At 44.5% G+C, this 144,179-nt stretch overlaps 1 protein-coding gene across 2 annotated transcripts in view; it reads left to right on the forward strand.

The window, feature by feature from the left end:
- The window catches only part of CYTH4 (cytohesin 4), a 44,889-nt gene extending 41,804 nt beyond the window's left edge, over window positions 1-3,085 (forward strand). For both annotated transcript variants that reach the window (XM_048499106.1, XM_048499107.1), the window contains one exon: window positions 1,494-3,085. In XM_048499106.1, coding sequence (XP_048355063.1) covers window positions 1,494-1,566 — 73 coding nt within the window. In that variant the 3' untranslated portion in view covers window positions 1,567-3,085. The remainder of the gene's footprint in view (window positions 1-1,493) is intronic.
- Window positions 3,086-144,179: the final 141,094 nt, after the last annotated feature.

Raw genomic sequence — 144,179 nt, forward strand, 5'->3', positions numbered from 1 at the left:
TGCAAGGCCATTTTGGTCTGTGAAGAATTCTTTATTCTGTAAAGATGGTATTCTTTATATGGGTGAAAGGGTAGTTATTCTTTTGCCCCAAAGGTGAAATATGCTTTCTCAGCTTCATGATTCACATCAGGATACGCGGAGAAGTAAAGCTAGGGTAAGAGGGTTAATGTATTGTATGTGTTGAAACAATTGTTGGAAACTGTTCTGTGTGTGCATGTCTTGCACCAAAATATCAAAAAGAGACACATGAGACTTCTGAATTTCCATGAGAAAAGGTGGGTGTAGACATTTTCGAATATGGCTCCTCCTCATTCCTTCTTGTGATAGATTATTTTTCAAAGTATCTAGAGGTATTGACCTTACCTGATAAGACTGCAAGAACTATGCTTGCAAACCTTAAGGCTGTGTTTGCTCTTTGTGGCATTCCTAAGATAGCAAATTATGTATTTTGCTACGTGAGAGTTTCAGCAGTTTGCTCGTGATTGGGGCTTTGAGCAATGTTTTAGTAGCCCAGGGTACTCACAATCAAATGGGATGGTTGAAACAGCTTATTTAAAAGACAAAAGATGCTCAGAGGTAACCACATTTGCATTGATGGAATGTTGAAAAACATCTGTTACTGGAATGTTGTATTCTCTATCTCAGATGCATCATCTGCTAAAGAACCTGATGTGAAATGTGATGAGCCTTATAGTATAGTCCAGTGGGGATATGGAAGATATTAGTCAGAATAACAATGTATTTTGTGAGACACATGTTCTTCAGGCTGAAGAAAGGCATCCTGTATATGTAACATCCAACTTCTGACACCATGCAGTATCTTTATATCAGATGAGGGCATAAAGGATATTTATGAAGTATTCAGGCATCCTACACAGCAAACAGTTCAGTTTGTTAATGTCTTGAAAAGCTTCCTTCAAGGCTACACATAGAATGAGGCTGACTGCCCAGAAAATACTAGAGTAATCAATACTTTACACCTGTGCTAGGAGATTGCTCCTGTTAAAGGGACATTATACCACAGGTGTGATGTCATAATCCTGCCATTGGATGTGTGAACTGGCTCCACTGAAGAGTATTGTGTTTTAACTGTTAACGACAGTTGTGGGATCATGGGTGTTGGAATCTTTCAGTGGTGGAAGTTGGGAGAAATAGATAAGTATAGAATATTAGCAGCTTGTTTGGCAATATATTTCATCCACATGCTTTCATGAAGTTACAATGCCAGAAAATATTACAGAAACTTGGGGGGGAAATGTAATATACTTTTCACATGAGAGCATTTATGGTTCTGGAAAGGCCTTGGTTCTACACTCTTTTCAGCAACAGCATGACCCTTCATTCTGACTTTATTCTCCTTCAGACCTTTGTGTTGATTACCTGGTGAGCATGATGTTCTTGTTCATCTGTGTGTTTGAGCTAAGTTCTGAGATACTTCTGTGGACCCTGCAAGGATGTTGAATTCTTCTTCTGTTTTTTTTCCCTTATTCCAGAACCAGCATTACTCGAGATCCTTTCTATGACCTAGTTGCAGCTCGTAAGAAAAAGATTGCCAACAAAAAATGATCTACCGTCTTAGTTTCCTAATGTTTAACTTTAAGAAAAAGACTTCCTCAGAGTTCTTTCAAGGAAGAAACTTGTGGTACCCCAGCTTCCTGTCTGAAACAGGAATAGGACTGGTGAACTGGACTACATCTTTCTATTTCCAGAGCCAGAATCTGAAGAAACGGACACAATTTTCAGGAATTACGGCTCTCTTGTATTTGCAGAAAACAAATGTAACAGCTTCTGAACATCCCCTGACATTTTATGCATCATACAAAACAGGGTTAGATGCTTGTGATCCCTTGATCGTGGATCTAGGTCTACATCAGCAGATCAGAAGGAACTTGGAAAGAGATGCAGCTGCCATGTCTTTATATTTTAAAGAACTGAGACAAGAAGACCAGCATGTCTGTGAGTGGATGGCCATTCAACTCCCCAATGAGGCGGGAGAAGCTTGCTTACGTGGAATCCTCTCCAGCTTGTTCTGGGATCTCCTAAATAATTGTACAAATCGGAGTGTTCCCTAGTATGTCGCACAGAATGAGGGAATCATTGAATTCTGATTCAAAGGGCAGAGGTCACCTGGAGGAGTAAAGGGACATGGTGCACTGTGGTGGGGTCTGGCAAGAGGAAGCACTTCTGTATTATTTGCTCATAGGGCCTGAAAGTGTGAACTGCTGCCAACCAAGGCAACTTTAATGCTGAAGTGTGGATTCTCAGGACAGAAGCTTCCAGCCATCTTGGCTCTAAAATGACAATTCAGGGAGTGGGCAGTTCTTACGTTCATTGAGCTGGCTGCCGCATCAATGCAGAAGCCGATGGGGAAAGCGGTTAGTCAAGGGATTAGTAATACACTTAAAGGACAGACCCATCCAGTGAATCAAGAACTGAATTTTGGACTGGGAGGCTTGCATTCAAGCTCAATTTCTGTTACAACTCACGCCATGTCCTCAGACAACTCGTTCCCTATTGGCTGGCTTCAGTCTCTCATCTGTGAAATGAGCATTCAGAAATATCCTGGTTCAGTGGGAGCAAACATGATAACTACTCTGTAAAGCTCTTTGTGAAGCAGAAATGCTATATAAATGGTAAATTGGGGAGGGGGGGTAGTTGGCACAGAATGATAAAAAATGATGTTTTGAAAACTCAAAAGCAAAGGGATGCAAAAATGTCTAATGCATCAACACACACGCTCAAAGCCTAAAGGATGGACAAATGCCAATTTTTTAGAAAAAAATAAAAATGGGGAAAAACATCTTACAGCCTTTGCCACTTTCAGACTGGTTTTGTTTTATCAACACCAAACAGAAGCAGTCGGCATGCTGAATTGCTGTGGTTCTCATTCTTTATAATAATGAGTCCCAGCTGCATAATTTTATTGGTCATATTTATCACCTATCTGGTTTTAAATTAGCTTGACAACACTTAAGGATGCAGAAAAGGAAGCCTGGAGGGTAAGAACCTAAATTTAGGCCTCCATTTCAAATCCTCTCTTTGCCACGAACTCCCTGAGAGATCTTGAGTAAATCTTTGAACCTGTGAACTTGGAGTTTTACTGTCCAACCAAAGGGGATTTTTGTGAGACGTACAAGAGAAGCACTGTAAAACTCACTAAAACTCTATAGATGTGAGAGATCATATTGGTCATAATTAAGCCTTTTTTATACACTCCAATTCCATGAAAATTCAAGGCGGGGGGACGAATGCAAAAAGGAACACATAACTGACAGTGTCATCCTTAGCAGAGTGTAAAGGCAGTCGCAGATGGGCATAGGAGGGTGAAACTGCATCTAGGATTGCACTAGGAATTTCCTAGGATTTTCTGCCTTTTTAAAATGAAATAAATGTAGTGTCCTCATGGCAGAAATGATAGACTTGTTGGTATGTGTGAATTGCCAGCTAAAATAACATCAGCAGCAGCAGCAGCAGCAATGTAGAGGTTGCTAGGTAAGACTTCTGGTGTTCAGCATGGGGTTGCAACAACCTTGCAGAGCTCTTTCTCTGACTGACAACTAGCAAGCTTGAATATACTCTCAGAGGGTGGCTGTGTTGGTCTGCAGTAGATCAGCTAGACTAGAATCTAGTAGCACCTTAGAGACCAACATGAGTTTCAGGGTATAAGCTTTTGAGAGTCAAATCTCCCTTCCTTAAGATACAAAATCTCATATTCGACGAAGGGAACTGACTCTTGAAAGCTCAACACCCCCCCCCCACACACACACACACACATTTTTGTTGGCCTCTATGGTGCTACCAGATTTGAATCTAACTGTTCAAACCTGGATAGGTTATCTGAAAGCAAGACATTTTGCCACTCTGCTCCGTTCGCATGATCAATACAAATTGCACACTGCAATTTTCCTCGCTGCAGAGTTTGGGTTACCTAGGTGTAGGCTGTTTATTTTTAAAATAGTGGCGTATCTATGATGCATTCAGAGGTCAAGATGTTGTCATGTAACAAATTATGGCGAGTTAGCAAGATGTACAAAACAAATCCTGATTTATGCAAGCAGTCTGGTGTTTTATGTTTCTTGCCTCCTCAGTTGCCTCCCTGTAGAAGCCCCATAGGCTACCCCAAATGTCTCAGCCTTGCCTGTCCCTGCTCATAATGCTTATTATGTGAAGGGCATAGAACATGGGTCTGCAACCTGCGGCTCTCCAGATGTTCATGACCAATTGGCCATGGTGGCAGGGGCTGATGGGAATTGTAGTCCATGAACATCTGGAGAGCTGCAGGTTGCAGACACCTGGCATAGAACAAGTAAATGTGAGAAAGAGAGCACAACATTCACATACACTGAATACCTTGGGAATTCTTCCTCTTTCTTTTTCAGTGGCTTCCTCTTACCCTGATCTCCTAGTTGCTTGCTCTTTCTAGTTTGTTATAGTACCATTTCCAGTGCCCTGACATTCCTTATCCACCCTCCTTATCTGAACTGCAATCCCTCCCAGCTGGAATTTCTCACCTTTCTTCCTGAAGGGGGCTCTGTCCACAAGGAAATCTTCAGCCAGCACTGCGCAGCCAGTTCATTTACCTTTTTTTCCCCTTCTTCTTCTGCCAATGCAACAGGGCAGTTGAATTAATTCCAACAGGCAGAGAGAGGATGTATCTGCAAGTCAAGGCACGTGCAGACCTGCAAGGAAGAACATGGAGGTTTTCTCCTAATGATGGTAGCGTGCGGGTTTTTCTTTCCTGTAATGAGATTGATGCACTCAGGATTTTGTTTTATTCCTTATATATTTAGCGCATGTCATGGGCCTCCCTCTGGCAAGGGAATAAAGTGCCGCCCCTCCCACAAGCACAGCAGTAGAAATCCCTGAGGATTCCAGGCATGGTAATAACAGGAGGGAGGGTCAGAACATTTTGCTCATCTGGAAATGAATCCTCTGAATATATGGGAAAGGTGGACGACGCCAGCAGTTTGCTCGCCAGCCTGGCACCCAACCAGATGATCTTCGGAATGTCTGTGTGCTGCTTGGTTTTGGATTCTTTGGAAGCTGCACAATGAGAGTCTATTCTTAAGGGTACAGCAATCCACTTGTGGTTCTTTTGCACCTCCCCAGAAACTGTCTTCAAAGTTCATTCTGGCTAGAATGAAATCCACTTCCAAATCTTGCTTTCCACTGCAAGGCACGCTGACTTTCTAAGCGTCATTTTGCCAGGGCTCACACTCACCTGAAGGGCAACAAGTCAATAAGCAGCAGCATGTCAGGCAGAAATTCAACCAATGAAGTTTCCCCCATCTCTGCATCTCTATGGCAAGAAATGCTTTACCTGGTGAATTTTTGCATGTTGCACAGCTGTCAAAAGGCACAAAAATATATATTGTAATAATCAAGACACACCATAAAACAGAACATAACCTTGGGTGCTGTGTGGTTTCCGGGCTGTATGGCCGTGTTCTAGCAGCATTCTCTCCTGACATTTCGCCTGCATCTGTGGCTGGCATCTTCAGAGGATCCTGCATCTGTGGCTGGCATCTTCAGAGGATCCATACAGCCTGGAAACCACACAGCACCCAAGTGATTCCGGCCGTGAAAGCCTTCGACAATACAGACCATAACCATTAAGAAATCTTCTGGGTTGTTTGGATTCATGTCGTTAAAGGCTTTAAAACTGTACTTGAACTGAGCCTGCAAAGTAGTGGATGGAAAATCAGTTTTGCATGCTTGTTGTGGCAAATTCCAGTGAATATTCTGACAGCCACTTTCTGAACCCACTGAGGTTTCCAAACTAACTGCAAAAAAAACCCATGTAGAGGCCATTCTGGATGTTACCAAGGCATGTGTGACATGGTTAGGTCTGCCTTCTCCAGAAATGGCCACAGATGCCACACCATCCTAAACTGGTAGAAAATATACCTACTCACCTCTGCCACTTCTGTAGGAATACTCCCAGCATGAAAACCTATTGTTAGAGGAAGTACATCCTTGTCAAAAACAAGCTGAACATCTGTTTCCAGATCAGCTTTAAACCCAGTACATATCACTTCCATTTGGCCTGAATTAAGCTTGATTCATTTTCAATTTGATCACCTTTCATCAAGCCCTTCACTGTTTCCTGGCACTGGTTTAGCAATTCCACTTCCTCTTGGAATTAGATGGAAGAGAGCGATACTAGTGAGACTGTATTCCAGATTTCCAGACTATTTCTCCCAGCAGACATTAAACAGCATGGGGGACAAGATGGAACCATGGAGAGCTCCATAAGCCAAAGGACAAGAGACAGAATAGAAATTCTCCATCACCACCATTTGAAATCTGCGCCTCAGGAGAGATCAGTGCCATTTCAACCCTGCTCCACCAAGAACCATCCTTGTCAGATGATCCTGAAGGATATAATATCTGATGGTACTGACAGCTGTTAAATGGTCCAAGAAATCCAACATGGATATTCTCCCTTCATCAGTAGACTGGAGGAGATCATAGATTAAGGTGATCAAATAGTTTCTGTACCAAGACAAGGTCAAAAGCCATATTGTAAAGGAAACAGATAACAGGTCTGATCTAGGAACTGAGATGTCACGATATGGATCTTGTGGAGCTTTGCATTCAGAGTTGGAAGGCTCATTTAATCCAACCCCTGCCAATGCAGGAACTACAACTATAATATCCCTGGCAAGCAGGCATCCAGTCGATCCTTAAAAACCTCCAACAATGAAGAATCCATCACCGCATGAGGGAGACACAATGAAAAAAAGGATGGATAGGACTACTACTTATCTGTCATTTGGTGTGTATGTATGTAACAGGAACAAGTGAGGCCTGGGCTAATAGGATGCGAAAAGCAATGGGGGACAGAGGTTGTTCATCTGTTGAGTAGATCAAATTGATACAGAGAGATAGAATAATCATTCGGCAAGCAATTCTTGGTTGAAATGAAAGTTGAGGAGAGAGGGTGAAAGGGCATTTTTCATCTCTAAGAGCTTGTTTGACAAGAAAACTCATTGTTCACATCTCACATAAGCACAAAATACAGCATATCAGCTTTACTGTTACATTTGTTCATATGAATATATGAAGCTGTTTTATCATAAGTCAAACCACTGATCTAGCTCAGTGCCACCTACTCTGATGACAGAAGCCCTCCAGGATCTTGAACCTAGAATAGTCTTTCCCAGCATTTGCTCTTTTAAGGCCAAACTACACATAACACAGGATATTAGTGCTGCCAACTCTTGGACATTCTTTGGGGGTGTCGCCCAGGCAGGGCAGAGTTTGGGGAGGAGAGGGGAGCTCAACAGAGACGATGCTATAGAGGCCACCCTCTGGGGCCCCCATTTTCTGCAAGGGGATTAATCTCTATAAATCTAGAGATTAGTTGTAATTCTGGGCCCCATCTGGAGGTTGGCAACCTTAGAGCCGATCTAAAGATCTGTTTACCTAACTTGTAAACACAACCAGTGGGAAGGAGGGTTAATCTGGATGTGGGGACTTCTCTCCGGGAAAGGAGATGAAGGAGTTGAACTTCTCTTGCCCCGGCCCTAATCCACAATCCCCTTATCTGGCTGCTTTCTGAGCTTGGAATGGATGAGCATCTGAGGATCCTATCACAAATCCCAATTATTTCAGGCATCATTTGGCTCCAAGATCCTATAAAAGGAGATGCCAGGATTTGAACTTTCAATTTTCTTAATACATATCTTGGCCTCTCCAACTGAGCCATGGTCCTTCCTATCCACATCTAATTTTGCTGCAAGCACGCCCACTCAGTGCATGAGTTCTCATCCCACTAGCAGCCCAATAAGATAGACTGACATCTCCCATTGCTTCACACTCGATTTCAAATCAGTGTGTGTGTTGATATTAACAGGGTGTTCCTAGCCAAATAATATATGTCAAAGTAAGATAACAGGACATTTCCTAGTTTATCACATCACTTCCTTTACTCAATGAAATAAGAACAGTATAGAACACAAAACCAATGAGGTCCAGTGGTTAAGAACAGTGGAATCTAATCTGGAAAACCGGATTTGATTCCCCACTCCTCTGCATGAGCGACGGGTTCTTATCTGGTGATCCTGATTTGTTTCTGCACTGCTACATTCCTGCTGGGTGACCTTGGGTTAGTCACAGTTCATTCAAAACTCTCTCAGTCCCACCTATCTCACAAGGTGTCTGCTGTGGGGAGAGGAAGGGAAAGGAGATTGTAAGCCTCCTTGAATCTCTTTACAGGAGAGAAAAGCAGGGTATAAACCCAAACTCCTCCTCTGCTGCTGCTATCTAGCTCAGTTCGGGCCTCCTTCCATTGCCTAGAGGCACTAAGCAAAAAAGTCATTTTCCACTGCTCCCCGTGGCCTGATAAACAGCTGCCAGATGACACCACAAAGAGAGCAGAGAAGCCATTAGTGCTTGGGCGAGAAGAGGCACGGGATTGCCCGGCCTGACCATATAAGGCCACAACCCCACCTCCTCCATGCATGGCACTTGCTCATGCTGGCAGCTGGACAGCCCAGCCCCACATTGGGCTAGATGCCAGCACTGAGCCTGCCCCTCTCCCTGTCCCACCCATGGGAAGCAACAGTAGCCACAGTAAATCTCAGGCTCTTGGGGAACTGTCTGAAGGATCCTGGTGCTGAAGGTCCCTTGCTGAGCACAAGTGCTGGCTCTTTCCCTCCTTTCCTTACAAGACATGCCAAGACTGAAGAAGGAAGCCTTACCCAAGTCCAGTCAGTCCCAATGGCTGAATGAAGGCAAGCACATTAACAAGGTTAATTTTTTTCTCCCAAAACCTGCCATCTTTAATCACACCTTAATCTGGATTAAGAATCCCAGTTATGGGTGGGGGGTGGGGGTGAAGGAGGGCCTCTGTTTGCAAAGGTGCCTCTTTTCCTATGTCACCTCGCACTGGAATGAACTCTGCTGTCTTCAGTATTGGCACATGGAGGAAACGAAAGAGGGAGAGATTAACTCTGCTTTGTTTCTGGGGTCTGAATTGAGTCCTGGTGCCTTTGCGAAGGCCACTGCCAAATTTCTAAAGGACCAAGGTTGTGTGTAAAATACATTCTCTGACCCAGAAGTTATTTTGTCTAATCCTACTGAGTATGTGACCAATTTGAGGAGGGGGCGGGGATTGGTTAGGCTGCAGTAATTTTGGATTTTCTTTTATTAGTACTTCATCCACTTTCCCCACATCCCTAAGCGGTAACAAGTTCCAGAGGCAACGGTGCCAGGCTTACTTTCCTCTGAATGAGAGTGCACTGGAGACTCACAGAGCTTTTACAATATTTGCTTGACTTACAAATATATAAGCAGAACATAAGTGGAGGCAAAGAGGCCTTCCTGCCAGGCAGCAGATCTGCAGTTCCACATCAGTCCCAAGAGGAAGGGGGAAAGAAGGATGCAGCATTCCAAGGTGCTTCACCTTCATCTAACTCACAGGTTTTGCTCTCTGTGTCTCTTTCCTCTGCCTTCAAAACTGCCAGCTTTGGTTTCCTCACACAAATACACCCTCACCCATCCCCTTCTTTCAGCTGGGTTGGGGAGAAGGGTGACCTTCTTCTAGCTCTGACATCTTTCAGACACACAGATTTCCCCCGCCTTCCAGGCCACCTTCTCCTTACAATTAGTTTCTATTGAAGAGGCATCGAACGATCAGTGCGGACTATTAAAACAAGCAATCTCCCCACGAGGGAATAACTACCGCTCCCCACTGCTCACACTGAAAAAGCTAAGCATTGGTTGAATTTGGGTTCCTATCAAGCAGGTCTGACCTGGCCCTTTAAAATTAGTAGGAGTTCCAGTGGACCACTACTGCAGAGAACTGCCAGCAATGTGCAGGGATTGGAATTTCTCTTAGAATCATAGCATCATAGAGTTGGAAGAGACCACAAGGGCCATCAAGTCCAATCCCCTGCAATGCAGGAACACACAATCAAAGCACTCCCAACATATGCTGATCCAGCCTTTGTTTAAAAACCTCCAAAGAAGGAGACTCCACCACTCTCCAAGGCAGTGAATTCCACTGTCGAACAGCCCTGATGGTCAGGAAGGTCTTCCTAATGTTTAGGTGGAATCTCTTTTCCTTCACCTTGAATCACCTTGATTGGCAGCTGCTGGGAATGTGAAAAACAGGTCACCAATCAAAGGCATCTTGAAATGGCACAGGAGGGAACAGAGGTGGGGTGGAGCTGCAATGGCAGCAGAAGCCGCTCCTACCTCTTGGGAGTAGAAGCACCAGCACAAGAGGCTGGGAACTGTGGACAGACATGTGGAGTATGCTTTAAATGAACCAGAGAGAAGCTGTTAAGCGTGTTCTCAGCTGGCTTCTCCAGACTACACAGGAAAGAAAACCAATAGATGGAGGGTGAGAGTATCCACTAATCTCTGCTCATGCACTATGTGAACTGAGGCCATTGGGGTGGGGGTGGACCACAGCCAAAGGCAGGGTATTGAAAGGGCAGAACTTCAACCTCCCCCCTCCCCAATGGTCACAAGCAAGATGAGCCAGAAGTATATTGTTATCCCAACCTGGAACTCCAGAAAACAGTTCACCTGGAGAAAATGGCTGCTTTGAAAAGAGGATTCAATGACATTATACCCCATTGAAGTCCCTCCCTCCGCAAACCCCACTCACCTCAGGCTCCACCCCCAAATTTTCAGGTATTTCCCAACCTGGAGTTGGCAACTCTTCGAAGGAGAGCAAAGCCTCACCTGCCGCCAGCACCACAGCACTAGCTTCTGCCTACTCCAGCTTTTGGGTTGAACATCCCGGTCTATCCATCATATTATTATGTCAATCGTTTACTTAAAGCATTTATTAGCTGCCTTTCTACATTATGGAAATCAAGGTGGTTTACAATGTAAACAAAACAATAGCCATAAAAATACATTTAAAAACCTCAATTTAAAAACCACAATTTATGACAGCTAACAAATAGAAAAATATAAATCAAATGATGTCCTGGATAAAAACTGTCTTCTACTGCCTCCTAAAGGCTGTTTACTTTATGCACCACAAACCTCAAAAATAACATTTCATTCCCACCAGACATCACTACGGCTTTCCTAAACAGACTCTGGTCGACACAGTCTTGCCTGCTGCTCATAGGGCTGCCAGATTTCAACCACATCTCTGTCTCTTTAACAACAGTTGGATATGCTGTAATTAGCAGGTGACTGTGTGCTCGTCTCTGTCCCATATACTGCTTCATATCCTGATTTCTGGATATAAGACCTTGGTTAAAGACTCTAGAATCCAAAAGGCCATGCTTTTCTGGCCAATTGGCCACCCCACTGCTTCACTAGCCACATACGCCTCCCATATACGACCACGCAACATGCTGTCAGATAGTAAATTTGATAGATTGCTGGCTGGGCTAACATGTTTCTGTCTGTGCTCAGGAGCGCAAGCGTGCTCGGAGACAGAAAATGAAGGCTGACACAAGGGGCTTTTTTTCTATCAAGGACTTCTGAGTGCAGCTGGTAATTTATTTTCATAATAAATGTCTATATATCTTCATAAAAGGCCAGAAGGCAATGGGCATAAAGAGAGGAATATGGCAGGTTTCAGCTCGGTCCCTCCTGCACCTTCCCCTCCCACCTCTGTTTATCAGCTCTTCTTTTGAAAGATAATACATTTTAAAAGGCTTCTAGAAATCATTTGCCAGCAAAGGAGATTGAAGCTGGGAGGCCAGCCAAAGATTGCGTTAGCTGAATATAGAGAGACGTGTAGGGCATGTTATCAGGAAATGGAGGTGATGGGAGTAGGGTGAGGTGGGGATGGGGGAGAGACCGGTGAGCAGCTCTGGGCCCCAGACATCACTGTTGATCCTGATTCGGAGCCTGATCCAAATTACGTGAGTCGCAAAGGAGTGGAGCACTTGCCAAACCTGTAGAAGGTTAAGCTAACTTGCTTAGCTTTTTGATTAGATCTAGCAAGTAGCTTTTTTGGAAAGTGAGACATAACTACAGATGACCCTGTATGAAGATTCACAGAGAGCACGAATGAATGTGTGTTGGGGGAAATCAGAGTTATGACTGCCAGCTTTGCCTCCTGTTTTTTACCCACCCAAAGTGGCCTTCACACAAGCCAGGTTGCTGAGAGCTACCAAGGACCCCAGTCAAGGATTTTTCCTTTCTTCCCTTGATACATTTAAAGAAACACTAAATTAAGAAGGAGAGTAAGAGAAAAAAACAGTAGCTAAAGTACACATATATTTGGGGAAGGAGAGGAAGGAACTCATCAGTGCTTAAGGGGGAAAGCCTCTCCACGGGTCTCCAGATTCTCTCATTTTAACCCTTTGTGATGTAGATTAGAAGATTTGCAAAAAGAACGCAGAGTCAGTTGCTGTTATAAGAAAAAACTTTATTCAGTATAAAGGGAGAAAAAGGTTACATTGGGAGGAAAAACAAGAAACTGCTTTCTGTCTACGCTAACTGTGAGCTAACTTACTCTAATCTCACATTACTCTTTCGGCATTACTCACTTCTGCTACTGCTATATACTGCACCTACTGCTATACTACATAACATAGGTTAACCCTTTTTTATTTCTAGCTAGGTGACCATCTGCATGTATTCAATGCCGGGTCAGCTCTCCAATAGCTAGTCAATAGACTGGTTACAAACACTCTGACCTCACTAACTAATTAGCATGGACATTTAACTCTTTCATGTCTGAACTGGGTGGCAGACACTTGCCAAATGCGAGCACTTTGCTTAACTGGAAACAGCAATTGCTTTCTTACTGCTGGAGATCATTTTCTGTAATTTTAGATCCATGATCCATCAAGGGATTCTGGCAAGTCCTAAAGAGGATACTAGCTTTTGTTGGAGTTCCAAGTTTTAAGCTACTGACATAGACTTACAAGCATCATTCTGACTACGTGCTTAACAGCAAAATGAGACAGCTGGGCTCTTGACTTTTGGAGCCCCTGGGATAACCTGCAGCTAGGAATGTTGCACCCTCAGGCCCACTCTTCTGAATAGCCCTGTGCACAAGGGCTTCTCATCTCTGCAAACCTCCCTATGCATTATCAGTAACTTTGAATGAATACACGTGGGCTGCTGTGTAAATGTTAGGAGATCCTAATCCCTGCCTTGTGTGCATTAGTCACGAATGTCTGCACAAAGATTCTTTAGGAAAACACAGCATGAGTGAAAATGTGTAGAGCACAGCGATGTTGGGCGGGGTGGTTTAAAACAGGAAGGAAGGAAAGATCTGCCTAGAGCTGACAGGATTGCTTTCGTTCCAAAGTCCTGTTGAGCTTGATGTTGGAAGTGAAGGACTTTGAACTGTCTCTTAACCTCAGACTTCAGAGAGGGACTTGACTAAAGAGTCAGAGAGAAGGGTCAAGGCACTGGACAGCCTTTCTCTGATGCTCTGAACTATCCCTTTGATGTATACACTGATACACTCAGGGACACATCTTTCTTTCCTGCTTCTTCTCACCCTTCCACTCGTATGCACACTTCTCCATCTTGCTACCATGAGGGCAGGACAAAGGTCCTGTATCTCCCTCCATCCCAGGTAGACAAGATTAGGAAACTGTATGTAGTCTATCCTATCCAGAAATGGAGTTCCTACAATAAATGTAGTATATTAGTTTGAACAGAAAAAAAAACCTCTTGAGTTATTTTTGTTCCCGACATGTACAGAGATTAGATGGGGCTTTCCCGTGCATGATAGCCTTGTGCACTTTGCTAAATTACTGGATCTAAAATCTAACTGGTTATTGAGGGACCAATATTCTTGAATCCTAACTCCTGAAAAGCTGACTTCAGCCCTATCTGAGTCAGGCAGCAGTGAGCAATTGTGCAGCACTGTGAAGAATACACACAAAGACATTTGTTGGCATATTGCCTTGCTGTACTGTGGGGCCAATAGATATCAGATGTGGTTGTGTCCATAGAGGAAAAGGTGCATGCTAATGTTGTTCCCTTTCCTAGGAGAAATTTAGCAGAGCTTCCGAACTGCCAGGCAACTCATGTGTAAGCAGGGCCTAAATGCTAATGGAGATTAAGGTAACAGCTGAGGAGCAGAAGATGATGGAGAAAGACAAGCTGATATGATGAAGGGGAGGGAAGCAACAAATAATGTAAAGGGCAGAGTGAATGAATGAAAATACTTGTCTACCCTGCCTATCACATGGAAGACCCAAGAAGACATACAATAAATATGCCAATTGCATCAAAATTACATTACAAAATTCCCCTTGAAATGATCAATTATACATCAGGTATTAGTCCCAGTGGCCTTGCTGCAAAACAAGCCCACTTATGTTGACAAAAAGGCCAGAATTTAGTCTGTTCACATGTTACAGTGAATGCATGTATATCCCACAAGTACATAATGGATATTCACTTTGCAGTTGAGGTCAAGAACCAGTATTTGTGGAGTTTGTATCGCATGTTCAGCAGTACAGACATTGGTAGATTCCATACAGCACAAATATAACATCTTTAGCCTCTGCGGTCCCTCCCCTGCCTCCCCCTGCCCCCTTGCAGAGGTGGGGAGATGAGCCCGAGAGGGATTGCTGGGGGTGGGGAGCGGGTGATGGGTCTTTTAGAGCCCCAGAGCAGTGACAACAAGGCACTGCTGCTGCAGGGTGGGGGTGTGGCCGTGTGGCTGAACGGCAGCTGCCCGGGACATTTGTCCCCAGGCCTCCCAGTGGAAGCTCCACCTCTGTCTTTAGGACATTATAAATAGCACTTTGGGGAAGAACTTTGCACATCTCTCTTCCCCAAAACTAGTTCAGGCCATTATATTCCTCTCAACCTGGGCTTTTAAAAAATCTCTGAACTAGCAATCTTTCCTCTCCCCCCCACCCCCACCCAACGTGGGTTGAGGACATTTCTCACCTGCTGAGTGAATGTCAGCAGGCAAGAAACATTTTATTTCTCTTGTCCAAACCTCTCACTTTTATTTCTGATGCTCACACTGCACTGCATTGTGTGTGCTGCAGAAGATTCTTCATGGAAATTCCCCGTGGAGGTTTCCTCTACTTGCAGCTCATTCATTTGCTATTTCGCTGTAAAAAGTAGATAAATAAAGTTTATTTAGCCTAGTGATTCCGTGTGTGTGTAGTTGTTATTGTTTTGTTTTGAGGGGAATGGCAACACAAATTTGCTCATATTGCAGCTTTTCTAATCGTGTTGCTGTAGCTTCGCAGACATCCCCCCTCAAAATAAAAAAGGGAACATGACATGTGCACGGGATTGCTATCCTAAACAAACTTTATTCATCTACTTTTTACAGTGAAATAGTTCATGGATGAGCTGCAATCAGTGGAAACCTCAGTGGAGAATCTCCACAGAGAATCCGCTGCAGCACACAAAATGGTGGGTGGCACTGTGAAACTGATGAGCTCCATGCAGCAGGTGGGGGAAAAGATCCATTTGGGCTGGCAAACACGCTTGTGTTCTCCCGTGCTGTGGGAACCCAAAATCCCAAAACGGATCTTTTTATAATCTCTTTAAAATGTTATATTTATGCTGTGTGGAATCCACCATTGAGAGTAACATGAGAATTTCTTATTGCACAAACTAAAAAAAAAGTGCACACTGTACACAGATTGTACACAAATTCACTGTAACTTGTGAACAGGAATCAACGCTCTCTGAAATAAAGCTGCTTTTTCTTCTAAAAAACCCCAGCAACAACAGGGCTTTTCTAACTTATTTGGACAGACCATCCCAGAGGGACAGAGTTTTGACTGAGAAAGCTGGAGCCCAAGCAGCTGAAGAGCAAATGTTACTGGGGGCGTATGTGTTATGATAAGCAGAAGTTGATGAGATTCACATGGAGAGAGAGAGAGAGAGCTGGTCCTTCAGAAGGCTTAGTCACCATTTTAAACATGGTTGGACGGCCACAAGTCTTTATTTATTTACTGCATTTTGTCCCACCTTTTCTCAAGGAGCTCAGAGTGGCATAAATGATTCTGTGCTCCTCCTGTTTATCCTTACAACATCTCTGTGAAGTAGTTTATGCTGAGAAAGAATGACTGACCGATGTTGCTCAGTAAATTAAACAGCAGAGCGGGGACTTGATCCCAGTCCAGAACTCTATCCATTACAGCTCACTGGCTGAAGATCTCTGATGTTCAAACCATTCATTCCTAAAAGGTGTCAAGTAACAGATAGCGGAGGGGATTTCTCAGACCCCAGCATGGTTTCTGATCCCAAAACATTCCCCATAACGTACTTCAACCCATTTCTCCTCAGATGAGACACAGACAAAAGGCCTCTTCCACTATTATTTTGTGTGGATCCACAAACCAGACTTTGAGTTCTCCTCATCTTGGGGAGAGAGCCAGCATGGAGTAGTGGTTAAGAGTAGCAGATTCTAATATAGAGAGCCAGGTTCGAGTCCCCTCTCCCTTACATGAAGTCTGCTGGATGATCTTGGGGCAGTTACCAGTTCTATCAGAATCACGCTGAGGCAGGCAAGGGCAAACCACCTCTGAATTTCTCTTGCCTTGACAACCCTACAGGGTTTGCATAAATCAGCCGTGATTCAACCGCAGTAGCAACAATCCAGATCTAGGGGAGCCTACACTCAGGGAAATACATGCAGAGCAGTTGAGATGAATGAGGGAAAGGCTTTGCAGCGCACCCTGTCTAGAAGAGAGTTAAAGAGACCATTTCTTGAGCCTTGGCTAGTGAGAGAGCAAGGTAAGGGAAACAGGCAGGGATGCCTTTCTTTAGTTAAACATATAACCCTTATTAAAATTAATTGCTGACCAGGATTTTAAGCAGTCCAAAGCCTTCCTCATAAACTGAGCATGCTGCACACTATCTCTGTAGAGACAATGCTAATTACGCGTATGCTAAACCACTAGAAGAAATAACTCTGCTGTAGTGTGATAGGGCTGGTCCCATCCCAAGTTCACAGGCACTGTTTTCTTTCATCAACTTCATTATTTCACAGGGATCCTCTCCGGTTTCTCAGCCCACAGTAGGGATCGGCCTTACCCAGCTCCAGTTGCGCTTAGCAAACCCTTGTGGCGAGCGTGCAAGATTGCAGCCACCGACCCCAAGCGCCAGGCTGAAAAACTCAACCATCATGATGGTCCCAGTTCTTGTGCTCCCGCTAGCCTGCGTCTAATGAGTAGCAATGTGGCTTGGCTCTAAGCAACTGTGACAGGGATGCGCTGCGGTCTAATCTCGCAGTGCCACTTGCAATCCACCCAGCGTCTTTTGATGATGATGAATGGGCCCTGTCCCATAAAAGTGGAGGGGAATGGGGAATGGCAAACACCTCTGCATATCTAACACTTCTCTTGAAGCCACAAGCAGATGGCAAAGTTTCAGAACCAGCCAAAAAAGAGAGAAGCTGAACACTTCTGAGATGGGTGCTGAAGCATCTCTGGGGGGGGGGGGTCACCATGAATATTAAGCAGGAAGTTTGCCCCCCAAATCTGTGAATTTCACTGTTGAAATTTGTGTTTCAAAAGCCCGTGTATGTCCAGAATGCCAGTAAAACTATGCTGAGTCCTGATGGCCAGTAACCTGGTGAGCACTGATAGATGTGGAGGATGTAGGGTTGCCACCTTCCAGGGAGTGGCTGAAGATATCCTGGGATTACCGTACACCAGACCTCCAGGCAACAAAAATCAGTTCACCTGGAGAAAATGGCAGGTTTGGAAGGTGGACTCTATGGCATTATAACCCACTGAGTTCCTTCCAGTCTCCAAGTCCTGCCAACCTGATGCTCCACTGCCAAAATTTTCAGGTATTTCTCAATACAGAGCTGGCAACCCTTGGAGGGTAAAGAATGAAGGATGGATGCAGGATATTATTAGGAACTGATCCTGAATGAGACATGAGAAGATGCGGAACTGGATCTCCCAAGTTGGGGCAGCAGGGGGGGAGTGATGTTAAATTGATAAACAGCAGTCTTCGAAGTCCTAAGGTTGGATCAGAGCTGCAGTGATGGAGTAGAGGGAATCTGATTTTTCAGGTTATCAAATGGTCCCCAGAGCTTCCCTGTTATGGGGGGAAAATACATCCAACAGGTCATTGTGGTTTTTCCAGCTTGTATAGCCACGGTTTGGTAGTTTTTGCTCCTAATGCTTTGTCTGTATCTGGCGTCTGCGGAGGCATGTCACAGTGCTTTTCTCTGTGGCACACAAACACATTTCACTGTGACATGCCTCTGAAGATGCCAGCCATAGATATGGGCCAGCCATAGATACGGGCAAAACATTAGGAGCAAAAACTACCAGACCACGGCCACACAGCCTGGAAAACCCACAGCAGCCAATTGATTCCAGCCATGAAAGCCTTTGATAATACACACATACACACATACACACATACACACACACATACATACATACATACATACATACATACATACAACTTTTATTTCTCCCAGTGAGGCACAAAACACATCGGAGGTGGGGGGATTAGATCTTGAAAACCAAGAGAATGTCAATCCCCATATCTTTGCCATGAGGCCACAATCTGAATCCAGCTTCCAGCAGACGCTGTTAATCAAGAAGAAAGGCTCAGGAGATTTCCTCATGAATCTGCCAGCATATCAGCCACCCCACCCCCCCCTTCATTCTGATAAACCTATCTCTGATACCTACCACTTCCCTTGTCTTATTTTGGGTGTTCGGAGTAAAAAGAAGTTGCCTTTTGGGTGTGCGGAGAAAAAAGAAGAAGGGAGCAGCAGTGGTGTAGTGGTTAAGAGCAGGTGTACTCTAATCTGGAGGATCTGTGTTTGATTCCCAGCTTTGCCGCTTGACCTGTGGAGGCTGTATCTGGGGAATTCAGATTAGCCTGTGCACTCCCACACATGCCAGCTGGGTGACCTTGGGCTAGTCACAGCTTCTCGGAGCTCTCTCACCCCCACCTACCTCACAGGATGTTTATTGTGATCGGTGATCTTCTTCTTCTTCTTCTTCTTCTTCTTCTTCTTCTTCTTCTTCTTCAGACATCTCCAGACGCCTTTTGTGTGCTGTGCAGAATGGACCAGTGATTTGGTGGCAATCACGGCTAATCAGTGCTATGAATATTTATTGCTATTTACAAAGGCTTGCCAGATGCAGTTCCATTCCTGATAGCCTGGCGACAGCACACACACACATCTCTTCATGACCTTCCCAGAATCTTTTCTATTGAATGGCTCCTTGTAACTGACTTGGTTTCTCCGAGGAGCTCAGGCTCCCAAGCTCCCATTTGTGCAGAGGGGAAGGCATCTTTCCGTAGCTGTCAGGATCAAAGCAGATGTGGCAGGAGAGATCCACGACCTTTTTTCAAAAAGCCAATTAGTAGCCATGTAGCTGCTCTGAGGATTGGAAGGCGGAATGTTTAACTATGTTCTCCTGTTATTCAGCTGTTTAAATGGTCCCTCTGAAGCTGCAATTTAACTCAACTTGAGAAAAGCAGGTACAGAATCTGTGCCTGTGTCTTCTTGTTCATCCAACTGCAACTCTAGAGGGGTGATTTCAGTCATGGGGACCGATGTGGGGGGACAAGACTGAAACATCCTCCTCCCAGTGATGCTCCCTCAGGTGTTAAGCAGCTATTTGGCCCTGACAAAAGGCCTTAAACCCCCAAATACACACAATCCTAAACACAGATGTCCAGTTTGACTCAGAAAATCTTTTTCCACATGCAAGATACAAACAACCCAATCCTGTCTTGTCACCAGTACGGGGTCCTCCTGCAACGATCCCTCAGCCAGGGGCAAAGAAGGTTTGCCTGTATCTACGGATCAGTTACAGTAATTCTTAGCTATCCACTCATCAAGACTGGTGGCAATTCATCTTCTGCCTGACCACTGAAGTATAGAATAATTGAATATGGCAAGCTGACTCTTAACGACGGCTGCTTGCATATGGATGTTCCGCTTCCGATCTGAAGTGCTGGAGTTTGTTTTTGTTTTGAGCTGCCACATAATATTGTCCTCTGCATTATAGTGGTGATGAATGCTTAATGGGTCATCCTCACCATGGGTAAGCCCATTCTTGCCTTGGAATACAAGTGTTCAAATTTTAAAATATGGGTTTTAAAAAATTTAATACTGAATTGTTGTCAAATGAATTTACAAACACTCCAAACAGAAATCCCCAAACAGCCACAGAATACCTTATAGCTCTTTCAGATGCTTCTGATGAAACTGAAGCAAAATTGTGTGTGTGTGTGTGTGTGTGTGTGTGTGTGTGTGTGTGTGTGTGTGTGTGTGTGTGTGTGTGTGTGTGTGTGTGTGTGTGTGTGTGTGTGAAAGCAGGGGACCCACAAGGACATGTGCGGGGAGGGATCTCACTTCCCCTTTCCTCTGAAAGTCGCTCCTTTCCCCCTGCTTCCCTCTATCCTTCCTCACAACACCAGTGAACCTATCTTCACCTCTATCTTCTGCTTTCTCTCTTTCCCTTCCCTTGGGAACCTTGGATAAAGTCTGGCCAAGTTGTGTGGTACCAGCCCAGCTGCTGGGCTGACCCCAGGTACACGATGAAGAACCTGCAAGAACTTGCAGGAAGCATCTTATTTTCCCTGAACTACACTCTCCACAATATTCCTCTCCTCCTGGCAGACCCATATCATCATCTTTTCCTGTTCCTTCTCTCTTTCCCACCTACCAACAAGCCTACCTTTTAACTACCTCACATCTTCAGCTATATTTATTATTTCTTTACTCCATTTATACTTAATCTTTTCCCACAACAGGGACTAAAGCAGCTTACATCATCCCCCTCTCCTCCATTTTATCCTAACAACAACCCTGTGAGGTGGGTTAGGTTGAGAATGTGCGCTTGGTCCAAGATCATTCAGTGAGTACTGTGGCAAAATGAGGATTCAGACCTGGTTCTCCCAGATCCTAGTCTGAAACTCTAACCACTACATATGGTGTCTGATATTAAATAGTAGCAAGCAGCTATCCTGGGCAAGTCAGCTGTGTAGTATCAGGTCACATGGTAGTTGATGCCGGGAGTGGCGCCAATTAGTCTTCCCACAAAAGCCAAAGCAGGCCTTGAAAGGACTTTTAAGAGAGAAACCAAGATTGAAGGCTGTCAGTACTGCAGTTGTTGCCTACCAACCCCCACAATGGCCACTACGAAGAGCATTCATTGCTTAAAGATACAGCTGCTGCTTCTATTGTTTTGGGGGTGTTTTTACCCCCAATGTACTTTTAAAAAAATAGTTCTGATTGTTCTGCAGGTTTGTAGAACAATCCAACATGTGTTTGCAGCTTCCGTCTACAGATTTTAGTATCCACAGATGGGGCTATGTTGGAAATAAGGTTGCCAGTCCGTCCCCCCTTCCCTTCAGCCACTAGTGGGAGATGGTGGGGTTGGGCTACCAGATATAGGTTGGAAAACTCCAAGAGATTGGGGGAAGGAACCTGGGAAGAACAGAGATAACAGTGGAGTACAACACTGTAGAGACTACCCTCAAAAGCATCCATTTTCTCCAGGGGATCTGATCTCTGTAGTCTGGAGGTGAGCTGTAATTCCAGGGACTCCTGAAGCCTCACCTGGAGGCTCAAATTGAATATAATTGATGATTTATATATATTTATATATCCATACATACATAAAGAGAAATCAGACATAAATATTACCTTTGCACTTGCCTCATTCATCCACTGGGTACCCCAAGGGCCCACTCTTGCTCTTCTGGTGCAAGCCAACTTCTGGTGCTGGGTGACTCCTTCCAGATAGCAGCACAGATCATTTACTGTGGATCAGTTGTCAAAGGTGCCATGCTAAGAGTCCATCTTGACACTGCAGTAGAGCTCAAGGAGGCCTTTCAATAAAAGATGCCCCCCTTTAGCTTCCCATTATCACTCAAAAGCACATAGCTAAATCTGAGTCAAAACATTTCGGCACCTGCCGTTTACCTGCGGCTCTTATCCATGCTGGAAGCTTTCCCAACAGATGGTTATTACCTAAATGGGAAATAAACATAGCTTTCCCCATGCGGAAAGAATGGGAAGCAAAGATTATAGTGATTTGTCGGGAGTCAGCGGGGGTTTCCCCCCCCTCTTCAGCGGCTGGCAGCCTGGAAAGTTAGAAGCAGGCAGACCTCCCTGGAGCACGTTGGTCGTCCACAACATTTTGAACTCTGAATTCCACGAGATGCAACAAGTCTCGGTATTAACCAGCTTCCCATAGCAGATCACTTCCTAGTGAAAAGAGAGGGGCAGCTCTTGAGAAAGCCGTCTTGCATCCTTTGCTGCTACAGAATCATCAAGGAAGAGCATGGTCAGCATACTGTCTAGATGGCATTCCCCCTCCCCTCCCGTCAAATGGCCTAGTAATAGCAGAGGGAGCAGAGAGAGATTGTGAAGTTGGTTGTTGGAAGAATGAAAATCTAGTCTGTTATGCATGTTTCTTGCGCTAGTTTAAGGAATGGCTCGTACATGCTTATGTGGGAAAGAGATTGGAGCCCTGAGAACACAAGCAACCCAAACAATCACTTTGGGTAGTAATATTTTCGATGAGGGAATATTTCTAGGAGTATCCATTAAGAAGTCTGTGGCCTATCCCAGCAATCCTTGCAATCTTCCAAAAGATGTTGAGGCACAATTCTTAGGTGTTATACAAACCAAGAACAAATGGCACCATAAAATGCTCAGAGTCATTGCAAGAGAATCTGGGACACACCTGTCAGATCACGAAGTTCAGCTTCTTTGTGGGAGAAGCACAATACTAGATGTTTAGGTAAGGGCAAAACAAAACACACAACTGAGATATCAGGAATAACTCATTCAGGGCAACCCTATTTACGTTATTTGTGTTAGTGCCCACAGGAGTTAGATGGCCCAATAGATGAGAGACCTAGATTCCAATCTAATCTGTACTACTGACTCATGGGATGACTTCGTACAAGTGAAGGACACTTTCACGAGGGGGGGGGGGCAGAAGGACATGTGACTTCTGTTCTGTGACTATTTGAAAAGGCTTTTAAAAGTGTAACTGCTTGGACATTTTGGAAAGGAAGAATGTGGCAGAGGGGAGTTGGTCTCTTTAACCTTTTCCTTTCCTGATGTTTTCTTTTTGCCACCTCTAACCTGCTTTCTGCCAACAGTGGGGAGAAAATACACGGGCCCTCAACCAAAGATGTTCTGGAAATTGAGAACTGGCATGTTTTCAGAATAGGACATGTGATTATAAATCCCTAGCAAAGTAAGTGTGCTGTCAAAATTGGTTCATTCCCCACCCCCACCCCCACCCCCACCCCCTCTCCCAATCTCCTCTCTCTTCTCTTTGAAATCCAAGATGTGGTCAATCACAGTAAGTGTCAAAACTTGCAGTTTTAAATAGGACTGCTGCTTGCCAGAGCTCAGCTCAGTTGCTGTGGAATCGGTTTTTACAAGATCAATCCAGTATTTTCAGAACAGATCCTCATACAATGGCCTTCAGCCAGCAGGGCCATCAAAGGATTGCTGAGACACTTTTTCTCACCACTTTGGAGAGCACAGCCATGTAGCTAAGGAAGTGAGGCGAGGAAGTAGCATTTGGTGGCAGATTTTGAGGGATTACAGTCTTTACCTCTACCACCATATATAATAATAATAATAATAATAATAATAATAATAATAATAATAATAATAATAATAATAATAATAATAATAATAATAATAAAAGGTCACTGAAAATGAACACGTAAAACTACTGTGGGACTTCCAAATTCAGACTGACAAAGTTTTGGAACACAATACTCCTGACCTCATGATTGTGGAAAAAAAGAAAGTGTGGATAGTTGATGTTGCAATTCCTGGTGACAGAAGGATTGATGAAAAGCAACTGGAAAAACTTACACGATACGAGGATTTAAGGATTGAACTACAAAGACTCTGGCAAAAACCAGTAAAGGTGGTCCCAGTGGTGATCGGCACACTGGGTGCAGTGCCTAAAGATCTTGAACGGCACTTAAAAACAATTGGCGCTGACAAAATCACCATATGTCAGCTGCAAAAGGCCACCCTACTCGGCTCTGCAGGCATTATTCGTCGACGCAGCACACAGTCCTAGATGCTTGGGAAGTGTCCGACGCGTGATGTAATACAAAATCCAGCATATTGATCTTGTTTGCTGTGTATAACTGTTTTGTATAATAATAATAATAATAATAATAATAATAATAATAATAATAATAATAATAATAATAATAATAATAATAATAATAATAATAATAATAATAATAATAATAATAATAATAATATATTAGCAGAATAGAACAGAAGAGACAGATTCTCAGTTGCTTTTTATATATGAGTTTACAAACTATAAAAGGGGGGCTACATGGAAATAAAATAAGAAATCCATTCTTTCCTGTTACACTTGTACATTACTGTACGTTTGGTTACATCTTGCTACCTACCAGCTGTCTCACATGATGTCATTTACCTCGTGTCTCCTCTCTGGTGCCGTGTCTGCACAGAGTTAACTTTACAACTTCAGATGTACGTGCTCCCTAACATGTAAGCAATGGCTATCTGACTGACCAATAGCTAATCAACAGATCAGGTCATAAACAGTGACCTCAGCAACTTGTTTACATACAAACAGTTAACCCTTTTATGACTGAATTGTGACAGACACATGCAAAATCCCAACACCGCCCCACCACAGAACTAGAGCGTTTAACCCTCCTTAATTCCCGCACAGCGTGGAAAGCTGCACATGCCCAAGAGCGTTTACTGAACTCTTGTGAGATGCAAGTGCTGTAAAGCCCTATTGTGCATATGCAGCTTGCCATGCTCTTTCACGATCCTTGGGGGACAAGGAGGGAAGGAACATTAGGTGCTCTGGTGCCTAGGTGGTGTGATGGGGAGCATTCAGCCATGGTAGTGAGGGGCCATGGCACAGTACTGGGAGTGGCCTGAAGTGGAACCCCCTTTGTTGAGCTGCTCCTGAGCTTGCTTTCCTACAGCACTGGCCAATTCCCCATGGTCAATTAATCGAGTGATACTCACACAAAATGTCAAGAATTCAGGAAGAACTCCCCACTGCCTGATCGATGAACAAGGATTCATCCCGGTTCTGGCACTCCTTCTCCCCCTTCTCCTGCGTCTTTGCCGAACCTGCTTGAAAGTACTACTTTTAAAAAAAACACGTCTTTGATCCAGTTTGGAGGGGAAGATCGGGGGTCTAATCCTGGTTCAAATTTCCCACTGTGGAGCATGACGCAAATGCCTTAGAACCAATCAGTATGCACAGTGCACTGTTCTCATGAGAGAAGGAGAGAATGATAACCAACCAGAAACTTGGGCAGGGGAGACGTGCTGACGTGCTGACGTCATAACATGAACATGTTTTTGCAGGAGGAAAAAAAGGTCCTGCCCCAACACGGCTCGATAGCCAATCAGGAGAGACTTGCCAAGCCGATCGTGTGGTAGTGGGGATTGTTACATTTCTTGAATCCGAGATAGGCCTAGATGTCTTCACTGGAAACATGCTCCGGTGGGGAGGCTGAAACCTCGATGAAAAGGTGTAGTTTATTTTCAAATTTGGTTTGATCTAGATTGAATTTCCCAGTGGGGATTCAACCACTGGGCTAGTCATGGTTCTCTGAGAACTCTCTCAGTCCCACCTACCTCACAAGATGTCTGTTGTGGGGAGAGGAAGGGAAGGAGTTTATAAGCCACTTTGAGACTCCTTATGGTTGAGAAAAACGGGGTATAAATCCAAACCTTTCTTCTTCTTTTCAAATGTCTATACTTGGGTCATTTTCTTTTCTTTTTCTTCTTTCTTTTTGGTTAAAGAGAAACTAATACTTAAAGAACTAAGCAAGCATTTAACTTGTGATTAGGTTTTGTCCCTTGTGTGGCCTTAGGCTCCATAAGAGAGCTGGGCCCAAATCTTTCTGCCCATCTATGCACCTCCTCCTCCTGCTGAATGTCAAACAGGAAAGAAAATGCTGAACAAATCCAGTGTTGTGAGGCTGATTTTATGAATTCCAATCACTTTTGAATTCTGGGAGGGAAGGCACTATGTAAAACTGCTGAGGCAAGCAGGCATTTGGAATTGTACATACAAAGGAGTCATTGATTTCGATAGGGTGGAATAGCTGTGATGTGTCCAGTAAGCTAAGTGACTCACTCAAGGTCACACAAAGGTTGTGTGTGTTCCATGCAGCAGGAAAACTGAATCCATGCCACTGAAATTTCAGGGAAACGCTTTGATTTTCACTGCCTCTCTTCTCACCCAGGGGGCCAGGCACCCTGCTCTCTAAAGGCATGACTGAATATTGCAGTGTTTGGGGTCTGCATTCACCAGTGAGAGAGCTGTAGCACCACGTACACAGGGATTCTTCATTTAGGGGTGCCAGGTTCATCCTGGCAACTGGCAGGAGGCTTAGGGAGGCAGGGTCGGAGGGCAGCAATCGATGTCACCTCCACAATGACATCACTCCTGGCTTACGCAGAAGTGCTGACATTACATCAGAGGGATGCTCTAGCACTCATGAAAAAACTCTATTGTTTCTACAGAATTTTGGGGAGAGTGTTTGAGTGTCTCCCATGCAATGCTCATGCTTAGGATGGGGTTCTGCTGTCCAGGCCTGCTGACCTGGGTACCACCAGAGATACATGGCTTTGAGGTTTGAGACAAGGTTTGCAAGCAGAGTGTGGGAAGAGATAGAATAACAAACCCAGTTTGCTTTCTACTTTGTTTTGGAAACTCCATCTGTTTCTGACTGATCAACCAGCAGGGCAGGGTCAATGCTGCTCCCTGTAGCTAGCAAACAAACAAACATAGCATAATATGATGGGCTTGCCTGTGATTGGTGGTACATATTCTAAAGTTGGTAGAGCAAAGGAACTGCCTTGCCCCACAGATGCTACTACTGTGGGCCACCTGGTGGTTAGAAGGTTGACCTGATCACCAATCGCGTCCAAGAGTCTGTATCAGGCCTGTTATATTCGCTGTAACCTGAACTATAAGTATACTAAAAAAAAACCAACAACCAGTAGGCTTAATTCAGTTAGATTATACTTTGTATGGCACTTCTGAAGAGTTGCAGAAAAAGAAAAAGAAAATAATTACATGGAACATCTCAATATTTTATATAGACTAATCTTATTAATAACAACACACACACACATAAGATTGAACCGGTTTCCTCACAGTCAGCTGCCAACAGTTATTAGACCTGAATATTCTGAGCTCAGAACCCCTCTGAATCACAGCAAAACTCAATAAGCAACCCCTTACACCTGGGTAAAAGGACAGCTTATTTGTGACTCCTTGAGCCTGTGGCGGCCCGCTGCTGTTGATTTATTACACTGTTGCTGTGGGACAAACCAGACATGTACAGCTTGACTCCACAAACCAAACTGGCAACTGGCTTTTCGTGCAGCCTCTCAAAAAAGGCCTTCAAAAAGGCGTGTGTGTGTGTGTGTTCCTGCTTTGTTAGTATTTTAACATTTTTCATTGTTTTATATTTACTACTACATTTGTATATTGCCGTTTTGGTCTTATGGTTCACCACCCAGAGCCCTTCGGGGGTTGGGTGGTATACGAAGATTAATAAATAATAATAACAATAATAAAAGCCTTGAAATGAGTTTGGAAGGCCAGACAGGAAACAGGAGTGACCCTGTTCATGGTGCCCTTCTGACACACTTTACCACAGCAGTTCATTTAATTCTTCTTGTTTGACCCCTCAACACATACACACGGACGGTCCCAACCATAGTAATGTACAGAAGAAGAGCAGTTTGGATTTATACTCTGCCTTTGTCTCAAGGAGTCTCAATGCAGCTTACAAACTCCTTTCCTTTTGATGTATTGTCAAAGGCTTTCACGGCCGGATTCAACTGGTTGTGGTGGGTTTTCCAGGCTGTGTGGCCGTGGTCTGGTGGATCTTGTTCCTAACGTTTAGCCTGCATCTGTTGCTGGCATCTTCAGAGGTGTATCACAGAGGGAAGTCTCTGAAGATGCCAGCCACAGTTGCAGTTGAAACGTTAAGAACAAGATCTACCAGGCCACAGCCACACAGCCCAGAAAACCCACCACAACCAGTTCTTTCCTTTCCTCTCCCCACAATAGACATCTTGTGAAGTAGGTGGGGCTGAGAGATTTCCAGAAGCGTACCAGGGGCAAATGGCGCCCAGAGACAAATTGTCTCCAGGACACCCCCCAGGCTCTGCCCCCCACCACCCTAGCTCCACCCCTGATGCCCCCAGGCTCCACCCCCACTGACCTCAACCCTGCCCATGTCACCATGGACATGGGCAATGTCTAGGGTGCCCACCTCCCCCCCCAGACTTTCCCTGCAGTCTCTTCTGAAGAGAGGGGGGGAGTCCAGGGTGGGGTTGAGGGCACTCAGATGGGGTTGAGGCACGCGAAAATAACAAGACAGCAGGACTTCCTGGTCACGTGGGGGGCGATTTTGCACCCCCCACGTGACCAGAAGAGTGGCGCCCGGGGACAAGGGGTACCCCTTGTCCCTAGGCAGATACGCCACTGGAGATTTCCAAAGAGCTTTGACTAGCCCAAGGTCACCCAGCAGTCTACATGTGTAGGAGCATGCGTCGGAGAGAGGAATCAAACCCAGTTCTCCAGATTAGAGTCCACTGTTCTTAACTACTACGTCAGACCAGTTAACTTGTTCACCAGTATTCCATTTTCCCCTCACAACAACCCAGTGAGGTAGGTTAGGCTGAGAGAAAGAGCTATTGGCCCAAGAGCATGCAAGCAGTAAGCCTTATGGCTAATGGAAGATCTTCCTTGTCCTCATTCTGTCACTCTGTCCATTTCACCACCTGGTGTACTCTCACCCAGAGATCTGAGAACTGTAGGTCTTTGAGGAGCTATGGATTTGTAACAGAGAAGTGGCAGCTCCCTCTTGAAACTCTGATTCTTAGAATTCTCTGGAGGTAAGCCATGACAGTTAAATCAATGTAAGAAATGATTTTTTAAAAAAATAAGGCTGTAGTATAAATATGCTCTCAAAGTCTGCTTAAGCTTGCTAAGCACATTTGGGTAACCACCAGCCCTCACAAAGTCCCAAACAGGTCAGATACTCCAGTGTGGGGCACTGAAGGAGCTTGGTTATTCTTTTTTTTTCTGTATTGGGCTGCTCATCTATCACTTTCTGTCTGAATTTCTCACAGTGTCATGCATCCAGGACTCCAGCTGCATCCACCAAGAGCTGCCCATATTGGAGATGGGCTCATACATCTTTCCGGCAGGCAAAAGGGCCTTACTGTTCTCTTCCCACACAGCTCAGATCCGCTGCTTACCCGCCTGCCTCTCCCCCCACCTTCCCTCTGGTTTGTAGGCAGACCACAGAATTGCTTAGAGATTGAAAACCTGTTGGGGTGAATTACAGAGGCGGCTGGCTGGGGCAGCTGGAGCAACGAAGGGTTCAGTATATTTAAACTCACCGTAGTAAAACCATAATGGGATTTTACATGCTGCTGCGACCAGAATACCCAAACTGGCTCAGCATCTTGCCTGGCCAGGCTGCTGCAACAGCTACAGATGCTCCAGGACCGAGATAGAAACAGCCCTGTAGGAATTTGATTATGTGAGACCTTCGAGAGAGTTCTCTCTCAGGGATGTCGGCTACATTAGGAGGAGAATAATGCTCTAGGACTGTCTGAACATGGCAAAGCAGGAAAAGATATTGGGGGTGAGGGAGATGAAAAATGGAAGGCAAGAAGAAGTTATGTCTACACCTGCTGTTTTTTTTAATGTGATCCGTTCCAGAACATTCCAGAGTCAGCTGATGCCATCCTCACTTTGTTCCAAGAAACCTGCCCCCAATTAAATCTGACGTGCACCACACTACTTTGCAAGAAAAGTAGAACTAATTTAAAAAGCTCCTAACTAGACCTATGGTACTGCAAAATCCTTGAGTTTACACTGATTATTGCAGTTCAAGGCGGTGAAGCTGACTGGGGCAGACACTCCAAGAGCCCTGCTGGACACTAACAATATTATTTCCTGATACCGGTCCTCGTCTGAAGTTTAACCTGATACCTACGTTGCTCTCTTTTAGACAGCAGGCCGAAATGTTTCTGTTCATCCAGCTTTAAATTAAGGGGTTGATTTAAAAAAAACACTATTCTAGTCTGGAAACTTTTATTTTAATCTGTCAGTGATTTGTTTTTATTGTCTGTTTTTATGCTGGGCTGTAGTGTTAAAGAGTGTCAGGCTTGGATCTGGGAGGCCCAGAGTCAAATCCCCACTTATGCCATGGAAAGTCACTGAGGGACCTTGGGCCAGCCACAGACTTTCAGACTAGGTTGTTGTGAGGATAAAATGATAGAGAAGAAAACAATGTCAGCTGTTTTGGGTCCCCACTGGGGAGAAAGGCAGGGAATAAATGCATTAAATAAATAATGCTGGATTTTTATTAATTACCTTCCCATGTTTTGTTTTTATTATTTTTTACTTTGTAAGCTACTTTTGGGCTGGTTTCAAGAGACATGAATAACTAAAGAAGGCTGTGAACCACACAATTCAGTGTCATTTGTTATAGAGAGACTTTGGTGATTTCTTTCAAATACTTTGTTAGCGTGAATTGCTGAAGTTGCATTGGTGATGTTTTAGCCCCAACCCACACTCCAAATTCACAGAATACCTATAAATGGGGCCGCAAATACATCTTTTCTCTAAGGTGCATGCACAGAAATGAATAAATGAACATTCGCAGCTCAGGACTCACCAGTAAATCATTCTATTGATTTCAATACGACATAACCAGTGTAGGAACCTATTTGGTGCAGTACTTGGAGCAGCGGTTCTCAACCTTTCACAGTGGTCACCGAAGACTCTCTGCATTAGTGTTCTCCTTCTGTAAAATGAATAAAATGTTAGGGTTGGAGGTCACCACAACATGAGGAACTGTATTGGGTTGCGGCATTAGGAAGCTTGAAAACCACTGACTGAGGGGCTTTCCCCACTGACAGAGTTGAACTGGTTTCTACCTAGGTTTGCCTCAGTGAATCCCCACTGCCACCGAGCTCAGCATTGTTTTGTCTCAGTTCCCCCCCCCCCCCACCCCCCATCCTTGTTGCAGTTATGAACTACACTTTTCTGCCGGAACAAGGTCGATACCGCTTCGAAATGGGGAAGCATCAAAATGACACCTCATCTGTTCAACCAATCACGAGCCGCTTTTGTGGCATGTGCAGAACGGGAGAGTCATGGCGGGCAGAAAGTGCATGTAACTGTAAACTGTAAAAACTGTAAAAAAAAAAAAAAGAACACTCCCATTTCCTGCCGTAACACAAGCGCCAATCACGATCGAGGAGCAAAACAGGCACCAAGATGATCCCGCCCACTTAGCTCAGTTCCAGGGGGCCAACTCAGTTGCTGTGGGGACAGCCTGGAATCGCCCTCCACTGAAGGGAACCGCGTCGACTGTGGTCTCCCTTCTGTAGTGGGGAAAGCCTAGTATCTGACTAGAACTGGGAAGACTCCGGCTCTGTTCAGCCAGGAAGTTCACGGAGTCACTCATCCTCCCAAACTAACCTACTTCACAGGGTTGTGGGGATGATCAAATATGAAAGGAAAGGAGTACACACAATACTCTGAATTCCTTGGAGGAAAGGTGTGTACAAATGAGATAAATGGCCATGTTTGGCTAGTTTAAGATGCAACGTAACTCACAGCTGTGATGCTTCATTTTATATATAGCAAGATTCACTTTGAACTGTTGAGAAGTTATTATAGACAATCATGTTTTACCAAGATGTTTTTTGTTAAATGGCAAGAAAATACACATTGTTTTAATTAATCTTTGCAACACAGGCTACTGTATAGTAAATGAATAAAATTCAGTCTTTAGCAAAGTGAAACTGAGGTAGGAATAAGGCTGTCAGCCAATGCTGGCAACCAGCCAGGAAAGTTTAGGGGAGGGGACAATCTTCTTGATGTAGAGTTGCCAAGTCCTCCCTGGCCACAGACAGGGGGTGGTCATGTTGCACATTGGTGCAATGCTGAGGAGCCCCTTCATTTCCAGCCCTCCAGCCTGTTTTGTGGCGGTGAGAAACAAGGGCCAGACCCCTAGTTCAGTGATAGCAAACCTATGGCACGGGTGCCAGAGGTGGCACTCAGAGCCCTCTCTGTGGGCATGCATGCACAGAGTTCATCGTGGGGGGGGGGGGAGAAAATCACACACACACACACACACACACACACATCTAGGCTGGCCTGGGCTGCTGGGCACAATGCCCTGCGGCGAGCAGGGTGGGCTGGCGGGCCTGGTGCCTGTGCTCCGGGTGGCTGATGTCTGAGGGGGGACAGAGGAGGCGATGATGCTAGAGAGGCACAGAGCAGTGTGTGCAGGACTTGCTGGAGGCTAGAGCAGGCTGGCCCCTGCTCGAGCAGGTGGGGCAGAGGCAGAGGGGTGGGGTGGGGTGGAGCTGCTGGAGCAGCGCAGGGCAGAGTGGCGGGTGCACACAGGACTAAAACCTCAGTATTCAGGTTAAATTGCTATGTTGGCACTTTGCGATAAATAAGTGGGTTTTGGGTTGCAATTTGGGCACTCGGTCTCAAAAAGGTTTGCCATCACTGCCCTAGTAGATATTCAGGCTGTGATCCTTCAGAATACAGGGTTTAAAAGTACACAAGATTGTTACTGTTATCACCTGTTGGAGCCTGTCCTGGGGCCTGCAGGCAAGACGGACAGGGAAGAATGGGCTTGACTTAATAGGCCCAAGCCTGCTGTGATAAAACTATGGGTAGGATTGCCAGCTCAGGCTTGGGAAATTCCTGGCATTTGTGGGGAGACAAGGTACCTTGGGAGAGCAGAATTAAGGAAGGGGAGGGAGCACATTGGAGATGGGATGGGATAGACTCCACCCTCCAGGGCTGCCATTTCTTCAAAGGCAACAGTTCACTGTAGTCTAGAGACCAGTTTGGTTGCTAGCCTCCAGGTGCGTCCTAAAGATCTCCTGGAATTACAGCTGACCTCCAAGTGTCAGAGATCAGTTCCCTTGGATAAAACAGCTGATTTGGAGGGTGGATTCTATGGCATTGTATCCTGCTGAGATCCTTCCACTCTCCAAATCCCACCCTCCTCAGGCTCCAGCCTCAACTCTCCAGGAATTTCCCAACCCAGAGTTGGCAACCCTAGTTATAACGCCAGGGAAATTCTAGACTCAGTGGTAAATTGATTGATGGATAAACTTCAATGCGAGGACTCACCTAGATGTGACAGCATCTCTGAATTCACCACAGGGACACCGCTGCCATTTTGGGTATGAAATTCCTTCTATTTATAAATGTTGTGGGGGACCAATCCCCATAGAGACTGTGGCATGGAGGGCATCTGTTTTATCCCATCCATGTGTCATTTTCAAGAGTCCAAAACACAAGGGGCTTCATTTATTGAAAATCTGATTGGCGGGGGAAGAGCACCTCCTACTCCTCTCAGTCAAGATCAGGCTTCCACGGTATTTGGAAACAAAGGGAATTTCATCCCCAAAATGGTGGCTGTGGCCCTATTATGGACTCAAAGATGCCATCACATCTAGTTGAGCCCAAATGATCAGTTTTGGGGACCATAGGACACACAGATCTGCTGGGTGTATATATCTGCTGAGGAGAAACTAAGAAACTAATTTTTGGCTTCCAATTCCTAAAACAGCAAGGAAGTAGAGACTTTGGGGGAAATAGCTATCAGAGAATACGTGAAAGACATTTCTATAAACTGTTGGCTTTGGGGTCAAAAACATTCCATTAATTTGGTCAAGCAAGTTCAAGGATTGCTCAACTTCTTTCTTCTCTAGAGATTGTGAAGAATCTCAGCATTTACACAACATTCTCTGAAGTCCTAAATATCATCCTTTCGAGTCTGTCTGTTTGAGCTGAAGTTTGTCTTCTGGACTAGGACAAAATTTAAAATGCCTAGGCATTCACAAAAACATATTCTGCATTACAAATTAATTAAAAATTTCACAGGGAAAAGATGCTCGTATTTATTAATATATGGGAGCATCACGAGCTGTGCAAAGTTGTATTTTGAGCCCAGAAATCACAAATTTCATCAGAATCACTAGTGACATCTCAGGAACACCATAATGTGATTGGGAAGAGAGGGGAGGCTAAAGGTTTCTGTAAAAATGCCACAGTTGAGGTTAAAACTGTTTTTACTTCACTCCCACCCCAGCCACACATTCCCAAAAAGAAAACTCCTTGTAATTAGCACCCTGCTCGCAAAACTGCAGATGAATTTTGTGAGTATAGATCTCCTTCCATCTGTCGTTCTGTTTGCAATCACGACATGAGCAGGGGAGAGGTGTGCTTTTCTTTCCAGTTATTCGTAGCCTCAGGTATTTGACATTAAACACTAAGGAGAACAATCATGAATCCGCCACGAACAGGCAGCGTGCACCTATTCTTGCGTCACAGTGGGACAAGGAGACCACAAAACAGGGAGGAAAAAAAATAAGGACGGGAAGGAAAGACGTATAAGAAATAGAAGAACAAAATAGACGAGAAAGCAATTACACTACACTTTATATGACACAATGGCACCGCTAGCCATTAAAGTGTGTTGCACTCTTTATTGCGCTGTGTCCACAGAACTCAAAGCACTTATTCTGAAGTAATAATATTTCACTTTCAGGTAGGTCTTTTTGGGTGTTCATGGAATTTCACATACAGTATTTCTGTGATCCTTATACCAAGTTTAAGACTGACCAGCTATAATTATCCCCACTATAGATAATAGGCCCTGGGGCTAGACTCAGTGGCTTGTCAAAGACCTCTTAGGCTGTAACCCAATCCACACTTATTTGGGTGTAAGTTCCTTTGAACTCAGTGAAGCTTTCTTTTGAGTAAACATTCGAATGTGAGGGCCATATGGCTGCGACATCTGAGACCCCATTGATCACCAGTGTTGATTGGGCTGATGTGGTTGGCTAGCCAGGTGTCCCCTACTTCCCTCTGGCCGGCTAGGTGGGTGTCCCCTACCTCCCTCACCGCTCCATGTGCATCCCTCCCGAAGTTGCACACTCTGTAGAAGAGGACAACCATCCCAGATAGGAGTGTACCATTCTTCGGTCAAGGAGTAAACATTCTCAGGTCTGGACAATTAGTGAGTTGATGCCAGAGATGCGATTTTAACTAGGGCCTAGTTCAGCCACCACTACATTGGTTTGCAGTAAAGTACTTCAGTGACCCTCAGTATGGAACCTGCAAAAATGTTTCCTGACATCTAACTGAGATTGAGTCTTCTGATTGGCCCTGCTCTGGGAAGGTAATGCATTTCTCCTTGCTGTTCTCCTTGTCTATTGGCTTGGAGGTTTGTCTTTTAAAAGGATATTCAAAACTGGAATCTGCCCCCTATAGCAGAGGTGTCCAACTCTAGTGCTTCAGATGTTCATGGACTACAATTCCCATCAGCCTTGTAGTCCATGAACATCTGAAGCAGCAGAGTTGGACACCCCTGCCCTATAGTCTCTAGGGCAAGGAGGTATTTGTATTAAAAAGTCATCTGCAGGTTTTCAAGCAAGGTGCTGATGACAAGATAAGGTGTCATGGGAGAAATGCCTGAAAAATCTCAATAGCTCTTCTAGTGTGATATCACTTCCAGTGCAACCTGTAATTGATGGCCCCTTCCCCACTTCTCTTGCTGCCGCCCTCGCTGCGCGCTGCTCTGAGCGCGCGGCATCCCTAGCGCGCGTCTGGGCGTCCCCACGACCCCGCGCTGCCCCCGCGCTCTGCCAAAGGCGCCGTTTTCGCCAGCGCCAGGGATGCCGCGCGCTGAGCGGGCGCAAGAGCGGCAGCGTCGGGGCGGCTGCGCTGTTGCCGCCCCTGACGTGGGGAGTGCAATGGGACCCCGCACTACTTGCGGAGAGTAGCGCGGGGCTTATGGTGAGTGGGGAAAGGGCCGATGACATCATGATATGGTGTCACTCTAAGATTTCACAGAGAATCTATTGCAAAACAGAGTTTGGGTGGAATTATAGCTCATCACTCCAAATGATGATGAAATTTTTGGGGTCACATCAGAAGTGACATCATGCCAGCAGAACAGCAGGGATTTTATTCCCCCACCCCGCCCCCCTTCCCAAGTTACCCACTCCCTCAGCAAGGACTCACTTGGCAACCTAGTAACAAATGATTTCTCAGAGAGAATCTTTCTAGCACCACACAATCTGTCTACTGGTTCGCACAACAATTGTATTGTTCTTATGTGCCATGAGTCCTGTGATGCTCAGAGGAAAGAGGGGCATATAAATATTTTAAATAAACAAACAAAAGCTGGAAAGTTTTCCAAAATAGCAGCTGTTCTGCTGACTTACAGCACATGACATTCCAATCAGTAGCTGCCGCCAAACTTAGAAACAAAGCAAAAAGTCTATTTACAAACATGACTCAAACTGCTAGGGCCATTATCCCCCACTCAGCCACGAGATGAAAACTATCTTTTTAGATCCTAAAAGTTTCTATTTACGAGAGTAAAACAACTTGCTCCTTTTTTTGACACTGGCTGTCTGTTTCATTTAAGACCCGTCACAGACACCAGCCCCAACATCACACTGTATCTGTGATTCCAGACTGGCCCTTGAAAAGCTTTCCTATTGAAGGAGTGTGTCACTGAGCAGAGGAATGGCACTTTGAGATGCTTCGGGAGCCACTGTTCGGATAGTACTTGTCAGAGGAATAGAACAAGTGAAAGGAGACTGAAGAACTGAGGAAAAGCTGCTGCGTGAGCTGGGAGACATTGAGAACCCGTGCTTTATTTCTAGAAGACAGAGGTGGGGGTGAGGGACCACCCTCCTAGATACACAACCTTGATTGAGACTAATTGTGGTAATGTAGGTAAGGTACTATCCAGAACTATAAAGTACACGAGAGGGAAGGTCTATGCAGATGTCACATTCATGCAAACTGGGAGCATGCCAGCCACATGTCCCAGGAGAGTTCAGTCTCAGTAATGCAACTGATTCACCCAATCACAATATTTTGTGGATTAGTATGCATGCAGACTAAAATCTTGGTTCCATGTATTGCCCAGTTCACACAACACAGTGATTGCTTGTCTTAGGTGCATCATGGGGACTGCATGTGTCTCATATGTGTGCTTGGTAGACTCCTAATTTACATAAACATAACTTCTGCACTGGGATACAAGGATTGCCAACTCTGGATTGGGAAATATCTGGAAAATTGGGGGTGGAGACTGAGGAGGGTGGAGTTTGGGGAGGGGCCTTGATGAGGTATAATGCTGTAGAGTCCATCCTCCAAAGTGGCCATTTTCTCCAGATGAACTGATCTCTGTTACCTGGAGATCAGTTGTGATAGCAGAAGATCTCCAGCCATCCCTATGTTCCCTACATTCAGGTCAGACATTGAACAGGAAGGTCAGGGTGATGCAGAGTATAAATGAAAAGACTGAGCAACAGTGGCGTAGCACTAACAGGACCGGGTGTGTGCAATGCCCTGGGTGTGCGCCTGTGCGGGGCTGTGGCAGGGGCATGGCTGGGGTGTTCTGGGGTGGGGCGGGGGTATTTGCACCAAAATTCTCAGCAACCCTGATCTGATGTGGTTCAGCCTCTCCTATTACTTTAGTTCTCTGCCACTTCATCCTCCTACATGTAGGAACTACTACTCAGCTAATGTATCTGAAGTGCCTGAACTACTAGATACAAAGTTTTAGTACTAATTTTTACTGAAAAACATTCCACGTATGCTCAGGTATATATTGCAGGGCTGAGATGTGACACTGAAACATGGATTTAAGGGCTAGACCTTAGAATAATTTATGCCTTATTGACAATATGTATCAATTCATGTACTGCTGATGGGATTTATGTGGTTGAGGAATTCTCCTCGTTATTTCTTCTCCCTCATGCATTCCCTTCATTCCTTTCTCCTTTCACAGATTCACTGGAGATGAGAAACAAAGCCAAAAGGTCAGGGTTTTACAAAACAAACAGTGTCCATATACTTGCATGTTCAGACCCTGGTAATTGGTATGGAAACCGATCTATCAGTCCCAGTGAGTGCATTAAATTACTGACACTCTCTTAGCCGAGGCTAGGGAATTATGGGATGAGGCAGATGATACACAGCCTTTTCTTTTTGGACGACTCCACTGATAACTATATATTTTCCAGTACAGAAACACAACAGGCAGATTGTAGTTCACAACAGCGTTGATGCAGCACCCTACTCGCAGCTAATAAGTGCTATTTTGGAGAGTTCAGGTAGTGGTAAATTTGGAGTTGGAGAGCACAAATGCAGGTGGGGAAGGAGAAACATAAATATGGATTTGTTGACTCGGGAAAAGCCCTAAGGATCAAACAAATCATCTTCATGTTCAAATCATGTTGACTCGGGAAAAGCCCTAAGGATCAAACGGATCATCTTCAAGGTATGGGTGCTAACCTTTAAGGCCTTACGCGGTCTGGGACCCTCGTACCTTCGGGACCGCATTACCCCATATGTCCCTTCCAGGCCTCTGCGTTCGGCAGAGGCCAATTTGCTGCTAGTCCCCGGCCCCTCTATGATGCGGCTGGCCTCCACCCGGGCCAGGGCTTTTACAGCCCTGGCCCCTGCCTGGTGGAACACTCTCCCTCCAGCTGTCCGGGCCCTGCGGGATCTTGGTGAATTCCGCAGGGCCTGTAAGACGGAGTTGTTCCGCCGGGCTTTTGGAGTGTCCGGCCGCTGATGTGTGCCCCCCCCCCCCCCCCCCTCTCCTCGTTCTTGTTTTTGGGTCCCTTCCACTCATCTATGGGGACTCCTCCCCTCCTTTGCGGAGGTTTTTAAAATTGGATTTTGTTGCTGACGCTGTTTTATATGTTTTATATGTTTAAACGCTGTATCTATTTTAAATCGATTTGATTGTATGTTTTAGACTGTTGTTCACCGCCCAGAGCCCTTCGGGGGTAGGGCGGTATAAAAAACTCAAAATAAATAAATAAATAAATAAATAAATAATCTATCCAGTCTAGTATGCCGTCTCCGGAACTAATAACAGTACACCAACATCCCCCATTGTAAGGTGCAAGCACAGACTAAGAATTAGAGGCAGGCTGGTGCTGTACTAGAACTGAGACTCCCTTTTCAGCTGTGAAGATCTCTGACTGATCTGGGTTTCATCATCATCTCTCAAACTCACCTACCTTTTCAATATTGTTTCTAATACTGGGCCACGGTTTCACATGCAAGCTGCCCTAAGCAGGACTTTGAAAAGGCAGCATAAAAAATATCCTAGGTAAATAAATAAATAGAAACTCATACAATTGAAATAAGGATAAGATGGGACTATTAGGAATACTTCAGATTTCACATTAAATGTATTCTACTGTCAAGGGTACTATGTTAGGATGCCATAATTAGATGTCAGCCAGTCACTCAGGCCGTCCGATTCACATCAAGCAGTTCAAATATCTCCTGAACAAGTTATGCATTGCTTCCTTCCCACTCCCTCCAAAAACCTCAGCATGTGCAAGAACAAAACCAGTTCAAACAGATCAGCAGCCATTAATGTCATTCAGGACTACACAGACAAGCATCAAAAGATATGTTTTTAAACACACAGTTATTTATAACTGATTTATGTGAGTTTGACTGATGTAATTGTCTACGCTTGTGGGCCGTCACTTTCCCTGCATATCCCACCTGCCATGTCATTGAAGGAAATGTTTCCTTCTTTTAACTCTACTGGAGCTAGAGATTTACTTTAGGGAGGAAAAAGGAATTGGTGAATTCAGAGATCATGGCAATAGACCACCAGAATGATAGCATGCTCTTTTGCAATAGCAATTATCAAGGGTTTTTTTTAACATCAAAAAGGTCAAAAAGTCCTCTGGTTGGCTGCAGTAAAAGCCAGTTGAGATGTTTTGAACTTTTAGAAGGGAATACAGAGAAGTTACCCGCTGAACAGCAATGCACCAGTCAACAAACCGTTCAACCAGTTACTGAAAAATTGGCTCCCTCTTTGCAACTGGCAGGCAGGTTGTGAGCAAAGCTGACTCATATTCATGCATTGCGAGGATTATTACATATTGTCTGTCCTGAGATCCTTGGAGGAAAGATGGGATTTTAAAAAACATAACAGAACAAATTGGTTTGGAGATATATATGTGTGTGTGTATGTAACCCCCATGCCCAGAATGGGTTGGCCCAGAATGGGTTGACCCAGTAAGGGGTGGAGACTCGGAGCAGCAGAGAGGCTGAAAGAGCTCTTTTGCAGAAGAACAAGGCTACCAGACACGGACCTTGATTTCTATAAGCCCTTAACACCTTGTTAAGGGTTTCTTTTGTGGTTGTAATGGGTGAGAGTTCTCCTGGAGACCTTCATCATGTTGCAACCTGTTCATCAAGCCCTTGGAGTCTTCAGGAGCCAGCCAACTTGCAAAGAAGATTTGGACTTGGCAATATCAGTAGACTGTAAATAGAAGGACTTGAAATGCAACCTGAACAGGACCTTGAATTGTAACGTTAAATGTTGATGTTTTAAAAGTGTTAATTGTAAAGAAAAGTAAACCATTTTGTTGTTTAAAAATTGTTGTTGCAACTCATTCCAAGTACTGCCCCACAGAACCCACAAGCTGAGGTTACATGTAGACAGACAGACTAGATGATAGATAGATAGAAAGATAGATAGAGAGAGAGAGAGAGAGAGAGAGAGAGAGAGAGAGAGAGATCACCCAATATGTTCTAGTATGTTTTTTTAATTCCATATATATATAATTTCTATCCCATCCCTCCCCTTTCTGGCTCTTTTTGTATCAAGAGATATCTTTTGAAAAGATAACAAATGCTGCGACAAATAAACAGGCAAGGAGGAACTGAAAGCTCAGAAAATGGCATCAAGGAGGAAGTTTGGGGAAGAAGAGAAGCATAGGAAACATAGTCAATAGATAGAATAGCAACTGGAGACATTTTAAAAACATTTTAGCCAGAGGATTGTTTTAAAAGGGGATTCATTTAAAACATGTTAAGGCTGGAAATAAAACATCTGGGGGTAAAAACAACACCGAACTCCACAGAGGAAATTGTATTTCCTGCCTCAAAACATTTTAAATGAATTGTGCAGAAAGGGCCAGTGTCTCTACACCTTCTGGTAATGTTTCTAGGTAGGTACCTCTTTTTCCTAGACACCAAGTCAGATCTTCAAATCTTGGAAGGGTTCTAGCCTACGCAAATGTTGCAACTTGGAATATTTCACAGTTGCGCCACAATCGGAAGAATGAGAATCACATACAAGCGGAATCCTGTATAACTCATACAGATAAGAGGCCCCTCTGGGCCTGGCAAATGGTCCAGAGAGAATATCTGAGACAAGCAGCTGGTGCTCTTCCCCTTATTACCAGATGAGAAAAAAAAATCTGTCTCCTTTTCTTGGAGGTTTCAAAGGATGAGTCACATGGCTGCAGTTTTACCAGTAAAGTTCCATTCATCAGGACCAAACTGAACAATTCAGGGGCTCAACAGGAAAGAACAGAGTGTCAGCCAGAATTTGGGAACATGAGGAACAGCAGCCGGAACATCAAAAATCCCAAATGCATTCAATTGACTATTTCTTTCTTTGTCCTGGAGAATTCTGTAGACATGTGGTCTTAGACAGAGCAGAGTGTGCTGGATTTCATCTGTCCTGCTTCAGGCTCTCTGTATCAAGATTAGAATGATCTGGAGAGGTTTTGTTAAATCTTGAAGCTGACACTTTTAATATTTATTAACATTGCTGCTCTACTGGCTATTATTAGTTAAGACAGACATCTCTTTTCTTCTTGGCTCCCCTCCCGCTTTTCCAGACTGAAATAGCTGCTATTTCCATTGCAAAACAAAGCCTATTGTGAATTTGGGTTGCAAACAAGACCCTTCTTATGATATGTGAAAAAGCAACCCAGCCTAAAAAACATAGGCTGGTTTTTAGGCCTTCTGCCATTGCACATGTTCTACATATGAGAATGAACAATGTTCTAATTGCAGAACAATAGAACATGTTTAGTAGGCAACACATGAGACAATGAAAACTATTGTTTAGCGATATATACTTCTAAGTCTGAGATGCATGCAGCATGGGTGGAGCAGAAATTCAGATCAGTGGAGTGAAGCTATTCTGACAATATTCCAATGACACAGTAAATAAACTAGGGCCCCTTCCGCACATTCAGAATAATGCATATTCAATTCACTTTCATAATTGTTTGAAAGTGGGTTTTGCTCTTCTTCCATACAGTAAAATCCAGCTTCAAACTGCTTTGAAAGTGGATTGAAAGTGCATTATTCTGCAAGTGCGGAAGGGGCCTCTGAGGATATTGCAGAGAGTCATTTATATTTACCACGCTGATAGCAGCCTGTTGTATGGGAATCTGACGTCATCTGATCTAGGGTTGGATCCAATCATTTTTTCCTTCTGGTGAAAAGGAAAAGAGTGATCAATAAAAAGGCTATACTGAGGATGATGGGACTTGCATGGACAAAAGCCACGTAGGAAGGAGACTGTAGTATGGGGGTAGGGAGAATGGGATGAGGTTGAGTGACAAAGCTGGTTAGATCCAACTCAATATCTGATGCTGGTTTTCTAGTACAGGTATAACGGAGATTGCCAGGTTGCAAACTGAAGAACCTACCTACACCTTTAACAGTACCATTGCAGTGACCATGTCTTATTCTACTCTGGTTCCTGTTCTGTTTCCTCCTGGGTTCCATCCACTCATCCTGCTGTGGGGCAGAATCAAAGGAGGATGAGGTTGATTAATTATGGGACCCATCAAGGAGTAGGTCAGGAGGAGGCCCAGCAGCAAGTATCTCATGCATTTGTGGGTCTAAGTAATCAACAATGGTCCACATGCTAAAAGAAGTTGGACTTTCCTATAGCGTACAGTTTTAGAGCCACCAGTACCCTTAAATCAGGAGTGTAGATTAATTCAAATTTTGTTTATTTCAATTACTGCAAAACCAATGCATTCAAATTTGAGTTAATTTGGAAGTAATTGGAATTCAATTAAACCAGAGTTGGATTAATACAAATTTAAAGCGCAGAACTTTGTTTAATGTAATTTTAAAGGCATATATCATTACATAGATCATTAATCTACTGAAATAAGTTGTCTTCACATGTTGGAACGAGGTGAGGCCACCATCTTTTTCTCTGTGCCTTTAGTAGCTTCGTAAGGTGAGGAGAAGGTGCCCCGCCCTCTGCACTCTCCTCCCCATTTTCTCAGTCCTAGATGAGAGATACCTACTTTCAGTATTATGCTTTTATAGCACTGCTGCTCTAGTGATGAGCAAACTCTCCAGGGTTTAAATCATAATTGGGTTGGCAATTATGAGTGACTTCTGCAAGCATTTTTTAAAAATCACTTTTGGTCGTTGTGTGGGAATTATGATGTGGGAGGAAGGCAATGCATTGCCTGGGCCACCCAACGTTCCCCTTCCTTCCTTATACATCACCCACAATGTCCTACTCCCCCCCCCGCCCATTAGCTATTTGACTGCTCTCCAATATGAATTCTCTCGTGGTGGAGTTCAGCATGTTGCAGCAGTGCTTCAGCAGGTAGAACTTATATGCGCCTCCTGGCTGGGTTAGTTTGGAGTTCCAGGCTGCAGTGTGGTCAATATGTGGATGACACCCAGCTCATATTCATGATGGCAGGCCTCTGCTCCTGGGGCCTCTGCTCCTGGGGCTCTCCAGTGTTGTTTAGAGGCTGTGGCTGGTTGGTTGAGAGCGGGCTGGCTGAATCTGAATCTAGCAAAGATGGAGGTTCTGTGGATGGGTCTGGGGAAGAGGCCGGTTGACTTTTGCCTGCCTGTGCTTGATGGCGAGGTCTTGCATTTGGCCTCATCAGCTGAAAGCCTAGGGGTGACCTTGGACTCAGCCTTGTTGCTGGAGGCTCAGACCGCCAAGACCACCCAGGCTGCTTCTTACCATCTGCATCAGGAACAGCAACTGACTCCGTATCTCTCCCGCTCCGACCTAGCCACAGTAATTAATGCAATGGTCACCTCCAGGTTGGATGATTGTAACTTGCTATATGCTGGCCTTCCTTTGTCCATGACCTGGACATTAAAGCTCATCCAACATGCAGCAGCCAGGCCCCTTTCTGGAGCTCAAAGTGGAGACCAGATTACTCTGGTCCTGCACCAACTCCACTGGCTGCAGACTGACTACCGGATCACGTTCAAAGTTTTAGTGTTGACATTTAAGGCTGTGAGCAGTCTTGGACCTGCATATCTACGAGACTGCCTCTCCCTGTATTGCCCTACCAGGTCCCTCCACTCTTCAGAGGGAAACCCATTGGTGATCCCTGGCCCAAAGGAGGTCCGGTTGGCTCCTTTCTGGTGGAATAATCTCCCCGATGAGATCAGGACCCTGTGGGATGAATTCCACAGGGCCTGTAAGATGGAGCCAGCCGGCCTGACCTTTATCATCATTGGCCTCCCATGGGTGTAACAGTGTGGTGGGTTTTTGGTGCCATTTGTTAGTGGTTTTAATGTTTCAATGTTGACTGATGTTTTATTGTTGTTTTATTTTTGTAATCTTTTATTTCTCTTTGCTACCCTGAGCCCTCTTGGGAAGGGCGGGGTATAAATATACATAAATAAGTAACAACTCAAAACTCATGTTAACAAAGGGGTGTGTGTGTGTGTGTGTGTGTGTGTGTGTGTGTGTGTGTGTGTGTGTGTGTGTGTGTGTGTGTGTGTGTGTGTGTAAGAAATCTTGTTAGGCAAACCAGCGATAAAATATCTGCTGTGCATGCAGATGGTACCAGGGTCAATACCCATCTTCAAAAAGGCCAGAGACTGTGGGCAGCCATCACTGGTCAGAGTACACTATGTTGACCTTGATAGCCCAGAACTTCAAACCTAAATACACTTAATAGGGAGAAATGGTTAAGAATGGCAAACTTTAGAGAAGTGGGTTTGTTTCCCCACTCCTCCACATGAAGCCAGCTAGGTGACCGTGGGCCAGTCACAGTTCTCTCAGAACTCTCTCAGCCCTACCTACCTCACAAGGCTTCTGTTGTGGGAGAAGAAGAGAAGGTGTTTATAAGCTGCTTCAAGACTCCATAGAGATAGAGAAAAGCAAGATTTAAAAACCAACTGAGTTACACGTGCATCGGATTGCCCTACCATGCTCTGTCTCTGTGTAAGGCAGCTTCATGTGTTCACATAGATTTGCTGCTTGGCTAACGGGATGAATGACGCAGATCTTATTGGGATCTGACTGAGCCCAAGAGTCAAGTCCCTAATTGCATCAGCTCCCACACTGGGCCTGTCACACTGATGTGTTAGGCTTACTTTACTATCAATCACTGTTTGATAAGGCAATCTTTGGGAGATAGCATATGTACTCGTTGACTAGACAGTCCAAATGGGAAATGCAAACGGTCTGTCTACCCCTTCATTATATCATTTTCCTGGGAAAAGCCTTCTGGGAACCCGGGCTGCCAGCAATTCGATATCCACCATCAAATCTCTTGCGAAATTGTAGCCACAGCCCTGGGCAGGTAGTCCTCCTGGCTCATGAACCCTGGCTTTTTGCTCTCAGCCGCGGAGAAACCTTTGACGCTCTTTCAATCAGAGAAGCTGTCAGTCATTCCTCCGTCAGGAGCTAGGTAGAGAATTGCGTGTGCTCCTGTGTCAGTGCTCTTCTGAAAGAAGCTTAATAGATTGTCAGAGTAGCCGCTTCAGCAAACGAGATCGTGGAAGCTTGGAATATTTTTTTTCTGTTTCTTTGCTGCCTAATTATTCAAATTTTAGAAGGCCAGGGGGCCTGCAAACCAGAGATAACTTATATGCAGAATGGGAGACTCAGTCCCTTGATCAACAAGTGACCCAGAGACGGCAGCAGATCTGTGGGTCTTTTCCCCCTGGCCTTCTAAATGTTGGCAAAAAGGCAGCACGTGAGCAGTCTGAGCATTGTAAATGTTGATACTGTGTTGAATCGATGCTTCAATGCTTCACAGCCTTGTATACTCGAATCTTCAAACAGGCGAGTGAACTCAGAAAACGGTGCCGAGGCAGACGTTCAGGGAAGAACAGAAGCGTGGGAAACATAGTCAATAGATCATACAGCAACTGAAGACATTTTCAAAACATTTCAGTCAGAGAATCATTTTAAAAGGGGATTCATTGAAAACATTTTGAGGCTGTAAATAAAACGTTTGGGGGTAAAAACAATGTGGAACTCCATGGAGGAAACATTTTATTTCCTGCCTAAAAATGCTTTAAAAGGTTTGTGCAGGAATGTCATTTGTCAGTCACTATTGTAAGATCAAACAATAACAGCAGTGCTGTCCCACCTCTATCCAGCTGTCTACGAAGATAATCTGTGAAGGCACAGTCTCCATCCCATGACTAGGCTAGAAGCCAGACTGAAATGAGTTCAGAGTCAATGTCTCTTTGCTGTATTGCAATGAATTAGCAGAGTAAATAATAGGGCAGAGATGCGAGTGTGTTGTTTGTAGACCTTTACTGAATAACAAAATAAAACTACGCTAAATAAAGGAACAGCAAGCTCTATCTATGCAAGTGCTCAGCCTGGGTATCTGTGCAGTCTATCTGAGCATGTGTGTCTGCCTCTCCTCTTTTGCTGGAAGAAGAAAGCAGAGAGATCTTTCCAGAAGCTCATCAGATTCTAGGCATGTGACTTCAACAGTTAACTCGCTTAACTGAATGAAAGCAGACCCTTGTGAAGTCCTAAAAAATCCCTTCTCAAGTGTCAGCTTATGAAGTCAACCAGGCATAATTTCTAAAGGAGATTCTCAAATTTCATCTTGGTAAATGGTGTTATCAGTATATCCATTATTGTTTTGCCGCCCAAGGAAGGGAGGGAGTGGCCTGAGGCGAAGGAGACACAGAAACCCAATTGTGTGAGTAAAATTTGGCCACAGCCATTTTATTGGTGTGCTGGCAAAAGGAACCAGAGGCGCAGCATAGGGAATGGATCCAGCACTGGGCAGCTATTTTACTGTCCCCCAGTAATAACTTTCCCCCAGTCCGATGCATGGGGGAAAACATCAATGCCAGGAGCAGCAAAATAGTAAGAGCCAGCTGGGTGCTGCTCTCTGGATGAACTCCTCTTGCTGCCAGGGGGTGCGAGCCACCAGCAACCCCTGCCTGGGCATGTGGCTCACGTTGCCCCTAGGCCTCTTATGGAGGCCCCCACCAAATGGGGAGGCCCGGCACGCTCATCCCCCTCCTGTTGGCATGCAAGCCGTTCCGTGCTGGGTAAAGCCTGGCCCAGGCATGCTGACTCTTCCATCTGCCCTACCATTTGCCCCATGGCCAGGAGGCCCAGAGCCCACCCACCCCCAGTGGGTGCTTGGGGCGGGGCCTGTTGCTCCAGTTTCCCCCAGATGCTGCTGGAAAGGCCCCCAACTTGGTTGCGGGGGGCCGCCCCCCGTAACTGGATACCAGGCACCTGGGACCCAAGCATCTTTGAGCTTGCTGATGGTTGCCAAGATCTCTGACTGGTGGCCACTCACAGGGGCGTCTGGGGAGGCCCTCTTCTTCCTGCCAGGAGCTGATGCCGTGGGACCTGCGCAGAGCACCCCTTGGATAAGGTGACCAGATGGTCACCTTTGTGGAACCAGGACGGGGGATAGGTGGCCGCAGGAGCACGGCCTTCTGGGGCTTGCCGTTTCCCGCCCTGTCACAGGGCGGGAAATGGCAAGCCCCAGAAGGCCGTGCTCCTGCGGCCACACGCGCGGGAGGCTGCCGCACTGCCTTGCGCCCCAGAAGGCAGTGCGGCAGCCTCCCAAAAATCGGGACAATTTAAATAACCCGCGGGACGCAGGACAAATTGTTTGAAGGCGGGACTGTCCCGCCAAAAGCGGGACATCTGGTCAGTCTGCCCTTGGATGCCACAGGCCTGTCCTGCTCCAAGGTGGTTGGACGCCACCGTCCCAACTAGATGGTAGAGGGAGCCCCGAGACTGCATGTGGCACAGCCCTTGCTGGGTCAGTTGTGCTTCTGCCACCTCTGGTGCCGCTGCTTTCCCCTACTCTTAAGGCTCCTGGTGCGGCCTGCAGCCCTCGGGGCACTCAACTGGGTTGCCCCTATTGGCCAATGCTGTTCCCTCCTGCCATTGGCGCTCCTTCCCTCCGCTGGTGGCAGGGAGAATCCCTTCAGCTGCACACAAAATGTTGGATGCAAGCTGAGGATAAAACTGATCAGAGAGCAAAACAGTCGGGGAGCAAAAATAAGACCCCTCCAGAGTTCTGCATTTCACACAGCAGGCAGCTTAGGGGGGGAAAGGTGCACTTCGAAGCATTCTTTTAGAAAGATGCCTTGAGCGAAAATAAGGCATCCTGAGGACATCTTGGAAAGAAATCTGTGTGGAGTGCCTTCCCAGGAAATCTTTTTAAGGTCCCCAGGATGTCCCCAGGCTATGTGGAATAGACCTGTAACTCCCTGCCTTGTCGTTCTACTTTTTTTTTTAAAAAAAGCTTGCTCTTTCAAATCTTGTCTTGACCCCTGATTGGCACCACCAGGTGCTGCAACAATGCAAGCAATAAATAACAGCAACTTAGAAGCATTTTTCTCAATGCCTGCCTTTCAAAAACCTTAATAGCCCTAATGGGGGAGAAATGGGAGGTGAAGCCAAGAGAATGAAGCACTGAAAGGAAAGAATAAACTTGTGTGGGGAGTGCAAAAAAAAATTACCTGAGCGATCAAAGCTGGCTTTATTTTAACCTGCCACCCGTAGGAGGAGGGAACTTTTCTAGCACCTTCTCCCCTCCTTCCCACACACTATTCCTCTGCATTTATCACACAGGGCTTTTCTAAGAAAACAGCAGCAGGACAATGGCTGGAAGAACACACATTGCTTAACCCAGCTGCACTTGGCTGCCGTTGAGTCGGGCATATGTGAAAGCCGCAGAAGAGGCGGGCAGGTAACTCACTCCTCAGGGGACAACCTCTACTGGGTTTTGTTTTGCACTCCCAGTGTGGGCCGTGATTAATATCTGTAGGTGCTCATTTATTCCTCAGCAGGCCCTTTTAGCTGCGGCAGACGGTCCCTCGGCTCTCGCCAAACCTTTGCTCGGTACAAGTGGAGGCCTGCTGATTCTCAGGAAAACTCAGACGCTGCCTTTTTGGACTGAACTGGGTGGTTCCTCTTGTTAGGCCCCTCTTGTGTTCCTGGGGCAAGGTTAGGAGGGTAGTTAACAAGAGTCGCTCCATGCATTTTCCATGTGGTGCTTGGAAAATTATTGAGTGCTAAAGGGAACTGCTAACAAAATAAAAAAAACTAAATGCCTTTCCTCGCATTCAGTGACAAACAGCCCCTCACTGCAGAAGCATTTATCCTCTTCCAGATCCCACTTTCTTCCCAGCTTTACCCACTGAGTTATTTATTTCTTTAGATTTTCTAGCCCATCCCACTTCTGTCAAAACATTGCATTATCTCCACTACTCCACCACTCCTTTTGGTAAGTCATCCTTGGGTGCCAAAAGTCAACCCAAACAATATTTTAAAAAGAGGTCTTTGGGTGGATTCAGGCATCCTGTTCGCAATGTGTTCACAATGAGATCACCAAGAAGCAGCTGACACACGCCATATAGTGCACAATGATCAGATAAAACCCTGAACTGATGCCTGGAATGTCGTAGAGACCCAGTGAAGACCCAGAAGTGGTGATTTTGTAACATGAGACCCCACTACTTTGAAACCCTTAAGATATCACATATTGGGTAGCTGTAAACTCCAACCTCCTGTCTACAGGAGGTGGCCTGCAAGATGAGAAATACATTTGTCTGTACTTCAGATAGTCCAGAAATAGAAAAGCGGGCAGGCACCTTTGCCGATAGAGGGCAGCACCTGTTGAAGCAAAATGGAGCAACTGAACAAATCTCACACTTATCTGCTGGTGGATTGCAAAGGGCCTGCTCCGTGCACAGATGTAATGGTCAAGCCTGCTGTCGACTGTAATGGTCAAACCACTTTTCAACAAAAGGAGGAAACATTAAATTAAATAGAAACATTCTTTCACAAATCTTTTGAATCAAATGGATTCAAGGAATCTATGAGCATATACTGTGAAGGTGGGTTTATATAGAAACTCTCTGAGAAAAGTTGCTGGTGTAATTTAAGAAAAAACCCTCTTTTGGCTTCCTATGAAATTCCTCATAACTGACGTGGACTCTCCCAGTTTGATTCAGGTACACTTTGGGTAAAAAGACAACTCTTGAATGGATTAATCTAACCAGTCCATTGTTCCACTGGGAATGCAGACGGGGAGGGCTCCCTGCCCTCATCAGGCATTGGTCCAACTGAGACAATCATTCCTTTTGAGCTTCCTCAGGCGTAAGAGCATCTGTTTCATTTCTAGGCCAATTCACAACACCAAATTCAAGCTGGCAATGTGTTCTGTTACAAATGCCTTTCCAAAAAGTTATTGTCATTCCCATTATGTTCACTTTTCTGGTTACCCACAATTCTTCATATCCTTAAATATGTTAATTCTTAGCCAAATCTGAAGGCAGTGGAGTGGGAAAAGCACTCCTGATTGGGAAGGGTATTTCCACTTCCTGTATCCACCTTGGCTTCTCTGGCTTGCCCTTGGAGTATTTGATGTGTTTAGCTACAGCCTCCAAACTTCACCCAGCGTTGGTCTTGCTATCTCAGCATTTAGGCTGCTTCACTTGCTTGGTATGTAGCCATCACTCTGGACAGTCATTGCAGATACTTGAACACCCACCAGTTTGTCTTGTATTCTGCAAGCCAGTTTGCGGAGCTGTTATTTCAGTGGTTGGTTTAAAAGTTTGTTGAACCATTCATGGCTGTTTGGTAAGCAGCTTTATTGTATTCACTGTATTCCTTCCTAACCATGCCATTAAGCATAACATCAACATTTCTTGCATGCTCACAGCCTGATCGAGTTCTACTAACCCCACTTAGCTGCTCCATTCAACAGGTGAGTGTTTAAACAGACAATTAAATCAATCGAAAACCATATAACTCAGTCATAAATAAATAATATGTTTTTAATAAAATCCTACCCTATGGGGTTAGTCCAACGAGGCCCTAGTAACTGCTGGTTGGTTTGAATTGGCAGCGTCTTTGCAAATGTGCTGTTTTGCAAAAACCCGATGCAAACCAGCAGGGATGCAGGGGTTCCCAGTTTTCACCATGAACTGAACAGTCTGGGTCATCAGCTTATTGACACCTTCTGTTATTGAACACATTGATGGTGAAATTAGCAGCATCCATACTAGTCACAAGTTGGATATAAGGCAACGGGACCCATTGGCACCCATGGCAGCTTGGCAAGGGTCACACTTCCTTGGCTCCTCACTGCTGCATGATAGCACTGGACATGGCCAGAAAGTTCTGTTGTGGCTACCAACTCAGCAGGGGTCGGGTGACATGAATGAACAATACCAAGGCCTGTAAAAGAAGGCATCTCCTCAATCTGAACTCTCATAGACTGAGCTGCAATTTTATCCATTTTCTTCTCACAACCACCCTGCGAGGTAGACTATGTTAAAAGCCAGCCAATGAGTTTCATGGTTGATTGAGCATCTGAATAACCCAGACTCCCTGATCCTAGTCTCAACACACTGGCTTTCTCACAGCCAAACCACATTGGCCTATAACTGATTAGGCAGAGGAATCGGGAGGGGAGACAGACCCAATCTCTCCTGGATTATCCAGAAGCCATAGTGACAAATGTTCATTTGCTAAATAGCCCGTTTCCCCCAGTTTCTTCTGTTTTCCTCTGGAACAGCCTTTTAACTCTGGCCAGTTTCTGGGTACCAAATTGAACTACATATTGCAGATCTGCACTCCTGGGTTCCTACTCTTATTCCAAAGATTTGATAACTTCTCTCTTTCTCAAGAAAACATGGGAAAGAAGAGCAGGAAGTGTTCAGATACTGTAGCCATGGGGGATGGAAAGTGAGGTAATAGTTAGATAATGATGACAGACAGGTCCAATAAATTCATGACGCATTTGCCAAGACAACTGTTTCCATTCCCCTTGGAGGTGCAAATGAGTAGTGCTGTAGTCCAGAACCTCTTTTTACTACTGCCCTCCACCCAGTGGGGTTTTTCCTGGATTGGCAACAGCCGCTGATGATAATACAAACCTTGAGAAGTGAGTAATGGGTCTCCTCTTGGAATGCTCTTCCCCTCCCACTAGCCTTCATGAGTCTTTCTCTTCCTGCAGCTTTAAACTCACCCAATAAATGAATACATTCTTTAATGATTGAAACCAGCCAGATAAGAGGCAGGGCTTCAAATTAAGAATCTGAGCCTTGATTGCAGCTGTAATCATATTTTTCTACTTGTCCCCCTCCTCTTCTTCCCAGAAAATAAATTGCTGCAATAAATTATATCTTTAATCTGCACATGGGACTGGCAGTCTGGACTCTCTTTGCGGTGTGCCGTATTGCAAGATAATCAACCCCTTCCTCTCTCCGCATGGAGCAAACTAATAGATTTTAAACAATTCCATTATTTGACAATTTCTTCTATTATTAATACAAATTGCCTGCACTTGCTTTCAATTAGAGGGTTTTATTTTCTAATAAATTCCAATCAGATCCTCTTAAAAGCCACCTAAACATGGGGAGGAGATGGCAGATTCCTTTTAAACGTGGTGCATACAAAGTGACTATCTCATATTTCCTGCATTTTTCATCTGTCTTTCCCTGCCTCTCCCTCATCCTTCTCATTCATATTCTTCTTTCCTCCCTTCCTCCCCCCCCTCATACGCATGCACAATGGGCATCTTCGCCCATGATATCAAAACCCCGTCTGAGCTGTGGCTTGTGAATGCTGATAGCGAGGAAGAAAGGCATTTGCAAATTAAATGCACAATTTAGCCAATGGCAATTGTTTAATAATAATATTTAGCATTTAGACAGTGTATGCCCTCCAGCATGTACATACAAAGCTTTCTGATACCATTGGCCCATCTAGCACAACTTTTCCAGTACCACCTAAACTTTTTCATTAGCAATGCCTGGGACTGAACCTATAATCTTTTACATGTGAAACTTGTGCTCTACCACTGAGTTATAGGCTTAACATTTCAGATTGAAATAGGGGCATGCATGTGATCATATGTGGGAGGGGGGTATGGAGCGCCCCTAAATGAGACTCCAAATGTGCTGCAAGCAAAATGAAATAAAGCAGACAGTTACAGGTGCGCAAAGCCACTGTGTGGTTTGGTTCTGCAACCCAACAAGATCGACACAGACTTCAGAGAATAATCAGAACTGCAGAAAAAACAATTGCTGCTAACCTGCCTTCCATTGAGGACCTGTATACTGCACGGGTCAAAAAAAGGGCTGCGAAAATATTTACTGACCCCTCGCATCCTGACATAAACTGTTTCAACTCTTACCCTCTAAACGTCGCTACAGAGCACTGCACACCAAGACAACTAGACATAAGAACAGTTTTTTCCCGAATGCCATCACTCTGTTAAACAAATAATTCCCTCGATAATGTCAAACTATTTATTATATATTTATTATATAATTACTGCACTACTTTTTTCATCATTCCTATTACCCATCTCCTCCCAATTATGACTGTATGACTATAGCCTGTGCTGACATTTCATTTTATTTTATGATTTTACATTTTATGTTTTTATTACTATTGATTGTTTCCTGATTGCTTACTAGACCTATATGACAATCATTAAGTGCTGTACCTTATGATTCTTGACAAATGTATTTTCTTTTATGTACACTGAGAGCATATGCACCGGAGACAAATTCCTTGTGTGTCCAATCACACTTGGCCAATAAAGATTCTATTCTATTCTATTCTATTCTATTCTATTCTATGAGCCAGGCTGCTGAGCAAGTCCAAAACATAATGTACATAAAATTGGCATCTGTACCGTGTAGAAGACATTGTAAAATGTGTTTGCCCCATTTAGAGGAAGTAACTTGCCAAAGGCAGATGGTGAAAATTCCTTAAGCATTATTACCATGGCATGGATGAGAAAGAATAGAGAGAAAGGCACATGTCCAAGGCCGGATATTTCTTTTTTAAAATATATATATACATAGTTGAATAGTTGTATGAAGTATCTCAAAACACCAAAAAGTGCTACTACTAATGCTGTGTTGTTAAATAACACACACAAACACATACGCATGCATTCAAACCCATTAAATGTTCACTTTGGAAAATAACTACTAATAGAGGATTCATTTGGGTATTTTCACTCTCCCCTCTCTTGCTGCTTTCTTCCAAATTCAATTTTTGTCTTTCTACCACAACTGATTAAATCAGTGAGGACCCCATTAGCTCTACTGGGAGCACGGACCCTCCCCCAATCTTTGTGAAGGCTCCATAAAATGGCTGTTGTGGGTTTCCTAGGCTGTGTGACCATGGTCTGGTAGTTTTACTTCCTAACATTTTGCCCACATCTATGCCTGGGATCTTCAGATGTATATCACAACAAGATGTGGTTCTCTGTGTGGCACCCTGTCTGTAAAGATGCCAGCCATAGATGTGAGTGAAACGTTGGGAGCTAAAACTACCAGACCATTGGCCACATAGCCTGGAAAACCCACAAGCCTTTGACAATTACACTGCATGCTACATAAAATTTCCACTTGTGGGGAAGAAAACAGAGAAAAGCGGTGAAATTGACCAGCTTCCAAAGTCCTGAATAATGCTACCTGCTTTATTTCTTAGCAATTACCTCTCCTACTTCAAATACCATTATTAGTAGTGGATATTCTTGACAACAATCTTTCATTTTGCTAAGTGCTGTAAAATGCAGGAAATAAAATTGTTCTCATTTTCTTTTCCCCACTCAGAATGCATCCAATGCTCCCCCTCCCAGCACAACTTGCTAACCAGAAAACATTTTATCTTTTTTTTTTGTTGCCCCCATTTTTATCACTGACAGGACACTTGGAATTCTGCAGTTTCATTGCAGAAATATTATGACCAAAATCAGCTATGCACCATGGGCACATTGATTTCAATGCATACATTTCCATTCTTTGAACAACTGAACAATTTGGGCACAATCCAGCTAAAGTATTTTTTTAAGCCCCACTGATACTAAAGAACAGTTAAGAATATAGTTGAACTCTCACCTATTACAGTCAATGTGATCTAAAAGGGGTTGGATTGTGTCCTTTGTCTTTGTGGAACCTTTCTGTTTTCGCTACCGTGGAAGCTTGTCAGGTGATCTTAGGCTCCTTGCTTTGATCACCTTGCTTTTACTGCATCTTCTTCTACTTTGGTTAGCCACTTCCTGTTTTGTAGTATGTCATGCCTTCAACATGTTTCTGATTTTGTTTGTTTGCTTGCATTGTTTTCCGATTCTGTAATTGTAATCAATGGAAAAGACAATAATGCTAGGAAAAACTGTAAACAGGAAAAGAGGAAGACTCAACACGATATGTATTGACTCAATAAAGGAAACCACAGTTTGGAAGACCTAAGCAAAGCTGTTAATGAAAGGACATTTTGAAGGTTGTCATAAGTCAGAAGGGACAGGCACAGGGGCGTGTGGGGGGGAGGGAATGATACATGAGGCAAAATGGCTCTGCAGCCAGCTGAATAAACAGCCTGCTCCAGCCGCTGGGGCCTGCCTGGTGGGGCAGGGCAGGGCGAGAGGGGGAGGGGTGTGGGGCAATTTCCACCCCCCACGTGACCCCTATGGTGTGCGGCTGGGGCGGGGTTGCTCCCTCCCATTATTGCTATGCCACTGCACACAATCCTAATTCTACTGCATTGCTCATGGGATGTCTTATGAGCCTGATACATAGAGAGAGAGAAACAGAGGCAGGGACACAGTAGTCTGCCTTGAGTCTTGGGGCGAAAGGTGGACTATAAGGGAAGTTAATTAATTAATTAATTAATTAATTAACTAATTAATTAATTAATAAATAAATATTGTACATATATGCTTGATTTTCTGAATCAGGGTGAGTTTTAAAAGCCATTTGTGGCATGATTGGTAAGCGAGGGAAGGGAACTAGTGCTGTAGGATGCTGATCATGAGAGAGCCTTGCTAAATATGCATTGTGGCCAATATTCAGGAGAACTAAAGTAATAGTCTTCAGTTGTCCAGACCTGGGGCCCACCTTAAGCATGATAGCAAGGGACCCACTAAGCTGAAAACAACAAGTCACAGCTGCATGAACGGAAGAGGAGGTGCCAGGGTTTTGACCTTACCAATAGATAGAGAGTGCTGGAGAAGGAAAACACAAGCTGAGCACCTGGAAGTGTTCCCTAGTGAGGGGAGGAAGAATTCTTCCCTCCACTGAGTGACCTGCACTGTTGCTCTTCTCTACTTCCAAGCAAAGAATGGTGTTGTGGAAGTATGGTGCTCTTCCGCTGTCACAAGAAGTCCTTCCAAAATGAATTAAAATGGCTTTTATAGGAACTTGCAACCCATCTGAGAGTCACACTCCATGGATTCAAAGAAATCAATTTCTACTGATGTCTGGTAAAGGGAGTTTTGATGCTTGAAAGCATATGCAGTAAAACTCTTGTTGACCTCTGAGGTGCTACTGGACATGTTATCTAATTGTTTTAGTGCTGGCCATGCCAGCCTTCAGGTGGAATCTGGGGATCCTCCACAATTACAGCTCATTTCCAGATCACATCGATCAGTTCCCTGGAGAAAATGGAGGGTGCTTTGGAGGGTGGGATCTATGGCATGATAGTACCCCCCCTGAAGTCCCTGACCTCCCCAGGCTCCTTCTCCAGATCTCCAGAAGTTTGTCAACCTGGATCTGGCAACTCTGCCTCACATTCCCCACCAGTGTCCAGGGAAACCCTGTCAACCCTATTTACTGCAGACCAACCTCTGAAATTGCCCCATGGGTTGAACATTGTCAAGCTAAAATACTGAAGCATTTAACTGAAAAATAGCTGCTGAACTGAACTGCACAGCCGAATAACGCTTGGCTGCCAAACAGTCAATTTGAAAGCAGCCCAGACCAGTGCATTTGCTCTTTGCCATAATTTTGCATACATGCTAACATATGCAAATGAAAAATGTGGGTGGCAAGAAGAATTCTGCAGATAATTAGACTCCCCATCTAGGGGTAGACAAAAAGCAAATGCAATTAATGTGGTTTTTTGTTATGGAAAAAAAAATACAATGCTAGATTTCGAAGTATTTTTATGGCACTTTAAGTCTGAATAGAGGTATGGTTCCCATTATGATAAAATATACACATACATGCCAGCTAGTTTGTTTTCATTCATTGGGACAAGCTGTCAAGGACTATCAGTTGTTTGTCCCATATGGTTTGAAGAGCGAGGGTGGGAATTGGACATACTGCTGAGATCTTCATAAGGGGCCTAATAGTGGGCAGCTAAATGTAATGTGGTTTTGTAGACGTACTTCTTAAGGACTATGAACAGCATAATTACCAAGTAAAGTTTTTCTTGGGCTGTACTTCATCAGAGTGCAAAGGAGTGTGAAGTATGGGTGCTGTGTGGTTTCCGGGCTGTATGGCCGTGTTCTAGCAGCATTCTCTCCTGACGTTTCGCCTGCATCTGTGGCTGGCATCTTCAGAGGATCAGAGGAGTGTGAAGTATGTTTGGTGTCTCCCCTGTCAAAATCATATGAGCTGTATTTTTTTAAAAAATGCTGGGAAAAATCTAGGTTGAAAAACTTTCTTCTTGGGTTTGGTTTTTATGTGTGCAGAGGAGTTGAGGGAATATCCAAACATTATAGATTGATACAAAAATGTAAAAATGTAATTATTCATTAACAGTTCATAGAGGTCAACATGACTTTTTCTATCATTTTAAAATAATTACTGATTATATATATATTCTATCATTTTAAAAGGTTACTGATTATAGATATATAATGTTGCATATATATACACATATATACACACACACATATATACATACATACACACATACACACACATATATGTATGTATGTATGTGTGTGTGTGTGTGTGTGTATGTATGTATGTATGTGTATATATATGTATATATGTATACATAGATGTATGTGTATACACATAAATACATACACACACACACACACACACATACACATATATACATATATATAAAATGTTGCATATAATATGGGGGAGGATGTCATTTGGTACATTTGCCCGGTTTCAATAAGAAATGTAGATCCGGCCCTGGGGATCCAGTGAGTCAGTCAGTTACTGTGGCAACCAGGCTCCAGCAAGAGAGAACAGGAATTGTAGGGAGGGGGAGAGGGGAGACTGGCATGTTTTGCTTTGGAGGAATTGATGTGCACAGGTGGTTATCTGGCACACTCTACCATCATTGGAGGGGATGAGTGGTTGAACATTAGCTGAGGGGCAAGATTGTTTGGAATGAGCAGATGAGATCCCTCATTAATATCCTGATGTACCACTGCATACCCCCCACTCCTCTTCTGGGCCCCATACATGCAGACATGTTCCTGCTACAGTGATGCTTGCATTCACCCACTATACATTAGCACACCCCTCCTTTGTGTCACAGGTGTTGTGTCCGTCACTAGAGCTATACCACAAACACCACTTGCATACGCATTCTATGCAGCCATTTCTTTCAGATATACTGCACACACTTTTCCACCCAGCACCATGTTCATGCAAAGCCATGCGTACTGTTTGGTGCACCCTTTGCTGAGAATGGGGTAGATGTGGTTAAATGGTTGGGCTTCCTTGCTTCAGCACAAAGCCTTCCACCTGGAAACACTCTAAAGGCACACTCAGGGCACACTATTCATTTCCATAAGGCTTAGACAGGAGAATTTCATGGTAGATCATTCCCATGTTAGTTAGCAAGAAGAAGAGATCCTGTTGTGAGTATCCCATCCTTGCTTCAGATGGGGGCCTTCGCTTCACTGCCAAGAAGTAACCAGACTGGGCCAATTGTAGCTGCAGCACCAATGAGCAGATGGTTACACCTGACATCAGACTTTGCCAACCAACAGATCCAGTGGTGGAGTCCTGAAGGCACTTTGCACCTGAAGATTGAACTCAAGGTTGCTGCAAGCCCATGGAGCCCCTCCAGCCCAGCAACTAGATGTCCTCTCCTTGAAAACTGATCCCACAATGTGTGGCATGATATTTCCATGCTTTGAATTTTTCCAGCCCTGCCTTATGTCATTGGCTGTTGCTTGCAGGGGGAGAGGAGGACATAACATGAGGATGTAATTCTTTGCTTCACTAGATATTATTTGGGAAAAAGAGAACGAAGAGTTTTTGGTAGCTATTATGTATTTCTTACAGCCTCTGGCCTGAGATAACTCCATGAAGGCCTTCACTTTTCAAGTTCCTTGAAGTGGCTGACCTTCTGCTTTTGAAGTACTTCCTGATAGCACTTCTATGGGAGAGATTTGAGCCATCTGGTTAAAGAAGTGTCAACATACTGAATGATGTGTCGCGCCCCAGACTTCAGGGGGCTGGGTTTTTGTCTGGGCTATGAACAGACTGTGGAATTGGCACCACCTGCTGTGCTCTGTGTGGGAATGAGTGCCAGTCAAGTGAAGACATAACAGACTGAGTTGATTTAGGGTTGCTCTCCAGGCAGCCTTGGTTTAGCACAGGGACAGCCATTTACTTAGAGTCTGGGGGAGTCACACAGCATAAGCGATGACAGCCAAGAACTGAGGAGAGGGATGACTGAGAATGAAGCCGTACGTGTAAGCAAAGCAAGATATGTTAAACCTCCAACAAATATCTTATGCAAAGGTGACAGTAAAGAGAGTAAGGTTGAAGGGGCTGAGACTCACCCCCATAGGACACTTTTGGAAGAAGTAAATTGTTCTCCTGTCAGACACTGAAAGACACAAGGCAGACTCAGGATGATGAGGAAGATGATAAAAAGCCTCAGACAAGTCCAAGGAAATCCTCCACTTGTTACAGGGCAAAATCCTGGCAAATGACTTGTGGTTGGGGGACCAGTACTTATTCTGCACCCCAGGAAAACTGAGAGATGTCCACCACAAGTCTAGCCCACATAACATCTTTAGTATTTTTGTTAACAAGAAAGGCCCTACCAGTAACACAAGTAGGTATCCTAGAATAGATATTGACATATTGGAGTCTCTCATCATCTTCTGTTCACTTGTCTCCATCCTGGTCAGTCTTGTCCGGGCCTGTGATTCACACGCATTCACACACACAGGTAGGCTGGTTTTGCATCTCTCAGACTGCCCATAATAACACAAAATGATTTATATTTATTAAATATTTATATCCTGCCTTTTCATAACATCCCGGCGACCCAAGGTAATTTACAACCCCAATTAAAAACCATTTATAACTATATATTACAGTAAAAACAAAACACAGCAGAAACAGCCAGCAGAAACTGTCCTAAAAATAGCGACCATATGCCACCAAAGATCTGGATAAATAAAAAGGATTTTGTACTGGTGGTGGTTAAAAGAAAAACAAAATATCCGATAGCAAACATGTCTGGGAAGAGGGATTTGAAGCCTGAGTGCCACCATGGGAGACATCCCAGTTCTGCTTAGTGACTCACCTTGATCCTGAAGGTGGAAGGATCCCTGAGCAGAACCTTAACCAAAGATATTCAGGCACAAGATACAGTTGCTAACCTCCCAGTAGGACCTGGAGTTCTGGATTTATTACTGATCTCCAGACTACAGAGATCATTTCCTCTGGAGGAGCTTCAGAGGGCAGATCTTAAAGCACGGGAAGGATATGATTGCATGTACACTAGCCCCATAAATACCCTGGATTGGCTGCTGCATTTTGAGCCACCCCAAATCCTTATAACCACCCAGTTGTACACTGTATTCATTTGTGCTGTACATTGGTAACCCATAGATAACAAGGCAAGATTGGATTTTCTCAAGAAGAGTTGCAGTTGGTACACCAACACCCCTCCCAAAGGTCACATTAATTTCCTTAAATTAGTGTTCAGTAAATGCTCTGTGATAAAGATGCCTCCATCTGTCCATTTCTTCCTCATAAATGGCTTTTCGGTTACTTAAATTTCAGATGCATCCATAATTCTTCTTTCTGATGAGATAGTGAATCTAACTGTATCCAGGCTGCTCTGTGTCACACCCAGCTCCTGTGCAACTGAGTATGAGTCAAAGGCTGTTTCCACATGGCACAATCATACCTGGTTACAACTGGTTTCTTACAATCCAAGTCTGTTTTATCCCAGTTTCTCCTTTACTTGGCTGCCCATTTCTGTGAAGGAGTCAGGAGGGAATACTCCAGTCCAGTTTGTTTTGCACGAGCCCGGATCTTTTGTATTTACATTGCAAGCATATCTGTGCATGTCCTGTGTCTGCATTCTGATTGGCTATTGTTTTTGAGTGGCAACTTGAATTGATGTCAGGTGGAGAGATCAGGGGGCCGGGCAGCAGGATGGGGAGATCAGGCAGCTGGGCAGGAAAAATAAACTGGTTATGCTCCTGTGGTGTTTGCACTGTAGCAGGCTCACCCCGGGATTTTGGAAAATCACCACTTTGGCCATTTTTGAATACTGGCGGATGAGGGAAATTTTACACTTAGTCAGAAAAAATGAAACGTACAGATATAGGATGGGTGACACCTGGCTTGACAACAATACATGTGAAAGGGATTTGTGAGTCTTAGTAGACCACAAACTGAACATGAGTCAGCAGTGTAATATGGTAGCCAAGAAAGCCAATGCAATTCTGGGATGATTCAATAAAAGTATAGTGTCTAGAATACCAAGGGAAGTAATTGTACCACTCTACTCTGCATTGGTCAGACCTCACCTAGAGTACTATGTTCAGTTCTGGGCACTGCAATTCAAGAAGGATATTGACAAGCTGGAACGGGTCCAGAGGAGGGTGACCAAAATGGTGAAAGGTCTGGATTCCATGCCCTATGAGGAGTGACTTAAGGAACTAGGTATATTTAGTCTGGAGAAGAGAAGGTTAAGGGGTGATATGATGGCCATGTTTAAATATTTGAAGGGATGTCATGTTGAAGATGGAGCAAGCTTGTTTGCTGATGCTCCAGAGACTAGGATAAGAACTAATGGATTCAAACAGAGGCGTATCTAGGAAAAATGTAGCATGTTGTCTTGATTCACAGGATTCAAGTTGCAGAAATGTAGCACCTGAAAAGGTGAAACATTAATTAAACATTGCAGGATTAGCAACAAGCAAAACCTGAATTGTAATTCAGAAATATTTTTTGGGCCTTGCTCTATGCTAGGATTGCCAAGGTCCAGGAGGTAGCTGGAATTCTCCCACTATTACTAATGATTTCAAGGTGATCGCTTCACCCGGAGAAAATGGCCACTTTGGAAGGTAGACCCTATGGTATTTACTGCATTGAAATCCCTCTCCAAACCCTGCCCTCCTTAGGCTCCACCCCCAAAATATCCATGTATTTCCTAACCTGGAGCTGGCCACCCTGTGCTGTACAGATCATAGGATGACACAGATGCCCCTTTCCCTACACCTAATATGATTGGGAGGAAACCCAGATGACATATTGTAGACAAAATTTAGCAGATGACTTGCTTTTCATACTGAAACCACTATGACTTTCCTGGGATCAATAAGTATCTGAAGGTGGCTGGAAGCCATTCCCACTGGGAACAATGTCCATACCTATCTTTTAAATTGAATCTTCTGCAAGATTGATGGGACTTGAGTAAGTTCATTTTTGAAGTCATTTTAGTTGTGGCCAATTGCGATATTAGGAAATATTGCATATTCCCAAATGTGATTTTGAAAGTGGACTTTTCTTCTGACAATTAATAGTACTTTTATGAAATTGTAACTTATCCCATGCTTAAAAGAAACTATCCCTTTTCTTTCACAAAAAAGCACCTTCATTAAAATTTCCAATATGTAAATGTATTTAAATGTAATCAGTTAATTAGCTGATTAATTAGTTAAAAACAGACAGTTAATATATTAAAAATGTAATTGCTCTTAGCTCTAGTTTTTATCTTGGTTGAGATTTCCCTAATGCGTTTCCAGTTTCATCAGTAAAATTATATGCAAATCCATATATATTGAGAGCTGAAATTTCAGATGGCTCACCCCTTTCATCTTCATATCAACTCTGTGAGGCAGGTTCAGTTAAAATCTAACAACTTGTCCCAAACCATTAAGTGAGTTTCATGCTGAGGTGGGAACATGAATCCAGGTCTGCTGCATCACAGTACAGCCATGCCAACTCCTTAAGCAATCACATCAGGGGCACATCTACATAAAAAGTAACAGCACCCCTCCTCCTCCAAACTTCACAGGGCAAACAGGTGAAGGCTGGTCTTGGTCAGGCCCAGCTTTAAACGGTAGGCTCTGCCTCCAAAGCCTGCTGCTTAAAGCTGGACCATGCTTTGAACTGCGGGCACTGACCAGTTTATACTGCTGGCTATGCCTCTGAAGCTCCACCTTTGAAGTCACACGGACTTCTGAGGCAGAACCAGCAGTATAAAGCTGGACCCAACCTGATCGAGCCTACAATTCAAGGCCTCTGCCTAGCCGGGTCCAGCTTTATACTCTGGGCTTCTAGGCTTCATGTGGTATTTGTTTTGAAGGTCAATGACATCCACTGCTTCCTAGAAAGAATGTGCATCAGTTTGGCAGCCCACCCAACGTGCTGAATGATGTCATAGGTTGGAGTCAGTTTGGTACCAGCAGCCTCCACCTACCCAGACTGTGTTTTCTCTACCTCAGAGCAAAGTGACTGCTCTAACATGGGATTTGCAGCCCCACCCCATTCCCCCCATCAAACACTTTGATGAAAGCGTGGCACACAAGACCAAAAAAACAAAACAAAACACAGAGCAGGAGTTCTTTGAACAGAACAGATGGCTTTGTGAGGTTTTTAAAAAGTATCTTTTGCCGATGTTTTATTTGTTTTCAGAGTGTGTGACAAAAAGGAAAGCCCACCCCCAAACCCAGACAAAGTGGCCTGTCACAAGCACCCAGCCCCATCACCACTGGGCATGTTCAGCTGTCTCTTCTAATGATGCTATCCTTTTGACTGCTGAATAGCTACTAGAAAATCCCCTCTCTGAGCCAGATTGGACTGTCAAGCTGCAGTCCAACGTTGTTATGCACACAAATACACACTAGCAAATTAAATCCCTGGCTCCTAGAAAAGAGCCATGTGAAAGATTGGGTAACATCAGGTTGCTAGGGTACAACCTGGAGAACTGTCTGTTTGATTGTTCCCCAGCCTGGAAAGAGAATGCAGCTAAGCTTTTGCCTGCATTGTTCCTCCCTGGTCCCACTCTGACCCCTTGCCTTCCTGCCAGGCTCAAGCAAGATTTTAGTTTTGCCTCACAGCAAGCAGGCACATGCAGGTTTCAGAACATGCTGCAAAATGCCTAAAATGTCCTGCGTGCACCCAGTAGCTGGTGGAAATATGGGCTTCTCAAGATCACCACTACCATCACCCTTGCCCAAGACCAAGGCATTACACTCGCAAACACACCGCAGACCCAGGCACATATGCAAGCATCTAGTTTCTGTGACGGAATAGCAGTTCCATTTGTGGAAGAAGACTCAGCACAGAGGTGGGGCTGCAGTGGGGACATCTGGGGCAGCTTGCCCCAGGCGCCGCCATTGCAGTCACATGTCAGGGCATGGCGTGAGCGTTTCGGGGGTGGGGCAGGGTGTGCAGACAGTTCAAGTCTCGGGCACAATTTCCTCTCCCTTCATCACTGACTTAACACCAGGAGGAAGTAGTGGGGAAGTTCTGTTTCATGAAGTCCATGGATGGTTGGATACTTGCCAGATGTTTCCTCTGGGCCCACTTGCACCATCCACACCTAGAACTGGAGGAAAGACATAAGGGGAGTCCACAGCTCTAAGTGGAAATTCCCAATTCAGTCTGGATCCAACCCTATCACTGGGCCTTATACTGAATGACAACAAATTCTCAAATTACTGGAAAACCCATTAAAAATCTCCATGGTTTGCAGGCATGATGAAGAAATTGCCTATACATTTTGAGAATCTCCATATCTATGACGCTATAAACTTAAACTGTCTTAATAATGAAAGCTCAGATTTTTGGAAATTCATTGGGGTAGATATCATCTTAAAGCATAAGTGTCGTGGTATGTTCACAGCTAAGACTATATTGGTCCCAGAACCTCAGAATATTTCTTTAACTACCTTTCTGTTTATATAAATACAAGAGGATGTATATATAGAGATGTGTCGGATGGGATACTGACAAAGCAGGTATGCTAGATCTCTCTTCTACTTGGATTGCAATTTGATCAAAAGTAGCAAAACACACCATTGAACTTCAGAAAACATTTAGTAATTTTGTGAATGGCTCACATTGGATCTGAAAGTCTCGTGCATGCACATTCTCATACAGTTTCCCTTGTCCCTCTTCTGTCACCTTTGTGTTAAACAAATAAGCAAGTTGTTTCAGTCCTGGAAGGAAGTTAGCTGTGTGGCTTGACTCTCTACTCTAACTTGTTCCATTTTGCCTGGCTGGTTCAATATTCCAGTCCACAAATATTTTGTATTGTTTTGCCAAGAGTTTCACCTCCCCCTAGCTTTCTTCACCCAATAAGAAACAATCTTCAGTTACACAGAGATTCCCTTAACTGTTCCAGGCCTGAAGGGATGGTGGTGGAAATTCTCTAACTTGTTAACTTCAAGCCTTTGCTATTACTGTAAACTGGCAGTCACAACTTAAGTTGAGGGAGCTAGCTAGAGGCAAAGCAAGAATGGGCAACTAAGATGGATAACCTGTGTATACCAGGATTATCCCAGATGAGAACTCTTAAATGAACACAGTTGTGGGAACAGAAATGAGCTTTATTAAACCAAAATAAAAGTCAAACAATAAACACACACAGGTAAAAAAAAAACACAAGAGCTAACAAAAGAGAGGAGATTAGATAGCATTTAGCAAAGGGTGATAATTACCAGTCCTGAAGGAGATTCACCAAAGTAGTGGTGAGAAGGAAAATGGCTAGTGTTTTCAGAAGCAAAGAGAGGACCCGCACACAAGTGGGAGTGAATGCACGGATCCAAGACACACACATTATGGGGGCCAACACAACAGTTTTATACCTTAAATTGGGTCCTTAAGCAATATGAGGTATTCTAGCAGAAAAGTCAAAGAAAAGGGGTTGATTTCTGGGGGGATTTGACAAAAGGGTAGGAGAGGCTTGATGGATTGTTAAGTCTCAAGAGAATGCTTGAGCTATTCCCTTGAATACTGAGTGATTTAAGGGATGGGTGCAGATATGATAGGTAATTATCTGCTTGGAGCACCTAAGGGTGACACAATGTGGTTTAGCTATCCCCTTTATCAAGGCAGTCACACCTTTAGGCTAGGGCAGGGGTAGGGAACCTGTGGCTCAAGAGCCGCATGCGGCTCTTCTGCCCTTGCACTGCGGCTCCACGAGCCGAGCCGCTGGCCCCATCCTTGCCCACCCTGCAGGCAGCAGGGCGGGCACACCAACTGCCTGCGGCCGGCTGGGCCGCACCGCGGGCTTCCCCTCTCGCCTGCCCCATTGGAGAGGCCGAGCCGCTGGCTCCATCCATGCGCTTCTCAGAATGAGCGGAGTAAAAGGTTAAAAAACCCAATATATACAGTGTTATCTTTATTTTAAATGTCAAAAATTATTTGCGGCTCCAAGTGTTTTCTTTTCCCATGGAAAACGGGTCCAAATGGCTCTTTGAGTGTTAAAGGTTCCCTACCCTGGGCTAGGGGAACAAATCAGTTGCCAACCCCCATCCTGCCCAGGCTTGAAAACAAGATGGATCCCCAAAACTCTGAGAAGCATCCATTTTGTGGGAGTGGTGCCCAGCTCTTGTGCCAGTTTTGGAGACCCTCTGGCCTCCATGAAGCCTTAACAGGAGAAGAGATCTGACTGCTAATGCTGCCTGATTCTCAAAGCCAGGCTTTTTTATACTCAGTTTTTATTCACTTGGATTTATTATGCTTGAGCTGCAGCCTGGAAACTGCAGCTCGACCCAACCAGTTCTGAACGTGCAACAGGACAACAAATGCAGTCCATTCAAGAATGCCCCCAACCATGCAAGTACTCAAGTAGCTGGCTTGAAATGCTGCATTACCTGTCCATGGCAACCCTGGAGCCAGTGGTTGGATCCAAAAATTTTAATAACAGGTTCCGATGGTGGTGAGATTCAAACAGTGGCGCCCCCCCCCCCCCACACACACACACGCACCTCCAGTCCCAGGGAGGTTGCTTTAGTAACCCCTTCTCGGCACTCAGAAAAAAATTAGTAACCACTTCTAGAGAAGTGGTGAGAAGTGGTTGGATCCCACCTCTGCCTGGAGCACAGCTAATCCAGGCCAGCCAATAAATTGTGCCAACGGTGGCTAACTGAATGTCATTACTGTGCATATTCAAAATTACTCAGAAATTACTGTTCATTTTGAATTGCGAGCAAATGACTGATGAGATCAAACGAGGTATTCAACACGCTACAAAACAGGCAGCAGAAACAAAGTAAGCTTGAATGTCAACTGCAGTTTTTGGGCAATTCTTAGTATTTTTAGTAGCCTTGTGACAATTCAATGATGGGAATCTGGGAAAGAAACAGACAGGCAGCATGGACTTGACATGGGAAACATGTTCGGTCACATCAGTCAGCTTCAGCCTTAGTACTGAGCTAGGATTCTTAGTAATACCCAATGATGCGACCCTTGTGAAGCTGAAGATTGTAAAGTATGTCAGCATAGGCAGCTCACTTTGCTTAAAGGTTCACTTCAGTTTCTCTCTTCTGGTTCCAGCACTAATATTCAGGCCTCTGCGTGTGTGCACCTCTTCTTGGAACATGAGGTCTTTCTCATTTTTAAAATAACAATTTGTATGCAGGCTTACAACTGTTACCAACCAAAATAAGAGGAGGAGACATGTGAGATTTGTTCTGGGATCGTAAAGAGCTGGATTTGAGCAAGGTTTGAAAAATACCTCTCTTCAATCCAGAACAAGAATTGAATACAGAAGTGAAGGGTCAATTGGATGACATGGCAGAAGTGGATCTTCTTCCAAATCCTCTATATTAATAGGGAGGGGCAGAAAGGAGGAGGAGCACAACCTTTCCTCGCTCATATTTCCATATCATGTGATTGGTTTTTTGCTTAGACACCGTTAGTTACTTCTGATCCAATCATAAATCTCAATCAAGACATCTTTAAAGACTAGTTTCAGTTGAAAAAAGAGGGGGCTGGGGAGTGTTTTGCTTCCCTTCTGACCCTTCCATGCTGTGTTAAAAATTGCCCCTCCCTTTAGCATCTGCACAATAAGAAATTGGCAGGACCCCAGTAGAGTTCAGTCACTGTCTAGCTGTGCTCTGAGACAGGGTGGGTGGGTGGGTGGGGATCTATGGAGCACAGGTAGATATGCACAAGATAAGCTTTTAGGGAGCAGCAGTGGTGTAGGAGGTTAAGAGCTCATGTATCTAATCTGGAGGAACAGAGTTTGATTCCCAGCTCTGCCCCTTGAGCTGTGGAGGCTTATCTGAGGAATTCAGATTAGCCTGTACACTCCCACACACGCCAGCTGGGTGACCTTGGGCTAGTCACAGCTTCTCGAAGCTCTCTCAGCCCCACCTACCTCACAGGGTGTTTGTTGTGAGGGGGGAAGGGCAAGGAGATTGTCAGCCCCTTTGAGTCTCCTGCAGGAGAGAAAGGGGGGATATAAATCCAAACTCTTCTTCTTCTTCTTCTTCTTAAAATCTGCTGACTTTTTCAGGCCAGGATTTTTTTAAATGCTCAGATAATGGGAGAAGAATGTCAGGGAACCTGACAAAATATTTTGCAGGATCTAATTGCAGGAAGATTATTGCAGGAAGATTATTTACCTCTTTAATGAAGTAGTGACTTCTTCCTGAAATAAAAACAAGGGCCAAGAAGAGGAGTGTTAAGGAAGGGCAATCAGTGGCAGGAAATGAAACAAGAGGACAGCTGTAGCATCTCCTTATTCTCTGTTCAGTGACAGATCATGTGAAAGCAAACTGCCGCAGACCTATTCTAAGCTTCACATCCTGCTCCTTGCACAACTGAGTTTAGAAGCAGAGGAATAATAAACCTGTGTGAGGGAATCAGTCAGCCTTGCTGGACAGATACAAATGACTGGCAATTGAACAACGCTGGGTGCCACACTGAGCTGTTCTCAGCCAGGGCTGTTCTATCTGCTTTCCCATTTAATAATGTCCCAGCCCCCATGTCGGAATACAAGGCCCCGTCTTTGCCAAGCTCCTTTCAAGAAAAGGAGCTGTAAAGCTCTGTTTCATCCCTGAGAAAAAGGCTGATGTGCCAGAAAAGCCACCAATTAAAAAGTATGCAGCAGATAAACAGCCTTTGTATTGTAGCAGAGCTGGGGCAACCTGTTTACCCCCTTCCTTTTTTTTTCTCCCCTCAGATTTGACTTTTTCTTTGGTCTCACCCATCCCCAATGAAGCAAACTAAACATAAAAAGGTGTGTGTGTGTGTGTGTGTAGGGGGGGGGGGACCTCAGATACATAAAAGGGAATGATAAAGAAGGAGTGAGGGATAAAGAAGTAATTGACAATGAAGCTAGTGTGAGAAGACAGGAGGAGGGACACAGAGGATGGCAAGAAGAGGCAGAGGTGGCAGGGTGGAAGAAGGGAGAGCCGAATGTTGATGTCAGGATTTCATCAGGAGGAAGTGAGCCAAAGCTCCATCACCTGATATATTCAGCAGGCAATTATCAGCTGTCAGGGCACTCCAGTTCAGGACCCAAACGTGGATCACATGAACCCAGTCAGAAAAGAAATAAGAGGGAATAAAATGATTAATGAGCAAAAGAAGCCAGTGGGCAGGGCCATATTATCCACCCGCACACACATTACAAGCACCCACATATATTGCAAGCACCCTAGGAATCCAAGGGTTAAAGACACTTTGCACTCCACTGAGGTGTGTTTTAAGTCAATGAGGAGTGGGAGAGATAGCAGGCCAATAGCACACTACCACTAGGGTTGTGACATGCTGCCTCCCCCCTTAATACACCTCCGTGAGCAATACAGTATAATTGTGACCTTGAACATTACCACAAGCCGTTGGGGTCAGCCAAAACCGTTACTTATCCATTTTGGAAAAGAACAAATGCCAGCCAACCTGTGCAAGCACAAGTCAGAATTTCAAAAGAGAAAAGGAAAGGAAGAACAATTGCATTGTGAGAAAAGAAACAACGCTGGTTGGTTGCACATGGGCAGACTTTATTTCAACTGGGCATCGGTTTCCGTGTGAATACTGAAAGTGTCAATGATGGCATAAGTACCTGAAAGCCTGGGGGTTAATACAGCCCTGTCAGTGGTCGATAAGAGGTGAGGATGGTGAGGCGACTGTGTAGCAGCCGCCACATTTGGATTTGGGAATCACATTGGCCCAGAGGCTGCCAGCAGAGGGAGCCCCAGTTCCCCAAAAGGCAAGCGCTTTCCCCACTGCTGAGGAGAGACAAGCTGAATCGCCCAAGAGTTCTCGTTTTCTCTAGGGGTGAGCTAAAGGATCGCTTAACACAGTTTTTCAGGATTCCTCGGGCAAAAAGGCATTTTACCCATCCCAGTGATAAGCGGGCCAAGCCAGATGCACAGACATCCAGTATACCTCATGCCTTCTTCTGGGGCCCTGTCCAGCTAAAGGAAATCTGTCTGTCTCTCATTCTGTAGGCTGCTGTTATTTGATGTCAGCCAGTTTTAAATATGACTGCTATTATACACCATTTAATCCTAGACAAACCAGGTTCATGTTACTAAAGAACAGTGGGATAATTACTGAGTGTTCAACTCCTTGGTCCAGGTAAATTATTGACTCAACACTAAGGAAAGAATTACAGGAGAATGAATATGGGAGAGTTGGTTGACAGCAATTTCAACTCTCTCAGTAGGTATCCCATCCCTCTTAGTGCTGAGTTCTCAAAACAGGATGGGGTTCTGCTAGTATACGACTCGCAGAATACCTCGGTAGAGACTGTCTTGAATATACATGAATTCGCGAAGCTGTCAAACTGAGCCAATAGTTTGCTCTATCAGGTCAATGTTGTCTGTTCTGATTGGAAGTGATCTGATTGGAAGTGTTCTGATTGGAATAAATATGGTGCCCCCCCCAATTCCAGTCTAAGGTGCTCACTGCTCACCTACCCTCCTACCCCACTCAGACTTCTACCAGCCTGCTTGCCTCTTTTATGAGTTTCTGTGTCAGGCGCCCAGCACAGGTGATGCTGCCTACTAGGAAGGGTCTGGCCAGGACTGCAGAATGGTGCCCTCAGTGAGGCGAGGGAGGCCACATTCCTGAGGGAGAGACATCCTTGCCTAGAAGCATCCCCTTGGGGCCTTCCTGACCTGTCCCTGCCAACTCATCTGGGACTTGCCAGTGTGGTGCCAGGATGGGCATGTGCAGCCATCCAGCCACGCTTCCATCCTGGGCCACCGGGAAGGAGCCTGGCCCGAGTCTCTTTCCTTCCCACCCGGCTGCCAGAGTGGCCTGTGGCCGGCTAACCCAAGGCTCTTGCACCCCTTGTGTGTCCCTGCTCCCACCAGCCAGCCCCTGCCCTCTCCAAGATGCTCGTGTGAGGAGGCTCTGGTTGGGCCCCTCCTGCAGCAGGAGATTTCTCTGTGCCTGGGACAAGAGTGGCTTTTGAAAAGCCCTCGATCTGCATACATGTGCATGGCTCTACCCCAGGCCAGCCTCCAGCTTGCTGGTGTGGGAACATCGTGCTGCTGTGGGTAGGGCTGGCACTGCCCTCACTGGCTCTCTGATGCTGAGGGCTGCCCAGGTCAACTCCCAACCTCAGCTCTCCCCCTGTCTGCCTGCCCTAAGGGATGCCTAGCCCTCATTACAACACCTCTGAGCCTGGCAGCAGGCAGAAGAGGCAGCACGGCAGACAGCCCAATTCAGCTTTTTGCAGGGAGCGGCCAAAAAAATGTGTCCCCCATGTGATACGTGCAGGTGGCACCTGGGTCGAATGCCCACTCTGTCTCCCCTAGATACACCACTGCTTGAAGCTACATGGATAACATCATGAATTACTACCAAATGCTTGGGCATAAAAATCATTTCCTTCAGGAAGATAGTTATGAGCCTTCAAGGTGTTCAATTATTCCTCACAGTGATAGAACTTAAAAGATATTTGACTATAACTAGTAGAACTAAAGTAGGAATGGAAGAATATGAGTTATAGATCTCATATTACTTTGAAGGTACACTTTTTAAAAAAGGGTTTCACAATTTATTGTGAGATCAAAGTTCTTCTGGATGTGTCAGCTTAAATCCAAGTTTAAAGGACTTTTAAAAAACCCACCACAGTTACTGGACTTGACATGGCAAACATCAAGTTATCTTCTCTTGACAGAGCTCAGCATCTTGCATAGAGAAAAATACTAGCCACAACAATGTATTTTCACCTCTGAATAAATAGAAATTGGCCCTAAAATGACTAATTTTTCTTGGTCCTTGTCTCAAAAGACAATCTTTTACAAAAAGTCTACTCTCAAAACTGGCCAGAAGACCTTCTGGGAACCTCTTCTCTCTTCCCTTCCAGGAAAACTGCTAGAGTGGATACCTGCTGCCCTGTGGCAGCCAGTGGACAGAGGCAGAAGGGCTACTGGGAAATCATTGCACTTCCTCTCAGAAGTAAAGTCTTGGAACACTCAGGAAGAGTTTTGCTTTTTTCATGTTAAAGTTTTAAGTACCCGTAAGCCCCACAGTGTGTGTGAAACAAGATTGTTAGAAATCAGTCACACAATTTTAATTCTGCCTTATCTCCATGGAGCTCTAAGAGGCTCACATGATCTTCCCTTTCCTCATTTTATCTGTCCAAAAAGCCCTAGGAAAATGACTAGGTTGAGAGACACATTTGCATGGGTTTGGTTGGGTTGAATTCAACAGTAGCTGAACATGCTCTAAACCCGTGATGGCAAACCTATGGCGCAGGTGCCAGAGGTGGCACTCGGAGCCCTCTCTGTGGGCACATGCACACAGAGTTCATCATGTGGGGGACGGAAAATCACCCCTCCCACACACACACACACATCTAGACTGGCCTAGGCCACTAGCACAATGTGCGTGCACCATGGTGAGCAGGGAGGACTCAGCTAGTGGGCCTGGTGCCTGTGGTCTGGGTGGCTGCTGCCCGAGGGGGGGGGGGTGTAGAGGAGGCAGAGATGCTAGAGAGGCACAGAGCAGTGCACATGGGACTTGATGGAGGCTAGAGCAGGCTGGCCCCTGCTCGAGCAGGTGGGGCAGAGGAAGAGGGAGCCAACCGTTTTTTTCTAAACTAAAATCTCAGTATTCAGGTTAAATTGCCAGGTTGGCACTTTGCGATAAATAAGTGGGGTTTGGGTTGCAATTTGAGCACTTGGTCTCAAAAACTTTTGCCATCACTGCTCTAAACCAAGCCAGACAAAGGATCTCACTTGAAGACACAGAAATTCTTGACAACTCTGACAGCTACTATGTCAGACTACACAGGAAAGTCACTGAAATCCACAAACACTGGGACGGTTTCAACAAAGAGAATCTAAAAATCCACAAAACCTGGCTGCCAGTATGAAAGAGAGCCAGTGTGCCATAGCGGTTCAAAGCAGGTGGAGAACCTGGAGAACTGGATTTGATCCCCCCCCTGAGCATCAGAATCTTATCTGGTGAACCAGATTTGCCTCCACACTCCCACACATTCCTGCTGGGTGACTTTGGGCTAGCCAGTTTTCTCAGAACTCTTTAAACCCCACCTACCTCACAAGGTATCTGTTGTCGGGAGAAGAAGGAAAAGGAGTTTGTAAGCCCCTTTCAGTCTCCTTACAGGAGAGAGCGGGGGGTGGGGGTGGTAATCAATCCAATCTGTAAATACAAACTCTTTTAAAAAGCACCCAAACCAAAAAACAGATACTCAAATTCATCTGAAATTGAATTCTACCCAGATGCATGCAAATATGCCTCACGCCCCGCCCCCCCCAGCAAAAACTACCAGACCACAGCCAAGCTGAGAAAAGCCACAGAAGTCAGTGGATTCTGGCCATGAAAACCTTCAATTATACATAGTTATGAAGAATTGGGGGAAAGGGTCCATCTGCCTTTGTCCTTTTTCCTGCTCCACACCTGACTTGGACCCATTTACATGAAAACCAGCATATTCCTGCTACCTCAGCACAGCACTACATTTACATGAAAGGCACGATATTCCTGCTGCCTCAGTACAACACTGTGCCAGAAATTAAAGAGGTGAGCATCTTTTTTCACTTTTGACACTCCGCTAAGTTGCTGTTGCTCAGAAGGAATTCCAGGCAGAACAAGAACAGAGCTTGATGGGGTATTGATTTGGCATTCACTATGACAAGTGGTCATCTAATTTCTGTTCAGATATTTATTATTGCAAGGGATCATTACAGAAAATATTCTTGCTGCGGAGCCATTTGATAGGGAGAGGGAAGCGCAGAGCCGCCATTCCGCAAAGCAGTAAGCTCGTAAGTACAATCCCACACGGGTCTTAATTGATGCTCACTAACCGTGCCCACAGCAGGCTGAGACACAGTGGGGTTTAATGGCTCCAGAATGCATGAAAACAGACATACTAGAGGAGAATGAGGAGGACTACTGGGGAAAATAAAGAAAAGGAAAGAGGAGGAGAGGAGCAGGGAAGAGGGCTCCTAATAAGCTTGCGGGAGACTGTCATCTTTCCTTCATACGCTGGCAAGGCATCGGAAATGCTTGTCTGGCCAATAAAGTATGAGGGTATTTTGGAACGTAATAGCAGAAGGGCAATATGCCACTGTGTGTCAGTATCACCATTACAGTTCCTCATATTTTGGAAGGAAACAGAACAGGAAGGCTGAAGAATGGCACCTCTGCTCCCCCAATGTAGCAAGAACAATTTTCCATGTGCCTCTATCTGGGCATCAGTTCCCCATAATGAAGCACAAGCTAACTCCCCTCTTACTTCGATTAGCTAGAATTAGGACTTCACTCCCAGAAAAAGTACAGAACAATTTTGGGCTCGGGATGCTGCGAAATGAGCGTTAAATGTGGCAGACAGTTGATCTTACTGTGTCTGAATATGATGATTAAATGTTAGCTGATCAACTGGTTTGTATGGTCAGTCCTGAATGACTCAAATGCCTACTAAATAAATTTGCATTGGGGGAGGTTCTTCAGGACTGAGCATATGCAAAATACTGCCAGTCTGAACAGAAAGGAAGCATTAACTGATGGTGCATATTATTCGAGAGTATCTGTGAGCCACTGTTTTCTCCCTCCCTGCTACCGGAGTGCTTATTCAGAGGCGTATCTAGTAAATAGATAGTGAAAATGTAGCCCGGTGCAAAATCTGAGTTTTCTGCCCCCATATAGGCGGCCGCTCTCCCCCACCACAACCAAACAACTTTTTCTGCACCAGGCCTTGAAGGCAGTGTATCGACCCGGGGGAAAGGAGGGGGGCGATTTTCTGCCCCCCCCCCCCATGACTAAATGGCCGCAGCTGGGGAATGTGACCCCATATGTCCCTGTGTTTATTGAACTTTTTTTGTTTTTAAATTCCTATTGTGTTATTGTGAACTACCAGGCTGACAATTTGGTTTCATATGTCCCACCTTCCCCCCAGGAGTGAAGCTATAGAAAATGGTGCCTGTGGCAAGCACTACTGGCTCACCCTGCCCCAGTGCTTTCTGCCAATCTTAAATGGAACGATTCAGACTTCTTTCAAAGCTTTGGGTTCCATCAATACCCCCTAGCCCCCCTCATCTCATCCTCCCAGTGGGCTGCCTATGAGGCCCTTTGTCTTTAGCAAGGTGCCTTCTGCTAACCTGGTTATCTTACCTCTTGCTACTTGCCTTCCTGCCTCAATCTCAATATATGTTTCAGCTCAGCCTGTTTGCTTGGCTTCCTTGAGCCGACGACATGGCATGGCAGGGCTTGAGAAAGCAAGTTTTAAGCCAGTCCCTGGGAAATGAGTTTTTTTTCTCCTCAGCAACTTTGTGTTCTGGGGTTAACAAACGTACTAATGGAGAGCCATGGAGGCCTCCCAGGGCATCACAATTTTTCAGCTAACTGCCCAGGGCTACCCAGTGCTCTGGATCAGTCAATCTGGCCCTTTTTGTTTCCCATTCTGTTTGAAAGCCTTTGTCTTTTATTACCCCTTCAAAGCAGAGCTGTGCTCAAACCCTCTTGGGGAAAGCAGGAATAGAAGCAGTCTCTTCTTGCATGGATGGATTCAGGCGGACTTCCCTTTATGTAAGGGGTGCACAGCTCAAATCACACTGAGGAATGCTTTTGAATGTTTATTAATTCAAGAAGACCACACTATTGTGTTCACGGAAGAAAAGCAATTTTGCTTCGTATTTAACTTACTGTTTTCTTTTCGCCTTACACTTTATGGATAGAGTTGCCAACCGCCAGGTGGTAGCTGGAGATTCCCTAGTATTACAACTGATCTCCATGTGACAGAGATCAGGTCACCTGGAGAAAATGGCTGCTTTGAAAGGAGGATTGCTCCCAAACTCCACTCTCCTTACGCTCAACCCCCAAAATCTCCAGGTATTTCCCAACTTGGAGCTGGCAACCATATTTATGGCACACACAGTTTGGGTCCAGGGACCCTGTCCTGTGTTGTAACATTCACACGTAACTTACAGATTCTCCTCAATTCTTCCACGTGCAACTCCTGATTTGGATCATGCCTGTGTCATGTATGGAGAAATGGCTTCAACCTTTATCCATAGCAATGTTTTCCTGACGTGAAACAATCCTGGGGGGTGCTATTTGGCTTGTTGGGGACTCCCACAAGCATAGAGATGGGTTTCTTCAACAGATGGGTTTCTTCTTGGGTCCTGGATTGGTTGAAAAAACAGTATGAGGGGAAGGCTGAAGCTACCAGCACAGCAGAGACACAATTCTGAATCAGGCATCATGTTGAAGAAAACCTGATGGTCGCATGTCCCTGTTAGGTGGGACAAAGAGTGGGGACCTCAGGCCCAACATGTATACACCCAATGCTTAAAGAGATATCACTCTATTATTTTAGCAGCACCTCCCCTCAGATGCACACTGAATAGCCTTTTCTCCCCATGCCCCAATTTCTCTAGCCACCATAGTTGCTTTGAAGCCCTGAGTCAATTATCCTTCCTTTTTCTTTCCCCACCCCACACTCTCTGTACGCCATCTCTGCTAACCCCTTTTTTTCACCTTTCCTCCTTTTTTTCTGAGCTCTGTTTCCAATTCACCCCAGCCATTTTTCAACTCTATTCTCTGTTGAACTCCATGGTAACCTCATGCTAGGTTTTCACACTCCCAGCAGCTCATACAACGGGACCATCACAGTCTCATGTTAATTTATAAAGCATGGCTGGCAGGTTGGCACATGAACTCCCCCGCAAAGTGTCTCTGTGCACCATTACCAACATTCAAGGGCCCATGGGTGTTGCAGACACTATCTCCAGACCGTGGGTGTGGGTGTGGGTGTGTGTGCTGTAAACAATATAAATTTTGAATTCTCACAAGGGCCACAAATAATCACACAGAGGTTCACAACCCAGACATGTTGAATGAGCCTATTTTACACTGTCAGACAGTATAAAGAAGGCAAAAGAGCAGACGCTATTTAATTTCATTTGGGTTTTTTCCTATTTATATCTTATGTTTCGACACAAGAGGAACTTCCACTTAACAACTTCATACTAATAAAATGCAGAGTGATATACCAGTGCCTCATGGATTTTGCATAGAGGCCAGTTTGCACAATTTGGGGCTAATCAAACCAAATGTAGTCCAAGCTCAGTGGTGAAACTTCTGCTTTGCATGTAGAACAGGGGTCTGCAACCTGTGGCTCTCCAGACGTTCATGGACTACAATTCCCATCAGCCCCTGCCAGCATGGCCAAGTGGAAGGGCTGATGGGAATTGTAGTCTATGAACATCTGGAGAGCCGCAGGTTGCAGACCCCTGATGTAGAAGATCCAGGTTCAATTGCTAGAATCCACTTAAAAGAATCAGATAGAAAAGGATACCCTGGAGAGATGCAGCCAGTCACCATAAACAATATTGACCTCAGTGGCCTGACTCAACTGAAAACAGTTTCATGTATTCCCGTGAGTCCACCAATCATGTATTGTGACCTGTCAGTTGGCTTCCCTTGTTCTTGATATCCCAGGCCCTTTCCACACAAACCAAATACAACAGTTTGAGGCAGGAAATAAAACATTTCCTCCATGGAGTTCTGCATTTTTTTAGCTTAAAATGTTTTATTTCCTGCCTCAAAATGTTTCATTTGGATGCTGTTCCCAAGCGATCTTTTTCCTGAAAACTGTTTTCTGGAAGCATTTCTTTTGTAGAACCATTTCCACTTGCTGTGCAGATCTCTTTAAAACATTTTCTATGCCACTCTGCAGTCCCCGGACTTCCTTGTCGGTGCCATTTTGTGAGCTTGCGTTGGCAGTCTCCCACTATATTTGTCATTTTTTTAAAAATCAGGGGGATCATGTCTGTGTAGCTACATTGACATGACCCCTAGAGAATCACAACATAAGCCTTTGAAGGCTTGTAGCACTGAATCTACAGATCTGTTTTTTAAAAAAGAATAACCACAAAATGGTGGCCAGGAAGCATTTGCAAGGAGGTAAGTGTAACTGGGGGATTTTGAAAACATTTTGCAAACGCTTGTGTGAAAAGGGGTTTGTGTGAAAAGGGCCCCAGTCACACAGGCCTGCCAATTCTAGCTTGGAAAATTCCTGGAGACTTGGGAGTGATTTCTGGGGAAGGTAGAATCTGGGGTGGTGAAGGAGTTCAGCAGAGATGTGATGCCATAAAATCAATCCTCTAAAGCTGTCACTTCCTCTGGGAGACTGATCCCTGTAGTTTGGTGATCAGTCATACTTCTGGGAAAATTCTAGGCCCCACATGGAGACTGGTAACCCTAGCATAGGGGTGTCCAACTTGGGTGCTTCAGACGTTCATGGACGACAATTCCCATCAGCCCCTGCTGGCATGGCCAACTCCGCCCTAGCATGTACCACAAACAGGAGTTTCCTTTGGTGAGCCATCATTCACAATTAATAGGTTGCCTTTGACTTCATAGTCACGAAAGCTTAGTAAGGCCTTTAGAATCCATGATAATTGTAGATAATAGTAAAACCCCTCCTTGGTTTCAGCCAAACTTTACTAGAGGGATGGAAATTCTGCAGAAATCTGGTCCCCAAATTAGGGGAGTACATTGCTTTCCTCTCCCAGGTTTCAGAAATCTTTAATCTGGCTATATATTGTGTTTGTGTTCAGTTTAATACTCCAGCAATCAGAGTTTGTTCGGTATTTTGTTAATTTTCCTTCTCCGATATTCAAACTGATTTATTGGTTAACTGATTACATTTACATTCATGCATGGCAAGCAACACCTTGGAAAAAGTGCTTCTGTGTGGATCCTGAACGAAAGTGACTGCTTTAAAACGATGCACATTAAACATTCAAAATAGAAGCAGCGCATTTTTCATTTGATGCTCCTCTCCAAGGGAGCCTTTGTGTGCCAGAATCGGCACTTTTGTAACTTAATTAAGCATATGCATCAAATTCCTTCTTGAGTTTCCAGACTGAAAAGCCAGCAAAAATCTATTCCAATTCTGTCGAAAACATATATCCTGATTATGAAGCTTCAAGTAGATTACAACTATGTTTTCATTAATATACTTATATCCCACCTATCCTGCAAGGCAGGGGTTCCCAGCCTTTTTCACTTGTGTACCCCTTGGCGACCCATGTCCCTATAAATAGATAGATAGATGATAGATAGATAGATAGATAGATGATAGATGGACGGACGGACGGACGGACGGACGGACAGACAGACAGTTTAGCAGAGTAAATAATCACCAGCTCTGCTGGTTAACTTATCATAAAGTTTACTAAGAAAAACTGATAGGGAAGGGTACATGGATAGAAAACAAGTCAATCTATGGCTACCAATCTTGATCCGCCTTGATCTAAGATTGCAAATGCCTTAGCAGACCAGGTGCTCAGGAGCAAAAGCAGCAGAAGGCCATTGCTTTCACATCCTGCATGTGAGCTCCCAAAGGTACCTGGTGGGCCACTGCGAGTAGCAGAGTGCTGGACTAGATGGACTCTAGTCTGATCCAGCAGGCTAGTTCTTATGTTCTTATGTTCTTTATCCTGTTGCTTCTACATTGTGAAAATGTGATTGATGAGAACAAAGAGAAGTTTATTTATCATTTATATTTATAACCCACCTTTCCCCAGGTACACAACAGGATAAAAACCCATATAAAATACATTACAATAAAACAGGTCCAGTCAACAGATAAAAATAGATGGCAACAAAACCCACCACCCCTCTGTGCCCATAGGTTACTTCTAAAACTTCCTCTGAACAAGTCTATGTATTACACTTCATTAATGCAGGTAACTCAATGCCCCATGTTTTTTTCACAATGCTTATCTAACTATATGTTTATTCACAAAGAGCATCCTTAACTCCTTCGTGACAGGAAGAGCTGAGACTTGCATATACCAACACAATCCTTGGTATATGACCAAATGGTGGTACCTCAGACCATTTTACTTGGTGTGTAGGCTGTGTTTTTTGCCCAAGGGATGGAGATAAGCCCCTGCTGATAGAACTGCTGGATATGGAAGCATGGTAGAAGATATGGAAGATACGGTTTATTCCTTGTATTATTTCCCACTCACACACAAGCACCAGTTGAGTCAGAGGTGCTGATGGTGTTAGTCGAGTAAGGCTTACTCCCAGTGTACTGGCAAAGTATGCCCTTGATTTATCCCAACCCCCCCCCCCTTTTGCTTGCCAGTCCACCACCATTTTCAAAGACAGACCTTAAAGTTCACAACCCCACTCTGCCCCAAGCGGCCTGCTCCTGATTAAGAAACTAGCACATTTAAGCAAAGGCAATCAGGCTGTTTACTTTGTGCTTGCTACCCTCTGCAAAAGTTAAGGGACATCGCTGAGTGTGTTTTGGGTGTGTGGAGGCATCTGCAAATACTTTTCAAATCATACCAACCCAGGTCTTCTGGAGCTGCAGGGTGGAGACTGTCAGGATTACTACGCTCTGCTCACTGATGCTGTGAATGATATAGGCTTGCTCCCTGGCTGTTCTCAGTAGCTCAGGAGGAAACTCTAATGTTCACAGACATCCTGTGCTGGAAGCTGACTACTTGTGACAAGGCTCTAGAAGGGAGGCTAGGAGGGTTCTGTTTTCGTTTGCATCCCAGACTGGTTACCTAGCATGAAGCTAATAGGGGCATCTCCAGCTGACAGAGACTGAGAGAACACATTAGAGAAAAATGCAACAAAGTCAGACTATTCAACATTTTCTCACAGTCAAAATATTACTGACATCTATTCCTCTCTTCCTGGCTGTATTTTGAGTGGCAATTTAAAAGCACTCTGTACATACTCAGTGGCTTCCACACTAGTCATTTAGTCTGGAATGGATAACAACAATCCATTGTTATGGAGAATTAAAACATCACTGTCCACAATTGCATTCTACTGATTTCTGTGTTATTGTCCCATTTGTTTTTCAGACCTAATTTATGTCATGATTTTTTAGCTTCAGTGAAAATGCACTTCTGAGCATCCTGTTTACATGAGAACTACCTCAGTTTTATTAAAGCTGCCCAAAACAATGGTCCTTTTACATTTGACTCTTACCTTCTCTTATTTAAAACAACTTCTGCTACTTAAATTAATGTTTTTGCTGTTTACTGGGATAATGTGGCATTCCTATGTTAATTCTTAATCAGTTCTTATTGGGGTGGGGAATTTAAATGATTTGTAGAATCACGAAGTTGAAAGAGACCACAAGGATCATCAGGTCCAACCCCCCTGCCATGGAGGGAAGACAATCACCCCTGACAGATGGCCATCCAGTCTCTCTTTAAAAACCTCCCAAGAAAGAGATTCCACTACACTCCAAGGAAGACCTAACTGTATTCCACTGTCAAACAGTCAGGAAGTTCCTCCTAATGTCTAGATAGAATCTCTTTTTCCATTGTAACTGTACAATTACAAAATTATAATAATGAAAAATTAAAAAAAATAATCAACAGTTTCACTGAAAAGAGAAAAGTAGCAATTAAAGTTTCTTCTTCCCTGCCCCCCAGAGAAAACAAATTGATTGAGGATTCATTCAGGAATGAGACTTTGAAACGGAATGCTGTGACACAAGAGAAGGAAATAATAAAATTGAAAAGGACAGTTGCAAGGAAAAGTGTATTCTTTGTTGAATGGGATTTACTTCTAGGAAATTATAATAGTGATTTCTAGGAAATTATCAGGGTAATTTCTAAGAAATTATCATAGTAGTAGAAATTTCTTGTAAGAATGAACATTAGTACATTTTATGAGGTATCTAAGGAATATTATGAGGTACTATTTGAAATGCTAGTTTCAATTCTGCTTACAGTGGATTGTAGAAAAAGAGTTCCTTTAGCAGCACAAAAACAGGTTCACTGTATGGAAACAGTGCAGTGAGTTTCCATTTTTACAACATACCTTCCAGTGATGTGACTGGCCAGGATTACCAACAATGTTTTAAAAACGCCCTGCCCTCTTAATGGAAGCTTATTGGTATATTGTTTATGTTAGATTTTCCATACACAAATCAGATAATTTAGCAGAGTACTCAAAGACTATTGTGCACAGCAAAGCCCATCTAATCTCTGTGTGTGGCAGGAACACAATTCTCAGAGCCTTTTATCTATTCAAACTAACATATTTGATTTACTGCAGGAACTCCATTTCTGGAAAGGACAGACTAAATATATTGTTGAAGGCTTTCATGGCCGGATTCAACTGGTTGTTGTGGGTTTTCCAGGCTGTGTGGCCGTGGTCTGGTAGATCTTGTTCCTAATGTTTCGCCTGCATCTGTGACTGGCATCTTCAGTAGTGTATCACAGAGAGAAGTGTGTTATTGTAACACACTTCTCTCTGTGATACACCTCTGAAGATGCCAGCCACAGATGCAGACGAAACGTTAGGAACAAGATCTACCAGACCATGGCCACACAGCCCGGAAAACCCACAACAACCAGACTAATAGTTTACTAATATATTCTAATTAGGATGGAGAAAGGTGTGGGTCCTGTCTCAGCCCTCATGACTGCAAAATGGAGAAGGGTGTGCACATGTGTTTGTGGAAGGGTGAAAAGAAAAATAGCAACCAACAACTCAAAAGGATAGTATCAGAGCAGTAGAGTAAGGAGGAGGGGGCACTCCTAGTCTGCTAGAAAGCTTTGGAAATCTTTTCCGTGGCTGGCCTGTGCATTCAGTCTAAATGTGTGCTTGCACAGAAGCCACAAAGACAAATGGGAACTATATACACAGGTGGATTCCCAATCTGGCATATTCATGTTCTGCTAAAGATACCTCAGGAGGAAGATTTATGTGAAGTGGGTAGCTAACAGTGTCAAGACTGTATGTGTACTGTGTGAAAGGGTACCAGCCTGTTAGAACACCAAGTCATCATGAATCCATTAGCCAGTAACATCTAACTGAACCGTCTTAAAGCAAAAAACTTCTCATAACATCTGAGCAACTGAAGAAACTTATAAACCCTGATTAAGAACTGTGCCTATGTCAAATACTGATATTTGCATGTAGCTATCTCTTGCCTGATTTCCATCCATTTGAAATATGTGCCGTCAAGTCACAGCCACACCCCAGCAAGGAGCTTTTAAGTCAAATGAGAAGCAGAAGTGGTTGTCATTGCCTTCCTCAATGGTTTATCTTCCTAGGACCAGCCCTGCTTAGCTTCCAAGATTTGACAAGATTGGGTTATACCATGCCACCTCCCCCCACCTAGCCAATTTACCTCAATTATATTAAAAGCTTTGCCTGCCTATTTCCATACACTAAGTCTCTATTAAAGGGCAGGACACTTTTTTTCTCTAGGTTGTTGGCAACTAAGCTAGTCATGGACCAGGTCCTGGTTGAATCATATGTAAGTTTCCTTGGATCACTTTGGAATCACTGCTTTCTACTCTTGCCTTTGAGACAAGTATCAGCCAGAGCTAGGGCTGCCAAATGCCTGGAGAGAAAAAATGTCCTGTCACTCCAATTGAGGCTTATTTACCAGGTGATATTATTGATCTTCATGCAATGAAAACCTTCAGCTGCCCATTTCTACACATTAAGCTACTATTAAAGGGACAGGACATTTTTCTCCAGGCCTGTTAGCAAGCCTAACTAGAGCGCAAGGGGAGATGGATTCTTTGGTATAATAACAAGCGAGTAATACCTTTCAGTAAGATCAACCAAAATAAAGCAACACAATGTGCGAGCACAGTGAGTTATTTTGTTTGGTCTTAATAAAAGGTATTATTTAGCTGTTATATTTGGATTTTGCTGTGAACCATGGTCGCTGTGTATTTTCTTTTTGCTGTAATCGGAGGCCTAGTTAATAATAGAAGTGCCTTAAACACAATCTTTTCCCCCGAAAATAAATTCCAAACAAGTCCCCATTCAGTCCCCATTGCCGCTGTGACTGCAGACATATATTCTCTGTACTTTTGCCCTGTCCCCACCAGTCCCCCTTGCCACTGCAGTAATAAGAATATTCCTATATTCCTGTTAGGCCATTGTGGCAATATATCTATTACCATTTTTTAGTAGCTGGCAAAATCCCACCAGTGGTGATGGAGGGGGGGGGGCATGGCAGATGCAAGGGGAAATGGTTTCAGATGTGAGTGAGTGTCAGGCCTGTGCCATTCCAGGCCTGGCAGTTTACACGTCCACACCCCAGCCACAGATGGCCAGACATTATCATTGCTCAAGGCTATGGAGGCCTTTCCCTCCTTGGAAAGTAACTGGTTCAATAGAGCTTAACCGTTCACTCTTATCTGCCTTCCTGAAGGAGTGAACTGTCTGCCCAAACAATGCTGTTCCCATTGTCCTTTCACATGCTGATATTCTGGGAATGCGAGGGTGGGGGGAAATCCAGGGGTTGAACTAAACTGTAAAGGTATATACCAGGGGTCAGAGAGTCAAACCCCCAGTTTCGGCTATCTGAGCCTGGGATGACACAGTTCCAATAAAGCTCTTGAAATCTTCTTGAGTCTTGACTGGAGTAACAGACGCTTACAGTGGGGAGGTGTGGATATCTTCACTTTCCCAGCCATATCTTCCCTGGCACACTTTGAGCAGAAACTTTCTGGAAAAATTGTACCCATGCATATTTGGAGAAGCCCGCAGTGGAGCTGGGGAAACACCAGAACAAGGGTGACTGCATGAATGATGAAATGAGAAGGGGCCAAAAAGAAGCACAGTAGTTGGGGTGCAGGGGGGAGGGTAATAAACCTCTGATTGGGAGGGTAATAAAGCCTCCCAGTGCAGAGACGATGTAATGAAATTACTGTCACCATTTACGTTTTCTTCTTGTGCAGATGCTCAAAATTACCAGTGGTATACATGTTCAAGATCAAACCCTAAACCACAGGCACTGCACATGCACAAATCTTAAATTTATGCTGTGCTAATGATACCTTTAATAAAAGGAATTGCACGGGTTGGTGTGTTTGCACATGATACATGGCTCACAGTGCAGTCCTAAGGACACTACCTGGGAGTAAACCCCCCTTAACATAACTGAGCACAGTTCTGAGTAGACCTGCTTTAGGATGGCATTGTCAATGCTCATCAGTTGCATAAAGAGCTCAGAGTCAGTTTACAAAGATGTGGATTCCTGAACTGGAAACTCAGAACTCACGGTTAGCTTCTTGCCTTGAAGCCAATTTGTGAATATATGTGATGAAAGCTGGTGATAAGATACTGTGGAAATGAATAATGGGGAGGGAAGAAGGAAAGTTAAGGTTTTATGGGACTTTTAAAGACAGAATGAAAGAAGGCATCTTTTTGCCTTCTTCATTTTTTATTATTTTAATATATGACTTTAATCACTCCAGACGCACTAGACCCCACACGATATGTGGAGTATAAAAATAATGGCTCCAGGTTACGGTTGGTCCAGAAATCAGGGGCTTGGATCTGAACTAAGCAGGCAATTTCCACCAGTTCCCCCTTCCCCTGCACCACCCTCATGTCATTATTTGGGGTCCTCTGTCCTTCAGCACTAGGTTCATGAACTGCAGGGGGAGAGGGGAAGCAGGAAAGTTCCACCCCACTGATGAAAAATTTGATCTGATCCAACCCAGAGCCTCTAATGTGGGAACTCTCCCCTCTACCCCCAATGTGTGCATCAATCAACCAATCAATCAATATGCCTTTTATTAGCATAGTAATGTGTGCATATAAACTGCAGTTTCTCAGTGGGGGAGGAGAGGCACTTTAACATTATACACAGCAAAACAACCTGTGAACGTGGCTGTGTCCTGCTTTTTCATAAGATGCTGTATATCCATAAAACATATTAAATGCTACATATAAGAATTCTAAAACTTCATTTTGAATAAAATTCTATATTTTTTCTTTCTTTTCAGAGTATGGTCTAACACTTTGTCAGCTTGTGGATGCAGTGATGAGGGGAATGCTTTGGGGAGTCATTCTACAAATGGTACTTTAGAGAAACAGTCTATGGGAGGTCTTGTCAATGAGAGATCCATTTCTGTACCAGTTTCTTTCCGGTGGGTAGCTATATTAGTCTGCAGTAGAAGAACAAGATTCTAGTCCAGTAGAACCTTAAAAGGCCAACAAGACTTCCAGGGTATATTTGGGTTCAAGAATCAAAGCTCCATTTGTCAGATACAAGTCGCTTTTCAATCCAGTCCAAGGATGGAGGCGGGGGTGAACTCACCTCTGGAGCCAGCCCAGCTTTGTGCCAAGGTGGGTGCCCGCCCCACCAGCGCAAGTGGCAAATGAGCCAGTGGAGGGGGCAGATATGCCTGGGAGCAGTGTGGCTTCTGGAATTGGCCACCTAGTCCCAGCCCCATTGGCACATGATACTGCACCCGCGTGGCTGGGGGCGTTTCAATGGCGTTCCTGGGGGTGGAGCCAATCTTAGGTATGGGGCCAGGAGTGTGATGCTCCATTGAGCCCAATGGAGGGCTTTCTGGTGTTGAGTATTTTTTTCTCCCTCCCCACACTGCCAGAAAGTACTCTGGAGGTAGCAGGCTGGAGCTGCAGCGGCACCATCCCTGGCCGCCCGGGGCTCTGGATTGGGCTGAAAGCATCCCAGTTAGCAGGTGGAGGGAGTGTTGCAAAGAAGTGTTTCAGGACACCAAGGTACAGTGTAAAATATAATCAGCTACATTAGAGAAGGGGAGAAATTCTTAGGGACAGAAAATTAGCATCTATAGTGAGATGAGAATCCTATGTCCCTGTATTGTTAAAGGCTGTCACGGCCAGTAAAAACTTTCCAGGCTATGTAGATTTGGTCTGGTAGTTTTAGCTCCTAATGTTTTGCCTGCAGCTGTGGCTGGTATAATCAGAGACATGTCACAGTAAGGTTTGTTGCTCTCCGTGGCACAATGTGAAGCGTATGTCTCTGTTCAGCCCAGGCTGGGGTGGCAATGGGGCGGGGGGAGTCCATTGTTCCAAATATGAAAATGAACTGAAATTCAGCAATCTTATGTTGTATTCTCCCCCTGAAGCATTTCTGTTTGAGGGCTTCCTACTCTGCACCAGTTAAGGTTTGCAACTACCTGGAGGGGAAAAAAATGCTTGTCTCTTACTTATCAGATGCTTTTGTTTATTTCCATGCCGTGAAAAGTTTCAGCTGCCCTTTCTACACATTAAGCCTCTATTAAAAGGACAGGGTATTTTTCTCCAGGCCCACGGGTAACCTTTGCACCAGTTGTTTGAAGCCAGACCAGACCTGGATTGCTTCCAGCTTAGTAAATTGCAGCCTCTTAATCCCTCCTTATACTATATTCATAACTTTGTGCCAAGAGGTCTTTTAACTCCCAGTATCCCCAGAGTCAAGGAAGTAAAGGGTAAAAATAACAGGAAGCATGACTAGCCTATTGCCTCATAAATCTCGTGCCTGTCAGAGTTTTTAATGCTGGAGTCACTTAAAATGGCTGCATTCTATCAGGTTAAATTGATTAATGGAGCAAGGAGAAGGGGCATCAGACACCGAAGACAAAGGAGTCTGTTGGTTTGTACCGATGGCAGAGTCTGCCCCAGTTTCATCTTATTGTCCTCATCATATTCCGGCACGCGCTTTTATAAAAGAATAGATGCTTGCCTTGTTTCAATTGTGGAAATTCAGAAGCATTTTCAGGAGCAGATTGACCATTAAGGCCACTGGGGAAAGGTCCTGTGGGCCAATGGTCTAGGGGTAGGGTTACCAACCTCCAGGGGGTGGCTGGAGATCTCTTGCTGTTACAACTGATCTCCAGATGAAGAGATCAGTTCACCTGGAGAAAATGGTTGCTTTGGAAAGTGTGCTCTATGCAGTGGTGGGATTCAAATAATTTAACAACTGGTTCTGGTGGTGGGATTTAAATAATTTAACAACTGTTTGTTTACAAGCACCATTTTAACAACCGGTTCTGCTGAATCCCACCACTGGCTCTATGGTATTATACCTGTTCTCCAAACTCTGTCCTCCTGAGGTTCCCTGCCCCTCGCAAAAAAACCTCCAAGTATTTCCCAACCTGAAACTGTACCTGCGAGGCCATCCCCCCCCCCCCCATGGGCCATACCATCCCCAAGTGAGGCAACATTCAGTTCATGTAGGGCAGCCTCATGCAAGGAAGGTTAGAGATGCTGTGGGCCAATGGCCCTTCTTCACATGAGGCAAGTGAGTGGGCTTAGCCAGTGGCCATCACAAGGTGGTCAGGTGACAGCCACCACTGCTGCTAGCTGTTAGCCCTCCCTGCAAACTGTCCTTCCTTCCTTCCTTCCTTCCTTCCTTCCTTCCTTCCTTCCTTCCTTCCTTCCTTCCTTCCTTCCTTCCTTCCTTCCTTCCTTCCTTCCTTCCATTGTTGGGGTGGAGTAAGGCCAGTAGCAGCCCTTACCCCTAGTTATTTTTCAAGGGGCACCAAAGAGCAGCATGATGAAGTATGCAGTAAAAAGAAGCCAAAACAGGAGCTAGGTTATGAGTGTCCTGCGAAAAGAAGTTGCTGCTCTTCTGAGGTTTTGCATGTAAAAAAAGCATTAATATCTGAAGCCATAGCTGAATTGGTTCTCACTGATGAAATCAGATTTCTGAGATGTCAAAATGACTGCAAGCCAAAACAAGGATACTGTCTCCAGATTTTGAACAGTGAGGAGGTTTTATAACTGTTCTCTCATGTGGTGAGGGAGGTCATTATTTGCTTGTTTGCTTTAGGCTCTGCTGAATGTTTGGAAGGATTTTTTAAAATGCAGAAATGGGCTTGCAGATGGCTTGAAATGTTGCAATGATTATAGCAGCAGAGAACAAGAATGGGGAATTATGCTTGTCAGCTGAGGTGGTGGCCACAGAGTGTACCTGAAAGACTGCCATCTCCCATAGGAACCTATCTGCTCGCTTCTATCATCCTCAGAGGTCCTGCTTTGGGTTCCCTTCCCATGCCATCTGAGGCTAAACCCAAGAAAAAGCCTTCACGGTTGTAGCCCCAGATCTTTGGAATTCCCTCCCACCAGGGAGATTTGTCTGTCTTCCTCTATTGTTGTCTTCCACCAGTGGGTGAAGACCTTCTCGTTCAGCTTCGCATACCCCCATGTTAATGGCCCACCTCCCTTAATGTATTATGAATGTTTTTGTGTTTATAAGTTTTTATTGAATTGAATTGTTGGGGACACTTCACAGCAAGAGACTTCCCTTTTAAACAGAAAACCGCATGAAAACCCCACTGTGAAGCCCACAGCTATGGTACCAGCAGCAGAAGCGTTTGGATTTATACCCCACCTTTCTCTGCCGCAAGGAGACTCAAAGGGGTTTACAAACTCTCAAAAGGGTTTACAAACTCTCACAGGGGTTTTCTCCACAACAGACGACTTGTGAGGTAGGTGGGGCTGAGAGAGTTCTGAGAGAACTGTGACTAGCCCAAGGTCACCCTGCAAGAATGTAGGATTGGGGAAACAAATCTAGTTCACCAGATAAGAGTCTGCTGCTTATGTGGAGGAGTAGGAAATCAAACTGAGTTCTCTAGATCAGTGGCGTAGCACTAAGGGGGCGGTGTGTGTGTGTGTGTGCAACGCGCTAGGCACGTGCCATGGCGGGGGCGTGACGAGGGCACACCAGGGGCTCAGGACCCTTTGCTCCAGCCCTGCTCAAGATTAGAGTCCTCCCATTCTTAACCTCTACACCATGCAGGCTATCAAGCTTACTTTTGTGCAGTAAGTGCATAAAAGCCCATAGTATTCCCCATTAGTATGTATGGCTGTGAAAGTTGGACAATGAAGAAAGTTGACAGGAAGAAAATGGATTCATTTGAAATGTGATATTGGAGGAGAGTTTTATGAATACTGTGGACCCACAGTACTCCCCCTTTATGCTAAAATGAGACTATCATACTTTGGTCACATTGTGAGAAGACAAGATTCACTGGAAAAGACAATAATGCTAGGAAAGTTGAAGATCCAACACGAGATGCATTGGCTCAATAAAGGAATCTATGGCCCTCAGTTTGCAAGACCTGAGAAGAGTGCTAATGATTGGATGTCTTGGAGGTCATTAATTAATGGGGGTGGTGGTGGGTAGGATGGGGAGACTTTCTCATGATTGTGAAGTGCAGTCCTGCTAAATAGGAAATCCTGCTCCTCTGTCCCACCAGTGAATTGCTCCATTAGCTTAAGGAATCTGAACTGGGTCTGATGTTTTCCATCTGGTTGGTGAGAAGGAAACACCAAAAGTGGTACTGCCTTAATGGGGAATACAAAACAATATGCTGCTTTTTAGAAACTTTAACCTGGTTTACATCTACAGGTGGATTGTTCTGAAACTCACTGCCCTTATAAAACATTTTGTCCTGTTCTACAAGGGGAAAAAAATCAAAATGGCACTCTAGCTGCTTCATTAACCTTAGATTCAGAGAGGCAAATGTTTTAAACGATTGCTTTTGAATTACAAAAAAAGTTTCCTGTGTGTGTGTGTGTGTGTGTGTGTGTGTGTGTGTGTGTGTGTGTGTGTGTGTGTGTGTGTGTGTGTGGTGTTTTAGATGGCCAAATCAGGCATGCCACATGTATGTCAGAAAAAGTGGCAAACTGCAAGCAATTAATTTTAACAACTGGGCAGGGCCTAGGGAGGGTCAGACAGGTCCAAAAGTGAAGCCACAGCTGAACCTAGCCTTATAGGGCTGGTCCAAAGACAAAGCCCAAAAAACATTTTCCAGCTCCAGGCTAAGAAATCCCTGCAGAAATGGGGGTGGAGCCTCATGAGGGCAGTGTGAGGAGCCTCAGCCATAGAGACCACCCTCCAAAGCAGCCATTTTCTCCAGAGGAATTGATCTCTGCCATCTGGAGATCAACTGTAATTCTGGAAGATATCCAATCTAGCAACTGTAGGGTGGGTAGATGCCCTTGTCCTATTCTTACCTAATAATTGGCACAAAAGTTTTAAAAAATTGACTGCTTTGCTCCCCACCCCCGCGGTGATTAGCAGACCAGTTTTCCAAATTAATGCCCATTTTCTCTTGTCACGATAACACTCCCTCCTGTTCTGTGCTGCTCTTTACTTCTGCCTCTCTGCCTTGATGTTGCTCACCAGCAGTTTAATTTAAGGATTCCATCTGAAGCTATGTCTACCAGACCATTTTATTTCTAAAACCCCAAGCCAAACTCATCAGGAGCAGCTTTGGAGGCACAGTCTAGTGGCTGAAAATCATTGCCTTAGTAAACAAATAATGGAAGAACGTTCTCCTAAAAGACTTTACCACCTGACTGAAGTGAAAGCCAATCACTCCTTCCTTCTGGAAATTTCCCTTGTTTCAGGGACACTTAATATGCAGATTTCATACCCATCTTGTCTGGTTCTCTGTGAGCGCAAAAAGGACCCTATTTTGTTCGCCCCAATCCTCTTTTTTTTTAACCTGGAGAAAAGCTGTATAGCAGTTCCACCAACAAAAACTTGATTCAATAAAAGATATCATCTTAACCTACTCTGGGTACATTTTGTGCAGCTGGAGGATATAGAAGCCCATGATATTTCTGCTTGATTAGATTCCACTTTCTATCTTTTTCTGAACACGTAAATGCAAAACTCCTGCATATAACTCCACGATAATGTGAAAATGCATTTGCCTTCTGCTTTCTTCAATGCTGGAATCAGATAGTACAGTTTGCAATATATGTGGGAGGAGGACCGCCTCCCAAAAAGAAGTTGGAAATTGCTCTCTGCCAACAGTCCCTGATATTCCAGCCTGTACTGCATAATTTATGTGCTGCTCTCATCATACCATTAATTCCAACTTTTCTCTAAACTTGAACTCACTGCCCACTGCCCAAAACCCCCAAATTCCACTATGTTATATTACTTGGATCTGCCGCTTCTGAAAATCTACAAAAGTTACCTACTGAAAGCTGCACACGCCAGTCTGGCGATTCTTTAATATGCATAAACCATTTTGTTATATTTACAGTTGAGGAGGAGGGCCCAAAATGCCAAAAGGAAGACTCTTCATTTTTATAATACATTTTTCTATATTAAATGGACATTCTAATCCACATTACAAGTTGTGAATACACATCAAAGCTAGTAATTAATCTAGATTAATTAATACCAAAAACAGACTGGGAAAGGGTAGTGGATGAGTCATAAAGCATCTGCTTGGCATGCAGAAAGTCACGGGTTCAGTCCCTGGAATCTCCAGTTACAAGGATCAGGTAATAGGTAATGCGAAAGATCTCTTCCTGCTGTTAGACACAATAGACTAGGGGTGGCTAACCTACAGTGCTCCAGATGTTCGTGGACTACAATTCCCATCAGCCGCTGCCAGCATGGGCAATTGCCCATGCTGGCAGGGGCTGATGGGAATTGTAGGCCATGAACATCTGGAACATCATAGGTTGGGCCACCCCTATGATGTTCCCCTGCAGTAGACAATACGGTCCTTGATGGACCAATGGCCTGATACAGTGTAAGGCAGCTTCATGAATATGTGTGTGATCAAATGCCTCCTCTTGGCTGTGAAATCTGCTGCTACAGAAATACAGAAGTATTTCTTTTGAAAAGTATCTTGGGTACATATTTGAACTTCTGCATTCATTCTGTTTACGTTTCTGAACGTAAACTGAAATGGAACACTTTCAGACATTTTATGTTTCCTATTATTTAAGGATGAACTGTAGATTTAAGCTTTTGCAGTACTAGACACATTGTGGTATAGTGGCTAGACTGGAGTCTAGCCTTGTGGGAACTTCCAACTCATGGTGACCCAATGAATCAGTGTCCTCCAAAACATCCTACTAACAGCCTTGCTCTGGTCTTGCAAACTGAGGGTCATGGCTTCCTTTATAGAGTCAATCCATCTCATGTTGGGTCTTCCTGCATCCTTCCTGCATCCTTCAACCTTTCCTAGCATTATTGTCTTTTCCAGTGACACTTGTCTTCTCATTTTGTGACCAAAGTATGACAGCCTCAGTTTAGTCATTTTAGTTTCTGGGGACAGTTCAGGCTTGATTTGATCCTTGAATCCACTTAGCAATTTTTTGGGCTGTCTACAGTATCCATTAACACTTTCTTCCATCACCACAATTCAAAGGAATCCATTTTTTTTCCTGTCAGCTTTCTTCATTGTTTAAACAAAACAGCCAGAACCCTGTTGGACATGGTAAGAATTCTTACTGGAAAACATCAGCATATCAAAATATCAACATGCAAGATATCCACGCTCATAACACAACAGTCATGTAAATACAATCATGTGCTCCTAGAGATGCAGTGGAAACTACCAAAGTATACTACGTTCCTCAGTCCATAACACTAGAGCAATCTCAATTTTCAGGGAACTATAGTGCCCAAATTGAATGATGGAAGAACGGACGCTGTCACCAGTCAGTCTCAACATTTTGTGGGGTGCTTCAACCACTTTCCTTGGGTTTTCAGGTTGCTTGAATATTTCTGGAGATTCATATGCTGTTTTATGATCCTAACAAAGTGGTGCTCCAAAGGAGCGGCATGTGCAAACTCCATACTATCATTGCACACAGAAGGCTGGCCACATCCTTCGCATGGAGAATAGATGGATCCTAAAGACAGCAATGCGGTGGATACCTCCTGATGCCAAACAACAGCAAGGACATCCTGATGCCACCCAACAGCAAGGACATTCCTGAAACATATGGAGAACATTTGAGCAAGACCTGAAGGCACTGAATATTGCATAGGAAGAGGCTGAAACACTCATCCAAGACTGGAAATGCTGGGGAGCACTTGTTGCCCAGTATGCTACTTAGCATGGGAGGATCTCTCTCTCTCTCTCTCTCTCTCTCTCTCTCTCTCTCTCTCTCTCCTGCAGAATAAATTGTGCTGTGGCAATTCTATGACGCTATGTATGCATACAGCGCAAGTTGGCCTGCTTAGTACTTATTTCGTAGAGACTTTCATTTTATGCTGCACTGAATATTAACCTTTAAACTTTCAGCACTTGGCCATTAAGCATCAAAATGAAATCAAATATTTAGCATCATTATTAATAAAAAGTCTCACTTTTCTCTATTGAATCTTATTTTAACAGCCCTTAACCTTCAGGACCAATAGTCATCAACCAATCTTTTTTTCCTGTTTTGTCTAGATCATTCTATCAAAGGAGTCCTATTTTCCATGAACTTAATTATGTTGTTAAGTAGCGAAGGTAATTAGACCATATTGGCCAGTTCTGATACCTTCACCCATTATTGTTCAGTTGTAGTTATAACTGGAGTTATCTATTTTTGTGCATATAATATTGTTGCTGCTATTGTCGCATATAAAAACAAAGCTCCATGTTTTCTTTCCAGTAGCCAGTTTAAGTTTTAACTATTTTCTGCCAGGAATGTAGTATCATTGACTTATTTCAAATGGTTGATGCTCTCCCCCTGCCCCCAATTTTCACTCCACTTTAATCTAACTACAGTTCAGCTTTCCTTATGAGTGTTGCCTTGTGCACATTGCGATATCTCAGCCTAATTTGGCTTCTTTGAGGAAGCATGGAATGAAAAGGGAATATGGTATTCTGAAAGACTAATGGTGCAAGCCAAAACAGAGTGACACCCTTCTCCATCCATTGCAGTCTGTTTAGGATTGTACTTCATTCTATTTGCAGCTGAACTCCTGTAAAATAATGCAGTAGCACTAGGATTACTGAACTGGAAAACAAAGCAAAACAAAACTGACTGGGGAGATGGTAAGCTCCTCCCTTCCTGGCAGTCTTTAACCAGTAGCTGGCCAGACACTTGTCAGGGATGCTTCAGGTTGATCCTGGATAGAGCAGAGGGTTGGACAAGATGGCCTTTCTGACCCCTTCCAATTGCATGAGTCTATGACTAAGGCAACAAGAATTGCGTAAGCATGACATGTCATAAGGAAGAAAGGGGCTTACATAGGCAGAGAACATTGCAGTAAAAAGGGGAGTTGATCAATACAACACACATTGCATGAGACAGAAGAAATTTATTATGCTTATACATTTGGGCTTTAAACTACTTTTGAGGCAGTTCAGTCTTACCATCTGCCTGGCCTCCCCTTTTTTTGTCCTTCCTTTTTCCCCTCTCCCAGCCCTTCCTCGTCCAACTTCTTTTCCTTCCTTTCTCCATCAACTTTTTTCCCCTCCTTCCCCTCCCCTTCCTTTATTGAATAAGCTGAAATTAAGGATGCATGAGCTACAGGGATGCAGCTGTATTTATTGAATGAGACCTCCATTGGAAAATAGGATAAGGAATAATAGGGCGCCAAACTGCTGTCTGTTTATCAGACAATTTGTCTGTTGATTGGGTTAAGTCTTTAATAGTTTGAATATATTATGTTTCTCTACTGAATGGAGAATAATGTATTTATACTGAGCCCAGCCTCTGGTTGGGGCAGGGCAGAATAAAAATCAAACTAAGGGAAAGTAAAGTCCTGTTTGACCAGCACAGGGTTTGCAAGTCCTATCTCATTTTACAGAGAATCCAAAGTGCGCTTTGCTTTGGGCTGGCCAGCATAGTTTTAATATGTTTTCATTACCAATAACCTTGTTTGGGAACCCTCAAGTCAGCAATAAACAGTTCGTGTTACTTTTGATGAAATTGGCCAGAGCAGATCGGATGCCAAAGTGGGAGACTAGAAGCTCCGTTTTTCATAACATTCGGTGTTTTGAAGAGCAGGAATCACCTAGTCTGTTCTGTGCTCTTGGGACCCTCACACCGTTCTGCCAGTTGAGTAACTGCACCCACCTGCACGGTATTTCCCAGGTCTCTCCAGTGGTGTGATATTTTCATTTTGATTTCAAGTGCTTGCTTCCTTTTCTCCTGTAATGTTTTTTTTCTCATTGTGTAAGTACCTGAAGCCCTCACAATGTTGCCTTCACCACAGCAGTATGAGTTGATGAGTAGGTTGAGGTGGTTAGTCACACTTCTTTGCTTCTGGGCATGAAGACATTGTCCACCCTTCCTTCCCAAAAAGCCTTTTTTGATCAGAATTGCTATTCCACCCCCTCCCACCCTCCAATTTATTGATCAGGAAAGCAAGAGACCTTGAATGCACCTTCACATTATTGGCAGTAAGGAATGCTTCCCAGCAAATTATATTCCTATCCCTTTTTAAATTATGCCTCTCAAACAAATGAACAATTCAGAAATCTTGTTTAAACATACAATTTTATTTGGGAGTATGAAAACAAAAAGAGATAAGAGGCACATAATAATATATGAGAGTACGCCTGTTTCTTTCTCAGAGACGTCAAAGATAACCTCCCAGTTTTCAGGAAGAACTCTGAAGACAAGCATTACATTCCAATACTTTGTTACAGTTGCTGTTAACATACAGTTTAATATGAGAGGTTATTATGTAGATTCATGGCATTTATTAAAGACATACTGAATAAAGACTGACCAAGAAAAAATTCGGATGTTTTCCCAAGTATCTATGTTGGAAAATTAGCAAGAAACCACCAATTAAGTTGTCTTAGATTTTAAAAAAATCCTTCGAATGAACCCAGACTGCAGAATACTGTCAATGGGCTGATTTTGCATACTGAAATTGCCCCTCCGTTGGCACGGGGAATGCCCCAATGCAGTCGGGAGTTTTGCACAGCCCCCAGTGCTACAGCATGGCTGCCATGTTTCTGCCCTGGAGCCGCCTCGTGGCAATGGCTTTGCTCCACGAATTTCCTGAACTGCAAAGGTTGAGGTCCTTTGGAAATGCCCCTTCGTTGCTCTGGAGGCTTCCGCCGCCATGCAAAACTCCTCCATAGCAGAAAACGGGTCAGTTTTCCCACCTTGCCGCTCTGGCCTGCCCCACCAATGGATAGGCCCTCCCCCCCTTGCTGTGAGAAAAAATGGAGGGAGAAACCTTGGTTTTTATAAAGGAGGGGGAAACCTTGGGCAGAAAAGAGGCATGTGCAAGCCCTGTGAACAGGAGGGTGGAGATTCTCTCACACACGCAAGGATTTTAGATTGGGGGAGCGAGGGCGCCAATTCTCAGTACCTCATTTGTGTTCAGAGTCACTTAAAACTAAAATAGTGAAAGTGAGTGGGGGGGGGAATGGAGTGAGATTCAGCCAATCCAAATGCAGGAAATGCAGGCTGCCCACGCATGCGTGAAAGAGACTATGGAAGAGCTCATGGTGCTTGCGAGAAAATCCTGGGCTTGTGGGGAACTATTTGGGGCTTCCCCGGCTAAGCCATGGAGCATTTCATAAGTACAAAATCAGCCACGGTCTCTAGAATTTTCCCCATATTCTGTGTTATTTGTATACTTCTTAGCAGTAGTTACTGTTTTTATGGCATCTACTGTGTTAGAATAAAGGTGTGTGAGTTAGTGTAGCCATCTTTGCAGTTGCAACCACTGGGAGGGCAGAGTCTGGGACTGGGGTATAATGACTTCCTCTGCTCAGCCCAGTGAGTGTGACTATGGAGCTTCAGAAGAAGAGACAGAAGAGGACAGGAGGGATCAGCACTCCGGAGGTCCCTGCTGTCATTCCACTAGAGCAAGAGGTCCCCCTGCCAGAGCCTGCAAGGGAGACCCACCACTGGCTCTCCACCAGGTAGGGTTGCCAACCTCCAGGTGGTGGCTGGAGATCTCTCACTATCACAACTGATCTCCAGGCAATAGAGATCAGCTCACCAGGAGCAAATGGCCACTTTGGAAGATGGACTCTGTGGCATGATATTCTACTGAAGTTCCTGCCCTCCCTAAACCCCTGCCTTCTCAGGTTCCACCCCCCCCCCCCAACCTTCATGTATTTCACAACCTGGAGCTGGCAACCCAACCTCCAGGCCTCAGGGGACTCTCTCAGCTGTGTCCTGAGCTAAGATGAATCAAAGGAGGCAAAAGCCTGAGCTAAGGTGGCTCAAAGGAGGCAAAAGCCTCAACTGGCTATATGCAACCCCACCCCAGAGCCAGGCAGTGAGAACAATAATTCTTTCAGGAATCCTGGCCCAAGTACAGTGTAGCCGCAGCAGCAGCAGGGCAGTTGAGCCTGATTACTTCCCAGCCTATTTAGGCTGAGGACCGAGAAGGTTGCTTTGCTGGATCAACTGGTCCAGCAGGCACAAGCCTGTGTGCCAGTTTCAATTCCTTGCCTCCAGCTCCTGGGTGCCAGCACTTGTCGATGCTCTCAAGCCTTGCTATCTAGACCTGACTGGGCTGGCCTACAGAGAGCATGACAGGTGGAGTGTTGTAATGCCATGAAGTCACTTATGGGTTATCATCAGCACACGATGTCACCAAGTCTACAATACTCTAGGAAGTCTCCCATCTCTATGGTAAAAACCGTAGAGACAGGATTCCTGGAATGTCACTTTGGGAAATAACCACAGCCATTTTCATATGCTACAAATTGCAGAATGAGGAGCTAGATATCTGAAGTGGTAAAAAGTGGTATTAAACCTGCAGAGATTAATCAATATTTTCCCCAAGTCAGTAGCTAGCAACAGCTGTTGCAAATGTGAGCTATGTAACGCACGTGTGATTTTGCAAAGCACTGTGACAGCTGTATTTTCCACATGTTACTAGTTCACAATAGCATCTTTCTTTCCCTCTATGCCACTCGCAATTAATACCAATCTCTCATTTTGTGGGGCTTCAGAGTATTGACCTCAGACAGGCCATGCTATGTGATACAGGAGATGTGGGAAGCGCCATAAAACTTTGGTTGAGTACCAAAAGTACTAATGTTTGCATTAGGATACAATTCCAAATTCTGTTGTACCCTTCAAAGGTGGGAGTTGGTACCTGTTGCCTGCCTACAGGTTCTAAAAAGAGAACTTTGTGAACACATTCCCAGAAGGAAGGGAGGGGAAGAAAGCCCATATGTGTGTGCTTAAAAAGAAAGCCATATGTCACTCAACAAAATGTTTTCCTGCTACAAGGGGGAAATGACAAGCCAATCACTATTGATCATATCAACACTCAATGGGGGTCCACCATCCCTTTTTCTCTGGCTGACTGGGGCAGGCCTCCAAACAAGGCTCAAGACTGGTACTCCTCAGTATGGACAGCATGCTGTCACAAAAATACTCCTCCTTGTATATACTTTTTGGTGAGAGGATATGATCAATCAAATAGTGTGGCTAGTAGCAAAAAAAACAACAACAACTACAGTGCAGCCACAAACTAGTTCATATGAAGTTCAGGATATTTGCCAAGCCCTCAATCATAGTTTAGAGTTTCTCCATCACCCATACCTTCCTTTAAATACTGCCTTTGCTGGTTGTGGTGGGTTTTCCGGGCTGTGTGGCCGTGGTCTGGTGTATCTTGTTCCTAGCATTTCGCCTGCATCTGTGGCTGGCATCTTCAGAGGTGTATCACAGAGGAAAGTCTGTTACACACAGACCATGGCCACACAGCCCGGAAAGCCCACCACAACCAGTTGAGTCCGGCTGTGAAAGCCTTCGACAATACACAGGCTTTGCTGTTCTTTATTATGGAGGTGATGTCCCTATACCTGTTCTGTGTCAGAAATGATACATATGCTGCTTGTACAATGTCACACACATGAAGATAGTATGTATACTTCAGCACAAGCACACCCATAACTGAAATTTGCAACCATTCATATGGAAAGGATGGAGAAATCTTTCTGTGTGACAATGGTCTATCTATGGAATAGTGTTGGCTGCTCCAGGTATTTTACTGAATAGCTGAGATGGATGCAATCCATACTGTGTACATGATTAGCCTGCAGGGGCCTAGATAAGCAAGTTGCAGGCTGCACGCACAAGGACAAAGCAAGCAGATGCTCTTGCAAGAGAGGCCTGCCTTGAAGGACATCTTCTGCACCACGTCTCTGGCAGTCCATCAGATCCCTCCCGGGATGGGACCTTATGACAGAATAATATTGGCTGCTTTGTGCTGTGGTATCTTTGAATACCAACCATGCAGATGAGTGGGGGCTGCTGCTCTCGGTTGTTCTCCGGAGAGAGCAAGAGGGGGTAATTTTGGAACAGCGGGACAGGACGACACGTTGTGACTTTGAAAGCACACTTGGTGACTGGTTTAATCTTCATTCTAACAGCAGAACAAATAGAAGAGGCAGCTGAATGCCCAACAAGTGATAAAGATGAAGGTAAAGGAAGCACTTTCTTTGTTCTCATTTTTAAAAACAGAACATGACCAAAGGACCAGATGCACTATAACATTTTAGACCTGGGGGAATGCCTGTGGTCAAATTTGTCACAATACAAGATCTTCACAGTTGAGCAAGCAAGTTACTAGATGCCAGATCATAGGATTTTTCATTCTGGTGCAAAGTCGTGTATATATATTCTTGTATGTGAAGTCCCCTCTGAAAAGACAGTGGTGACAATGAAACCAGCCAAGAGGGATTGGAACCCACTGAACAGCCAATTGATGGGAAGATCCATTGAAGGGTAACACGCCCCGCGTAATGCACCCTGAGGTGATGTGCTGATCATTACAACCTTTTCCTGGGCAGTGAAGTAAAAGCAAGAAGATGTTTTTCACAGAGCAATGGAGTGGTGAAGGTTCCGACACAAAGAATTTCAATCTATCGAGTTAGCCCAGAGGAAAACCATGGAAAAACAAGTTGATCCGGCAATCTCTTGATAGGTAACGAGGCAAAGAATCCCTGCTGCGTTTCCATCGTGCCAATATCCCACACAGAATCACCTCACACATCCTCATTTTTTAAAAAACTCCTGCATTGACTCTCTTCATGACTCTTCATGACTCTCTTCATACCTATTGGTTACAATTTTTGTGTCGGATTGTGGTGATAAGAACATAAGAACATAAGAACTAGCCTGCTGGATCAGACCAGAGTCCATCTAGTCCAGCATTCTGCTACTCGCAGTGGCCCACCAGGTGCCTTTGGGAGCTCACATGCAGGATGTGAAAGCAATGGCCTTCTGCTGCTGCTGCTGCTCCTGAGCACCTGGTCTGCTAAGGCATTTGCAATCTGAGATCAAGGAGGATCAAGATTGGTAGCCATAAATTGACTTCTCCTCCATAAATCTGTCCAAGCCCTTTTTAAAGCTATCCAGGTTAGTGGCCATCACCACCTCCTGTGGCAGCATATTCCAAACACCAATCACACATTGCGTGAAGAAGTGTTTCCTTTTATTAGTCCTAATTCTTCCCCCCAGCATTTTCAATGAATGCCCCCTGGTTCTAGCATTGTGAGAAAGAGAGAAAAATGTCTCTCTGTCAACATTTTCTACCCCATGCATAATTTTATAGACTTCAATCATATCCCCCCTCAGACGTCTCCTCTCCAAACTAAAGAGTCCCAAACGCTGCAGCCTCTCCTCATAAGGAAGGTGCTCCAATCCTTCAATCATCCTCGTTGCCCTTCTCTGCACTTTTTCTATCTCTTCGATATCCTTTTTGAGATGTGGTGACCAGAACTGAACACAGTACTCCAAGTGCGGTCGCACCACGGCTTTATATAAGGGCATGACAATCCTTGCAGTTTTATTATCAACTCCTTTCCTAATGATCCCCAGCATAGAGTTTGCCTTTTTCACAGCTGCCATGCATTGAGTTGACATTCCCATGGAACTATCAACTAAGACGCCCAAATCCCTTTCCTGGTCTGTGACTGATAGCACTGACCCCTGTAGCGTGTATGTGAAGTTTGGATTTTTTGCCCCTATGTGCATCACTTTACATTTAGCTACATTGAACTGCATTTGCCATTTCTTAGCCCACTCACCTAATTTATCAAGGTCCGCTTGGAGCTCTTCGCAATCCTTTGTGGTTCTTACCACCCTACATAATTTGGTATCATCTGCAAACTTAGCCACCACACTAGCCACCCCTACTTCCAGGTCATTTATGAATAAGTTAAAGAGCACTGGTCCCAAAACGGATCCTTGGGGGACACCACTCCTTACATCTCTCCATTGTGAGAACTTCCCATTTATACCCACCCTTTGTTTCCTGTTCCTCAACCAGTTTTTAATCCATAGGAGGACTTCCCCTCTTATTCCTTCATTGCTCAGTTTTCTCAACAGTCTCTGGTGAGGAACTTTGTCAAAAGCCTTTTGGAAATCCAAGTAGACAATGTCCACTGGTTCCCCCTTATCCACATGTCTGTTTACACCCTCAAAGAACTCTAGTAAGTTTGTAAGACAGGACTTGCCTCTACAAAAGCCATGCTGACTCTTCCTCAGCAGGTCTTGCTTTTCTACATGTTTAATAATTTTATCTTTAATGATAGATTCTACTAATTTACCAGGAACAGATGTCAAACTGACTGGCCTGTAATTTCCTAGGTCCCCCCTAGACCCTTTCTTAAAGATTGGTGTGACATTGGCCATCTTCCAGTCTTCAGGGATGGAGCCTGATTTCAGGGATAAGTTGCATATTAATGTGAGAACATCAGCAATTTCATGCTTGAGCTCTTTAAGAACTCTTGGATGAATGCAATCTGGGCCAGGGGATTTGGTAGCATTTAGTTTATCAGTGGCTGCCAGAACTTCTTCCTTGTCTACCACTATCTTCGCTAGTTCCTCTGATTCACCTCCTAAGAAGCTTGGTTCAGGTGCAGGAATTTTCCTCACCTCCTCTTGGGTGAAGACAGATGCAAAGAATTCATTCAGCTTCTCTGCAATCTCCCTGTCATCTTTTAGCACACCTTTTGTTCCTTCATCATCTAACGGGCCTACCGCTTCCCTAGCTGGCTTCCTGCTTTTGATGTACTTGAAGAACTGTTTGTTGCTAGTCTTGATGTTCGCAGCCATGCGTTCCTCATAATCCTTTTTTGCCTCCCTTACAGCTAACTTGCTTCTCTTTTGCCACCATTTGTGTTCTCTCTGGTATTCTTCATCAGTTAAGTTGGACTTCCATTTTCTAAAAGACATCTTTTTTTTCCTAATAATTTCCTCAACCTCTCTTGTTAACCATGGTGGCTTTCTTTTGGACTGGGCGCTGCCTTTCCTAACCTGCGGAACACATTCCAGCTGAGCTTTTAAGACTGTGTTTTTAAATAACCTCCAAGCACCTTGGACATTTTTGACTCTCTTGATTTTCCCTTTCAGCTTCCTGCGCACTATCCCCCTCATCTTTGAGAAATTTCCCTTTCTGAAGGCGAATGTAACTACATTAGTAGTTGTCACTTGTTCGCATGCAGAGATACTGAATCTGACAGCATTGTGGTCGCTGTTCCCTATCGGCTCAACAACACTGACTTCCCGCACCAGGTCCTGGGTCCCACATAGAATTAGATCTAGGATCACCTCTCCCCTGGTTGGTTCTACAACCATCTGCTCTAAGCCACAGTCATTTAGCATATCCAGGAATGTTCTCTCCTTACTATGACCTGAACATGCATTTTTCCAGTTTATGTGGGGATAGTTAAAATCGCCCATTACCACGACATTTTTGCTTTTGTTGGCCTCTCTAATTTCTTTTTCCATCTCAGAATCCTCTTGTGCACTTTGGTCAGGGGGACGATAATATATTCCTACTGTTAAACTATGCTTCACCCCTGGTATTGATATCCACAGTGCTTCTGTAGAGGAATCAGCTCCCCCTGCATTGTCTATTTTATGTGACACTATGCTCTCTTTGATGTAGAGGGCCACCCCACCCCCAATATGCCCTGTCCTATCCTTCCTGTAGAGCCTGTAACCTGGGATAACAGCATCCCACTGGTTCTCCTCATTCCACCATGTCTCTGTGATGCCCACTATATCAATGTCCTCCTTCAAAACTCTGTACTCCAGCTCCCCCATTTTAGGTCGAATGCTTCTACTATTAGCATAGAGACACTTGTATACTCTGTCTCTGTCCCTAACCTGGGATTCATGTGATTTGCCCTCTAGCCTTTTGTAGACACTGTCACTTATCACATTGCTATGCTCCTCGCTTGTATGTGGTTGATTTAGAAAAACCTCCCTCTCTGTCTGCATCCCCATGGACTCTGTATTCCGAACCGAAGTCACCTCAGCTCCTGTCGGCTTTCCCCCAGTGATCAGTTTAAAAGCTGTTCTGCCACCTTTTTAACGTTGAGAGCCAGCAGCCTGGTTCCTCTTTGGTTAAGATGAAGCCCATCCCTTTTGTACAGGCCTGCCTTATCCCAAAAGGTTCCCCAGTTCCTGACAAAGCTGAAACCCTCTGCCTTACACCACCTTCTCATCCACGCATTGATACCCTGTATCTCCGCTTGCCTAGCTCGCCCTGCGCGTGGAACAGGTAGCATTTCGGAGAATGCCACCTTGGGGGTCCTGGATTTTAACCTTTTTCCTAGCAGCCTAAATTTAGCTTCCAGAACCTCCCGGCTACATTTCCCAATGTCATTGGTACCAATGTGGACCACAACTGCTGACTCCACCCCAGCACTGTCTAACAGCCTATCTAGACGAAGCGTGACATCCGCAACCTTCGCACCAGGCAGGCAAGTCACCATGCGGTCATCACGCCTCTCACAAACCCAACTCTCTATATTCCTAATGATCGAATCACCCACTACAAGGAGCCCCCCACCTCCCCGAGGGGTATCCTCAGTGCGAGAAGATATCTGACCACCAACTAAGGAAGGGGTCCCATCTAAGGGAGCATCTTCCACCACCTCAGACTGGCACCCTCCGTCACCCAGACTCTCATTCTCCATGACATCTGAAGAGATGTCACTTTGGGAGTGGGACCCGGCTGCTAGGTCCCTGAAAGCCTCGTTTGTTGCTCTCTCAGCTTCGCCAGGTCTGCCACCTTGGCTTCAAGAGAACGCACACGTTCCTTGAGTGCCAGGAGCTCATTGCAGCGAGGGCACACCCATGACTTCTGCCCTAGTGGCAGATAGTCATACATGTGACACTCAGTGCAAAACACTGGAAAGCCCCCATCCCCCTGCTGGCTTCCTGCCTTCATATCTAATTTTGTTTAGATATTCAAATATTGATTTTAATTAGTGCCTCCCTGTTAAGGTTTCTATACCTTCTACTATCCCTTAAAATATGTTCTTATTTAGTAAAACACCTGCGCGTGCCGTTAGGCGCGCGCTGCTGGTTCCAGAGACTAACTGAAAAGATTTTAAAATGTGAGAAGCCCCACCCCTTCAGCACTAACTGAAAAGATTTACAAATGTGAGAAGCCCCACCCCTTCAGCACTAACTGAAAAGATTTACAAATGTGAGAAGCCCCACCCCTTCAGCAGCCTCTCCCAATCAACAGCCCTAGGACAAGGAGAAAAAAAGAGAAACCCCCTGTTTAAAATACACTGTTTAAAAGATGTGGCTTTGAGAAAAGCCCTCTGTAAAGAAAAATCAGAGCTCCTCAGCCCTTTCTGGCCCACTTCTCAGCCCTTTCTGGCCCACTGCTGTTCTCCACTGCTCCTCTTCTCTGCTGGTTCCAGAGACTAACTGAAAAGATTTAAAAATGTGAGAAGCCCCACCCCTTCAGCACTAACTGAAAAGATTTACAAATGTGAGAAGCCCCACCCCTTCAGCACTAACTGAAAAGATTTACAAATGTGAGAAGCCCCACCCCTTCAGCAGCCTCTCCCAATCAGCAGCCCTAGGACAAGGAGAAAAAAAGAGAAACCCCCTGTTTAAAATACACTGTTTAAAAGATGTGGCTTTGAGAAAAGCCCTCTGTAAAGAAAAATCAGAGCTCCTCAGCCCTTTCTGGCCCACTTCTCAGCCCTTTCTGGCCCACTGCTGTTCTGCACTGCTCCTCTTCTCTGCTCCATGTGGCTGTACAGGTGCCACTTCCACACACCAGATACATAATGAACTGGCTTTTGCCAAACTACTGCAAACATAGCTTATCAAGTGGTTTTACACTAGAAATTAACTTGGACATCTGTAAGATAATTAGCCTGTTATGAAGTTCTTCCAATTTAGTTCACCTCCCTGCAACTTTTTTAAAAATTAGGAAGAGATTTGAAGAGCTCTACGGCATCTACAAAGTTTAATATGATGCTTTGAGGCCAATTTTTCTTCTCCAACAGTTGCTACTTGTAACTATGTCAATTGTGATATTTTCATTGTGATATTTAAAAGAATGTCCTTTTAAATGTGTAATTTGCTTGTGGCATTGCTAGTTAGCTAGAGGGCAAAATAACTAATTAATATGGCACAGATTTGTGAACTTTCTTCTCTCTCTGACAGCATTTTAAATGTTTTAAAATTGCTATTCTACCCACTTCATTATTATTAGTATATACATTCTTAATCTTACTCAGAAGTGCTGCTGTCAGTAATTCCCTCTGTCTCACTCTCTTCTGCATTTGGTCCTTGTTCCTGGAGACACTTTACATTTCTCCTTGTTGAGATTTTCTTTCAAACTCCCCCCCACCCCCCACCCCCCCAGCCCAGTTCTGAAGTTTACTGGAATCATTTTACAGTTTTCTTCCCTCAAAAAATCTTGTCAGTGTGTCCCAACTTTGAATCTGATGCACAGAATGTTCTCCCCTTTACCTGTCACTAATTCAGACAGTGAATGAGACCCAAGAACCATTTTTTCTGAGAAACCCACTTGATTTCTTTTCTCAGTCTATAGCAATTCCTTAAGTAGGGGGCTCTATTATTTGTGGGACATTCAGCAAATGCAAAGAAATATACTTCATTTACCCCTATGGATCACATAACTATCTGCCTTAGGACACACCATCTTCCAGAAGTCTGTTGGCAGCTTTACACTAACAAGGAAGCATGTGAAAACATTATTTCCACCAGAGATATTTTAGCTGTAGTGAGATGCTTAGCAGCTCCTTACTGTTACTGGATGCTCTGAAGATCCCCGGGAGTTCTGTTTCTATTGGGAGAGAAAAAGGGAGAGAGAGAGAAGACGACAACCTTGACTTTTTCGTGCTGTTTTTTGTTTGCATTTTGAGTCAAAACCCATCATGCGAACTCAAATGCAAACTGGTTCACCCGGCCTTCTAGGTTTATTAACTCCTCTCACTATTCAGCCCATTGGCAGGGTCATGAGCAAGGACCTGGGCCTGGCACCACAAAGATAACGGTAGATGACACTCATCCAGGTGAAGCTACCTAATAGCAGTGTGGAGCTTAAGCGATGGGAACCATCTTCTTTCTCTCCCATCAGCACAGTGGCACGATCACTCTGTGTGCACCCCAGCATGTGGAATTCTGTGCCCTTCCGTGTGGCTGCCTTCCCTGCCCCTTTGGCCATATGTAATCTGCTCTGGACTCAGACAGCGGGGGCTGATTCATTCCTCTTTATCTCAAGGCTCTGGCTGCCTGTTTCATTCCTCCTTGTGAAGTTGATGAAAAGAGAACCAGAAAGAAAGAAGAGGGGCTTGGAGAGAGAGAAAGAGCATAAAGACAGTAATTTTTCTCAGTCAATGGAAAGAGTTGGCTTTGCCTTTCTTTCTGCTTTCTCCCCGCCCCCCCGATTCCATCTCCAGCTCTCTTATTTTCTTCAATCTGTAATGAGGTCAGCACCTGCTTCTCAGCTACATTCAAATTCATGCGCATCTTTCTGCAGAGCCCTAAAGGATCATAGTAAGAGGCGAAAAGGAGCATTCACCCATATCGGGTGGTGTCAGCATCTCCATGTTTCTCTGAGTAATTTCTCCAACATAATATGCTCCTACCCACATCCTTTCCCCACAGCCCTGGATGCAATAACTCTTGAAAGGTTTTAATCCAAGGAAAGAAGAATAAGGCAGATATTACCAACTTCCTTTGTTGGAAAAAGGTGACAATGGTATGGGAAAAGGCTGGAAATAATTGGGGTGGGGACTGAAGCAGGCCAGGCTTGTCCAGGGTTGGAAGAACGGCCAATATGTTAATCATGTAGTAGTGGAGCAGATTAAACCAAGAATATGCTTCAGCTGTAAGCCAGTGGAATGCGGTGATATATTTTCAACATAAGGCTATAGTAGAGAAGCTTTAGGACAAGTTCTAGTTTCCAAACCCACTTTCCCCAGGGGCATTGTAACTTAAGTTCTAAAATACCACTGGGAAAATGGGCTTGTAGAACCAGCAGCTTGGATACAAAGCACACATTCATTGTCCTCAGCCTACTAGTGATGTCCAGCCAGGCTTATCATAATGTTCAGAATTCCTCCTTGATTCTTGCAGGAAGCTACTGTGGCCATTTATGCACTTATCCTTCGCATTGAGCGTCCATTCCCTTGGGTTTGGATTCTCTGTAATTCACACATTTCCCCCTTCCCACAACTCACTGCACTTTATATCAGAGAATCTGATCCCAAACCTCTAAAAGTACAACTTTTCCTGTTGCTAAACGAGACTGACTGGAAGATGGCCAATGTCACACCAATCTTTAAGAAAGGATCTAGGGGGGACCCGGGAAATTACAGGCCAGTCAGTTTAACATCTGTTCCTGGTAAATTAGTAGAATCTATCATTAAAGATAAAATTATAAAACATGTAGAAAAGCAAGACCTGCTGAGAAAGAGTCAGCATGGCTTTTGCAGAGGCACAAAGTACAATCTTTACAAAGCTTACTGGAGTTCTTTGAGGGGTTAATAAGCTTGGGCATGTGGACCAGGGGTAACTGAGGCCGGTGGACATTGTCTACTTGGATTTCCAAAAGGCTTTTGACAAAGTTCCTCACCAGAGACTGTTGAGAAAACTCAGCAATGAAGGAATAAGAGGGGAAGTCCTCCTATGGATTAAAAACTGGTTGAGAAACAGGAAACAAAGAGTGGGTGTAAATGGGAAGTTCTCACAATGGAGAGATGTCGGGGACAGGGTGTCCCCAAGGATCCGTTTTGGGACCAGTGCTCTTTAACCTATTCATAAATGACCTGGAAGTAGGGGTGGGTAGCGTGGTGACCAAGTTTGCAGATGATACCAAATTATGTAGGGTGGTGAGAACCACAAAGGATTACTGTGAAAACCAGGCGGACCTTGATAAATTAGATGAGTGGAGGCTCCAGAAATGGCAAGAAATGCAGTTCAATGTAATAGCAAAATGTAAGAGTGATGCACATAGAGGTGAAATCGAAGCTTCGCACACATGCAGGGGTCAGTGCTATCAGTCACAGACCAGGAAAGGGATTTAAGTGCGTCTTGATTGATAGTTCCATGGGAATGTCAACTCCAATGCATAACAGCTGTGAAAAAAGGCAGAAACTCTATGCTGGGGATCATTAAGAAAGAGGAATTGATAATAAAACTGCAAAGATTGTCATGCCCATATATAAAGCAGTGAATGCTGACAGCACTTACAGGTACTGTGTCCAGTTCTGAGTAGCCCATCTCAAAAGGATAATATTGAGGGAGATAGAAAAGAAAGTGCAGAAGAGGCAACAAGGAAGGATGATTGAGGGACTGGAGCACCTTCCTATGAAGGGAGAGGCTGCAGCGTTTGGGACTCTTTAGTTTGGAGAGAGAAGCTGAGGGATATGATTGAAAAGTCTACAAAATTATGCATGGGGTGAAAATGTTGGTAGAGGAACATTTTTCTCTCTTTCTCTCACAATACTAGAACCAGGGGACATTCATTGTTAGAAAATGCTGGGGAAGAATTAGGACTAATAAAAGGAAACACTTCTTCATAGCGTGCGATTTGGTGTTTGGAATAATAACACCACAGGGAGGTGGTGATGGCCACTAACCTGGATAACTTTAAAAGGGGCTTGGACGATTTATGGAGGAGAGATCGATTTATGGCTACCAATCTTGATCCTCTTTGATCTGAGATTGCGAAATGCCTTAACAGACCAGGTGTCGGGGAGCAACTTAGCGCCAGAAAGGCCATTGCGTTTCACATCCTACATGTGAGACTCCCAAAGGCACCTGGTGGGCCACTACGAGTAGCAGAGAGGCTGGACTAAGATGGACTTTGGTCTGATCCTTTGAAGCTGGCTTCTTCGCCCCATGTTCTTATCGCGTAGTGGGTTAACAGTATTGGTTTCCGGGCTGTATGGCGCGTGTTCTGGCAGCATTCTCCTGGCGTTTAAGCCTCGCGTCTGTGGCTGGCATCTTCCAGAGGATCTGAGGATCGCTTCAGATCCTCTGAAGATGCCAATACAGGCGCAAGCTATCAGGAAAATATACTAGAATTTAACCAGCAACCGAATCCCCAACTTCATCCCGGCCGTGAAAGCAGCCCGTGAGGACTGACTGGAAGATGGCCAATGTCACACCAATCTTAAGAAAGCGATCTAGGGGGACCTGGAAATTACAGGCCAGTCAGTTTAACATCTGTTCCTGGTAAATTAGTAGAATCTATCATTAAAGATAAAATTATAAAACATGTAGTATAAGACCTGAGAAAGAGTCAGCATGGCTTTTGCAGAGGCAAACTTGGTCTTACAAACTTACTGGAGTTCTTTGAGGTGTAAACACAGGTACATGTGGACAGGTGAACCGTGACATTGTCTTGGATTTCCAAAGGTTTTGACAAAGTTCCTCACCAGAGACTGCAGGTTCCAATGAAGGAATAAGAGGGAAGTCCCCTATGGATTAAAACTGGTTGAGAAACAGGAAACAAAGAGGTACCGGAAGTTCTCACAATGGAGAGATGGGAGTGGTGTCCCCAAGGATCCGTTTTGGGGACCAGTGCTCTTTAACCTATTCATAAAATGACCATAAAAGTGCGACCAAGTTTGCAGATGATACCAAATTATGTAGGGTGGTGAGAACCACAAAGGATTGCTAAGAGCTCCAAGCCGGACCTTGATAAATTAGATGAGTGGCCTTAGAAATGGCAATGCAGCCCCACAGCAAAATGCGATGCGCCATAGGCAAAAATCCAAACTTCACATACACGCCAGGGGTCAGTGCTATCAGTCACAGACCAGGAAAAGGGATTTAGCGCTCAGTTGAGTCCATGGAATGTCAAACTCAATGCATGGCACCGTGAAAAGGCAAACTCTAAGTGCTGGGATCATTAGAAAGCAAAATTGATAATAAAACTGCAAAGATTGTCATGCCCTATATAGCAGTGGTGCTAATCAAAGACTTGGAGAGCTCAGGTCCAGTTCCCACGCCGTGATCTCAAAAGGATATTGAGGAGATAGAAAAGTGCAGAGAAGGGCAACAAGGATGATTGAGGGACTGGAGCACCTTCCTATGCGAGGAGAGGCCAGACCCTTTAGCCTGGCGAGGAGGCTGGCTGAGGGGATAAGATTGAAGCCCATAAAGTTATGCATGGGGTAGAAAATGCTGGGACAGAGAGGATATTTTTCTCTCTTTCTGCCACAATACTAGAACCAGGGGATATCTATTGAAAATGCTGGGGAAGAATTAGGATCAATAAAAGGAAACACTTCTTCACGCAAACGGTATTGCTTCTAAATATGCTGCCACAGGAGGTGGTGCATGGCCACTAACCTGGATAGCTTTAAAAGGGCTTGGACAGACATGGAGGAGAAGTTGATTTATGGCTACCAATCTTGGATCCTCTTTGATCTGAGATTGCAATGCCTTTAACAGACCAGGTGACCGGGAGCAACAGCCGCAGAAGGCCATGTCACATCCTACATGTGAGCTCCTTAAAGGCACCTGGTGGGCCAAGCAGTAGCAGCTGGACTAGATGGACTTTGGTCTGATCCAGCTGGCTTGTTCTTATGTTCTAGGTGGTGCTGTGGTTTCTGGTTGGCTTGTTAGATGCCAGCTAGCGCCTGTGGCTGGCATCTTCTGCAGTGATCTGAGGATCCTTCAGATCCCTCTGAAGACAGCCACAGACTTAGGCTAAACGCCAGAGAATGCTGCTAGAACACAAGCCACATACAAGTCTCAAAGTTCACAGCACTCCGCATCTGTCAGGTAAGCTCTGACTGCGTGTGTTTGGTTCGCATCGGGTTTTCTCACTCCTCCCTGTCTTCCCTGGCCCATCCAACAGCAATTTCTCCCATTCAGAGCAATTGGAAGAACTTCCTTATTTTATTTGTTTATTTCTACATTGCCAGTCTATCTTCTGGGTGGCCTGACTTCTTCAATTTTAATGTGGGATGTTCAAACCGTTCTTTCATATCCTGTTTGCCAGTTACAAAAAGGAACCCGATTTTTTTTTTACTATTTGCTTTTTTACCCATTTGTGGCTATTCTGCAAGTTGCTTCCCCCAACTCTTCCCAAGAGTACAGTTGGACTTTTTGCATATTTGTGTTCTCACGCTGCTCAATTGAGTTCCACTGTTTGCTTCGTCATTGCACCATTGCTCTGCTCAGCAGGCAATTGTTTAAACAGTTAAACATCAGTCACAAATTATATAAATCCATCAAAATAACAGTGGTATTTCAAAAAAATCTTACCATTTGATGCTCGCTTAAGTCGTCCTTGGTAACATTAATGGTGATTGATCTGTTTGGCTGTGTTTTTGTGCAGGCAGTTTTTGGGGGAAAAACCTGATATAAACCTGTTTGGCAGCCTTCAAATCATTTGGTGCTGAACCAAACAGACTCAGTAATCTGATCATCACAGTTCAACACAGTAAGTTTGAAATCAGACACGTTCAACATGCCATTTGTGGTACCCCTACTTTTAACAGCAGCCCAAAACAAGGCGATTATGCAGGGAAAGCTGTTATTACCTCTTATCTTCTTTCCAGGAGAAGTTTCATTTTGTCCAAAGATCAGTTATACTAGAGGAAATGGCAACTTTGGGGGGAAACCTGTATGGAAAAACCTCCCTGCTTCCTGCCCCTCTTCCCACTACAAGCATCATCCTCAAATCTGCAGGAATTATCTGAACCAGAATTGGCAACCCTATAGCTTGCTACTCCTGTCCTGGATGGCCCAGACTAGCCTGATCTCATCAAATCTCAGAAGCTAAGCAGAGTCAGCCCTGGTTAATACTTGGGCTGAAGACTACCAAGAAATACTGGGGTTGTTATGCAGAGGAAGGCCATGGTAAACCACCTGTTAGTCTCCTGCCTTGAAAACCCTGCTGGGTTGTTGTAAGTCAGCTGCAACTTGTTGACTCTTTACACACACAAAGCTTGGTACATTTCTGGGAAGCAGGCTGCTGCTGTTGCTTCTTGTGAGGGAAAGGCAGAAATGTCAAAACAGAAGAATGACAGCCCAACTTCTTGTGGAACACAGGAGAGACTGTGCCCAAATCCTAGCAATTCAGTTTACATACTATGCTAATTAAAGATACTAATTAAGCAAAGTAGTCACAATAAATCAGCACACATAATTTGAAGTATTTCTGACTGGCACTTCATTCCAGAGGTAGAAGGGGAAGAAACTCTCCTGAATGTTTACTGCTACCCAGAAAGGGAGGGAAGACCTTGAGGGTCACCAAGGCCAGAGCTACACATTATGAGCAAGCAAAAGATCGGGAACTGTGTGTTTACCTCATGAACTGGCAGGATGAAGGCTCTTCTTTAGCTTGCCATGTGATCCTCTCCTCAGGCTATTGTAACATCTAGATTCCACGGCTACAAACAAGCTAACTTAGGGGGAGGTAACCAGTGGGGGGCATTTACAGGGTAAAGTCAGAGGGTACAGGGATTATGAATCACCCCTTTATCCCTCTGGCTGACTGCTTTCTACAAATGCTCCTCATATTTGTAATTTTTTTGTAACTATGAACATAAGGGTTGCTAGCCTTTGGCTGGCAACCAGCAGGCTTCCTGAGATAGCGGAGGAACTTGGCTGGTAGCAAAGAGAGATGAAAATGGTGTTGCACAATATCACAACATCATTCTTGGCAACAACAGGAAGTGGAGTCACTATGTTGCAGTCACACTGTAGGAAGGGAGAGGGAGACCCCAGGCCTCAGAGTGGATCTGCAGCCATTGGTAAGGCAGAATCTCTGGAGTTAGTTGGGTGAGGCTGTGACAGCGAACTGGAGGGGGAGTTAAAGGTTTCTGAGGAGACGTTCAAAGTTGTCAAGTTCTCTGTAGTGGGAGACAGAGACCCCCCAGGTAACCTTCCTTGGCCTTACTAGTTTCCTTACTTTCCTCAACAAAGGCACCTTCCACTTTTCCACCTGCAGGATCTTCCAATTCTTTGTCTCTACCCCTTTCAAGGACATTGTGTTAACAGTGGCAGTAGTAGGATTTCTGGAGGGACTTAGGGCACATTCTAAACACTCACAGCGGGAGAGGAGCTTTGGAAGCTTGTGACCATGCCTGATGTTTAGAATGAAGTTTAGAATGCCTGAGGTATCCCTCTCCCCACTCACCCCACCCCACTCACCCCCACCCCCACCCCACTCTGCTGAGGCACTGCAAGTCCTGGAGCAGCCTGGGGTCAAATGGGTTGGAGGGAAAGAAGATGGGTTCTTCCCTCCCCCTCCCCCGCTTTAAAACTGGGAGCTGTGTTATGCTTGGCTTTGCCAAAGACAATGAGTAGATCTTCCTCCTCATTTAATAGACTTCCCCATTTAATAGACTTCCCCTTGAGAAAGGGTGGGGAATACAAGAACGAAAGGCCTATTCATTTGCGTTATGTGCCATGAAGTCACTTTTGACTTATTAATCAATGACTTCCAACGCATCCTCTTTTTAACCATCTTATACTCAAAAGGTAGCATTGTACAATCTACAAGGGAGCCATGAATTCTTTGCTAGGAGTCCAGCGAAAATCCATCTCATGATGGATTTTCCTCTTTTCCTGCTGTCTTCAAGGTTTCCTGGCATTATTATCTTTACCAATGGGCCTTTCCCCACTTACCTTCTGCTGCGCGCTACTCTCCCCAAATAGCGCGGGGTCCCACGGCACTCCCCACTACAGGGGTGGTGACAATGTCGCCACCCCGAAGCTGCTGCTCTCGCGCCCCCTCCGTGCGCGTCATTCCATCCTGGCACTCTTCAAAACGGCGCCGCAGCAAAGGGGAAACGACCAAAGTGGGGAAACAGCCAATGACTACAGTACAGCAGCTTCAGTTTAATCGTTTTAGTTTCTGCCAACATAATTACCAGGTAAAACTGTTCTTAAGCTGTACTTTATCAGGCTACAAAGGAATGTGAGGCGCGTTTGGTGTTTCCCATGTCAAAATGATGTGTGCTGTATTTTTAAAAAATGTCTGGGAAAAGGCAAGGCTGAAAAACCTTGTTCTTGGGTTGAGTTTTTATGTGCACAGAGGCACTGAGGGAGAGAGCTGGGTTAGGGGGAAAGAAGGAGAGATGCAGCAGGGGCAGAAAGAAAGAGAAAACTTTGGTAGGGAGAGAGAAAGAGAGAGAGCTGCGGTGGGGGGCAGAAGAGAGAATTGGGGTAGTAAGGCAGAAAAAGAGGAAGAGAGTTGGATTGGGTTGGGTTGGCAGCAAAAGAGAGGGAAGAGTAAGAGAAGGAGTAGCAGGGTAGAGAGTGAGAAGCAGAGAAGTAGGAAGAGGGGGAGGGGGAGGAGAGGGGGAAGGAAACAAAGGTGGTCCACTTGTCCAGCTAATTGTCTTCTGGCTGCTGCCTGCAGTGTAGGGTCCTCTTCTCTTCTTTTTCGTACACCAAATGTTGTCTATTCCAATATCTCCCCTCTCCAAACCCTGCCTCTCTCAGGCTTCCCAAACCTGAGCTTGCAAGCCTTGTTATGAAGTGATGCAGTCCATTCTGCCCCCTCGTTCACTCACAGGTGTGACTGAGGTCTTGGTAAACTAGCTTTGCCATTTAATCACCACAGCAGTGAAAGACAGCAATGTTCACTACCCCTGATCACTGAATATGAAGCATTCTAGATCAACTTGTGGTGAAGGCATAAACTCGCCCTTTTGTTTGTTCTGGAACTTTCACGGCATATTTATTCAACTATCAGAGACTGCTCTTCCTTTCCCAAGGTTGTTATCCTAAGATTGCTACAATCTGCAGGAAATGGGGATTCCGTTGTATTTCAGCCACACTTCTCTGCCGAAGCTGGCTCCCTTTCAGATCTGTTTGCATTTGTCTCTTGAACAAGTAAACACATCAGGGACTGTTTTCCTAGGGTGACTATCAACAGACTCTCTCTGGGTATGAAAATCTTTCTTTGATCACAGTCCTTGACCCAGTTATTTTTGAAAGGAGTGCCTTGTGCTTTAATTGGGTGTGTTTATGCAGGACATTCTGGGGGTATGGATAATTGTACCTGTTCTCCAGTCCAGGTGAGATGAGATGCTGAAGCAAAATCTGACAAGTGAAGGGCAAAAGGCTCTACTCTGCAAAAACCAGTCAGTAGGTCAGGTTTCTAGGATTTATGCAGAGCCTGGCTCATTGAAAGGCTTCACACTGGGGGCTATGGCCCTTTACCCTGCCTTCATATTGGGAGTTGATGTGGCAAACACCTGTTATTTTCTGTCTGGGGGCTGTTAGCAAAAGAGTTGAAAAGAAAACCGCACATTTCAGAATGCTTTTGCGGCTGTATTTGAAATAACATGTACACAGTGATGCAAATTTGCCAGCTGCCCTAAAGGTTCAACACCACTAGCCATTTTTATCCTGGGCAGCTGGTAATCCTCAGTTCACGCAGTCCTTGGTAACTCTCCAGTAAGCATCTCCATGAGATTCCTCCTTCAAACTGCACAGCCACCCTAGTCAAGGAGAGCAACTTTTAAAGCACACAATGGATTGCACTGCCTGGTGCCATGGAATATTTAAATGGAAGAATCTGTGACCTGTTCACACCTTTTCCAGGTTTAGACTTGCATTTGGTGCCACAATCTTAGCAATTTTTTATAAAGCCACCTGGGGAGCATATTGATTATGACAGTGCCCTAGCATTCTATCAGTTACTAAGAAGAAGAGAAGTTTGGATTCATATCCTACCTTTCTGTCCTGTAAGGAAACTCAAGGTGGCTTACAAGCTGCTTTCCCTTCCTCTCCCCACAACAGACACCTTGTGAGGTAGGTGAGGCTGAGAGAGTTCCGAAGAACTGTGACTAGCCCAGGGTCATCCAGCAGGAATGTAGAAGTGCGGAAACGCATCTGGTTCACCAGATAAGCCTCTGCCACTCAGGTGGAGGAATGGGGGATGAAACCCAGTTCTCCAGATTAGAATCTACCTGCTCTTAACCATTACACCATGCTGGCTCTCAAGGACAATGCCCATTAAGAAGAATATCAGAAAAATAAAACATCAGTGTGTAACCTCAGCTTGTGGGTTCTGTGGGGCAGTACTTGGAAGGAGTTGCAAAGAACCAAATTTAAACAAAACAGTTTACTTTACTTAACAAATAACACTTTTAAAACATTTAACATTTACACTTTGCAATTCAAGGTCCTGTTCAGGTTGCATTTCAAGTCCTTCTATTTACAGTCTACTGATATTGCCAAGTCCAAATCTTCGTGTTACGCTCCTGAAGACCTGTTGGGTTTGATGAACAGGTTGCAACAACATGAAGGTCTCAGGAGAACTCACCCATTACAACCACAAAAGAAAACCCTGGAAACAATAAACTCCAAATATTTTGCTAAATATAGGCAAACAACTACCTCCCAGTAGTTCCTAACAATATTGTAAAATTACCTTAATAGTGTTAAGGGCTTATATAGAAAATCAAGGTCCGAAGTCTGGTAGCCTTGTTCTTCTGCAAAGAGCTTCAGCCTCTCTGCTGCTCCGAGGTCTCCACCCCTTACTGGGTCAATCCCATTTTGGCCAACCCATTCTGGGTAGCGCAAGTTACAAGTGTGTAACCTCAGCTTGTGGGTTCTGTGGGGCAGTACTTGGAAGGAGTTGCAAAGAACCAAATTTAAACAAAACAGTTTACTTTACTTAACAAATAACACTTTTAAACATTTAACATTTAGCACTTTGCAATTCAAGGTCCTAGTTCAGAAGTTGCATTTCAAAGTCCTTTCTATTTACAGTCTACTGATATTGCCAGAGTCCCACTCTTCTTTGCCAGTTGGCTGGCTCCTGGAGACTCCACGGGCTCGATGTACATTTTGCAACATCATGAAGGTCTCCAGGACAACTCTCACCCATTACACTCACAAAAGAAACCACAAGAGCAATAAAGCTCCAAACAGTTTGCTACATATAGGCAAAACAACAACTACCTTCCCAGTAGTTCCCAACAATATTGTGAAATTACCTTAACAAGGTGTTAAGGGCTTATAGAAATCAAGGTCCGAGTCTGGTAGCCTTGTTCTTCTGCAAAAGAGCTCTTTCAGCCTCTCTGCTGCTCCGAGTCTCCACCCCTTACTGGGTCAACCCATTCTGGGCCAACCCATTCTGGGCATGGGGGTTACAAGTGCTCTTAGCATTAGCAAAAGCTGTCTGACATAGGGGGTCATACGATTATGAATGAGCAAAAAGAGTTAGCTATGTTTATTACTTCCGCTGCTCACACATTTCATAAAGCCGGCAAGAATTATTTGCGTTGTGGAAGTGCAGGAGGCCCCTTTCCCATTGTCACATAGATATTTCTTACAATTCATGAAGGACAGATTTACCAGTGGCCATGAGCTATGGCAGCTAACTGGATCCTTCTGGTTCAAAAGTAGGACGCCACTAAATAAGAGGCACAATAAAGTGAATTGAATTGGCTGAGAGCACAGAACTGTGGGCAGAGATATCCAATGCCTTTTCTGAATGGTATTTCCAGGTGGAAGGTCCTTACCATTAACAAGGGGATAGTGACTGCATCTTTCCTCCATTTCCATCTCCACCTAACATGGAAATGAAATGCACAACCAAATGTGACTATCGCGTTGAAATGGGACTTCTTAAATCAGAGATGGCAAAATTCCTAATTACAGATGCAGAGGACAAAGCTTCTGATTTGAGAATGGCATAAAACTTTATGTGGATCGCCTGAAATCTTTTGAAATCCCATATTTACAGATGGTAACAAGCACCAAATTATTGATGGCGCCCTCTGCCCATTGTTATATACATTGCAATATACCCTAGAACTCTTATTTTGTGGCACTTCTATGCTCAAAGATAGCTGAGAAGTCTGTTGAATTTCTACAGAATCAGATGCTTGACTTTTGAGGGATTAACTATTGACACAGAATAAAACAAACATCTTTTAAAACCTATATTTTGTAATTGATTTGACTAGGAGGTGGACAGAGCCTAGAATTTGCTAGCTATTGAATGTGACAGATTCTGCATTTTGTTGTAAGCACTGCATCAGAGTCTCAGTACAGGCAATTCAAGATGGCAAATGGTTATTTTGAGAAACATTAATACAACCATTTCTGGGTAAATGCAACTGATAATAGCACCCAAGGGCTTGGGTATGCCCAATGGGACATTTGTCCTTTGAACAACAAGCTATATTACCCTGCCATAGAGTATACTGAACTGCTCGCCTTTCTTACAAAACTTGGTCATGCAGAAACACATGTCCAAATACCCCTTACACATGGAGTTCTTTGGATCCAGTCAATTGCGAATAATTTTTACAGTTTTATATTCCCTCTGGAGATATCAGCCTAGAATTTGGACAATGTCCTCAAGTGCCAGGGGCCAGAAGAGATTGACAACACAAACATATATATTTACATATCCCTATCATCTTTTGTTGTATCTACAAACCAAAATTTACACTACAGTTTCCTACAGGTTTTGACTGGGTTTGCTAATTTTCATTCATGTCAGCTATAGGTTCCCTCCTGGGAATGTAATTTTCAATTGTGCAGAACCTCAGTTTGCATTGGGACAATGGCACCCAAGAGAGAAATGACTTCAGCCTTCTCCTGTTTTTAATTTCTACAAGCCACTTTGAGAGTCAGTCTTGGTTAAAACCAAGGAATGAACAGACAGACAGACAGACAGACAGACAGACAAAAGCACTCTTATTTCTTAGTAAACTTCATCTGCAGAAGTATATTGTTTGGATCACTGACATGTTAAAAAGACAGCTCATTTGATCTTCCTGTCAGATTGTAGCATTATGTTCTAGGGTAGCCAAGAAATGCGGAGCAAGACTATGCTCATAATAGTGGTCTGGTTCCTTGGTGATGCCTATTAAGTTGCAAGGGTTAAAGCAAACAGGTTAAGAACATAAGAACATAAGGTTGCACTTGGAGGCATAAAACTGATTGCCTGGAAAAACCAGAGACTTTCAAGCAGAGAGCAAAATGACCCCCACTCATCCTTTAGCTGTTATGCCATGCTGGCCCCTTCAAAATTCAGCTGACCACACTGATTCATGCTGCTATAATACTGAGGTTAAACTACTGTAAAACAATTTGCACAAGGTTGCCCTTAAAGATAACCCAGAAACTTCAATTAGTGCATAATGTGACCGCCTGTTTATTGATGGGCATAAGCCAATACAAGAGTATTACACTTGTGCCAAAACAACTTAATCGATTGTCTCTTTGTTTCTGATCTCAGTTTAAGATGCTGACTGTCACCTTTAGAGCCCTTCACAACTGGAACCCAGATACCTGGGGAACTTTTTATCTATGCCATGTGTACTCCTGTTGCCGGCTGCTGCTTGCTGTCCTCTCCCCCAAAGTTGCCTCTCTGACAGACATAAGCTGTTTCAGGCAGAGATGGGATGACATTTTATTGACTTCAGTGTTGTTGAGGACTTTCATGGTAGAAGAGCATTTTTGTGAGCTAATTACAAATTGTTATGAATATCTGAAACTGTTGATTTTTTCTAATTCGATTAATGCCTTCATAATATTTTTATTTCCTTAGTCCCTATGGAGGCAGGGCAAAATTTAAACATTTCAAATAAATACATAGAATTGAAAGGCTGCTCTTCTGCCTCTGATTGGAGGGGGGGAAACTTGAAGTATTACACTTGGGAACACAATAGCTGACGATAGCAAAGCCATCTAAATGCCAGGTCCTCTAGTGATACCTAGTTCAGAGTTGTGACAGCATTTTGCACCTCCAGCCAGCCAGCCAGCCAGATTTACTGAATTTCAGATGTTATGGTTACACTCACAAAAACAAGCAACAGCGTACAGCAGGCAAAAGTAGACACTTAACACCCCAAACCCACTGAACCAGCAAAGACAGGTGGAAACAAGGACCCATCAACACAATTTTCTATGCATTTTCAATAACATTCAGCAGGCCCTTCTTACAACAGCACTAGAAGCATAGTCAAAGTTTTGATGTATGTTCTAGAAATGCAATTAAAAAACCCTTCCCAAACAGTCGAGCTATCAGAGATTGCTCGAAACTTAAAAAACAAAAAGTCCACAAAATTTCCTTCCATTTGCAAGATCCTACTGGGTTTGGGGGTTGGCAAGCTAGGGTGTCAGTCTCATATCTCCTGACATTCTTCTCTTCCCTAAACTTTAGTGTCAGTTTCACTGTCTTTGTCCTTCCTTACACTCCTTGAATACTGTCAAAATGAACTGGATAAAACACAGGGCATTTACTCATTCCTTCAATACTCATTCATTTTTTTAAGCCTAAAGAACATAACAAACTGGGCCTTCTTAACTAATTTTTTTCTGTTTTGCTTGGAAACGAATGCTCCTTCTGTCCAACATAGAATTTAGAATATTAGCTGCACTGATGAGACAGGCAAAAGCACACTCATGGGATATGCACTAATTAGGCAGTTGAGAGAGAATCAAAGTCTTGGGAAGGCAGTACTGACATCCATGGGAAGAAAATAGATGGGGAAAGAGCTAATGGAAAATTAATGGTGCTAAAGGGGAAAACTAATGCACAGGGAAGTAGAGGAAGACTGATGTCAAAGAGAAAGGAATTTTTTATATTACAAAATGTATTTCCTTTAGCTGTCATGGTTTTTCCCAAACAAATCTTGAGAGTAGAAGTTTGGGGCACTCATAATTTTGTTAGCAATCTCTGGGTCCCCTTGCAGTGCTTTGCAAGACTGAGGCGGATTCGCATGGACCAACAACAGTGGTGTGAAAATGGTTTATAATGGTGTAAAAGAGTTTACATTGTTTTCAGACTGTTTTCACACCACTGTTTTTGGCCCATGCGGAATCCGCCTGAGTTTAGTTCTGGAACGTTCTAGAGGACCACCCAAGAAAGTGGCACTCAAATCCCCTTTCCTGAGAAAGAATTTTGCCTCCCTGAGCATGACACAAGGGGAGGAACAAGGGTCTTCTTTTGCTTCAGGTTTTCTGACCATTGTCTTAAGTAACATTCTGTGCATGTTCTTTTTACAATTTTTCCTTGCAAGTTTTTCTTCTCTCTGCGCTTTAGCCTTCTTTTTCCTTTTAGAATAACTTTGTTTGAATTGTATTTCTCATTTTTATTACCTTTTGGTATCCCCCCCCCTTTCAGTTTATGCATTTATATAACACAACAACCTACATTTAAATATTACCATGCTCACAAGGGCAAATTGCTTGTGTTTGAGAGGTATGATTTATGCCTTTTCTGTTAGTGAGTGCCCTAAAGCAGATTCTTGCCCTTACTGTTTAAATTTTGTTAAGTGAGTCTGAGGTAACCATATATTTCATTTTCTGTGTCTTGTTTTTTGATGTCCAGTATGTCTGAGTCTTGGTTAGAACACCATATTGTAGCCAGGAATCTGGCATTCAATTCTCTTCCCCTGAGGAAACATTTTGCCTCTCTGTGTATGGGAAGGTCAAGAATATGTTCATTTTTCTTCTTCTGATTGCCATTAGCTGGAGCACTGAGATTTCTCCTCAGGAATTTTCCCTCAAATTAAATATTTTTCTCCATGGACTGACTCTCTAAGTGTTCATGAACTGCCTGGTGATACTTGCAGGTTTCTTCAGACAACAGCATGTGACCATCTGCCACTGTAGTGGTTTCTGGTAGCATATTACTGGACCTCAGACTACTGTCATCCTACTGCTGGAGAAATTTCTGGTAGCATATTACTGGACCTCAGACTACTGTCATCCTACTGCTGGAGAAAGGAATCCTTATTAAACCAGTTCGGGTCTATTGTATAGACAAAATTTGTGAGAAGAGGCAGAAAAATGTGAAGTCAAGGACACAGGGAGAAAAATAGAGCACAAAGGATGAGGAGTGCAAAGGGAGCAGCCAGGGTGAAGAGCAAGGATTTGATGTCATTGCCAAGAACTCTCTTTGGCTGCAATATAAATGGAAATTCTGTCTGAGGTGGATCGATGTGGCGTTGGGAAAGGAAGGAAGTGAAGAAGCAAATGCATCTTGGGTGGCCTGTCTCATCCCTCAGATAGCTTTGCCCCATTTGATTAGTGCAGTTTGCTGGTGACAAGTCAAATCCATTAGGGGCCAGGAGCCTACAGGCTGATTATACAGTGGGGGAGGGGAGGTGGCTTGTTGCTTTGCCTGCTGGCTTCTGAATGTACACAAACATCAATCTGACAGGGCTCACTTCTGCACTTTCTTCTTCCCCTTATTGGAAAATCTTAGTTACCATGGTAATCCAGATTAAACACCAATTCACCCCAACAATTGCCTCTCACAGTTTTATGCCCTAATGGCATTTCTAGGTGAACCCCTGGGGGATTATAAAATACTTTAATGAGCCCCAAAGCCCCAGAAGTTCATACACATAGTAATAAAATTATTCCTTTGGTGTCAAGTCTCAGAGGAGAGGAAGAGGACCTGCTCAGGGCATGCAAAAATGCTTAAAAACCCAACCAGCACTTTCTTTTTCTCAAAGACCTATAAAGAATGTGATGAATCTGTTAAATTTTTTTCTAGCGTTCACAGAAGTGAAATTATATTGAGCATCCTTCCAGTTAAATTCAATTTTTCCTTAATGGTTAGAATGAGATCTTCCTGCCACAGCTTGACAGTGGATTTCTTGAAGCATTTTGTCTTTCAGGACTGGGGTACCAGCTGTTTTGCCTTAAATGATGCCTCACAGACAAACTCTTTTTCTCTCTCAGATAAAGCAAAAACCTCTGGAGGAAGAGGCAATGGCTCCATCTGAGAAGGATGAATTAGTTAGCCAATGGGGCAGGAATCTTAGGCAGATTCTGCATGCGCCAAAAACAGCAGTGTGAAAATGATGTGAAAACACTGTAAAAGGGTTTAAAACGGTGTAAAAGGGTTTACACCATTTTCATACCATTTTCACACTGCTGTTTTTGGCGCACGCAGAATCTGCCTTAGGGCCACAGAACCTACAAGTAGTGATAAGGGTATCCCTTGTCAAATAAGAGACACTGCAATGGATCCTACCTACCCCCTATTCTACTGTTCAACAGGTCAAAGTTTATTACTTTCTTTCAGTATTAAAATATTTATATCCCATCTTACCTTTCAGCTCAGGTTCGAAGGAAGTACCTCAGTAATCTAAGGAGCTTTCCTAGAATTTAAGTGGCTCTGTTGGAGGAAGTTGGTGGAAGTCCTTTTAGGCTGGAAGAAGGCTGCTTAGAGTATAGTTGGAACTACCCCATCAGGTGAATGAGGAAAAACAAACAGGATACTGCTATACTACTATGTTACTTTTAGGCATGCCTGAACAACCTTAGGTTTGGAATGCATCTTTCAGTGGGCAAATGAGTTTGCCCATGAACACAGAAGAGTTGTTTGGTGGATTATTTTCTACATCTACCCATGCACAGATTGTTTAGGTAGTTCTTCCTCATCCTACAGAAAACATCAATTGTTAAAAACAGAATAAAATAATACAGGTGCAAAACTGACTGCAAGGCAAAAGGGAATGAAACCCAACAACCACAGCTTCTGTGCAGTCACACACAAAAATCAAGAGGCAAATAAAGAAAGCAGATGAATTCTAAGTCAATTGGTAGTCTCCTACAAAAATGATGGTGGGAACTCCCAGCCTGTACTTCTCTCTTGCTTTTCCCATGGGACACACAAATTTTAAATAACTCCTGAGAAAAAGGGGGGGGGGCAGGCTGCCTCAGAATCATTTTTATAACCCACTGGGGAGTTCTTCAGGAGCTGATAGTACAAATTCTCTGGCATAGATTTCTCCCTTGTTATCATTATGCAGGGTTAAGTGGCCCACTTTGTTTGTGTGTGTGTTCGTGTGCATGCGTGCATGCGTGCGCGTGTGTGTGTGAAATACCAACAGGTTGCAGTCAACTTATGGCAACCCCAGTGGGGTTTTCAAGGCAAGTGCGTAAACAGAGGTTATCAGACAATGCATAAAGCCAGGACTTTCTTCAAATACTCACAGTCAGCAAAATGACGCTCTAACACATTATACAATATAAAGATTCACAAATGCAAACTAATACCCTAGTTAATGCAATACTATAGGATAGAAACGTATGTTCTCCAGTGACAAACGTATGGCCTTTTCCACACACACAGGTCAAAATTCTAAATATCCAGATTGCTCTGCATGATGATAAGTTGTCATGGCATTTGGGGAAAAACAATAGGAAAAAAGGGTTATATGGAGAGTAGATATTCTCTAATGGACAGGCTGTTGAATCATAGCTGGAGGGCTGAGAAAAAAATCAGTATGGCTATAGAGTCATCACATGGTCTTAGGGAATTCACTATCCCATTTTTCCTTTTTTTCTTTTCAGAAACCTTTATTGACATAGTTTTCAGTATCTCCTAGTCTCCATTTTCCATCTATGAAATGGGAATAATCTATGCTGCAGGATTGTTTCTTATTTATTTAGAAGAAGTTCCTCTTCAGTGAACCTGTCCAAGGAGGTTTACAAAATAGAGATAGAGAATAATAAAAAGAGAAGAGAAGAAGAACAGTTTGGATTTATACCACGCTTTTCTCATCCATAAGGGGTCAAAGCAGCTTACAAATTATTTCCCTTCCTCTCCCGACAACAGACACCTTCTGAGGTAGGTGAAACTGAGAGAGTCTTGAAAGAACTGTGACTAGCCCAAGGTCACCTAGCGAGCTTTATCAGTGGCATAGCATGAAGGGGGGGCGTGACACACCAGATGCGCGCCTCTGTGGGGGCATGGCAGGAGCGTGGCAGGTGTGGCATGGCGTTCCAGGGTGTGACAGGGTGTGGCATGGCGTTCCAGGGTTCCCCCTCACTCCACCCCTGGGCTTTATGTGCAGGAGTGGGGAATCAAACCTGGTTGTCCAGATTAGAGTCTGCCACTTTTAACCACTACACCTCTGTGGCTCTCAACAAAACATGAACAGATATTGATTAAAATCCAGCATTAAAAACTTTCATGGCATTAAAACACAAAGCATAAAAACAGATCAAAAAATAAAAGTAAAAAGACTACCAGAAACTGAAAATAGGTTTCCAGGCTAAAAACACATTAAAATAGTGGTGAATGATCACCACCTGAATTAAAACCATGGGTGCATAGAAACCTTTTGGAAAGAGAACAACGTAGGCACCAGGCGAGCCACTGGGGAAGTGCATTTTGTAAGCTAGGTGCCACTACTGAAAAAGTGCTCTCTCTGCTTGCTATTTGCTTTAGCTCTAAAGGTGAGGTGCGGGGGGGGGGGGGGGGGGGAGACATAGAAAGCATGGGTTGTGAGCCAGATCTGAACTTGTGAGCTGGACATTGTGGGAGGAAAAGTACTTTGATTACCCTGGCACCAAGTCATTTAGGGCTTCAAAGGTTGGCAGAATATTGAACACTGATTAAAGAATAGATAACCTTCATTCACGAACTAGCATACTTGAAAGTACAAAGGAGAGAGAGATAGGACCCTAGCTTCATCACTCAAAGGAAGAGAGACACTTCTGAGAAGAAGCAGGATATTGCCCTAGGAGAAGCATTCTGGAGACAGACAAGAAATGAAACTTAACAGAAAGTTAAGGATGTCTAAGTTAAGGTCAGAAAGGATGCTGACCTCACTATCCTATCTGACTGCCTCTTGCTGCCCTCCAGTAGGGTTGTCTTCTCTTTTTCTGAACACTCAGACATTGCTATTCCAACAAGGACAAGTGTTTTGAATTTTGCTTGAAAATAAAGTGAGTAGTCTCTGTGTCTACTCCTATAAGTTTTATCTTTGGGGGGGAAAACTGTGAAAAAATGAATTTTTGTATGTTAAGGCCTTGGTTCAGTTCCTAGCATTTCCCACTTAGAGGACTGCAAGTAACAGTGCACAGAAGGACGTTGAGCGGCCTCATCCAACAGATCAGGTTATAGTGGGCTGGAGAGATGATTTTGGTGGAAGGCAACACATTATATCCATGCAGTGGTTGCCAAGCAACCTGTTGCCAAGAGGATTTTGACTGCCCCCTTCCACCTACTTGGCCTCCAGACAATACAGAGCCTTTGGCCCCAGAGACATCTCTGACACAACAACAAGCGGCAACTGTTGTGTCAGACATCTTGTGTGGGCTGTCAGCCATGGTCTGTGGTGTCACCTTGAATATGTTTGTTGGTTAAAATGAAAGAATGAGCTCAGCAAAAGCTTCAGAATGTGAGTTACCCATACTTAGCTGCCTACACAAGGAAAAACATCAGAAGGGAGAGAGCAAGAAAATTGTGGAGAAAGATGACAAGAAATTCACCTCATACCTGCTACTGTCAGCTTCTGGCACCTGTACACTGTCCCATCAAAGTACCATAGACATCAGCTTTTAGTGGAAGCCAGAGTAGGGCCTCATTAAGAAACCGACTTAGACACTGGGAACACTCAGTGTTGGGGAGGAAAGCAAGCTGCCAAGAAATCCGTTTCATTATATAGAGTATCAACCAAAAAACTTCTTCTGGACTGACACATGTCTGTCAGAACAACCTGTGCATCCAGGACAGAACTGACAGGGAGCCAAACAAACTCATTAGGCCAGCTGTGAGGAGACTCCCATAGAGCCCTTATTTCCTCCATATGCTAGGTGCTGCCTTGTGCCTGACTATTTGTTTTCTCTCCTGAAGTGGGGAGGGCAGAAAATGGGAAATAATGGTTGGAGGACACAGCCTCAGAAAATGTGCTAGGGAAAGGCTTCATAGCGAGACCATCATGAAATGATCTAGCTAACTGCAAGACCTTCATCTGCATATTTGAGTTGTCATGAAGGGCATGAGAATGATAGGTCTGACCTCAGGGGTACTGTCTGTTTTCAAGTTTCTCTATATAAGGCATATTGGAAATGAACAAGAGTTGAGCCCAGTCAGGGAGGGGGGGTGCAGGTGTGTGTTTCTGTCTATACATTTTAATCCCACGCTTCCTCCAAAGAGCTCAGGGTAGGATACAGGCTCCGTAACTACTATGATTAGGACTAGCGTACTAGATAGCAAATTACAACTATGAAAACACCACCAGTCCTACTGCTACAATCATAAACACACATACATAAGTCCCGTGTTAAGCTAAACCACTTACTCGGTGAAGGAAAAGGTAATAAAGGTGCCCAATTATATAAGACTGTGTAAACATACAAAACATTCCACCATACAAATGTATACAATACATATATGAATCAAAAAATTCCCTTAGTAACAGTCCTTACTGTAATAATATGGAACTTGAGTAGTGCTGTATTCCTTCTCTGGAACATGAAGTATTCTGTGCCTAATCGTGTTCTGAATTCTGTGCCTTGAGAATGGTTAAGCAAGCTGTGTTAACATGATACTGAATTATCCATTTTCAGAGATTATTTACAACACTGAGCATTCAGCAGCATTCTGCCGAAGAAGTGTTTATGAAAACGCTTTGTTATTGCGAACGGCATTATTGAATGTCTTTCCTTTGAATACTGGCTAACTTATCCCAGGTTTCTATAATCCTAATCAGTACTGTAACTCATAACCCCATTGGCTCTGGGTGAAGGAGGAGGAGAAGGAGTTTGGATTTATACACCACCTTTCTCTCCTGTAAGGAGAGTCAAGGTTGCTTACAAATTCCTTTCCCTTCCTCTCCCTACAACAGATACCCTATGAGGTAGGTGGGGCTGAGAGAGTTCCAAAGGACTAGCCCAAGGTCACCCAGCAGGACCTTTAAAATGATGGTGCTGTATTACCTTTTAAATTTTTTCTTTACATCAAAGACTACCATTACTGTGCCTGTGCTCTTCTTACACTTCCACAATTTTACAAATTGCTACAGAGAGGGAGGTAGTAATATTGGGTCCATTTGTGCAACCAACTAACTTCTCCACCAGGATATAAACTTTTAAGGTACTGCTGAGTAATTCCCAGAGGTGGGATCCAACCAGTTCTTACCACTTCTCTGGAAGTGGTTACTAATTTTTTCTGAGTGCCGAGAAGGGGTTACTAAAGCAACCTCCCTGCCCAATCGGGACTGGAGGTGCATGTGTGCAGCAGTGCCACTGTTTGAATCCCACCACCATCGGAACCTGTTATTAAAAATTTTGGATCCCACCACTGGTAATTCCCATTCAGTTAGTTCCACTTTCTCTTTTTCTACAGCATGTCAACAAAACTCTTCCCTGGTGCAAACAGGATTCAAGTTGAGTTAAGGATCTCTAGCAGTTCCCCAGGAAAATATTTTCCCTCGGGTCCACTGTTCACATTGGTATAGTTGCAGCACAAACACAGCACACTCCAGGACAAACACTTCACCATAATCCTTCAGAGTCAGACACTGTGGTCATCCACTAGTTTTTTGAGGGAAGTTGAAAGGAAGTGGCCAGGTCCCTCCATCCCCTAAAGTGCACTGAATGGAACAGGGATTGTTTGGCAAGTTAAAATGAGCCTGGAGCAAGCTCTTTGAGCATCCCATGCAATGGTCCCAGCCAACACTGCATGGTCACTGGGCTCTGCATCATCAGCAATGGACATTATTCGCTCACTTTTTGCCACAAACTGGTTGCAACAGGTGAACTCACACCAATGATCGCTGCTGATGAAGAATCCAAGCCAAGTAATTCCTGAGGTGCTGGGCTTGGCTCTACTTGCTCCTGGGCACCAATGACCCTTTAGGACAGTTACCCACAGGAGAAGTTCCCTCCAAGATAACTGACCAGTCTGCTGTAGGCAAGAAGATCCTGTTGCTGTAACTACCACACTGAGTCTGAACCCTGAGTCTGAGTCTGAACCCTGAAGCTTCCAGTTGCTGATCAGAACCAAGATAAATGCACTGACCAGTCTGCTGTAGGCAAGAAGATCCTGTTGCTGTAACTACCACACTGAGTCTGAACCCTGAGGCTGAGTCTGAACCCTGAAGCTTCCAGTTGCTGATCAGAACCAAGATAAATGCACTCCATGCAAGCTACACTCAGAGTTTTGCCTTTGCCTCACCTCCCGGTGAGTATTACTGTGCTGTCTCATTCTTGCCTTCTGACTGAATGTCTTTCCACACCTAGCCTTGCGGAGGCTCTTGTGCCTTTGAAAGCTGTGTGGTGGGCAAATATTCTGGGGATGCTCTGAAAACTGCCGCACTGTTCAACCTTGCTTTCCCATATAGAGACTCAAAGAAGTGGGCAGTCATATCAGGGATGATGGGTCTCTAAAAACTTTACAAGCAGAAAATGCAAAACTGGTGCTAGGGAGATATTCTTGCTCTTACTTTGATGCTAGCTAGCACTTGGGGACACGGATAGCACCTGTGCTATGCAGCACATCCTTGTGCCATGGCTGCACAAATACTGCAGCCTTTGCTTCACAGCTGGTTTGGTTTGCTTTCCTTGACTCAGAAAAGATTTGACCAAGACTAATGAGTCTCTGAGTGGCAATCTTGCACCTCTGGTCTGCTATGAGCCATCAGCACTGGCAAGGTCAGAAGGGGAACAGATGAGTCCCTCAAATGCAGCCACACAGAGCCTTTATCATCGAGTCCAGAGGAATCTTCAACTCCAAATCAAACAAACCCAGGGTCAGGGAAGGTGATGTCAGCCATCAGAACACACTGCTAATATGTTCATGCTGGCTGTGGCATTGTTGAGCTCTATACTCCCTATCCTTTCCTTTGGGGGTTTCCTCACCTCTGGCGTAATAAGCTCACTTCCAAGTTACATGCACAGTTGTTCATATCGTTTGCTCTCACCCCCAAAATCCGAATTTGTTGCCAAGGAAACACAAATGGTATGAGATAAAAATTCAGTTTTTGCTCTCCAAATATGGAGCTCAAATCAATGCAGTCTATACTAATGAGTTCCTTTTTGCATAGGCCTGCTCTATTTGATTCTGAACCCAGTGTTATATATATGTCAAGGTTTTTGTTTATTTGTTTTTTACAGTAGGCAAGTGGATGTGCAGTCAAGAACAAAGAGATGGGGATAAGTGAGGATAAGTAGAAATGTGTTGAGAAAGCTGTAACATGGATAGAGGTCCAAGCCTGAAGAACAGAAGCATGCAGTGGTTTGAAATATGAAATATTTTACTGACCCAATACCAAAGACATTGTCATCTAAGGCCTATTACTAGAAATTCTACATACCCCCATCCAAATTCTGTGCCATATTCTAAACTTTGCACATAATTATGTGGTCACAGAATTGCAGAAGAACTGCAGAAGAATCACCACATACTTATGAACTGCAGAAGACCACATAATTATGTGATCACAGAATTGCAGAAGAATCTTTGTCACATGTTCTGTTATTTGGGAGGGGAGAAAAGAGAATACACGTCAGCAGAAGGATTGGTCCAGAGAGTAACAGTGCAATCCAGATGGGGTAGTGCGGGTGGTGGCCAGGGATGGCATGGCAAAGGTGGCACCACACCGTTTCCAAGGGGGCTTTGGGCAGCATGGAAAAGAGGGAAATTTGAAAACCCTCCTGCCACTGAATTGCCTATAATCTATGTGCTCAGAAAGTGGTATTTTGGGCTGGAATGCTGGTAGAAGCTGACTAAAGTCAGTTCCACCCGGGTAATGCCTGCCTCCCTGTACCAGTGTCTGCTCAGATCCTGTGGAAGAATGGCTCCTCTCCCTTTTTCCCCTTTCCTTTCTCCAATCGGATGTCATAGTTTTGGAGGATTTGAAAATGCCAGAGGGACAACAGGAAGAGCTATCTGACCCAGGGGGAAAATATATCTTAACCCAGTCTGTTCAGGTCAAAAGAAGGTGCGACCTGGGAACTATTAAAATGCTGGGAACAGAGGGGCGAGGTCTCTTTCTGCTGTGTCCCTGAAGGGAGCAGTCCCCTTGCCTGCACTCTGGAGAGAGCAGCCATTTTTGGACCATGTGCTCACCCAGGAAGCTCACTCAGCCTTCCAGGTAATGGGAATCCTGTGAGAATTGTAACCTAGGTATATTTAGATTAAGGGACAGAGGATTGTATCTCATTTGTTTTGGAAATCCTCACTCAATCTGGTGCAGTACTAAAATATATTTGTAACCATTTTATTTTTAACAAATTCTTTTAAGCCTTAGATGTGGGGAACAGTTCTCAGTACCACGAGTGCCCCCACCATCTTGGATGCACTATCTAAATAGGAGGCGGGGGGAGACTGGAAGTTGGCAAGCAGCTTTTCCTCTGGGACCTCCAATCTGCCCTGTGGAACCCAGGACAGGGGAAACTGTGACCAAGCCTCGGGGTTGCAAAGGGAGCTGGGAAGCCCTGACCCAGTCTGGTGTTCTGGCCCACATCACAATGGGGAGAACTGTGGCCTAGTACTGGGCTATTCATGGAGCCTGGTTTCCAAGTTAGACCAAAAGAACAATTTAAAAAAATACTACAGTTGGCCATCAAGCTGCAATACTTAGCAGATACAAATTCCATGAATACCGGAAACCAGTATACTCCATAAGAACACAAGTAAAGCTGGAGAGTATGCTATGCAGTCGGACCTATCTTACTAGCACCCAAGGAATGTTTCCATTATTACCAAAGCATCCAAGAGGACCCTTGCCAGTGGCTGGGCAAAGGGGAAGATATGGATATAACTTCTACAAAGGGAAATTTCCTGCTGCTCAGGAGTTATGGTAGTTCTCAAACAGCACAAAGAAAATCATTGTCTACTTTAAGTCCCTTGTGTGACAATTAGCAACTGTCTCAGCTGTCGGCAGCTGGCGGATCCATTACAGCAGCACCATCTGACTTAGCAAGAACAACCAACCACGTGATGATATCAAGAATGTTTCCATTTCCTTGCCTTTCTCAGGAGGCGACAAGCCAGGTTGAAAGATGCTGGAAGCAAGCAGAAGAATGGGCAAGAGACCTCTGACTTGGCTGCCTTTTTCTACGTGATCTTTTTGCCTGCACAAGATACCTTCTTTAAAAGAATTGTTGCACCAGCAGCCAGAAATAATCAAAATGTTTTTTCTCCCCTTCTTTTCCCATCACAACCACTCCGGTGTCTATAAGAAAAGAACTGAAAGAACCAAAGGAAGGATGCCACTTTCTTTCTCTAAAAGACATCTGACCCTTTCAGGTTGCACATCAAGGACCCTGCCCCATCTCTGCCTCCATGACAGCTGTGTCTTTGCATTTCTCAGGTAAACATCTCCCTGGTTACTGGAATAAAGCCACTGCCATGACAGAAGTTCCTCCTGTTGCGTGGGAAGGAGAGGGCTCTCTTTCACCAGTCACTGCTGAGCCATCTCACTCAGGCCATCACACACCCAGATCAATCTCCAAGGAGTTGACATCACAGCATGACAGCCACCTGACTGCTGCTATCCCTTCCCTTAGGAGTCATTCCAAGCCAAGAAATGCTGAAGTTGCTGCCAATAGAAGAGCACATGTGCACTCCCATCTATAATTCATTCTGCCCATCACTCAAATGGGCATAATGTGCAGATTTTTTTCTGAACATGCTGGGAGCAATCCAACCATTACTTAAAGGGATCCCTCATGATCCCTTTGTTTATGTCAATGGGATTTAAGGGTGCCTAACATTCCTCTCCTTTTGGCAGCCAACTAAAAGGTGCTTATTGCAAAATTCAGATACACACCTGCCCTTCCTCTAAATAGATGAGTTGGTTTTATACCCCGCTTTTCTCTATCATAAGGAGTCTCAAAGTGGCTTACAAGCTCTTTCCCTTCCTCTCCCCACAACAGACTCCTTGTGAGGTAGATGAGGCAGAGAGAGTTCTGGAGTACAGCACCCATAAGCACTGGGGACCCTGCCCTATAGAATGGAAGGGTGACAAAATTTTCCATTGGCATTTGTAGCTTTTTTTGGTCAACAAGCGTGATCTGTAGGAATTATCAGAAGACTTTTTTGTTGGCTGATAAAGGCGGGGCAAGCCCTGGGCACCACGCCCTCCCACAGCTGAGCACCAGCGAGCAGGGCTTGCCACCCCCATCTCCATGTGGAGGTCAGGTGTGAGGCCAGGCAGCTGGCCCCATGCTTGTTTTCCACCTGGAGATGTAGGTGGGAATGAGCCTGGCTGGTCCCACCCCCAACTTGCACATGTAGGTCAGGTGTGAGGCCAACCATGGCCAGAGCAGCAAGGGCCTGCAGCTTAGAGCTGGAACTAAGCCTGACTGAGGTCAGGCTCAGACTGAGCACACAGTTGGTCCTCCTCTATATTTATACTGTTGGCTCTGCACCCCACCTCCACCCCCACCCCCACTCCAAGATGTTGACACTGCCTCATGTGCAGTGGCTGTGGACCTGGTTTCATCCATGGCGACACTAGGCCTCTCCTTGGTAAGTTCCGGCCCCACTCATGAGGCCGGTCACCGCATGGAATTTGGTCTTGGGTCAGGGATTGATTTTAGTGCGGTATCCTCTGTTGACAAGTGCCATGGTCCGACCATTATGCCCCTGAAGGTTGGATGGATCTGCCACACTACCCCTGTCACAAGCGGCGGGCTGATTTATGCCATACGAGAGGAGACTTATGGATCCAATTGGTTTCCTGAATGCTCTGCGGGATCCTATGAGCCCACCCGGCACCTTTCGATGAGCGGAGTGGAGGACTGGAACTCCGGCTCTCCGATGCCATCGGGATTTATTTGCCCCGGCCCTCGTCCCGTTCTCGGCGGGCTCAGTGGTATACTGCGAACTCCGTCATGTAAACAGGCACTCAGGCGTCTAGGCGAGAGTTTGGAGGAAGTAGCCGGAGCTGCTTGTGAGAACATCTATAGGGCGTTTATGAAAGCCATGAGATGGCGGCGAAGAGGCGAAGGTTTTCTTCTCTTCTCACTTCGTCTGCTGGCATCTAGCCCGGCACAATTGTTTAGAGTGTGATTCGATCTTTGACCTCTCTATCGGAGGGTTCAGTAAATTCTCAATTGGCTATTAGTTGTAGAGGCATTCATGAGCTTTTTTTGCAGATAAAATCCGCGTCGCTCCTTCAGGATCTTCTTGCCATTTGTCTACAATTGGTGAACTGGAGGCCCCTTGCGATCTTCAGGCCCATGTTTGGCCGGTTTCCCTGCTCTCGAAGCCGCGGTTGACCCAGGGCCTGGCTGCTGTTAGACCTACTACTTGCCCTCTGGATCCGTGCCCCTCCTGGCTTATTAAAAACCTGCGGGAGGAGTTACGACCCACCTGTTGAATATCATCAATGGCTCTCTTGAGCAAGGAGTGCTCGGTGGGTTGAAGGGAGGCAGTGGTCCATACACTCTTAAAAAAAAGACCATCGTTAGATCCTGGAGATCCTGGCCAATTTACCGCCCGTTTGAATCTTCGTTCCTGAGGTAGTGAGAGTGAGTGTTAGGCAACTTCAGGGTTTCCTGGATGACACATCGGCTTCGATCCCTTCAGTCCGGCTTCTGTGCTGGGCATGGGGCCAGGAAGGCAGTTCTACGTCGCTGTCACAGATGCAGCTCCATTATACAGCTGAACCGGCGGATGCGGCTACTGGTATTGAAGATCTGACGCGGCGTTTGATATGATGAATCCAGGCAGCCCACCGCCTGGCAGCCGCTTCGAGTGCAGGGGGCATTGTCCTTCAGTGGATTATTGTCGTTCGCGCCGGGACGGGGTCAGCAAGTGTGGTGAGGGGAACAAGCCTCCCAGGGTGCCCACTTCATTGTGGAGTGCCTCAGGGGGCTCTATCCCGCTGTTATTTAACATCTATATGCGACCCCTTGCTGGAGTAATGCGGGCTTTGGGCTGATCTGTCATCAGTATGCCGATGACACTCAGCTCATTCTGTATGTAGCCGATGGAGGAGCTGTCACCGCCCTCTTGACTCTACAGCATTGTTTGGAGGCGGTAGCTGGTTGGTGCAGCAGGTTGAAACTAAATCCGCCGAAAGCGGAGATCCTTTGAAGCGACCGTGGGGAGGTTGGGAACTTCCAGCCGCCCGGTGTGGAGGGTCTCATTGGCCGACCCCTCTGTCCGCAGCCTGGGGGTCCCACCTGGATCCGTCTCTTTCAATGGAGACCCAGGTGGCCCATACAACCCAGGTTTAGCGTTTTTCCATCTTTCGCCAGGCCGGCTGACTGGCTCCCTTCCCTCTCAACGGATCTGGCCACTGTGATCCATGCTTGGTCACCTCCAGGTTAGACTATTGTAACTTCTAGCTCTGGCGGGCCCTTCCCTTCGTTTGGTCGGAGGTTAAAACTGGTCCAGCATCTTGGGCGGCTGCTCACAGAAGCCTTTAGTGATCACATCCAACCTGTGCTGCGCCACCTGCATTGGCTTCCAGTCGAGTTCTGAATCATCTTCAAGGTGTGGGTGTTGACCTTTAGGCCTTACTGCTGCCTGGGACCCTCGTACGCCGGGGACCGCGGCTCCCATATGTCTAGGCCTCTGCGTTGAGGCAGAGGCCAATTTGCTGGTGGTTCCTGGCCCCTCAATGATGCGCCTGGCCTCCCACTCCGGGCTAGGGCCTTTTCCAGCCCTGGCCTGCCTGGTGGAACACTCTTCCTCCAGCTGTCCGGCCCCTCACGGGACCTTGGTGAGTTCCTCAGGGCCTGTAAGACTGGAGTTGTTCCGCCCGGGCTTTTGGGAGTGTCCAGTGGCTGAGAGTGCCGGGACCCACCTTTGTTACTTCCCTCTGGGAGGGGTTTTAATTAGGGTTATTGGGGCGTCATCTTTATTTATTAATTTTTATCGCTGTATTTTAATCTAATTTTAATGGGGTATTTATATGGGTTATTGTGCACTGTGTAGATGAAACTATGTTGTACACCGCTCAGAGCCCTTCGGGGGTAGAGCGGTATAAAAAACCCATAAATAAATAAATAAATAGATAGATAGATAGATAGATAGATAGATAGATAGATAGATAGATAGATAGATAGATAGATAGATAGATAGATAGATAGATAGATAGATAGATAGATAGATAGATAGATAGATAGATAGATAGATAGAATGAATAGATAGATAGATAGATAGATATAGATAGATAGATAGATAGATAGATAGATAGATAGATAGATAGATAGATAGATAGATAGATAGATAGATAGATAGATAGATAGATAGATAGATAGATAGATAGATAGATAGATAGATAGATAGATAGATAGATAGATAGATAGATAGATAGATAGATAGATAGATAAATAAATAAATAAATAAATAAAGTTCCACCTGACCTCTCCCCAAGCTCCTGGCTGACCCTCTCCTTGACTCCAAATGGAATTTGCAAGTAGCAGCCTCTGAAACTAGGGGGCAGTTGAAGGAAGTTGCACCCGGGACTCTAGCTCCCTTGTGCCCCCCATCACTATGCCAGTGCATAAAGACACAGTTATGTGGGCTGAAAAGATCTGATACTTTCTGCTTGGCAAAAGAAACTCTGGATCCCTTATGTTGTTGAGCCTGGAAAAGACTACAAGCTAGCAAACCATAAGTTTACAGTGAAGACACAAGGTAAAAAAGGAATTTCTTTGCACATAAGAGTTCTATAAATGGTCAACAGTAGCACTATAAGTCAGCATTGCTGGTTCACCCGGTGCGGGGAGGGGATAGCTTCTGCTCATTTGTTACACATATAGGGTTTCCAACTTTTAAATGGGTCCCCCTAGCTGTCCCGTTAATAGCAATTCGATCTGCAGCAATTACCAGTTGAAGCTATTTAGTTCCATGCCATAAAAAGCGTCAACTGCCCATTTCTGCATATTAAACTTCTATTAAAGAGGCAGAACATTTTTTTTCCCCAGGCCTACTGGCAAACCTAAGCATCAACATAAGTCCAGTACATTTTAGGCAAGCTGTTCACAGTACTTTTAATTCCTTCCAAGTTCAGGTGGGTGGGTGATAATTAAGTGATTTAGTAATCACTGGTGAAACATGTGAGATTTTAAAGGCAGAGATGGTCTGCTATGTTGATCACACTGCTGTAAACAGTGTGTGTACATCTCTTCAACTGGCAAAGCGTGCAGTTTCAATTCACCTCTCAAACAATCAACGATTTACCAGTGTGTGCTTTTTTAATTATTATTCCGGGAAAGCTATTACCTTCATTAGCACTCTCAACCAGAGGATTTGGAAGGCCTTGAGTCATTAGGGTTGTCAGATTCAGTTCCTGACTTGGCTTTGTGTACTTTTTAAGAGTTGAATGGAAGTGGAAAATTCCACTAGGAATGGCTTCTTGTGCTATTACAGCATTATATTCAGCTGAGTAATACCTGGAGGAAAAGGAGACTTTTGTGTGCAGCTCTGAAAGGCATAGAAGCCATTTCATAGTCTTGGCTTGGCCACCCTTTGAATAACAAAACTCCAGGAATCCAGGCTAAGACGCTCAAGAGCTGTAGCCCCTTTCTCTGCCCACCTAATGGGGCTGTGAAGGCATGAGAACTGTGGGCTGAGGCACTACATGATGACTGTTTAACTGATCTGAAAAGCCACAATTGAAAACTGTCTGTTGAGTTCCAGTTAAAATCTGAGGGGGAAGTTTAATGAGTTGGGCTTCAAGACCTGTGGGGTTGCCAAATCAAAGTGCTGCCTGACCAGCAACCTGTCACTTGAGAAGAGAAGAAGACGAGTTTGGATTTATATCCCCCTTTCTCTCCTATAGGAGACTCAAAGGGGCTTACAATCTCCTTGCCCTTCCCCCCCTCACAACAAAGACCCTGTGAGATGGGTGGGGCTGAGAGAGCTCCAAGAAGCTGTGACCAGCCCAAGGTCACCCAGCTGGCATGTGTGGGAGTGCACAGGCTAATCTGAATTCCCCAGATAAGCCTCCACAGCTCAAGCAACGGAGCAGAGAATCAAACTCAGTTCTTCCAGATTAGAATGCACCTGCTCTTAACCACTACGCCACTGCTGCACTACGCCACTTGGCTGGTTTTCTTGAGTTATATGGAACAGCATTCATATGGGTCCGAGCTGGGTCTTGTAAGCTCTGCACATAATATTGGAATCTTGTAATCTCTGCCCATAATATTGTAGTTAATATTGGAATCAGTAAGGTGTAGTGGTTTAAAATGGGTCAAGCCCCTAGCCCCTTGAGTCTTGTCATGGCCATCCAGGGGAGTCCAGGAGACTATAGCACCAAATAATTCCTTGCTTGTGTTTAGAGATTGGTAATGGGTCTTCCCAGCCTACCCAGCTCCATATCAGGGTTCTGGCTTTGGGAGACTTGCTCACTCAGCCTGAGAATGCTTTCCCTTTTGGGGAGGGCCATTAGGGGAGGGGGTGCTTAGTTGAGGACATAGACTGCCGCTTTGCATGAGAATGCTAGATTTAGCAAAGCCTTTCTGGGGTGTACGTGTTCGTTACTCTGATGCAATAAACCTGATTTCTGCAGCCCTGAGTCTGGTTTTTGGGAGGAGGTTGATTGGCATGGCAAAGTGTTATAGTAGTATCTAAAAATCCCAGGTTCAAATCTCCATTCATGCCACGGAACCTCATTGGGTGACCTTGCACCAGTCATGCCATTTCAGCCTTACTACCTCACAAGGTTGTTGTGATGATAAAATGCAGGGGTCCCCAAACTTTTTAAACAGGGGGCCAGTTCACTGTCTCTCAGACTGTTGGAGGGCCGGACTAAAAAAAACTATGAACAAATTCCTATGCACAAATGATTGTAAAATGTTTGATTTCACCTTTCAGCCTTTCTGTCATGATCTATTTTTAGAACAGTGACCAAAGTATGTCAAGTACAGAGTGGGCTCCAAATATTGTTGGGGAGGCTGCGGAATACCTTCCCCTGTAAAAAAAAAAAAAGCAGAACTTTCCCAATGAAACACTCCATCAAACCCAGGATCAGGTATCTTCCTGGGTTCTTTCCTCCCTAGCAGCCAGCGAGCGATTCGCCAGCCTGGCTGATGCCAATGGGAGTGAGGCGGAACAGAAAGCCTGAGAGCAACACATGGAGTAGCTGAGAGGGAAGGGCGGAGCAGGCGTTGCCACATGTAAGGTTTCCAACTCTGGGTCAGAAAATTCATGGAGATTTGGGGGTGCCATCATGTAATTGCAATCAACAGCCGTTGGGGCCGGTTCTTCCTCTCCCTCGAGCCCCCACTGCACATGAATGGAGCCATCGCTGCCATGCCTGGCGGGCCGGATAAATGCCTTCAGGGGGCCACATTTGGCCCCCGGGCCGTAGTTTGGGGACCCCTGATAAAATGGAAGAGAAGAGAATGAAGTAAGCCACTTTGGGTCTCCACTGGGGAGAAAGGTGGGGTACAAATGAATAATTTCATTAATATATCCATTTTATCACATTCCTATATGTTTTTCTTTTTTTAAAAGAGGCCTTTAAATTAAATTAATTGCCCTATTGTAGGGGACCCACCTAAGACTCGGAAAGACCCAGTTATGAGTTATGATCCCTTCCCCCAACACACACACACACACGCGCGCACGCGCGTATACTTGTAGGCCTCTGGCTGCTGCACACCTTGCTTTCTCCTGCTATCCAGCTGTGAAACATTTGTGAGTTGATTTTATAAAGGCTGATATGGATGACTTTCAGTCAGATAAATGCCCTTGAACTGATGCTCTGATTCAACATGAATTACTTTAAAATTCATTGATGGATCCCAAGAACAGGGGGCAGCAGGGGGCTCCTCTGTTACTTACAAAGCGGGCCTCGGCTCACAGTGATTAGCAGAATGGCTGGCTTTCTGCCGCTTACTTGCTACAGAGACTTTTGGAGGTCGCTTTTATGTTTCCACAGGTCCCAAGGTAGCTTGTGAACAAAATTCCATTTCCCCTTGTTTAAGCATTTCCCCCAGCTCCTGTGTTCCCAGCTCAGCTTCCTACAGCGGCAGAGAGGAATGAGGGGCTGACAAGACCCTTGCCACAGTCCGCTTTTCAAGGATAGGACCATCCATCTCAGTTCTTGCACATGACTCTGAGCAGCTGGGAGGCAGAGAGACCTGCCTTCTCCCTTTACCTGCCTTCCTCAAATCTCTGTCCTTGTCAGCAAGGTATTAACATTCTGTAAAAGCACACACTCTGCCTCCAGCTGCTGGCTGAAAGATTTGGGTAGGGACAGGAGATACTTAGAGTCCTTGCAAAAACAACACCTGGAATATTAACTAGACCCCTCTGCAGGAGACTCCCACTTTTGGGGACCCAGAAAAACATCAGTAAGGTTCTGCGTCTATATAAACACATCTTGCCATTTTTATGTCTGCTCTTATTTATCATCCATGTGCTATTCTTTAATGATGCAGTCGGCATGCAGAAAGACCATCACAAGAAAGCTTCCACTTAAGCTTTTCTGCTTGCTGCTGGCTTTCTCACAAGTAGATCTGCTTGTGAACTACTGTCAGGGAGATGCTATTTAGTTGATTGAGAGGCATTCCAACACGCCGCTGCTGCAATTGAGATATATGTAACCAACCTGCTGTTTGTAACCCCTGCCATCTGTGCATTCTTCCCTTGATCTTTGCTTTATGGCTTCACACACTCATAGACAACTAGGCTTCTCCTGGTCCTCCTGTCCCATGGGAACAATGTTGCTTTTGACACCCCATATGGGGTGGAAACCCAAGTGGCTTTCTCTCGCTATCTGCTTGCGACCTTGGGGCACCTTAGCTCCAAAGATTGTTTTTCACAAATTCTTGGGAAACTGGGAGGGGGGCTTACTTTGGGGATAAAGGGGGTTGTGCATGCCAGCTTCAACAGAACTGGCTTTGCTTGTGTGGTACTTTGATGCCTGCTCAAAAAACACTACTGATCAATACTTCAGAGTCCGTTTGTTGGCTTAAGGGTCCGAGACCTAACAACTAGCATGCTACTGGCAATGACAGGCTGAAACACTTGTTCATGAGTCGATTTGCTTGCAGGTAGGCAGAGTCTTGAATTGGCAGTAGGGTGCTTACCCATAATTAGGTTTGCTTGTGGGTAGGTGCTGGTCTGCAGCTTGAAACTATAGGAAAGTTTCCTGCCATCAAATCACAGCTGGCTTATGGCGACGCCTGGTGGGGTTTTCAATGCAAGACACGTTCAGAGGTGGTTTAACATTGCCTGCCTCTCCCTCCTTGGTGTTCTCTCAATCTAATAGTAACCAGGGCTGACCCTGCTTAGCTTCCAATATCTGATAAGATCGGGCTAGCCTGGGCCATCCAGGTCAGGCCAGATCTACTACATAGGCATTTTAAAAATTAATTTCCCCAGCCCCTTAATATACAATTTACATTTAATGTGGTTTACAATGTATGATTTAAAAGAACATTCCTGTTCTTAAATTAAAATTCAATTCAAAGCAGCAGCACAAATAACATCAGGTAGGACAGCACTCAGAGAAGCCAACAAGAAGAATAAAACAACAACACTGATAAATCACAGCAAGGTTCAGTAGGTAAAGTACAGTAGGGAAAGTTAAGCACTAAAATCTGTTCTTGGAAAACTAAGAATTTTAAGAAATAAAATCTGATCTTTGTTAGGTGTTTAAAACTGTACAAACTAAGATAACTGGTGGGGCTTTGGTGAGTGGGTGGAGGGAGTGAATTCCAAGTCTCATCCAAAGCCACTCTGTTGTGAATATTCATGGTCTTAATTGTACATAAAGGTAAAATCCAGAGTAGGTATCTGCACATCTAATAATAAGCCTTTTAAGGAATAATATTTGTGAATTTGACTGGGTGCATGAGGAACAATGCAGGGAAGTTATGGATGCTGGTAGTGGAATGGTTGTCCACACTGGTCATTTTTGTTGCATTGCCATCATTTATTCACTCACTCAATTCTTTTGGAGAATTCCAGCAATTAACAAAAAAAAATCCCTCTTGGATTCTGATGTTTTCTGTGTTGTCCTCCCATCTTTTTAAAGACCTGGTTTGTGGTGATCTTTGCCTGAATTTCACACACAATCGTAAAGCCAGATTGTCCAGTGTGAACTGGCAAATAGGACTGACAAGGTTGCTGAAGAACTTCAGGCCTGAAGCCTGCAGTCCTAAACACAGGGTGAGGCTTATGCCCCCCTCTGGTTGCTTGGGCCTCAGTGACACTGCCATCTTTCAGGTTTTCTCTGGGTTTACCAAGTGACAGATTCACAAGTCAACAATAAAAATGGTCCTCACTGATCTAGGTGTGTAAAGTGTTCACAAGATCTGTTCAGCAGGTATTGAGGCAACCAAGCCATCCATAGAGAGCTCAACTTTTTGCTCTGTTTTGCTTCTGCAACAGAAGAGTTCTTCCATACCATCCATCTCTTGGACTTATGCCTCTAAAGCCTCCCAGCTGATCGCTGGGTTCTGCTGACGGGGGCACTGGCATGTCCTTGTATAACACAAAGTATCCTTGTATGACACACTGGAGTTTGTTTCTGTTTTTTGTTGTTGTTTTTTGCATTTTGCCTGCCTGCTGATGGAATCTGAAATGGCTGCTGATGATTTCACACTAGCTATTTTCTCTGGTATTGGCATTAATTGCTCACATGTTTATTTTTGAGAACCCAGAGGATGTTCATGCCGAAGTGTTGTTTTCTCCATTGCCATCCAAGATTTCTTTTCAAGTACTGATTTACTGCAATGTTTAATTTTCGTTATTATTACAGTGCAGTCCTTTCCAATGAAAGCTGACTGAGCTATTGTTTCAGACAGGGTAGAAGAGTGGCTGGTAATGGTAATCTGATATCTTCAGCACCAGTGGCACCTGCTCCTCCTGTGAGGTAGTAATTATTCCTTTAGTGTAAAAAAAAAGAAAAGCAGTGAAATTGAATAAGATTTTTTCCTCCACTTCAGCAATACCTCTGGAGAGGCATAGTACGAATTACAAGGCTTTGCTATTCTCAATGGAATACACAAATGTCCACAAAAGAGGGGGAAATGCCAATTTCACAAAGTATGCATTATTAGCAGTGTAGGCATGAATGTTGGGGTGAAATTGGGAAGGATTCTTCCACCTAGGCCAAATTGGCCAAAATGTTCTTAGCCAGATTTCGCATGGGCCAAAAACAGTGGTGTTGAAAATGGTGTGAACCCTTTTAAACCATTTTAAACCATTCTACACTGTTTTCACACCATTTTCACACTGCTGTTTTTGGCCGATGTGGAATCCGCCCCAGTTTCATCACTTAAAAAAAATGGCAGCAGCAGGAACAGATAGGGTTGCCA

Source organism: Sphaerodactylus townsendi, linkage group LG06 (genome assembly GCF_021028975.2).
Source record: "Sphaerodactylus townsendi isolate TG3544 linkage group LG06, MPM_Stown_v2.3, whole genome shotgun sequence".
NCBI lineage: Eukaryota > Metazoa > Chordata > Lepidosauria > Squamata > Sphaerodactylidae > Sphaerodactylus > Sphaerodactylus townsendi.